The following is a 135010-nucleotide window of genomic DNA, read 5'->3' as shown; positions in this document are numbered from 1 at the left end:
AAGCAAAGCCCTTAATGCAGTCCCAAAACAGAGCTGCAGCCTGGGGAGGAGGAGCTGGGCACGAGGCACGGAGGGCACAGAGGGAGACTGCATCTGCAAGGGGAGCAGAGCAGCCCTCTTGGGTGCTTTGAGACACTGAGCACCCCTGCGTGTCACCGGGCCAGCAGGTCCACAGTCAGTCTCCTCTGACGAGATCTGTCCTTCTCAATTGCAGGGAAATTTCCTGAACTGCATCCCCTCCCCAGCTGGATCCACATCACCTCTGTAGTGGAGTCTGAGGAGGGAACAAGCGAGGACAAGAGGAAGGCAAGGTGAGACTGCAGGCTCAGGCTACAGATCTGCACGCTGTGTTTCCCCACCCCGACAAGAGCCCATTCCCCAACGCCAGGCAGGCACTGTTCAGGGCACGTGAATGCAGCAGTGGAGGGGTGGGATGGGGCTGCTGGGAGCCCCCAGCTCACAGGGCTGGCCCCTCTCCAGCCCTCAGGAAAGCACCAGCGCAACCCGAGAGCTATGTGTAGGGAAGGCTGCGTTGCAGCCAGGGGTCCTGGCTCGGGGTTGCAGGATACGGCCCCAAAGCCATCCCCCACTCAGGCAGACCTCTCCCACTCTGTCCTTTCAGTCAGCTGCCAGCGATCCCGGGGGCATCTTCTGCCCAAGAGGAGCCCCAGGAAGAGAAGGGAACGTGCTCCACCGTAAGAAAAGGATCAAAGATGCACAAGAGGACTGGATCTCTGCAGACTCTGCCACCAATCAAAGTGGAGCTCCCCAGGCGGGGGATGTCCTGTCCAGTCCTGCCCACGCTGAGCAGGGCGTGGGGTGCCCAGGAGGAGCAGAGCCCCACCTGAGGCTGACAGACAGGTTTGCAATTCCTGTCTGTGCCATTCCTGGGTGCCTGCCTGAACCCTTCTTTGTTGGTGGCTGAAAGTTTGCTTTCTCAGGCACTTCTTGCAGTAAGACGCTGACTTCTGCAGGAGATGAGAAGTGTCCGTGTGGCAGCAACCAACATCCATTTGTGGACAATTTTACCTTTCAAAGCATTTCTTGGGAGCTGTTTGCCTTCAGAAGAGGGCTCAGGAGTGTTTACTGGCAGAATATCTGGCCTGTGACCAGAAACTCCAGCTTGGTATGGGAGAAGTGGGGAAGGACACCATCGTATCTCATGAAGACCGGGATGCAGGTGGGCACCTCCCTGCTCCATCTGATCTGCTGGCAAGGCCCGGGAGGTGGGAACAAAGGAGTTTCTGCTGAGATCCTAAGGCCAGAAGCTGCCACTCCAAGGAAGGCTGACTCAACCACTTTTGGACTTAGAAATAAGTTTGTGCAGTCGTCAACCAAACAGCAACCCTTCAAGACCCACCACTGAAGATCAACATCTGGAGATCAACATCTGAACCATCTTTTCTATCGCCCGTCTTCCCTTCCCCATCTCCCCAGATGACCAGCGTTTGCAATAAACTGGACGGGCTAACATCTACCCTTTGTGTATTAATCTCACCGTCAGGTATACATAGATTAGCAGCTCCTCTCGCTCTGATAATAGCAGCGAGACAGTGCCATCTCCTTGAAGAGAAGCAGAGGGACGATGGGGACTCTTCCAAGACCCCTTGGCTCTGACAGATGGGGTGGCTACGTTCCTTGGAGCCCTGGGACCCCGAGTTCCTCATTTTCCAATGCGGTGCTCTCTTCCGGTGACACGCAGAGCATAGCAAAGCCCACGGTTTTGCAGCAGCTGAAAGGTGTAGCTAAGTGTGAGGCCAGAGAGGACTTTTTCCTTCCAGCTCGCTGCTCCTTTAGATCCCTGGTGGGAAGACAAGGGCTTTTGGGGAGGTGCTGGCATAGCTTAGGAGCAAAACACTGCAGCTGGGCGACTTGTAGGGAAGGGATAAAGAGAGGCAGAGAAATGGCTGCCTCCCCTCAGCGTTCTGACCTCAAACCATCCCCAGGGTCTGCATCCGGGAGAAGAACCGCCCTATTTTTTGAGAAGAGTTTCTCTTCTTGTACGGAAACCCATTGGCTGTTGGACCACACGGAAAGAGATGGAAGAAAATGCAAGAAAGGTCTTGCAGAAAGCGGTCCTTTGCTCCGTTCCCATCATCGGTGCACTGAACAAGATCCATCAGCCTTACAGGGATGCTCTTCTCCCTGAAACGCAGGCTCCAAGTGAAACAATTGCAATTTCTCATTTACGAAGCAAAAGAGAAGCCAAAAACCCGCAAAGTAGTTCCAAAGCAGGTGAGTGCTGCGCACACACACGCTGGGTGCAGAGGGGGTAGCCCCTCCTAGCTTGCACACCACAAAGTGGCAGCTTAAGGATATTTTTGGAGACAAGTTATACATACGCAAGAAGAGGAGGGGATAATTACATTGGTTCCAACAACTAGGCGTAGAGTATTCTGATATTACAATTAGAATGGGAGGGGACATCACAACTGTTTCCAAGAAGTTATTATCATATCATCCGCCCCAATTGCTGAGTTACTGTGACTTGCAGTGGAATTCCGAAGTCGCAGTCTGAACCAATACATGAGCATGAGTGCCTGGTGCCAGAGAGAGACAAGGCTGCATTCCTCAGCTCACCCCCCCTCGACATCCCTCCCTGTTTTCCTCTGTTTTCCTCTGTTCATTCTACACCCTCGTGCCTTGTTCATAATTAAGTGAAATGCCGTTCTGAAACAATTCCATAGAAACCTGTTCCACATCACTCGTCATCCTCAGTCCCACACCTAAACGTTTCCTGAACACCTCCAGGGAACCTGACTCCAGTCTCTCCCTGGGCACTCTGTCAGTCTGTCCCACTGCCCAACCACTCTTTTGGAGGAGTTTTTCCTAACGTCCAGCCTGCAAGAACTCTCGCTGCTTTCTTGCATTTCTTCACAAAGCTGTTTCAAAATCTTCATCTGGGAGGGAGCACGTGAACCTAAGGAGATTCCATAAGGTCAAGTGTAGGGTGTTGCACCTGGGTCGGGGCAATCCCAGGTATATGTCCAGAATGGGAGAAGAACTCATTGAGGGCAGCCCTGCTGAGAAGAACTTAGGCGTGCTGGCGGACAAAAAACCTCACCTGAGCCAGCAGTGAGAGCTGGGCTTGTTCAGTCTGGAGAAGAGAATAGTCTGGGGACACCTGATGTGACCTTCCAGTAATTAAATGGGAACTTATGAGCAGGAGGGAAGTCAGCTCTTAACACGGGGAGAGAGCAACAGAGCGAAGGGGAAGAGTTTTAAGCAAAAAGAGCAGAGATTTAAGTTAGGTATCAGAGAGAAATTTATCAGTGAGAGGGTGATGAGGTGCTGGAACAGCTGCCCAGAGAGGCTGTGGATCCCCATCCATCCCTGGAGGTGTTCAAGGCCAGGCTGGATGGGGCCCTGGGCAGCCTGGTCTGGTATGAAATGGGGAGGTTGGTGGCCCTGCGTGTGGCAGGGGGGGTGGAGATTCGTGATCCTCGAGGTCCCTTCCAACCCTGGCCATTCTGTGATCCCATGATTCTGATTGTAAGGTTCTCCTGGAGTTGGGATGCTAACAAACAGAATTGATGGGACCAGTGTACAAACTGCATGCAGAGCACGCAACACAGCAGGCGCCGAGTGAGGTGCATGACCCTATCCTGTCTTTCCTGCTGGTACAGGTCATGCCTTCAGGATGTCAACTGGCAGGAAGCTTTTCTAGAAGAACAATCATAGGAAAACAGGTTGGAAAAGGAAGTGACGAAGAGACTCACAGATGTCCAGAGGACTTTTTCTGTATAGGAAGCTTCCCCGTTGGAGGAAGTAAGGCCTCCTACTTATTCCCGTGGAAACTACAACAGATACAAAGAGCCCAGTAACAGTGTTTGATAGAGCCCTTGCTTCAGGACCAGCATGGCAACATTGGTCAGAGTGTGAGCCAGCGTGGGGCTCTTCGCCTTGGAAGAGTGGGAAGGACCTGGGGCAGATCCAACAGAGGTTTGCAACAGGATTGTTTGGGGCTAGGGGTAAGCAAGCAGAGAGGCCTGGGCTTAGGCCTGGTGAAGCAGAAGCTCACATGAGTGCAATTGTAGCCCACGACACTGCGGTGGGAAGCAGGCTTGGTGCCTACATCCTGCAGGGAAACAGGTGCAGACTGCATGGGGCAGTGTAGGACAGCACGTGGTGGAGATGGCTGAGGGGCTGGCAACGCTGAAGGCCCTGACAGAGCCAAGGTCTTTGTCCAGCAGGCTGTGGGTGGTGTCTGTGCTACAGAGAACTGTGAGGGGACACGCTGTCCTCGTGGCACTGGGCTCTCGTGGCCTCCTTGTGCCCCGTGCAAAGGCTCCCACCGCCCCAGGAATAGTCTCGATCCTGCATAGGGGACAGGATCTCCCTTCCAACGGCCCAGGTATCAGGGCTTGGCCTTTCTGCCTCATAAGACAAAGGATGCTGTTCTCAGCATCACAGCCACCAGCACAGTGCCTTTGTCTCCCTGTAATCATGTCCCCAGTGCCTCAGCCGTGAGAGGATGTCCCACATCCTCCCCGTTTCAGAAGGATAAGGAGCTTGCTGGTGAAGGAGAGATCCAAGGCCAGGTGAGGCTGGAGGCTCTGGGCTGGGATGTGCATGGGGGTGACCCAACGAGAGCCCGTTCCCTAGCCCCAAAGGGTCACTGTTGGTGGCCGCCCAACAGTGCTGAACGCAGCACCCACCGTGCTGGGATGGGGATGCCAGGAGCCCCCCGTCTCACAGGGCTGGCCCCTCTCCGCATCTCAGGAGAGCCACGGGGCAGCCGCTGAGCTGTCTGTGGGCAGGGCTGCGTTGCAGCCAAGGCTCCTGGCTCAGGCTTGCAGCATGTGGCCCCAAAGCCATCAGCCACTCACGCGGACCACTCCCGCTCTGTCCTTTCAGTCCGCTGCCACCCATCCGGAGGGCGTCTGAAGCCCAAGAGCAGCCGGTGACCTGCGAGCTGCAGGGGGAAGCAGGCACATCAAGCCAACAAGACCTGCACCGAGCACCGGGAACCAAACACGTGCGCTTCCTTGATGAAGTGCAGGAAGCAGGAAAAGCCCATCGTGAGCGTGCGGTGCGAAAACTGCAGACAGCCAAGGCCTCACCCCATCACATCACCTTCAGGCCAACCACGCCTTTCAGAAGCGAGTCGAGAAGATCTTCCTCGAGGGCTGAGTCTACGGAGCCTCAAGGCCGACCATCCAGGCTCCCACTGGCTTGCGACTCAGTGAAACTTCTCAGGCAGAGGGCAAGGAAGATCAGACCGGTGCTGGACGCACTGAAGCAGATGGCAGCATCACCACTTTGTGGTGGGTCCAGCCTGCCTGAGGAGTCTTCCCTTAACCGCTCTGGATTGCTGCCACCCATAAGAGAAGAAACGGGGTCTCCCACGTGTCAGCCTCCAAAGACCAAAGCCCCACTCCGCAGGAAGGGCACACCCTACCCACACTGATGCGGGCACGGGGTGCCCAGGACAGACAGAGCAACAATGGAGGCTGCAACACAGATGTGTCAATCCCATCTGCATCATATCTACTCCTAAACCAGGCTGCCCAGGGCCCCGTCCAACCTGGCCTTGAACACCTCCAGGGACGGGGCATCCACAACTGACATCTCTGGGCATCCGCTTCCAGCATCTCTCCACTCTCTCTGGAAAGAACAAGCCAATCTGACATCCTCAACTCAAAACCGCTTCCCCTTGGCCTGACAGTAGCTACACTATCACAGAGTTGACTCCCCTCCTGTTTGTAGGCTCCCTTTACGTAACGGAAGGCTGCAATGAGGTCACCCCGCTGCCTTCCCTTCCCCAGGCCAAACAAGGAGATCTAGGGTGAAATGTAGAGGGGCAAAACTGTCAATAAAGCCTTACCATGGCCTATCCCTTAAAAATCTCCAGAACGCCTGTGACAGTGTCATTGCGTCTTTTGACGCCAGCTCTTGTGCTGGTGGAGGGAGAAGGAATTGTGAGAGGGCATCAGAGCGTCTCACGGTGCTTTACTTGATGCCAAAGGAAATCCAGCGTCTCTTTTGTCTTATCTGGGCCACAAGCTTATCGGCTTTTGACCCGGCAGGGCCCCCCAGGCCGGCTGGGAGTCTTCTGGCCCCCCGACTGGCCTGCCAGCTTTTAACCTGGCAGGGCCATCTGGGCCAGCCAGCTGGCCTTTGGTCTGGTCGGGCCCTTCCGACCACCTAGCCAGTTTATAACAAGGATTCCGGATCTTCCCCAGGGCCGAGTCCACCCTGTACACGGAATCCCAGGGCAGACCATGCAGGCTGAATCTTCCGGCTTCCGAATCACTGAAGCTTTTCAGGCAGAGGGCTAAGGGGATTCGGCCTGGCAGGGCCCACCCAGCCAGCTGGCTTTAGGCCTGGCAGGGCCCCACAGGCCAGCCTGGTGGGTTCTGGCCTGGCAGGGCATCCTGGTCAGCTGGAAGTCTTCTGGCCTGGCAATGCTACCTGGGTCAGTTGGCAGGACGGCTTTTGGCCAGGCGGGGCTTACCCCATTTTGGCTGGCCAACCGCATTGACCCGGTCTGCCAGGATGCTTCTGGCCAGGCAGGATTACCCAGGCCAGCCGATCAACTGTCTTTTAACCCTGCTGGCCCCCCCCGCCCGGCCAGCAGGCGTTTAACCTGGCAGGTACCCCCAGGTTGGCTGGCATGCTCAGGGCCTAGCAGGGCTATCTGGGTCAGTTGGCTTGCCAGCTTTTGGCCTGGCACGGCTTCCTCGGCCGGCTGGCCAGCCAGCTATTGGCCTGGCAGGGTGTCTGGCTGGCCAGCCGTCTTTTTTCCTGGTTGTGTCCCCACGGTTGGCCACCTATTGGCCTGGCCGGGGCTCCCAGGGCTGCAAAACGTGTGAGCTTCCCTGGTGAAGACCAGGGAGCAGAAAAATCCCACTGTGAGGGTGCTGCACCCAAATTGCAGAAAGCCAAGGCCTCACACCCTCGGGTCACCTTGAGGCAGACAACAGCTTTCATAAATGAGTCAAGAAGATCTTCCTCAAGGGCTGAGTCCTGCCTGTCTACGGAGCCTCAAGGCCGACCATCCCGGCTCCCACTTCTGGCATGCCACTCAGCGAAACTTCTCAGGCAAAGGGTAAGGAAGATCAGGCCAGTGCTGGATGCACTGAAGCAGATGGCAGCATCACCACTTTGTGGGGAAACCAGCCTGCCTGAGGAGACTTGCATCACCCGCTCTGGATTGCTGCCACCGATAAGAGAAGAAACGGGGTCTGCCAAGTGTCAGCCTCTGAAGACCAAAGCCCCTGACCACAGGGAGGACACATCCTACCCACGCCTTGGTCCAGCTTTTGACCTGGCCGGCCAGCTTTTGGCCTGGCAGGGTCTCAAGGGCCAGCCCGTTTTAAACCTCACAGGGCCCCCCCGGCCAGCCGGTTGGCCGGCTTTGGGCCTGGCAGCATCTGCTGGGCTGGCTGGCCAGCCTTTGGCCCGGCACGGCCCTCTCAAGCCGCTGGCCTGCTTTTGGCCTGGCTGGGACCCTGGCTGGCCAGCTTTTGGCCTGGTACGTTCCCCCAGCCGGCCGGGATACCACGGCCAACCTGCCAGCTTTCTGCAAGCAGGGCCTGACAGGCCAGCTGGCTTTTGGCTTGGCAGGGCCCCCTGGCCGGCCAGGAGTCTTATGGCCTGGCAGGGCAACCCGAGTCAGTCAGCTTGCCAGCTTTTGGCCTGGCAGGGTTCCCCATTTTGGCTGGCCAGCCAGCTTTTGGCCTGGCAGGGCCCCTTTGGCTGGCTTGGAGAGGTCTGGAAGTGCAGAGCTCCATGGGCCAGCCGGCCGGCCACCTTTCGCCTGGCAGTGCTCCCCTGAACGGCCAGCCGGCTTTCGGCCTGGCCCAACTGGCCGGCCAGGAGGCTTCAGGCCTCGGAAGGCTTCCCCAGCCAGTCAGCCAGCTTTACCAAAGATTCCGGATCTCCCTCAAGGGCTGAGTGCAGCCGCTCCACGCAGCCCCAAGGCAGACCAGCCAGGGCTGCCACATCTGCCTTGTGGATCACTCAAACTCCTCAGGCAGAGGACTAAGAAGAAAAGATCACATCAGCCCAGCCCAAGCTGCCAATGTAGGTCCCCCTCCCCAGCCAACTGCTCTTTCATCTTCATGAGCCCTTGTTCTGCTGGGGAGGACAGGTGGAAGCAATTCACCTGTCTGGCAAAGGGGTGGAGCCTGGTGCCACCCCTCCCTAACCTCATTTCAGGGCTGGCTGCCCCCTGTAAGGGCTCTCTGCATGGAGGTGTGTTCTTTGTTGTGTTGTGTGTGCCTGGTCTTCAGAATGGGTTCAGCAGTGTTGTCTTTGTGTTCTGGATTGAGTTCTTTTCCTTTTGGGGGTAATACCTTCTGAAAGGGCACTGCAGTTGAGAAATCAGTTAGGTTTGGCAGTGGAAATGCTGTGTTGGAGGGACTGTTGGTGCCATGAGCTGACAGCACAAGCCTTGTATTGGCAACTGTTTTCTGTGACATGGATTAATTGTAGCTCATTTTAGGGGAGAAGCCTGGGATTTGATTGAATCGTATTGAGGAAGGGGGGGAGGGGAGAGCCTCTGTGGGTAAGGAGGTGTTGTGAGCTGCAGTGCTGTAGCACTGTCTGTCTGCCTAGGCTTTCTGTTTGTTCTTTCGTGGGACTTTTGTCTCTTTCCCTCTTCTACTCTTACCTGAAGATCGCTGTGCTGATGACTGCCGGTGTTGTTGTGTAGGCTAAAATAGTTAAAGCAAACTGGGGCTGGAAGTGCAGCAGGCAGCTCCGTGCTGTTTAATGACTATGTGAGTAAATAAATGCATTGCTGATTCTTCCTAAAGATGCCATAAATGAAGAGGGTATGTTTTATTATTGTTCTTAATTTTATGCTGCTGGAGTTGGTAATAACCTGAAGAGTCTGGGAACCTCTGGGTGGAATAGTTTGTTGTTGTGTTTAGCTTGCTGGCTGTTGTTGGAGAGCGAATTCACACAAGGAGCCAAGTAGAAAGGACTGTGTACTGCTGGTCCCTGCACTGTCATGATCCCTCTTGCTTGGAGCTGCTGTGAACCAATGAGGGAGTCTGACTTTGAAGTAAACGAAGTCATATACCTCTAAGAAAGTATAAGCGGGGAATGTTTAAAAAGAAAAGGTTATTTAAGAGGATTTCAGTGATGTAAGTCTTGCTGGAGGCCATGAATGACAGGAGTTCCTGAGAGGTCAGTAGTGGGTCCTGTTCTAATATCTTCCCTCAGGATCTGGATAGCGGGGCAGAGTGAACCCTCAGGAGGTGCCAGCTGTCCCAAAAGTGGGGGCAGTGACTGACTGAGCAGAGGGCCATGCAGCCATCCAGAGTGCACTCAGCAGGCTGTGAGGTGGCTGACACAGGATCACGGAATCGTAGAACTGTAGGGGCTGGAAAGAACCTCTGGAGATCGCCTAGTCCAACCCCCCTGCTAAAACAGGATCCCTCCAGGGGTAACTTCATTATAGAGAGTCTCATGGAGTTCCTTGAGAAGTGCAGAGTCCTGCATCTGGGGCGAAACCAGCCCAGGCACCAGTGTATGCTGGTGGCACTCGGCTGGAGAGCAGCTCTGCAGGAAAGAGCCTGGGGCTCCTGGTGGACACCAAGTGGAACGTGAGCTAGCACTGTGTCCTTGCCGCTAAGAAGGCTGATGGCTTCCTGGCTGCATTAGGCAGAATATTGCCTGTGAGTGCTGGGAAGTGATTCTTCCCCTATGCTCAGTGTTGGTGAGTCTGCACCTGAAGCACTGGGTCCAATTCTGACTCCCCCATATAACCGACAAGTGAACGAAGAAGAAAGACTCCAAAACAGGGCTACCAAGGTGATGAAAGCCCTGGAGCACCCCTTGTAGGAGGCAAGGCTGAGAGAGCTGGGATGTCTCCGTGTGGAATGTCTATAGAGGCCTGAAGAGAGCGTGCAGAGAGGTCAGAGACAGGCTCATTTGGGTGTGCCCAGTTCCAGGACAAGAGGCAGTAGGCACAACCTGGAACACAGGTTCTGTCTGACCAGCAGGAAGCACTTCTGTGCTGTGCAGATGTCAGAGCAGTGGCAAAGGCTGCCTGGAGAGGTTGTGGGGTGGATCCGTGGGGATCTCCAAAAGCAGTCTGGACGTGGTCCCAGGAACCCTGCCCTGAGTCTGCTGAGCACAAGGATCCAGAGGTGTCTCCAACCTCAACCATTCTGTGATTTAGTTATTTTTATTGAGTACTCCAAAACCCATATGTTTGTTGGCAGTGTTGGTTTTCACAGCCGTGTTTAAAGCTTTGTGTCTCTATGTGGTCAGCTCTTTAGAAACCAGTTGTACAATTTCAAATTCACTCATCCTCGAGCTTTCAAAGATAAGCACCTGGAGCCCTTTTCTTTCCGGACTGCTGAAATATCCTGGGGAGTCTGCAGGGAGAGGAAGGGAAGGAAGAAAAATGCCACAAGTAACAAAAAAAGAAAGAAGAAAGAAAAGAAAAACACCTGTGGAAGACACAGGTAAAGGAATCTGTCAAGTTACCTAGCTCAAATTTTCATTGAGAAGGAAATAAATACTGGGAATAATTTCAGTTTATTTTCTTAGCTTCTATTTGTGCAAAAAGGGAATCCAAGCGTGCATTTGGTTTGCCTGTGCGCTGGAAGCTCTGTTGCTGCTTTTTTGCTTCCAACATAACCTCTGTTCATGTTTCTGGTTGCCCTTCAGAACCTGCTGTGCATAAGTAAAACAGAGCCAGCACGTTGGATTCAGTCTCTAACCAAAGAGGCCTTAAGCTGACCAGAAGCAGCAGTGGAGGCATTTCATGGTGAGTAGGCACAGAAGTACAATTCTGTGCCCAGGTGTTAAGGGCACGTAACAACTTTTCAGAAGTTACATACCTTGAGTGTGAATGAAGAGCTTTTCCCTGCTTCTGGATTTTGCTGCGTGATTCAGGAACTTGTGTCTGATGGCAAACTCCTGCATGTTAGATTCCATGGTCGTTAGGTACCGTGTCTGTTTGCCAGGTACTGTACTCTCCTTCAAATCCCTCTCTAAAACCCACGTCTGTCAGAAAGCTCTAGAAGTAAACTAATTGAAATGCTACTGTGAAATAATCCTGCTCCTGATTAAACAGAGGCAGGAAATTCTTGTATCAGTACGATACTGCAGCATTTTAAGCCCGGCTGTCCATCATCTCAGCTTCGCTGGGCTCTTGAGTGGAATTCAGAACTACAGTGCACAAATCTTAGGTGCCTTTCAGATCCCTAGGGCAGCTGTGGTCCAGACGTGATCTCTAGTACCAACTAATGGAAATGTAGTTGAGTATTTCAGAAGTGAATGTCCCTTTATTAATATCAGTCAATTAATATAATGTGTGTTACATTTAGCTTCATCACTTTTGTACTTATTTGACGTATAGAAGATGAATGCTTCTATTTATTTTCTCACAGTCTCTCAGCTCTCAAACTGCTATTGTAAACTTTAATCCATTTGGCAGAGCAGCGAGCAGAGCAGGCAAGTGTTGAGATTGGGCATCAAGGTAGCAACAAAAGCCAAGAGCATCAAGGAGAAGGAAGTGAGGAGAAGGTAAGTGAAAGGCAGAGAAGGTGATGGTAGGCTAAGGCAGGGTAGGAGCAAGGGAGGTGAGGGTAAGGGAGAAAAGAGGGGAGGGGATGGGAGAAGAGGAAAAGGTCGGAGACGGGAATAAAGGAAAACCTATGATTTTAAAAAAAAAAAAAAAGAAAGGAAAAAAATGAGAAAAAAAATTAAAACAGAAAAGAAAAAAGGAAAAAGAGAAAAGAGAAAAGGGAAAAAAAAAAGAAGAATATATGAAAAAAGGCAAAAAGGAAAACCGAATAAAGGAAAGAGACAAAAGGTAAAGAGAAAAGAAGAAAAAAGTCAAGTAAAAAGTAAAGAATACCACCTAAGAAAAGAATGGGTGGCAACAAGTAGAGAGCAATGCATGGCACTGCAAAGGAAAGCAAGGTGAGAGTAGCAGCAAAAGCCAAGAGAGTCAAGAAGTCAGTGAAGAGCAGGAAAGGTAAGCTGGGGCTTGGAAGGGTATTGGGTGGGAAGGGTTGTTAAAAAAAAAAAAAATAAATAATAATGAAAAAAGCGTTAAGTGAAGAAAGAAATGAGCTCAATAATAACAATTAAAAACAGTGGATTGCAACAAATACAGGGCAGGCAAATATGGAAGCTTACTGTGTAGCAGTTACCTGAGGCCCCTGACTGATGAGTGATCCTGGGATGGAAGAAGGAGTTTTGCCAGTTTGATGGGGGCTGATAGTTGTAGCTGTAGTCACAAATAACTGGTTCTGTAGTGAGAGCTGAGCCTGGCAGTTCATCTTGTTGGTGCCAAGACTTGTTTTGCAAGCAGGTTTTCCACGTTGGCTCTGCATGACGCTTTGGATGAGCGGGTATGGAGTGGAAGAAACCCTGCAGAGCCAGGTGAGAACCAAAGCAGGAGAGAGGAAAAGTGCCCTTTGCAGCAGGGACGCCGTGCTGGCTCTGCCCATCGCTTCCAGTGCCACCGTGGTCCTTCTCTGTCCAAGCACGTGAGCCAAGCACGTGGCCTGGTGCGTGTCCCTCCCTTCTTCCTTGCTCTCCATCCCTCCCCTTATCCATCCCTTCACTTCTGTCCACCTCTCCTTCCACGTTCTCCATCCATCCTCTTCTCCATCCATCCTCTTCTCCATCCATCCTCTTCTCCATCCATCCTCTTCTCCATCCATCCTCTTCTCCATCCATCCTCTTCTCCATCCATCCTCTTCTCCATCCATCCTCTTCTCCATCCATCCTCTTCTCCATCCATCCTCTTCTCCATCCATCCTCTTCTCCATCCATCCTCTTCTCCATCCATCCTCTTCTCCATCCATCCTCTTCTCCATCCATCCTCTTCTCCATCCATCCTCTTCTCCATCCATCCTCTTCTCCATCCATCCTCTTCTCCATCCATCCTCTTCTCCATCCATCCTCTTCTCCATCCATCCTCTTCTCCATCCATCCTCTTCTCCATCCATCCTCTTCTCCATCCATCCTCTTCTCCATCCATCCTCTTCTCCATCCATCCTCTTCTCCATCCATCCTCTTCTCCATCCATCCTCTTCTCCATCCATCCTCTTCTCCATCCATCCTCTTCTCCATCCATCCTCTTCTCCATCCATCCTCTTCTCCATCCATCCTCTTCTCCATCCATCCTCTTCTCCATCCATCCTCTTCTCCATCCATCCTCTTCTCCATCCATCCTCTTCTCCATCCATCCTCTTCTCCATCCATCCTCTTCTCCATCCATCCTCTTCTCCATCCATCCTCTTCTCCATCCATCCTCTTCTCCATCCATCCTCTTCTCCATCCATCCTCTTCTCCATCCATCCTCTTCTCCATCCATCCTCTTCTCCATCCATCCTCTTCTCCATCCATCCTCTTCTCCATCCATCCTCTTCTCCATCCATCCTCTTCTCCATCCATCCTCTTCTCCATCCATCCTCTTCTCCATCCATCCTCTTCTCCATCCATCCTCTTCTCCATCCATCCTCTTCTCCATCCATCCTCTTCTCCATCCATCCTCTTCTCCATCCATCCTCTTCTCCATCCATCCTCTTCTCCATCCATCCTCTTCTCCATCCATCCTCTTCTCCATCCATCCTCTTCTCCATCCATCCTCTTCTCCATCCATCCTCTCTTCTCCATCCCACTCTCCTCTCCCCCATCCTAGGTGGGCCTCCAACCCCTACATGCCCCACTCCAACCCTTCCATCTCCCCATCGCCCATTCCCCCCCATTCCCTCCCCGCCATCTCCTCCTCCTCTGGCTTTAACACAAACTGGGAAAAACAAGGTTGTACCCCCAGAAGTTACCGAGATCTTAAATCCTAAATTACTTAGGAGTGTGGCTATCAGGGATGCCTGGCAGAGCCAAAATGCAGCCCCAAAGGAAGTGAAGTTAAAAGCAGGAGCCAGCCCAGTCAGCGTAAAGCAGTGCCCTCTGAGGATACGAGACTGTAGAAGGATAGAAATCATAAATAACTTTTGGAGTTTGGATTGCTAATTGAATGTGAGTCCAAACACAGCACCCCAATCTTCCGATGAAAAACTGGACGGCAAGAGCTGTAGTTTGGTACAAGACTTGAGGGCAAGTGATAGGACTGCTGAATGTATGCACCCAGCGGTAGCAAATCCATACACTTCATTAACCAACTTATGAATGAGGAGGTGGAGTTTCCCTTCTGGATTTGAAGGATGCCTTTTTATTATTTTATTTTTGCCTGCTTTGACCAAATGCAACCTAAAACCATTTGCCTTGGAAGAGGAGAACCCCAATACGGGGAGAAAAGAGCCAGTTAACCTGGACAGTGTTAGCCAGGGCTGTGAGAACAGCCCAGTGATCTGTGAGAACTGGTCAACTCGTGAGCCTGAGACTTGGGTGCCTCCATCCCAGGGTGGAACCTTACTGCATTTTGTGGATGCCACAGCAACAGAAGAGGACTGTGTGCATGGACTGTGAATTTGCTCCATTTCTTGGTGTAAACGATTATCAGGCTTCTCACCAGACAGCCCGAGTGATCAAAAGGAAGGAAGCAATCTGCTGAATGCCCAGAGTGCTTTTCTCCCACACACATGTGGAGGTGCATGAAAAAGGTAGCTTTTAGTTCAGGGCTGACTGACTTGAGTGTGTGTGGTGAGTGAGGCCTTGGTTCTTCTTTTTCTTTGCTTGGGGGTTGGGTAACTGGGTGGGCCTTCCAAAGACAAGGGTTTGCACTCTTGTTTTTCAGGCTGTTTGAGCTCCTGTGGTTCTGAAATGGTAGAAAGTACAACGAACATGCCAGCAGGACAGACATGCAAGAAAATGAACGCAGAATCTGTTTCCTGTGCTTGTGATTCAGTTCTGCTGTCTCATTTAGCTTTTTCAACTGCATATCTAGAGTTCATGATAATCCTATGAAAGTGACAATAAGATGCATTAAGTATTAAACTGGAAAGCATTCTAAGCAGAAATCTGTTCTCACCATTCCTCCCTGTTCCACTGCTGTTACTAGCAACGTTCTGCAGATTCTGAGATGTTTTGCTGGAGAACAAATGCCTATTCAGCAGTGTTGAAACCAGGCTGTAAATTGGCTGACAAAATCCATGAGCATTCCGTGGTTTCCAGGATTACAGCAGCACTTTGGCAGTGTACTGCTATTCCAGTGAACCGATGGGCTGATCCCTAGAGGTGCTGACGTGGTGATCAATGAAATGCAGAAAGAGCATTTTCCAGCTGTGTGCAAAGATGGATTCTATTTAAGGGCGATATATTCTTAGTCTGTGTCCTTCTGCAGTGTTTAGGCTTATAATGTGTTTTCCAAATGCATTTTTGTTGAAGATCTCTAATGTACTGGGAAGTACCTCACCTTCATTGTAACTCGTATTTCTGAGTCAGAAGAAATGCACCCCCAGAAAAGTGCAATACAAAACTCAGTAAGAAGCAGAGGCACAAAACTCAGTAAGAAGCACATCTACTCTCACAGGTCACATTCTGGGCTCTCCTGTTGCCTTCAATGCACTCAACAACAGGCAGTTTAGAAACTCCCTTTATACTCTGTTTTGTGACTTCCACTCACCGTGGATCAAAGCGGCTAGATATAAGCAAAAATGCAACTCTCCTTACAGACTTTGCAAAAAATGGTTTAAATTAGGTTCAGATGTTGATCTCCAGATGTTGATCTTCAGTGGTGGGTCTTGAAGGGTTGCTGTTTGGTTGACGACTGCACAAACTTATTTCTAAGTCCAAAAGTGGTTGAGTCAGCCTTCCTTGGAGTGGCAGCTTCTGGCCTTAGGATCTCAGCAGAAACTCCTTTGTTCCCACCTCCCGGGCCTTGCCAGCAGATCAGATGGAGCAGGGAGGTGCCCACCTGCATCCTGGTTTTCATGAGATACGATGGTGTCCTTCCCCACTTCTCCCATACCAAGCTGGAGTTTCTGGTCACAGGCCAGATATTCTGCCAGTAAACACTCCTGAGCCCTCTTCTGAAGGCAAACAGCTCCCAAGAAATGCTTTGAAAGGTAAAATTGTCCACAAATGGATGTTGGTTGCTGCCACACAGACACTTCTCATCTGCTGCAGAAGTCAGCGTCTTACTGCAAGAAGTGCCTGAGAAAGCAAACTTTCAGCCACCAACAAAGAAGGGTTCAGGCAGGCACCCAGGAATGGCACAGACAGGAATTGCAAACCTGTCTGTCAGCCTCAGGTGGGGCTCTGCTCCTCCTGGGCACCCCACGCCCTGCTCAGCGTGGGCAGGACTGGACAGGACATCCCCCGCCTGGGGAGCTCCACTTTGATTGGTGGCAGAGTCTGCAGAGATCCAGTCCTCTTGTGCATCTTTGCTCCTTTTCTTACGGTGGAGCACGTTCCCTTCTCTTCCTGGGGCTCCTCTTGGGCAGAAGATGCCCCCGGGATCGCTGGCAGCTGACTGAAAGGACAGAGTGGGAGAGGTCTGCCTGAGTGGGGGATGGCTTTGGGGCCGTATCCTGCAACCCCGAGCCAGGACCCCTGGCTGCAACGCAGCCTTCCCTACACATAGCTCTCGGGTTGCGCTGGTGCTTTCCTGAGGGCTGGAGAGGGGCCAGCCCTGTGAGCTGGGGGCTCCCAGCAGCCCCATCCCACCCCTCCACTGCTGCATTCACGTGCCCTGAACAGTGCCTGCCTGGCGTTGGGGAATGGGCTCTTGTCGGGGTGGGGAAACACAGCGTGCAGATCTGTACCCTGAGCCTGCAGTCTCACCTTGCCTTCCTCTTGTCCTCGCTTGTTCCCTCCTCAGACTCCACTACAGAGGTGACGTGGATCCAGCTGGGGAGGGGATGCAGTTCAGGAAATTTCCCTGCAATTGAGAAGGACAGATCTCGTCAGAGGAGACTGACTGTGGACCTGCTGGCCCGGTGACACGCAGGGTGCTCAGTGTCCCAAAGCACCCAAGAGGGCTGCTCTGCCCCCCTTGCAGATGCAGTCTCCCTCTGTGCCCTCCGTGCCTCGTGCCCAGCTCCTCCTCCCCAGGCTGCAGCTCTGTTTTGGGACTGCATTAAGGGCTTTGCTTTGGGAAAGAGGAGCTGGGTGGCGCCTGTGCGGTGACAGTGTCTTTTGGGGGCTCATTTCCTGGGGGAAAGGACAGGGCCGAGGACCCCCCGTGCTCTTGCCATCCCCTGGGATGGGAGCACTTGTGGGAACGTGGCAGCCAGCATCTCAGATTTGATGAGGACGACGTGTGGTCGGGAGGAGAGGCAGTGCTGAGCTGGTGTGAATGGTTTCACAAGTCAGATCCTGTGGGTGATGGTGGGATGGGGATTTTGCCATCACGTGTTGGTTGCGTGTGGTATGGAGAGGGACTGGCAGCTGCTTTACCTTCCTTCCCCCGGCCAAGACGTAGCAAAGGGACTTTTGAGGCCTTGCAGGGTTTCCCAGGCGGTGGTTTGGGCGCAAACTCCCGTTTAAACCTGTACAAAAGGAGAAGACGCGGTGTGAGCCAGGGCTCCGGCGGCCCTTTCTGCTGGTTGGGATCACCCTGCTCACAGGCAGATTCTCACATCGCCTGAAGGCCATCCTTCCCCAGGATCGACTGAGCCCCAGAACCAAGGACTGTCCTGGGAAACGGAGTCACCCGGCCACGATGGGGTGAAAATGTCACCTACATCCCTTCATCTCTTCCACCAGATGTACCTCTCGAGAGAAGGTCAGCCTTCCCTGAGTTCCCTAAGCACCGTGACCTGTGACCTGAGGTGTTAGCGAGCACCAGGGGAGCCTGGCACGCTGCCTCTAAGAAAGCATGGAGTGTGGAGCAGGGTGGATTCGCGTGGCCACATTCCATGACCGCCCTGCAAGGATGGGGACTTGATGACGCTATTGGAGCAGATAAGCTACCCTGTTTTCCTGGCCCACCCTGAGCCAAGGCTTTCCACCTTACATGTTTTCAAGTACACTCTGCAGGACAAAGGTATATTTGACTTGGGAGACTCAAGCTCTACCCGAAAGTAAGAAGTGGTATAAAACGGCATGAGAGAGAAGGAATACGGGGGGGTGGAAGGATGCCGTAGGCAAGTGGGGAAGCAGGGGCTGCAGCCACAAACATCCTCACCTGGGAAAGACGATGACTCGGCCTGAGGAGGTCAGCGAGGCTACAGCTGCCATCCGGGACACCAGCATGTTCAGCAGCCAGGGGACCTGCAGGGGAGGACCAGGGAGGATGCGGGACGTCCTCATCAGGGCTGAGGCACTGGGGACACGAGGAGCTGACGGCAGCACAGCTCTCGCACGGCCCAAGCAGCCGGCCAGCGCCTGGTGAGCCATGTGCAGGCAGCTCTGGGCTCGTGGGACTGCCCAGGCCACGGAGAAACCTACAGCTCACCTTGAAAACAACTTTCTCTAGGTTCTCCTTCCCGCTGATCCTCTCCAGGAAGTCGTAGTAGAACTTGACGTGGACTCTCGTTCCCTCGATGAGGAGCACTCCGATGTCCTTCAGGACAAAGGCGATGTTCTCCCCCTTCTTCAGGCAGTGGGAGACGAGGGACGTGGTGCCGAATATGCAGGCCTTCGCAGTCTGCCGGCTCACAGATGCGGCCGCGGCCACCTGAGAGTATTTGAGGGCCTCCACCTCCTTATGGCCTGGAAAATCACACGGCAGAGTTTGTCATGCGGCGGCTCTTCCACGGCTGCTTCCCAAGTGCTGCTTCTTGCAGTCACCACCCAGGACAGCCCCATATTTGCACGGACTCCATGCAGGGAGGGTGAGGTTTGCTTTTGCAATGGATGGCTCCATTCGTCCTGTCTGTGCAGCAAGAAGGGGTTTAAGCCTCCTCGTACCTGGCAGGTAATCCTTGTTATCCGCGAGGTTACGGATGCCCGCAAGGTTCCTGGCCAGGTGAAACGCAGGCCACTGAAGAGTCATGGTTCCATCCTCAGCCTCGATCCGCTCGGAGGCAATGCTGAAGGAACCGAGGGTGGGAATTCGGACTCCCTGCACGTGGAAGAGAAGGGAAGGGCTGAAGTGTGAAGGCTGGAGGAAGAGCTGAAGGTTGCCCCGTCCACGGACGGTGCTTTGGGTCCTGCTGTGCCCTCTCCCACTGTTCGGAAGCTCAGGCAGGGCGGTGGGAGAGCTTTGGGAAGGAGCTGCCCGCTCCTCCCCCTCCCTTCGCCCTCCAAAAACGCGGCACAGCAGTCAGGGCAGAAGCAGCCTCGTGGAATCCAGAAGCTTGCAGAGCTTGTGATCAGCCCCAGCACACTTGGTGCAGTCATACCACGCATGCGGGAGGCCCACTGGTACCCGAGAGGCATTTTGGGGGTGAATAGCCTGCTTTCTGTGGAGGGGAAGAGTCATTGCGTTCTGTGGCCCAAGGCGAGGGGACTCCCCACCCCTGCAAGCAGACAAGTGGGAAGAAGGCGCCGACCCACCTTGCGCAGCAGGAGCTGCTCTTGGACATAGACGGCCACCGCATCCCAGACAGCAACTTGCTCTGCAGGGCAAAGGAAAAGCAGGTCACGCTCTGCTTCTGCCGCTTCTCCTGCTGGCTCAGGGCAGGAGGGAGGTGGCAGATGGAAAATGTCGTCCCTGTCCCCAGCCCCACACGGAGGCAGCCCTGAGACGGTCCCCGTGCCGGCTGTGGGCCCGCGTACCTTTGGCGGTGACCTCTGGCATTCTGTAGCCCCGCTGTGTGGCGGGGCCATCCTCCCAGAATTTCATCTCGGTCTGCTTCACACCAGCGCGATGGTCCCTGTTGGCAACAGCCATGCCGGAGCCCAGCCAGTTCATGAGCCCCATTCTACTGTTCAGCCTGGTGCCATGTGGTGTGGAATATTGCTTTGGCCCTTCTGGGTCGGCAGTCCTGGTTCTGTCCCCTCCCAGCTCCTCGTGCCTCCCCAGCTCCTCACTGGCAAGGCAGTCTGAAGAGCTGAAGACGCCTTGGCTGAGTGGAAGAACTGCCCAGCAACAGCCAAAGCATCGACATTATTCTCATACAGAATCCAAAGGACAGGAAGCACACACAAAGAAACAGGGTTGGTTGGGTTTATGCCAAGGTTTTGGTAGCAGGAGGCTGAAGGTATGGCTTCTGGGAGAAGAGACCAGGACCAACCGTTCCTGCAGACTCCTCCAAAACCCCTTGGCCATTGGCACGTGTGATGGATGTATTTCACAGAATCATCACAGAACCATAGAATGGCTGGCCTGGGTTGAAAAGGACCTCAAAGATCATCTCGTTTCCACCCTTGCAGGGTCGCCAACCACCAGACCAGGCTGCCCAGAGCCACATCCACAATTTGCTGGCAGTTCTTTGTGTGCACAATGGCCACAAATCCAATCAGGTCCCTTTAGTGCTACTGATCAAAGGGTCCATCCCATTCATCAGCCAGTTTATGAGCTTGAAAGTATGTGGTGGTGAGAGGTCCAAAAGGACACCCTGCCACATTGCAGTTCCAGCCATGACCAGTATCACTCTCATTCCTGCTCCACTTTCACCTCCAAGCTCCCTGGAGGCGTCAGGCCTCCAGGAGCATCTCATACCTCCAGCTTCAGTCAACAGGGTGTTGTTGGCGGAGGACTAGAAGTGAGAGAACCCTTGTCCCAGTCCCAACTGATTGTATGTACCACCCCCATTGATGCACAGTGGGGCTTCCTGCTCGAGGTCCCTTTTCAACACCCATTTTACGATAAACCCAAGTGCAATTGCTTGTCCCAACGTAGATACCACCTGGCTGAGTACGATTCAGACAAAAAAACCCCACAGTGGGATTTTGCATTGGCCATGGAGATGGATTCTTCCCAGCGGGTAGCGCGGTTGATTCTGCTGTAGCTGCTTGCCAGCCATTTAGGGGCGATAGGAGTTGAAACCCAGGGTCAGGTTTCAAGTCCCATGGGTCCTCCGCAGACCCAACAGTTACTCAGCCTATAGACATTTGCTATTTGCTCAGCCAGTTGCAAGAAAAAGGGTTTTTTATATCCCACCCCTTCCCATCCCTGAAGTTTTGGGGAAGATGACCAACTGTGACAGGAGTTGCAACACATACTATCCAGCAAAATAACAAAAATGACATTTTGGTCAAACGTTGCAAGACTAATCACCAAAGCACCAATGATTAAAGTCAGCTGTCGGCCTCCCTGTGTTCAGTCACGGTCCCTCAGGAGTCTTCTGTAAAATAAAACAGACATCGGCTTGCCCTTTTGAGCTTTGTTAATACGGTTAAAATGAGGGAATAATCCAGCGAGTGTTAATTTTATATTCCTGTTCCTGGACATCGTTAGCCTTGCAAGCATATTTATTATTCCGTTAGGGTCAGGGGGACTGGCCCCACACTAGGCAAGTCAACCAACACAGGCTGGCCAGGGAGATAAGAGGGCTTCCCTGGCTTATCTGCATCTGGATCGAGAGTGACGGGCAAGAGTGGTGGGGCCTTGGGACAGAAGGCATTAAATCGAGGACAGCCATTAATTCCCCAGCAATCGTTAATTCTTCTGACTGCCTCAGAGGTGCTGGTGGTCCAATGGGGTTCTTCCAGTCTCAGGAATTTCTGAAGGAGGACGTTGGATCATTCCACAATGCCACTAGCTTGGCTGTAGCAGGGGATGTGAAAGATCCAACGAATGCCTTCCTCTCTGGCCCATTCTCCTACACCTCTGCGGTGAAATGGGAGCCATTGTCTGATTGGAAGGCAGCCGCTGCCTTCTGACGCTCCTCCTCTCGGTCCTTCAGCTGCAGCTTCTGCATCATCTCCACAAGGCTTTTCGTTGCACAGGACTGGAAAGAAACAAGGCGAGTGTAGGAAGAGGACACCACTTCCCTCGGGAAATCTCTTCCGTGTCCGACAGACGGAGGCCCTGGGAACAACAGGAGCCGTGTCTGTGCTCACCAAGGACTCACCTCTGCTCGTGCAGCAGCAGCTCTCTGAGAAGCCTTCTTCAGTTCCACGCTCCTCTCTTTTCGTCGCTGTCTTCTTGCTGTAAGGCAAGAGAAAAGATGAATTTGTTTTGTCGACAGCAAAACTGCAGAAACATGGGTACCGTAAAAGCAGATGGCAGAAAAAAGACAAAGGGAGTTGGACTAGGAAGCCTCTCAGTGAATGACATTTCCATGGGACGTGCAGACCACCACCATGGAGCTAACGGAAAGAGGCGGGCTTGCGCATTCTGGCACCTCACTGCCCTTGGACTTTGTAGCCTTCAACCCATTGCCCCTGTACAGAGAAGGAAAAAGCAAAGCAAACCCTAAGCAAACTCGGGGTGCTTGAAAAGGGAAGCAGCTCAGCACGGCGGTACCACAGCACCTGCTCACCTCTTCGCCTGGAGCTCCGCGCTGCGGCAGGCCCAGGCTGTGCTGCTGGAGCCGGCACGCTGTCTCCGCTCTGACCCCTCGCTCTCTTTTTGGCTGGCAGTTGCGCTGCTGTTGGTCTCCCTTCTTCCAAGCCCTTGCGTTTACATCCAGCCTGGGCCTTGGAGACGGAGCGGGGGCACACGGCAGGGGAAGGTCTTCCCCCTGTGCTGGACCTGCTCTTCTAGGAAGCCCTCCAGCCTGGAGAGGAGCTTCAGCTGCTGTTTGGTGACAAGCTCTCTCAGAACGCACCTGCTGCACCACTTTCACAGAGATATTGCCATTTGGCTGAGCACCAATCTCTGTTAAGAAAGGAGAAGCAACAAGATTTAGCAAGAGCCCAACGCTACTTTCAGTCTGCAAAATGGGCCACAATGCTAGGACATCTCATCTGGAGTGTTCACGGTCATGGATCTTAGGATCTCGGGTGAACCGTGGTTCACATTTCTAATCAGTACAGGAATGCTAATGTGATTATGACCACAGCCAACACACGACAAAAACAGTCCCAGCAAGGGACAGACAGAAAGCCTAACTAGAAAGACGGTGCACCAAACCCCGATGCCTGTTGTGTGCCTGGACCTCTCTTGGGTGCCATGTCACACTCGGTGCTCCCCCTCTGCCTTTCCGCATGGCTGCGCTTCAGAGGAAGGCCACTGGCATCAGCTTCTGACAGAAAGAAAACAAGGAAGACATGAAGAGCATCTCCTTGGAGGAAGAGTTCAGCACAGTCAGCCACAAACTTCTGGTCCTCAAGCGTAGTTTCTTCAATTGGCCTTTCCGCTGCTATATATTCCCTCCATGGGAAATGCCCCTGCCGGAGTCTCTTCTGGCACAGTGAGCCAGGGCAATTCCCCTCCATCCGCCCGTGCCTGCTGCCCATCCCCACAGCAATGCATGGTACTGGGCAGCACAGGCGAGCTGTGTGAAACACCCTCTGCATCCTGCTGCACAAAGGAGTGCAGGGAGAGAGGAACGCTGGGGCTGGTGGTGGCAGCTGAGGGACACGGCCATCTGTGGTGCCCCATCCTGCCCCAGAGGCGGGTATGGGGAGCAGGGGGGCTGTGACACAGCACAAATGACTGCAGGCAGAGGGACACAGCAAAGGGAGCACAAAGCTTTTAATAACGTAACATAGAAAACAAGGAGTAACAGTAAGGACGATAACCCTAAAATTCCCATCCCACAAGAGTTCATTGCCAGATGACGTCCCATCCCACTGCCACGATGACTCCGGAGGACAGCTTGGTTCTGGAAAGGAGGGATGGGGCCGCTGGCGGTGCCTCTGGAACGCTGCCACTGCTGCCTGGTGCTGTGGGGCCAGCGAGGAGCGCAGGGTTACGGGTAGCCATACTGGTCGGCTATGGCCATGTCTATCTCCCGCTGCACCAGGAACTGCACGGGGCCGATCTTCATCTGCTGGGCCGCCCGCTGCCGCTCCTCCTGGGCCAGCTTCTTCATGCGCTCCCGCTCGGGCCGCTGCTCGGCTGTGATGGGCAGCGACTCCTCCATCACTATGGGTACCGCACTGCCGCCCGCCCGTGGCCCCACGCAGGGCACAAAGTCCCCGGGGCGCTGCAGCCGAGGCTGCTGCTGGTGCAGCACTGCTGGTGGTGGTGGTGGTGGTGGTGGTGGTGGTGATGGTGGGTCCCTCCGCAGCGGTGAGCTCCTCTGCGGGGACGGGCGCAGGCAGCTCGGCGCCGTCTTCTCGGCAGTGCCCCCCTCTTGCCCCGTGCTGCCTGGAGATGCCGGCGCTGCCTGGTCTGTGCCGCTGTGCTGGGGCCGGAGGGCAGCAGGGCCGGTGCTGGCTGAGGGTTGGGGCTGCACGGAGGGTGGCTGGCGCGCCGGGCCCACCACAGTCACCCTCTGCCCCAGCGGGTGCACGACCTGGATGGATTTACACAAGTGCACGCGCAGCTCGCTGGCAGTGCCCGCTTGCCCGCTGCTGCTGGCTCCTGCGCTGGCTCCAGACAGCTCCGCTTGGCACGGGCCTTTGCGGCCTTTTCTCTCTGTTCTTTCCCTGCGCGGCGGCAGCTTCCTTTTCTTGGCTGGAGCGCTGGTGGTGGGCTGCTCCTGCTGGGAGCTCTCCCGTTTCTGGGGGGTGCCGGCAGGCGCAGGGCGCTTGGCCCGCTTGGTGCTGCCCCTCTTCTTCTTTTCTGCCACCCGGCTGGGGACAGAGCCCGGTGACGGGGGCGAGTGAGCCTCACCCACCTGCGGCTCCCTTTGCTGCACCTCCTCGGTGGGCTGTGCGCTTTGGGCTGAGGGAGGCGTGGTGACAGCCAAGGCGGTCGGCTGTGGACTGAGCCGGGCACTCGCAGGTGCCGTGATGGGGCGCAGCTGCGACAACCCACAGTGCAGCTCAGGCAGGAACCCGGGGGATGGTGGGAGCCCCCAGAAGGGGTCGGCGGGCGTCCCGGAGGCAGCCTGTGTGCTGAGCTCTCTGCTGTCCCTGGGGTTGTCAGGGAGCTCAGCCATGAAGCATCCTGGGGCAGGGCTGCTGGGGTTCTCATGGGGGACCTCAACAGCTCTTGCCACGTCTGAAAATGCAAGAACATCCCCAACAATGGCGATGATAGCCTTCCCACACCCGCTCTGCGCAAACACGCACCTGCAGCTCTGCAGCCCCCAAACTCACCATCGATCCAAGACAGCAAACCCTGGATGTCCGTGATGTCCTCCGGCACATCTGAGCTGGTCGCCACTGCAGGGAAAAGCAAAAAAATCCCAAAGAGTGAATGCCAGCTCTCCCGGACCATGTTCACAGAACGGGATCTAGGACGAACATCGGCTTCCCATTATAAATCAGGACAGGAAAGGTAACTGTAAATCCCAGGGATTAAGACCCCAAGCAACACGCAATGAGAACAGTCCCAGGAAAGAACAGGCAGAAAGCCTAACGAGAAAGACAGTGCACCAAACCCCGATGCCTGTTGTGTGTCCACACCTCTCTTGGGTGCTGTGCCACACTCCGTGCTCCTGCCCTGGCTTTCCACCTGGCTGCGCTTCAGAGGAAGGCCACTTGCATCAGCTTCTGACAGCAAAGAGACAAGACAGACATGAAGAGCATCTCTTTGGAGGAAGATTGGAGCACTGCCAACCACAAACTTCTGGTCTTCAAGAGCAGTTTTGTCAGTTGGCCATTCTGCTGCTGCAGCCTTGTGCCACTTCTGCAGTCAGCACAGAACTGCAGTGTCCTTTCCTCTCTCCTCCATCACACACAGCCCTGCACGCAGCCCTGTTTAGAGGCAGGTACCCACACCGCAGCTCACAAGAGCTTCTTCCCTGCGGAGGCTTTCCGTTTCCCCCCTTGCCCCGCACCATTCCACAGATGCACTGGTTTTGTCCCTACAACAACAGACCGTATGTTGATTTCACAGACACCAGCAGGCAGAGAAGTATTGTCCAGTAAGACCACGTCTCCCCCAAAAACAGAAAGATGCTACTTTGATAGCCCAAACACAAACTGACACAAACTCTTCTCACTGCCCCTTCCTGCACTCCAAACGGATGCTTACTTGACATCGCCTACAGCACTGCAACTGCAGTCTTCAGCTGCCTTGATTCCTGAGTTCTCCTTTTGGACAGGAACCCTACACAAAGTATGAACAAGTGAAAAATCATGAGGAAGAAGCGTTTTCCCAGCTTTCTTCTGCCATGCAATGTAGCCTCTGGAGGAGGGCAATGCTTGGACATCAGCTGGCTGCAACAGCTGCCCATCACTAGCTCCAGCTTGTGTCTGACTGCCATGGCTTCTGTCAGCAAGTGCCCCCAGGTCCCCTTTTCCCCCACAGCTGTGCTGATCGTCCACGGCCACAGCTGAGCAGCTGGCTCTCTGCCGTGACTGCAGCGTGGTTTGGGGAAACACCTGCTGGGTATGGCACACCAAGCAATCCATGGAGCAGTGAGCCACAAGTTGCACTCTATGGAGCCTGCGCTCTGCTTCCTTGGAAAGGTCTGACACGAAGGTGGGGGCTCGGCAGCAGTTTTCCAGGGGAGGAATGACGTTTCATCATCCTCACCGAATCGTGGGATGGAATCTCAACAAGAGCCCATTTCCTGTGGGTACAGCCAGAAGGGCACTGTGTGAGCTGGGAAATCCTCCCCAGCCCAGCTTTTCTGCTGAGACACCTCCCGGCAACCAGCCAGCACCCAACCCAGCTCACCTGGTCAGCCTGCTCAGCCTGAGCTGTGCCCAGCTCACACACACGCCGCAGCGGTGCTTCCAGTGGGCTCTCACAGGGTGATCTCTCTCAAGAAAAGCACAGAGCTCAGTCTCCGCGTGCAGCACGCTCACGAGTGCACCAGCTCTGCTCACCAGCTGTGGCACAAACGCTCCCAGCCTGGCAACGACTGTGACCTCAGCGAGTGCCCGCATCACTTCTGTGCTTTCATCACAGGCAAAGGGAGTGGTCACCTCCTAGACCCACATTTTAGGAAACCAACACCAGGGCCGCCCAGTGGGCTGAATGGGGGTAATTGAAGGGGGGTTAATTGAAGTAAAGCAACAGAGAAGTGAAGATGACTCTTGTGCCGCCCAGTAAAAACTCAGTATGGCCTCGTAGTGGTCAGTGGAGTCCCAGAGGAACTAGTGGGAACTGGGAGGAGTGCACAGCAGTATGGACCAGAAAAGTCCAGTATGGCTAAGTAAAAACCAGCGAGGACCAGTATGGCCTCAGAGTGGTCAGTGGAGTCCTATAGCAATCAGTAGAAACCAACAGGAAGGCACATCTGTGTGCCCCAGGGCCGGTGCCGGCCTCTGCCTCTGGCTTTGGGCCCCAGGGCTGGTGCTGGGCTCTCTGGCTGGAGCTTCAGACTTCAGGGCCGGCACCAGCCTCTCAGGCTGTGGCTTCAGGCCCGAAGCTGGTGCTGGCTTCTTGTGTTGTGGCTTCAGGTTTAGGCCCAGGACTCGTGCCAGCCTCTCTGGCTGGGGCTGGGCTTTAAGGGAGGGAATGGCCTCAAGTTGCACCAGGGCAGATTCAGGCTGGACGTTAGGAAATATTACTGCTGCAACAGAGTGGTCGGGTGCTGGAATGGGCTGCACTGGGAGTGGTGGAGTCACCAACCCTGGAGGTGTTCAAGGAACATTGAGACGTTGTGTTGAGGGACGCGGATTAGTGAGAGCTATTGGTGATTTCAACCTGGTGATTGTGTGATTGTGTGATTCTGGATGGGGGATTCAGGGAGTACGCTGGGGGGGAGAGGGAGGAAGGAGGGGAGGAGGAGCATCAGAATGGGGGACTAGGAGGGGTGGGTCGGGGGAAGGGGAGGAGGAAAGGCACCCTGGGGGTCAGAATGGGGAATGGGGAGGGAACTGAGAAGGGGGCAGTGAGGTGGGGGGTGGAGGAGGACTGCAGGGATGAGAATGGGGGAACTGGAGTTGGGAGGGTGTTCCAGTAGTCAGATGGGAAGGGGACCACAGAGGAGGGTGTGACCCTGGAGGTCAGAAAGAGGGACTGCGGGGGTTGCGGGCGAACCACTGGGGGGGACACAGAGCACCTCCTGCCACCGAGCTGAGGCCCTGAGGGACACAGAAGCCCCACGGGGCCAAAGCAGAGCAGCACGTGGCCCCTGGCTCCCTTAGCCCCGGTCCCCATCTCGGTGCATCCTCCCCCAGACACCCACATGTAGAAGCTGAGGCAGCATGTACTCCCCCTCTGAAGTACTGTGTCCAGGTCTAGGGCCCTCAATACAAGGAAGGCAGAGAGATGTTGAGAAGGTGCAGAGGAGTGCCACAAAGATGATCAGAATGCTGCAGCACCTCCCCTACAAAGACAGGCTAAGGGAGCTGGGCTTGTTCCACTTGGAGAAAAGAAGGCTGTGGGGTGAGCGAATGGCAGCCTTTCGGGACCTAAAGGGAGCCTACAAACAGGAGGGAAGTCAACTCTTTGAAAGGGTAAAGAACAGCAGGACAAGGGGAAATGGTTTGAAGCTGAGGCAGGGAAGATTTAGCTTGGATGTCAGGGAGAAATTCTTTACTATGAGAGTGGTGAGGTGCTGGAACAGCTGCCCAGAGAGGCTGTGGATGCCCCATCCATCCCTGGAGGTGTTCAAGGCCAGGTTGGATGGGGCCCTGGGCAGCCTGGTCTGGTATGAAATGGGGAGGTTGGTGGCCCTGCCTGTGGTGGGAAGGTGTTAAAGATGATGCTTAGAGTCCATTCCAACCTGGGCCATTCTGTGTGATTCTGTGATTCTATCCTGCTCCTATCAGCGCTCCAGGCCATCCTGCAGGCTGTTGTGCAGAGCGCAGAGCTGCAGAACTCTGCTTCCCGGCCCTGTGCTCTCCAGCACTCTCCTGTGAGTTCCGCCTCTTCCAGGAACCTCCGCTGCTCCCCTGCACACACATCTGTGTGCACATTCGTGTGCAGAACCACACACCCACGTGCAAGGACTTCCCCGCACACATACCTGTGCATTCACACGCACGTGTAAGCACATCCTTGCACAGCCCTGTGTGCACACTCCATCCACGTGCATGCAAATGTGTGCAAAACCACACGGCCTTGTGCAAAGACCTGGATGCACACAACTGTGTTCATGCACACGTGTGCAAATTCACCCCTTTGCACATCAACATGCATGAAGACACGAGCGCAGCGGCAGCCTTGCACACAGCCATGCACGCACACACACATGGAAAAGTAAAAACCCTGGCCATTCTAGGATTCTACAATCTCTGCACACCCTGTATGCACACATACCTGCACTCACTGCTCTGTAACCAAACGCCACTCACATGGCACAGCCAACGTGCAGAGGATGGGAAATGTCAGGAGGAAAGATGCCCCGTTACGCTCCTTCATTCTCCTCTCTTTAATGAAGGCACTGGGGCACAGCTGCAGCCCATCCTGAGATGCGGGTTGCTGCGGGATTCCTCGTTTGGACGCTGCAGGGTTAACCCGGAGACGCAGCCTGAGGGACGCTCCTCATGTGCTCTGCAGATGGAAGTTGTGCCAGAAGCCAAGACAAGACTTTCACAGACAGCGCAGGGATGGCGCTCCTGGGCCGGGCGGTGACTGCAGAGCAGTGCCCACTGCCCTGGGATCTGCAGCACTGCACAAGGGCTCAGGGTGCAGCACTGCAGCACCGCTCACTGAGGACGCTGGGCTCAGCACCAGAGCCCTGGGTGAGCTATGGGGGTCCTGGGACGGTGATGGGGGTCCTGTCAGGGACTGTGGGAGTCTGTGAGATCCCAAGCGTGAGCCGAGGGGGTAAGGGAGGACAGCAGGAAAAAATAGCTGGGTTCTGGGGGAGCCCAGAGCAGGGACAGGGGGTGTTGATGGAGACTGTGGGTCTCTGTGAGGTCCTCGGCTGGCTGTGGGGGAGGTGCACCAGGTCTGAGGAGGTCCTTGAGGAGCTATGGGGCTCTGTGGTGGGGGGGGGGGGGGATACAGGCACCTGGGATGGATATGGCAACACAACCTGCAGGAGCAGAATGCTGCTCTGGTGAAAACAAGATGACGGCTGCAGGTGGGACACTGGGATATGGGAAGGTCTGGGGACAGTGGGGGTGCAGGAGAATGCGGGGAGTGGTTGGAGTTAGAAGGGGGTTGGGGGGGGGTGTGGGGTGCTGTTGGAGTGGTTTTATTTCTTCCTGAGAGGGAACCGGGGGTCCCTGTGGCCCAAAGGTGAGGCCCTGAGCCACGACCCCACCGGAGCCATAACCCAAGATGACCACATAACCCTGTATGTGCGTGATCCCATGGCTGCACGTGAGCCACAGCCCTGTGTGAACCATACCCCCACACGACCCTGGGACTCCCTGACCCTGCCTGCCCCCATCATGCTGTGACCTGACACCGTGTGACCTCATCTGGAGAAACAGCAAAGCGGATGCGTGGCATAGACTGTGAGCCTGCAGTCCCCAGCCAAGAGGGAACAGGAGAGCAGGGACTGCCACGGGAGGAGAGCAACAGGAGCAGAAGGAGCTCAGTGAGCAGCTGCACCTTTTGTCCCTCACCACGAGGAGGGAGAGTGCAGTCATGCCATAGCAACAACAGATGAGCTTTGCTGCTGCACCGAGCTGTGCCAGGTGGAACAGCAGTGATGAGAGCGTTCCTCGCACTCCCCATGGGCACTGGAGGGATCTGCTGGGATGGGGAGAAGCCCTACAAACTTGTGGGACGGCTAAAGGACACCTATGGGAGGACCCCAAAGGAGCACTTTGGAGCAGCTATGGAGCAGAGCCACACCTGGGAGCTGCCTTTAGCCAACACACCGCTGGGGGTGGAACTGCTGCTGGCCACAGGCCGTGGGCAGTGATGGGGCTGTTCTGGGATGCTCTAGGATGGCTCTGGGGCTGCTATGGGGCAGCTATGGGACACAGCCACAGCTCAGTGGGGTTGATGTTCCCCCACACGGAGCTGGCGGTGAATCTGCTCTGATCATGGAACCTCTTCCCATAGCCCCCCACCGCCCCCTGGACGCCCATCTTGCCCAGCAAGATGGGGGAGAGCTGGGGGTCAGCAGATGTTATAGGCAGCTGATCTACAGCGACCCCAGAGCCACCCTAGAGTGTCCCCTGAACGACACAAGAACAGACCCATCACTGTCCACAGCCCCATCTGGGATTATGATGCCCATAGGGTTATGGGTCATGTGGAGCCTTGGGGTCACGCCAAGTTATGTGGGGTTATGGGGTCATATGGGGTTTTGGATCAGGACCCCACCTTTGGGCCACAGGGAACCCCAATCCCCTCTCAGGAAGGAATCAATAAATACATTCCAACACCTCCCCACATCCCCCATTCTCACCCAAACCCCTCCCCACGTGCCCCCAGACCCCCTACATCCCCATGCCAACCCACGTCCCCACAGCCACAAGTCCCACCTTTACCTCACACGTTGCCTTCTCCTGCACAGCACTCTGCTCCCGCTGCCTGTGGCCCACATCCCCAGTGCCCCCACATCACTTTCACCCACATCTGTGTTGTGTAGGTGCTGCTCCAGCTCCACATTCCTCTCCTGCTGCAGCCACCCCTGCCCCAGTACTATTTGGTTGTTTGGGTGCTGGAGGGAGAAGGGGGTGAGGAGGGGCCCCAGGTGGGCTACTGGGGTCCTGGAATAGTGACGGGGCTCCTGTCAGGGACCTGTGGGTTCTCTGAGGTTGCTAAGGAGCCCTAGAGGTGGTAAGGGAGATCTGAGGGAGGAAATAGTGGTGTTCAGTTGGGGTCTAGTGGGGGATATGGGGTGCTGCTGGGGACTATGGAGGTCTGTGAGGTTTTGGGCCAGCTATGGTAGAGAAGTACCAGGTCTGAGGAGGTCATTAAGGGGCAATGGGGTTCTGTGGTGGGCTGTAGGGTGGCTACTGGGGTCTTGCAGGGAAGGTATTGAGGGAGGTATCGGTGCTCTGAGGGAATTATGGGTGGGCTGTAATGGAAAGGTAATGGGTTACCTTGGGGAAAGCAAGGGGCAGCCAGGGGGATGGAAGGGACACGCACTGGATTGCAAGGGAATCCAGCTGAGGCAAGGGGACAGCTAGGGGAAGAACTGGGGAACGTCCCAGGAACTGAGTTCTTTCCAATCCACATCTTCTGCTTCCTGACGTAGCTGCAAAACTGCCAGAGGAGCTGCAGTACCGCTGCCCGTCTCCTGCCTGTGTCAGAAAGAGCTGCACGTTAGCGGGCTGCAATTGCCATTAAAAAGCCAACTCCATAATATATATATATATAAATATATATATATACATATTAAGCGTGATGCAGTGATGTGGAATATTGAAAATCAAATAAGCAAAAACCAAAACCATGACATTCCACCCCTTATTCTACATCACTACATCACGCTTTATATATATATATATATATATATATATATATATATATATACACACATATACAAACAAACAAAATGATTACAAATGCATCACACGCACACGTCTATATACATATACATGGAATTACTGTCTGCACTCCCCCAGCATCAAATTTCCTTGTGGTACACATTGAACATCCCCATTTTCCTGCATTACCCACCAAGTGGATCCAGGTCCCTGGGCAAAAACAGTACCGCGGAGGTTTGCCCTTTCCAGAAGCTGGAAGAACCCAAACTGCTTTTCCCAACATGCTCTTTACATGTACAACAGGGACCTTATCTCCCTCTACGGTATGTAGAGAGCTGGATTGGGTAGGACCATCACGATTGATAGATCCTCTGGTATTGACTAACCAGGTGGCTTCTGCCAAATGCTTCTCCCAGTGCTTAAATGTTCCGCCACCCATTGCTTTCAGCATTGTTTTTAACAACCCATTGTATCGTTCGATTTTACCAGAGGCTGGTGCATGGTAGGGAATATGGTAAATCCACTCAATGCCATGATCTTTGGCCCAAGTATTTACAAGAGAATTTTTGAAATGAGTCCCATTATCTGACTCAATTCTTTCTGGGGTGCCATGTCGCCACAGGACTTGTTTCTCAAGACCTAATATGGTATTTCGGGCGGTAGCATGGGGTACCTATAGGTATATATACCTATAGGTATGAAACCTATGTTTCAAGCCACCCAGTGGTCGCCTCTACCATGGTAAGCACATAACACTTACCACTGCGGGATCGTGGCAAGGTGATAGAATCAACCTGCCGTGCCTCCCCATAGTTATTCATTTGCCATCGCCCTTCCTCCCAGAGTGGTTTCATCTTCTTGGCTTGTTTGATTATAGCACATGTTTCACAGTCATGAATAACCTGTGCAATAGCATCCACAGTTAAGTCCACCCCTCGGTCTCTAGCCCACTTATATGTTGCATCTCTCCCCTGATGGCCCGAGGTCTCATGAGCCCACTGAGCTAGAAAAAATTCACCCTTGTTCTGCCAGTCCAGGTCTATCTGAGCCACCTCAATTTTGGCAGCTCGGTCCACCTGGTGGTTATTTTGCTGTTCTTCAGTAGCCCGTCTCTTGGGCACATGAGCATCTACATGGCGCACCTTCACGGCCATATTCTTTATTTGGGCAGCAATATCTTTCCACAGTTCAGCAGCCCAAATAGGTTTACCCCTTCTTTGCCAGTTATTTTGCTCCCACTGCTGTAACCACCCCCACAAAGCATTTGCCACCAGTTTTGAGCTCTTCTCCTGCCCTGCATACCTCAGCAATTTCTAATTCTGCCTATCTTTCCTCCCCCCATGCTTTCTTAGGGGCCCTTTCCTGCTGAGTGGAGAAGGCTCTTGTTTCACTGGAAACCAGATACTCCATGAGCAGCAATGTGGAGATATGTTCTCCTTGCAGTTGTTCCCCTGTGGCTTCTTTCTGATCTGCGTGGAAACTCCCACTAGAATAGGCTGCTGCATGAGACAGAGGCCTGATACAGCATCACTTGTGTGGGTGGAGTTTTACTATCTCCTTGTTCATCTTTTATGTTTGTTTGTTTTATTTCAACTCTATGTATGTGTGCATTGGTGCAAGTCTGCCTTTGCTAACTCCTTTTCTTGTGGCCTTAGGCAACAATCAAGGGGGTCTCAAGTTTTAGTGCTGAACAAGAAGCGCAGGCACTCAGGAAAGCCATGAAGGGCTTTGCTAAGTTGATCTCCCTCCCTCCACAGGTCAACTTTTATTTTTTCCCCAGCACTGGCAAGGGCTGCTCTGGTGGTTTGTTAGAGGGAAGCGTAGCTGCTTGCATTGCTCTGCTGCACAACTGCCCTAAAAATCGTTGGAGAGTGGAAACAGAACTGCCCTTCATGTCCCGAAATGCAGCTGCTCTGGTGGTGTGGGTCGTGGCACTTTGTGTGCATAGCTGTAGTCCTGGGGCTGTTGAGAGCTGGCTGTGTAGGGGACTGGAGGTGGCCCAAGAGCAGAGGGCACTTGTGATTCTTGTGCAAGCAGCCTGACTAGCTTCCATTTGTTTCTTGCAGGCACGGATGAAGATGCCAGCATTGATGTCTTGACCAAACTAAATGTTTCCCAACATCAGTGAGTTCTGATCACCTATAAGAGCACCAGTGGCAGGGTAGGTGGTCTGCAGAGATGTGTGAACGTGGTTGTGTCACTTGGGTGAAAAGCGAAAAACGACGCCATCTCCATAAGAGAAAGGTCAGCAGAGACTTTGCCTGACCAAGGCTGTTTGGTTCTTGTTCAGTTCAGAGCAGTTGTTGATGCAAGGAGGGTTGGAGCCTGAAGGGAAGTGGTGAACAGCTCAGTTCCTTCTGTCCTCGAAGGCCGTACCTTCTGCCAACTCCTTTCTCCTCTCTTGGCCTTCTAGGATTTGACTGATGACTTGAAGTCGGAGCTGAGTGGGAGTTTTGAGAGGGTGATCATTGGGGTGATGACTCCCACCACCACGTATGATGTGCACGAACTAAGGAGGCCTGTGAAGGTTTGGAAGTCTTCCTTTCGTGTTGCTTAAGTTCTGGCCAAGGACTTACTGCTTTGTTATGTATGTCTTCTTATTTTACATTAACTCTTAAACCTGGTTGCACGTCACGAGCAGTTGTTGGTACCTTAAATCTTGCCTTGGCGATTCCCTTGGGAGCAGGAACAGATGAAGGCTGCCTGATTGAAATTGTGGCTTCTCACACCAATGAAGAGATTTGTCGCATTGATGAGAACTACAAGCTTTGTAAGTAGAGCAAAAGGCCAGGCCTTGTCCTGCTGTCTGACAGTCAGTCTGTGTGTGTGCAGGCAGACGTGAAGAGGAAGGAGTCTGGGGAGCTTTTAGGTGTGATGCACTGGCCAACCTGGGTGTTGCTGTTTGTCCAGAGAGAAGCTAGACTAGAATTTCACCAGCATCTGAGCTGGTGTAAATAAAATGGGGAAGAGCATTCTGTCTGTCAGCAGGACGTGTGGCTCTCTTGCCAGTTTCTTACTGTCTGCGCTTCTTAATTGGAGGCTGTAGCACTACTGATGATGGCTGGAGTGCTGCAGTGATGCTGAGAGCCCTGGGCTCAGTTCTGTACTTAGCAGGTTATGGCTGGCAAATGCTGTGGGCAGCACCCAGGTGGTGGCCCTGCTCCTAGCAGATGCTGTGTGTGTGTTCTTGCTAGAATGTGGCTGCTCCCTTGAGGATAACATTGTATCTGACACATTGTCCATGTTTCAAAGGGTCCTCGTGTCCCTCGCAGCGCTGAGCCACGTTGAGGGGAGAAGGGGGTGAATCTTCAGAGCTGTGGGCACAGCTCTGCACTCAGTGGTGAGGATCTCCAGGCTGGCTTTTTCTCACCCTGTGTGTCCCATGGCCTGCTCCTCTAACCCAGCTTCTGCAGGGAGGAGACTCTGACTCTGGGTGTGCATGAGTGCTGTGGGCCCTTCTTTAAACATCCCAGTAAAGTGGGTTGCTGCTTGTTTCAGAAGGAAGCCCGAAGCACACCTGAGCTGTGTTTCGCTGTGTTTGTAAGCTGGTGTTCCCTTTGACAGACTCCATTATCCATCTCCAGCAGCTGGTCCTGAATGGGGAGTTCTCAGGAGTTGTTTCCAGTAGATGCTCTGGTGAACTGAGTCTTCTATCCTTGTGTCTTTGCAGGGAAGCTGAGTTGAAGGAATGTATGTGGATGATGGCCTTGCTCAGCAGGATGCTCAGGTGTGTAGTAACATGCTTACTTCCAACCTGTTTGTGTCTGCGTGATGCGTGGTGAAGAGAAGACAACGTGTGAAATGGGAATAATGGTTCTAGCCTTGTTTCCAAGTCTCTAATGAGAGGTCTCTAGCCAGGCTGGTTCCTTGGCAGGGGCAATGACTTTTGGTTGTGGGTTGCTGTGCCTGGTTGGTGCTTGTTGGAAAATACCCATGATCTAGACAAGTACGGGCCAGCAGTGCTCTAGCTCCGAGGAATTAAAGATCTCCTGTACACCCAGTCTTCTCCACGAGCCTTACTTTGCCATCCATGATGTCTGTAAGTGCCTGTATGAAGCGGGGGAGAAGAAGTGGGGAACAGATGAGGTGCCGTTAGGTCCATCCTCTGTACACGGAACAGGGATCACCTACTGAGAGGTAGGACCCCTCCGCCGTGTCCTGGGTTTTTCTTTCCTTCCTCGTTTGTGCGTGGTGCTTTTGTAGGAGCTCCGTAGGTGTTCAGTAGATGGGAACTCCTCTGAGGCAGCAGGTGTCCTGGAGAGAGCCCCATTGCACCCATTCCATTCGGGCTGTTTTATTCCCTCCTGAGACTGAAAGGGACTTCAGAAACCTAAGTACACCTGGCTGCAGCTCCAGCATGGAAAGCAGAGATCACCAAGTAATCTCCACGTCCTTGCAAAGCTCCAGCTTGTCATAATTTTCCAGGATGGTATCTCTGATAAAGCAGATTTTCTTTACAATGGCAGTGTTGGGCCTCCTGCAAGCAGGAGCGCGCAGAAAACAGTGTTCCACCTTTTATCCCCTACTGCCCAACGCTGATCTCTTTCTGCCCTGGTTCCTCATTGGCTGAGTACTGCAGGTTCACACTGTTTCGTGATGCTTCACTAATCACACATATGCCAAGTGAACACAAATCTTTGCCATCCAAACACAGATACCTTAATTGGTTAATTGCCTTCTAACCATTGCTTTCCGAACAAACATCTGGTCAGGTCAAGAGGCAGATGTGTCACCTCTCAGAAACGACTTGATTTCAGTGGCCTTAAACGGTCCCTGTGTGATGGTTATCTTCTTACTGACTCGCTGTCAAACACAGCCAGTGGATCTCTGTACGTGCAGTTTGGAGCTCCTAGCTAAAACAGACTGCACAAATGCAGATTACGGATATTCTTATCTCAGCACTCTTCTGAGATGGAGCATTCCAATTACAAGACCTTCAGTCTACTGTTTAATCTGACCAGCAGGAAGACTTCACGACAGTTATTTTCCTTGATTCCTGTGCAATTTTATTTGAGAATTGGAGCTCGACCTAATTTAAACCATTTTTTGCAAAGTCTGTAAGGAGAGTTGCATTTTTGCTTATATCTAGCCGCTTTGATCCACGGTGAGTGGAAGTCACAAAACAGAGTATAAAGGGAGTTTCTAAACTGCCTGTTGTTGAGTGCATTGAAGGCAACAGGAGAGCCCAGAATGTGACCTGTGAGAGTAGATGTGCCTCTGCTTCTTACTGAGTTTTGTATTGCACTTCTCTGGGTGTGCATTTCTTCTGACTCAGAAATACGAGTTACAATGAAGGTGAGGTACTTCCCAGTACATTAGAGATCTTCAACAAAAATGCATTTGGAAAACACATTATAAGCCTAAACACTGCAGAAGGACACTGACTAGGATTCTATTTAAGGGCAATAGATTCTATCTTTGCACACAGCTGGAAAATGCTCTTTCTGCATTTCATTGATCACCATGTCAGCACCTCTAGGGATCAGCCCATCGGTTCACTGGAATAGCAGTACACTGCCAAAGTGCTGCTGTAATCCTGGAAACCACGGAATGCTCATGGATTTTGTCAGCCAATTTACAGCCTGGTTTCAACACTGCTGAATAGGCATTTGTTCTCCAGCAAAACATCTCAGAATCTGCAGAACGTTGCTAGTAACAGCAGTGGAACAGGGAGGAATGGTGAGAACAGATTTCTGCTTAGAATGCTTTCCAATTTAATACTTAATGCATCTTATTGTCACTTTCATAGGATTATCATGAACTCTAGATATGCAGTTGAAAAAGCTAAATGAGACAGCAGAACTGAATCACAAGCACAGGAAACAGATTCTGCGTTCATCTTCTTGCATGTCTGTCCTGCTGGCATGTTCGTTGTACTTTCTACCATTTCAGAACCACAAGAGCTCAAACAGCCTGAAAAACAAGAGTCCAAACCCTTGTCTTTGGAAGGCCCACCCAGTTACCCAACCCCCAAGCAAAGAAAAAGAAGAACCAAGGCCTCGTTCACCACACACACTCAAGTCAGTCAGCCCTGAACTAAAAGCTACCTTTTTCATGCACCTCCACATGTGTGTGGGAGAAAAGCACTCTGGGCATTCAGCAAATTGCTTCCTTCCTTTTGATCACTCGGGCTGTCTGGTGAGAAGCTTGATAATCGTTTACACCAAGAAATGGAGCAAATTCACAGTCCATGCACACAGTCCTCTTCTGTTGCTGTGGCATCCACAAAATGCAGTAAGGTTCCACCCTGGGATGGAGGCACCCAAGTCTCAGGCTCACGAGTTGACCAGTTCTCACAGATCACTGGGCTGTTCTCACAGCCCTGGCTAACACTGTCCAGGTTAACTGGCTCTTTTCTCCCCGTATTGGGGTTCTCCTCTTCCAAGGCAAATGGTTTTAGGTTGCATTTGGTCAAAGCAGGCAAAAATAAAATAATAAAAAGGCATCCTTCAAATCCAGAAGGGAAACTCCACCTCCTCATTCATAAGTTGGTTAATGAAGTGTATGGATTTGCTACCGCTGGGTGCATACATTCAGCAGTCCTATCACTTGCCCTCAAGTCTTGTACCAAACTGCAGCTCTTGCCGTCCAGTTTTTCATCGGAAGATTGGGGTGCTGTGTTTGGACTCACATTCAATTAGCAATCCAAACTCCAAAAGTTATTTATGATTTCTATCCTTCTACAGTCTCGTATCCTCAGAGGGCACTGCTTTACGCTGACTGGGCTGGCTCCTGCTTTTAACTTCACTTCCTTTGGGGCTGCATTTTGGCTCTGCCAGGCATCCCTGATAGCCACACTCCTAAGTAATTTAGCATTTAAGATCTCGGTAACTTCTGGGGGTACAACCTTGTTTTTCCCAGTTTGTGTTAAAGCCAGAGGAGGAGGAGATGGCGGGGAGGGAATGGGGGGGAATGGGCGATGGGGAGATGGAAGGGTTGGAGTGGGGCATGTAGGGGTTGGAGGCCCACCTAGGATGGGGGAGAGGAGAGTGGGATGGAGAAGAGAGGTGAAAGGATGGACGGAGAAGAGGATGGATGGAGAAGAGGATGGATGGAGAAGAGGATGGATGGAGAAGAGGATGGATGGAGAAGAGGATGGAGAGGTGGACAGAAGTGAAGGGATGGATAAGGGGAGGGATGGAGAGCAAGGAAGAAGGGAGGGACACGCACCAGGCCACGTGCTTGGCTCACGTGCTTGGACAGAGAAGGACCACGGTGGCACTGGAAGCGATGGGCAGAGCCAGCACGGCGTCCCTGCTGCAAAGGGCACTTTTCCTCTCTCCTGCTTTGGTTCTCACCTGGCTCTGCAGGGTTTCTTCCACTCCATACCCGCTCATCCAAAGCGTCATGCAGAGCCAACGTGGAAAACCTGCTTGCAAAACAAGTCTTGGCACCAACAAGATGAACTGCCAGGCTCAGCTCTCACTACAGAACCAGTTATTTGTGACTACAGCTACAACTATCAGCCCCCATCAAACTGGCAAAACTCCTTCTTCCATCCCAGGATCACTCATCAGTCAGGGGCCTCAGGTAACTGCTACACAGTAAGCTTCCATATTTGCCTGCCCTGTATTTGTTGCAATCCACTGTTTTTAATTGTTATTATTGAGCTCATTTCTTTCTTCACTTAACGCTTTTTTCATTATTATTTATTTTTTTTTTTTTTAACAACCCTTCCCACCCAATACCCTTCCAAGCCCCAGCTTACCTTTCCTGCTCTTCACTGACTTCTTGACTCTCTTGGCTTTTGCTGCTACTCTCACCTTGCTTTCCTTTGCAGTGCCATGCATTGCTCTCTCTCTACTTGTTGCCACCCATTCTTTTCTTAGGTGGTATTCTTTACTTTTTACTTGACTTTTTTCTTCTTTTCTCTTTACCTTTTGTCTCTTTCCTTTATTCGGTTTTCCTTTTTGCCTTTTTTCATATATTCTTCTTTTTTTTTTCCCTTTTCTCTTTTCTCTTTTTCCTTTTTTCTTTTCTGTTTTAATTTTTTTTCTCATTTTTTTCCTTTCTTTTTTTTTTTTTTTAAAATCATAGGTTTTCCTTTATTCCCGTCTCCGACCTTTTCCTCTTCTCCCATCCCCTCCCCTCTTTTCTCCCTTACCCTCACCTCCCTTGCTCCTACCCTGCCTTAGCCTACCATCACCTTCTCTGCCTTTCACTTACCTTCTCCTCACTTCCTTCTCCTTGATGCTCTTGGCTTTTGTTGCTACCTTGATGCCCAATCTCAACACTTGCCTGCTCTGCTCGCTGCTCTGCCAAATGGATTAAAGTTTACAATAGCAGTTTGAGAGCTGAGAGACTGTGAGAAAATAAATAGAAGCATTCATCTTCTATACGTCAAATAAGTACAAAAGTGATGAAGCTAAATGTAACACACATTATATTAATTGACTGATATTAATAAAGAGACATTCACTTCTGAAATACTCAACTACATTTCCATTAGTTGGTACTAGAGATCACGTCTGGACCACAGCTGCCCTAGGGATCTGAAAGGCACCTAAGATTTGTGCACTGTAGTTCTGAATTCCACTCAAGAGCCCAGCGAAGCTGAGATGATGGACAGCCGGGCTTAAAATGCTGCAGTATCGTACTGATACAAGAATTTCCTGCCTCTGTTTAATCAGGAGCAGGATTATTTCACAGTAGCATTTCAATTAGTTTACTTCTAGAGCTTTCTGACAGACGTGGGTTTTAGAGAGGGATTTGAAGGAGAGTACAGTACCTGGCAAACAGACACGGTACCTAACGACCATGGAATCTAACATGCAGGAGTTTGCCATCAGACACAAGTTCCTGAATCACGCAGCAAAATCCAGAAGCAGGGAAAAGCTCTTCATTCACACTCAAGGTATGTAACTTCTGAAAAGTTGTTACGTGCCCTTAACACCTGGGCACAGAATTGTACTTCTGTGCCTACTCACCATGAAATGCCTCCACTGCTGCTTCTGGTCAGCTTAAGGCCTCTTTGGTTAGAGACTGAATCCAACGTGCTGGCTCTGTTTTACTTATGCACAGCAGGTTCTGAAGGGCAACCAGAAACATGAACAGAGGTTATGTTGGAAGCAAAAAAGCAGCAACAGAGCTTCCAGCGCACAGGCAAACCAAATGCACGCTTGGATTCCCTTTTTGCACAAATAGAAGCTAAGAAAATAAACTGAAATTATTCCCAGTATTTATTTCCTTCTCAATGAAAATTTGAGCTAGGTAACTTGACAGATTCCTTTACCTGTGTCTTCCACAGGTGTTTTTCTTTTCTTTCTTCTTTCTTTTTTTGTTACTTGTGGCATTTTTCTTCCTTCCCTTCCTCTCCCTGCAGACTCCCCAGGATATTTCAGCAGTCCGGAAAGAAAAGGGCTCCAGGTGCTTATCTTTGAAAGCTCGAGGATGAGTGAATTTGAAATAGTACAACTGGTTTCTAAAGAGCTGACCACATAGAGACACAAAGCTTTAAACACGGCTGTGAAAACCAACTCTGCCAACAAACATATGGGTTTTGGAGTACTCAATAAAAATAAGTGAATCACAGAATGGTTGAGGTTGGAGACACCTCTGGATCCTTGTGCTCAGTAGACTCAGGGCAGGGTTCCTGGGACCACGGCCAGACTGCTTTTGGAGATCCCCACAGATCCACCCCACAACCTCTCCAGGCAGCCTTTGCCACTGCTCTGACATCTGCACAGCACAAAAGTGCTTCCTGCTGGTCAGACAGAACCTGTGTTCCAGGTTGTGCCTACTGCCTCTTGTCCTGGCACTGGGCACCACCCAAATGAGCCTGTCTCTGACCTCTCTGCACGCTCTCTTCAGGCCTCTATAGACATTCCACACGGAGACATCCCAGCTCTCTCAGCCTTGCCTCCTACAAGGGGTGCTCCAGGGCTTTCATCACCTTGGTAGCCCTGTTTTGGAGTCTTTCTTCTTCGTTCACTTGTCGGTTATATGGGGGAGTCAGAATTGGACCCAGTGCTTCAGGTGCAGACTCACCAACACTGAGCATAGGGGAAGAATCACTTCCCAGCACTCACAGGCAATATTCTGCCTAATGCAGCCAGGAAGCCATCAGCCTTCTTAGCGGCAAGGACACAGTGCTAGCTCACGTTCCACTTGGTGTCCACCAGGAGCCCCAGGCTCTTTCCTGCAGAGCTGCTCTCCAGCCGAGTGCCACCAGCATACACTGGTGCCTGGGCTGGTTTCGCCCCAGATGCAGGACTCTGCACTTCTCAAGGAACTCCATGAGACTCTCTATAATGAAGTTACCCCTGGAGGGATCCTGTTTTAGCAGGGGGGTTGGACTAGGCGATCTCCAGAGGTTCTTTCCAGCCCCTACAGTTCTACGATTCCGTGATCCTGTGTCAGCCACCTCACAGCCTGCTGAGTGCACTCTGGATGGCTGCATGGCCTCTGCTCAGTCAGTCACTGCCCCCACTTTTGGGACAGCTGGCACCTCCTGAGGGTTCACTCTGCCCCGCTATCCAGATCCTGAGGGAAGATATTAGAACAGGACCCACTACTGACCTCTCAGGAACTCCTGTCATTCATGGCCTCCAGCAAGACTTACATCACTGAAATCCTCTTAAATAACCTTTTCTTTTTAAACATTCCCCGCTTATACTTTCTTAGAGGTATATGACTTCGTTTACTTCAAAGTCAGACTCCCTCATTGGTTCACAGCAGCTCCAAGCAAGAGGGATCATGACAGTGCAGGGACCAGCAGTACACAGTCCTTTCTACTTGGCTCCTTGTGTGAATTCGCTCTCCAACAACAGCCAGCAAGCTAAACACAACAACAAACTATTCCACCCAGAGGTTCCCAGACTCTTCAGGTTATTACCAACTCCAGCAGCATAAAATTAAGAACAATAATAAAACATACCCTCTTCATTTATGGCATCTTTAGGAAGAATCAGCAATGCATTTATTTACTCACATAGTCATTAAACAGCACGGAGCTGCCTGCTGCACTTCCAGCCCCAGTTTGCTTTAACTATTTTAGCCTACACAACAACACCGGCAGTCATCAGCACAGCGATCTTCAGGTAAGAGTAGAAGAGGGAAAGAGACAAAAGTCCCACGAAAGAACAAACAGAAAGCCTAGGCAGACAGACAGTGCTACAGCACTGCAGCTCACAACACCTCCTTACCCACAGAGGCTCTCCCCTCCCCCCTTCCTCAATACGATTCAATCAAATCCCAGGCTTCTCCCCTAAAATGAGCTACAATTAATCCATGTCACAGAAAACAGTTGCCAATACAAGGCTTGTGCTGTCAGCTCACGGCACCAACAGTCCCTCCAACACAGCATTTCCACTGCCAAACCTAACTGATTTCTCAACTGCAGTGCCCTTTCAGAAGGTATTACCCCCAAAAGGAAAAGAACTCAATCCAGAACACAAAGACAACACTGCTGAACCCATTCTGAAGACCAGGCACACACAACACAACAAAGAACACACCTCCATGCAGAGAGCCCTTACAGGGGGCAGCCAGCCCTGAAATGAGGTTAGGGAGGGGTGGCACCAGGCTCCACCCCTTTGCCAGACAGGTGAATTGCTTCCACCTGTCCTCCCCAGCAGAACAAGGGCTCATGAAGATGAAAGAGCAGTTGGCTGGGGAGGGGGACCTACATTGGCAGCTTGGGCTGGGCTGATGTGATCTTTTCTTCTTAGTCCTCTGCCTGAGGAGTTTGAGTGATCCACAAGGCAGATGTGGCAGCCCTGGCTGGTCTGCCTTGGGGCTGCGTGGAGCGGCTGCACTCAGCCCTTGAGGGAGATCCGGAATCATTGGTAAAGCTGGCTGACTGGCTGGGGAAGCCTTCCGAGGCCTGAAGCCTCCTGGCCGGCCAGTTGGGCCAGGCCGAAAGCCGGCTGGCCGTTCAGGGGAGCACTGCCAGGCGAAAGGTGGCCGGCCGGCTGGCCCATGGAGCTCTGCACTTCCAGACCTCTCCAAGCCAGCCAAAGGGGCCCTGCCAGGCCAAAAGCTGGCTGGCCAGCCAAAATGGGGAACCCTGCCAGGCCAAAAGCTGGCAAGCTGACTGACTCGGGTTGCCCTGCCAGGCCATAAGACTCCTGGCCGGCCAGGGGGCCCTGCCAAGCCAAAAGCCAGCTGGCCTGTCAGGCCCTGCTTGCAGAAAGCTGGCAGGTTGGCCGTGGTATCCCGGCCGGCTGGGGGAACGTACCAGGCCAAAAGCTGGCCAGCCAGGGTCCCAGCCAGGCCAAAAGCAGGCCAGCGGCTTGAGAGGGCCGTGCCGGGCCAAAGGCTGGCCAGCCAGCCCAGCAGATGCTGCCAGGCCCAAAGCCGGCCAACCGGCTGGCCGGGGGGGCCCTGTGAGGTTTAAAACGGGCTGGCCCTTGAGACCCTGCCAGGCCAAAAGCTGGCCGGCCAGGTCAAAAGCTGGACCAAGGCGTGGGTAGGATGTGTCCTCCCTGTGGTCAGGGGCTTTGGTCTTCAGAGGCTGACACTTGGCAGACCCCGTTTCTTCTCTTATCGGTGGCAGCAATCCAGAGCGGGTGATGCAAGTCTCCTCAGGCAGGCTGGTTTCCCCACAAAGTGGTGATGCTGCCATCTGCTTCAGTGCATCCAGCACTGGCCTGATCTTCCTTACCCTTTGCCTGAGAAGTTTCGCTGAGTGGCATGCCAGAAGTGGGAGCCGGGATGGTCGGCCTTGAGGCTCCGTAGACAGGCAGGACTCAGCCCTTGAGGAAGATCTTCTTGACTCATTTATGAAAGCTGTTGTCTGCCTCAAGGTGACCCGAGGGTGTGAGGCCTTGGCTTTCTGCAATTTGGGTGCAGCACCCTCACAGTGGGATTTTTCTGCTCCCTGGTCTTCACCAGGGAAGCTCACACGTTTTGCAGCCCTGGGAGCCCCGGCCAGGCCAATAGGTGGCCAACCGTGGGGACACAACCAGGAAAAAAGACGGCTGGCCAGCCAGACACCCTGCCAGGCCAATAGCTGGCTGGCCAGCCGGCCGAGGAAGCCGTGCCAGGCCAAAAGCTGGCAAGCCAACTGACCCAGATAGCCCTGCTAGGCCCTGAGCATGCCAGCCAACCTGGGGGTACCTGCCAGGTTAAACGCCTGCTGGCCGGGCGGGGGGGGCCAGCAGGGTTAAAAGACAGTTGATCGGCTGGCCTGGGTAATCCTGCCTGGCCAGAAGCATCCTGGCAGACCGGGTCAATGCGGTTGGCCAGCCAAAATGGGGTAAGCCCCGCCTGGCCAAAAGCCGTCCTGCCAACTGACCCAGGTAGCATTGCCAGGCCAGAAGACTTCCAGCTGACCAGGATGCCCTGCCAGGCCAGAACCCACCAGGCTGGCCTGTGGGGCCCTGCCAGGCCTAAAGCCAGCTGGCTGGGTGGGCCCTGCCAGGCCGAATCCCCTTAGCCCTCTGCCTGAAAAGCTTCAGTGATTCGGAAGCCGGAAGATTCAGCCTGCATGGTCTGCCCTGGGATTCCGTGTACAGGGTGGACTCGGCCCTGGGGAAGATCCGGAATCCTTGTTATAAACTGGCTAGGTGGTCGGAAGGGCCCGACCAGACCAAAGGCCAGCTGGCTGGCCCAGATGGCCCTGCCAGGTTAAAAGCTGGCAGGCCAGTCGGGGGGCCAGAAGACTCCCAGCCGGCCTGGGGGGCCCTGCCGGGTCAAAAGCCGATAAGCTTGTGGCCCAGATAAGACAAAAGAGACGCTGGATTTCCTTTGGCATCAAGTAAAGCACCGTGAGACGCTCTGATGCCCTCTCACAATTCCTTCTCCCTCCACCAGCACAAGAGCTGGCGTCAAAAGACGCAATGACACTGTCACAGGCGTTCTGGAGATTTTTAAGGGATAGGCCATGGTAAGGCTTTATTGACAGTTTTGCCCCTCTACATTTCACCCTAGATCTCCTTGTTTGGCCTGGGGAAGGGAAGGCAGCGGGGTGACCTCATTGCAGCCTTCCGTTACGTAAAGGGAGCCTACAAACAGGAGGGGAGTCAACTCTGTGATAGTGTAGCTACTGTCAGGCCAAGGGGAAGCGGTTTTGAGTTGAGGATGTCAGATTGGCTTGTTCTTTCCAGAGAGAGTGGAGAGATGCTGGAAGCGGATGCCCAGAGATGTCAGTTGTGGATGCCCCGTCCCTGGAGGTGTTCAAGGCCAGGTTGGACGGGGCCCTGGGCAGCCTGGTTTAGGAGTAGATATGATGCAGATGGGATTGACACATCTGTGTTGCAGCCTCCATTGTTGCTCTGTCTGTCCTGGGCACCCCGTGCCCGCATCAGTGTGGGTAGGGTGTGCCCTTCCTGCGGAGTGGGGCTTTGGTCTTTGGAGGCTGACACGTGGGAGACCCCGTTTCTTCTCTTATGGGTGGCAGCAATCCAGAGCGGTTAAGGGAAGACTCCTCAGGCAGGCTGGACCCACCACAAAGTGGTGATGCTGCCATCTGCTTCAGTGCGTCCAGCACCGGTCTGATCTTCCTTGCCCTCTGCCTGAGAAGTTTCACTGAGTCGCAAGCCAGTGGGAGCCTGGATGGTCGGCCTTGAGGCTCCGTAGACTCAGCCCTCGAGGAAGATCTTCTCGACTCGCTTCTGAAAGGCGTGGTTGGCCTGAAGGTGATGTGATGGGGTGAGGCCTTGGCTGTCTGCAGTTTTCGCACCGCACGCTCACGATGGGCTTTTCCTGCTTCCTGCACTTCATCAAGGAAGCGCACGTGTTTGGTTCCCGGTGCTCGGTGCAGGTCTTGTTGGCTTGATGTGCCTGCTTCCCCCTGCAGCTCGCAGGTCACCGGCTGCTCTTGGGCTTCAGACGCCCTCCGGATGGGTGGCAGCGGACTGAAAGGACAGAGCGGGAGTGGTCCGCGTGAGTGGCTGATGGCTTTGGGGCCACATGCTGCAAGCCTGAGCCAGGAGCCTTGGCTGCAACGCAGCCCTGCCCACAGACAGCTCAGCGGCTGCCCCGTGGCTCTCCTGAGATGCGGAGAGGGGCCAGCCCTGTGAGACGGGGGGCTCCTGGCATCCCCATCCCAGCACGGTGGGTGCTGCGTTCAGCACTGTTGGGCGGCCACCAACAGTGACCCTTTGGGGCTAGGGAACGGGCTCTCGTTGGGTCACCCCCATGCACATCCCAGCCCAGAGCCTCCAGCCTCACCTGGCCTTGGATCTCTCCTTCACCAGCAAGCTCCTTATCCTTCTGAAACGGGGAGGATGTGGGACATCCTCTCACGGCTGAGGCACTGGGGACATGATTACAGGGAGACAAAGGCACTGTGCTGGTGGCTGTGATGCTGAGAACAGCATCCTTTGTCTTATGAGGCAGAAAGGCCAAGCCCTGATACCTGGGCCGTTGGAAGGGAGATCCTGTCCCCTATGCAGGATCGAGACTATTCCTGGGGCGGTGGGAGCCTTTGCACGGGGCACAAGGAGGCCACGAGAGCCCAGTGCCACGAGGACAGCGTGTCCCCTCACAGTTCTCTGTAGCACAGACACCACCCACAGCCTGCTGGACAAAGACCTTGGCTCTGTCAGGGCCTTCAGCGTTGCCAGCCCCTCAGCCATCTCCACCACGTGCTGTCCTACACTGCCCCATGCAGTCTGCACCTGTTTCCCTGCAGGATGTAGGCACCAAGCCTGCTTCCCACCGCAGTGTCGTGGGCTACAATTGCACTCATGTGAGCTTCTGCTTCACCAGGCCTAAGCCCAGGCCTCTCTGCTTGCTTACCCCTAGCCCCAAACAATCCTGTTGCAAACCTCTGTTGGATCTGCCCCAGGTCCTTCCCACTCTTCCAAGGCGAAGAGCCCCACGCTGGCTCACACTCTGACCAATGTTGCCATGCTGGTCCTGAAGCAAGGGCTCTATCAAACACTGTTACTGGGCTCTTTGTATCTGTTGTAGTTTCCACGGGAATAAGTAGGAGGCCTTACTTCCTCCAACGGGGAAGCTTCCTATACAGAAAAAGTCCTCTGGACATCTGTGAGTCTCTTCGTCACTTCCTTTTCCAACCTGTTTTCCTATGATTGTTCTTCTAGAAAAGCTTCCTGCCAGTTGACATCCTGAAGGCATGACCTGTACCAGCAGGAAAGACAGGATAGGGTCATGCACCTCACTCGGCGCCTGCTGTGTTGCGTGCTCTGCATGCAGTTTGTACACTGGTCCCATCAATTCTGTTTGTTAGCATCCCAACTCCAGGAGAACCTTACAATCAGAATCATGGGATCACAGAATGGCCAGGGTTGGAAGGGACCTCGAGGATCACGAATCTCCACCCCCCCTGCCACACGCAGGGCCACCAACCTCCCCATTTCATACCAGACCAGGCTGCCCAGGGCCCCATCCAGCCTGGCCTTGAACACCTCCAGGGATGGATGGGGATCCACAGCCTCTCTGGGCAGCTGTTCCAGCACCTCATCACCCTCTCACTGATAAATTTCTCTCTGATACCTAACTTAAATCTCTGCTCTTTTTGCTTAAAACTCTTCCCCTTCGCTCTGTTGCTCTCTCCCCGTGTTAAGAGCTGACTTCCCTCCTGCTCATAAGTTCCCATTTAATTACTGGAAGGTCACATCAGGTGTCCCCAGACTATTCTCTTCTCCAGACTGAACAAGCCCAGCTCTCACTGCTGGCTCAGGTGAGGTTTTTTGTCCGCCAGCACGCCTAAGTTCTTCTCAGCAGGGCTGCCCTCAATGAGTTCTTCTCCCATTCTGGACATATACCTGGGATTGCCCCGACCCAGGTGCAACACCCTACACTTGACCTTATGGAATCTCCTTAGGTTCACGTGCTCCCTCCCAGATGAAGATTTTGAAACAGCTTTGTGAAGAAATGCAAGAAAGCAGCGAGAGTTCTTGCAGGCTGGACGTTAGGAAAAACTCCTCCAAAAGAGTGGTTGGGCAGTGGGACAGACTGACAGAGTGCCCAGGGAGAGACTGGAGTCAGGTTCCCTGGAGGTGTTCAGGAAACGTTTAGGTGTGGGACTGAGGATGACGAGTGATGTGGAACAGGTTTCTATGGAATTGTTTCAGAACGGCATTTCACTTAATTATGAACAAGGCACGAGGGTGTAGAATGAACAGAGGAAAACAGAGGAAAACAGGGAGGGATGTCGAGGGGGGGTGAGCTGAGGAATGCAGCCTTGTCTCTCTCTGGCACCAGGCACTCATGCTCATGTATTGGTTCAGACTGCGACTTCGGAATTCCACTGCAAGTCACAGTAACTCAGCAATTGGGGCGGATGATATGATAATAACTTCTTGGAAACAGTTGTGATGTCCCCTCCCATTCTAATTGTAATATCAGAATACTCTACGCCTAGTTGTTGGAACCAATGTAATTATCCCCTCCTCTTCTTGCGTATGTATAACTTGTCTCCAAAAATATCCTTAAGCTGCCACTTTGTGGTGTGCAAGCTAGGAGGGGCTACCCCCTCTGCACCCAGCGTGTGTGTGCGCAGCACTCACCTGCTTTGGAACTACTTTGCGGGTTTTTGGCTTCTCTTTTGCTTCGTAAATGAGAAATTGCAATTGTTTCACTTGGAGCCTGCGTTTCAGGGAGAAGAGCATCCCTGTAAGGCTGATGGATCTTGTTCAGTGCACCGATGATGGGAACGGAGCAAAGGACCGCTTTCTGCAAGACCTTTCTTGCATTTTCTTCCATCTCTTTCCGTGTGGTCCAACAGCCAATGGGTTTCCGTACAAGAAGAGAAACTCTTCTCAAAAAATAGGGCGGTTCTTCTCCCGGATGCAGACCCTGGGGATGGTTTGAGGTCAGAACGCTGAGGGGAGGCAGCCATTTCTCTGCCTCTCTTTATCCCTTCCCTACAAGTCGCCCAGCTGCAGTGTTTTGCTCCTAAGCTATGCCAGCACCTCCCCAAAAGCCCTTGTCTTCCCACCAGGGATCTAAAGGAGCAGCGAGCTGGAAGGAAAAAGTCCTCTCTGGCCTCACACTTAGCTACACCTTTCAGCTGCTGCAAAACCGTGGGCTTTGCTATGCTCTGCGTGTCACCGGAAGAGAGCACCGCATTGGAAAATGAGGAACTCGGGGTCCCAGGGCTCCAAGGAACGTAGCCACCCCATCTGTCAGAGCCAAGGGGTCTTGGAAGAGTCCCCATCGTCCCTCTGCTTCTCTTCAAGGAGATGGCACTGTCTCGCTGCTATTATCAGAGCGAGAGGAGCTGCTAATCTATGTATACCTGACGGTGAGATTAATACACAAAGGGTAGATGTTAGCCCGTCCAGTTTATTGCAAACGCTGGTCATCTGGGGAGATGGGGAAGGGAAGACGGGCGATAGAAAAGATGGTTCAGATGTTGATCTCCAGATGTTGATCTTCAGTGGTGGGTCTTGAAGGGTTGCTGTTTGGTTGACGACTGCACAAACTTATTTCTAAGTCCAAAAGTGGTTGAGTCAGCCTTCCTTGGAGTGGCAGCTTCTGGCCTTAGGATCTCAGCAGAAACTCCTTTGTTCCCACCTCCCGGGCCTTGCCAGCAGATCAGATGGAGCAGGGAGGTGCCCACCTGCATCCCGGTCTTCATGAGATACGATGGTGTCCTTCCCCACTTCTCCCATACCAAGCTGGAGTTTCTGGTCACAGGCCAGATATTCTGCCAGTAAACACTCCTGAGCCCTCTTCTGAAGGCAAACAGCTCCCAAGAAATGCTTTGAAAGGTAAAATTGTCCACAAATGGATGTTGGTTGCTGCCACACGGACACTTCTCATCTCCTGCAGAAGTCAGCGTCTTACTGCAAGAAGTGCCTGAGAAAGCAAACTTTCAGCCACCAACAAAGAAGGGTTCAGGCAGGCACCCAGGAATGGCACAGACAGGAATTGCAAACCTGTCTGTCAGCCTCAGGTGGGGCTCTGCTCCTCCTGGGCACCCCACGCCCTGCTCAGCGTGGGCAGGACTGGACAGGACATCCCCCGCCTGGGGAGCTCCACTTTGATTGGTGGCAGAGTCTGCAGAGATCCAGTCCTCTTGTGCATCTTTGCTCCTTTTCTTACGGTGGAGCACGTTCCCTTCTCTTCCTGGGGCTCCTCTTGGGCAGAAGATGCCCCCGGGATCGCTGGCAGCTGACTGAAAGGACAGAGTGGGAGAGGTCTGCCTGAGTGGGGGATGGCTTTGGGGCCGTATCCTGCAACCCCGAGCCAGGACCCCTGGCTGCAACGCAGCCTTCCCTACACATAGCTCTCGGGTTGCGCTGGTGCTTTCCTGAGGGCTGGAGAGGGGCCAGCCCTGTGAGCTGGGGGCTCCCAGCAGCCCCATCCCACCCCTCCACTGCTGCATTCACGTGCCCTGAACAGTGCCTGCCTGGCGTTGGGGAATGGGCTCTTGTCGGGGTGGGGAAACACAGCGTGCAGATCTGTAGCCTGAGCCTGCAGTCTCACCTTGCCTTCCTCTTGTCCTCGCTTGTTCCCTCCTCAGACTCCACTACAGAGGTGATGTGGATCCAGCTGGGGAGGGGATGCAGTTCAGGAAATTTCCCTGCAATTGAGAAGGACAGATCTCGTCAGAGGAGACTGACTGTGGACCTGCTGGCCCGGTGACACGCAGGGGTGCTCAGTGTCTCAAAGCACCCAAGAGGGCTGCTCTGCTCCCCTTGCAGATGCAGTCTCCCTCTGTGCCCTCCGTGCCTCGTGCCCAGCTCCTCCTCCCCAGGCTGCAGCTCTGTTTTGGGACTGCATTAAGGGCTTTGCTTTGGGAAAGAGGAGCTGGGTGGCGCCTGTGCGGTGACAGTGTCTTTTGGGGGCTCATTTCCTGGGGGAAAGGACAGGGCCGAGGACCCCCCGTGCTCTTGCCATCCCCTGGGATGGGAGCACTTGTGGGAACGTGGCAGCCAGCATCTCAGATTTGATGAGGACGACGTGTGGTCGGGAGGAGAGGCAGTGCTGAGCTGGTGCGAATGGTTTCACAAGGTGCAAATGGTTTCACAAGTCAGAGCCTTTGGGTGATGGTGGGATGGGGATTTTGCCATCACGTGTTGGTTGCGTGTGGTATAGAGAGGGACTGGCAGCTGCTTTACCTTCCTTCCCCCGGCCAAGACGTAGCAAAGGGACTTTTGAGGCCTTGCAGGGTTTCCCGGGCGGTGGTTTGGGCGCAAACTCCCGTTTAAACCTGTACAAAAGGAGAAGACGCGGTGTGAGCCAGGGCTCCGGCGGCCCTTTCTGCTGGCTGGGATCACCCTGCTCACAGGCAGATTCTCACATCGCCTGAAGGCCATCCTTCCCCAGGATCGACTGAGCCCCAGAACCAAGGACTGTCCTGGGAAACGGAGTCACCCGGCCACGATGGGGTGAAAATGTCACCTACATCCCTTCATCTCTTCCACCAGATGTACCTCTCGAGAGAAGGTCAGCCTTCCCTGAGTTCCCTAAGCACCGTGACCTGTGACCTGAGGTGTTAGCGAGCACCAGGGGAGCCTGGCACGCTGCCTCTAAGAAAGCATGGAGTGTGGAGCAGGGTGGATTCGCGTGGCCACATTCCATGACCGCCCTGCAAGGATGGGGACTTGATGACGCTATTGGAGCAGATAAGCTACCCTGTTTTCCTGGCCCACCCTGAGCCAAGGCTTTCCACCTTACATGTTTTCAAGTACACTCTGCAGGACAAAGGTATATTTGACTTGGGAGACTCAAGCTCTACCCGAAAGTAAGAAGTGGTATAAAACGGCATGAGAGAGAAGGAATACGGGGGGGTGGAAGGATGCCGTAGGCAAGTGGGGAAGCAGGGGCTGCAGCCACAAACATCCTCACCTGGGAAAGACGATGACTCGGCCTGAGGAGGTCAGCGAGGCTACAGCTGCCATCCGGGACACCAGCATGTTCAGCAGCCAGGGGACCTGCAGGGGAGGAGCAGGGGAGGATGCGGGACGTCCTCGTCACGGCTGAGGCACTGGGGACACGAGGAGCTGACGGCAGCACAGCTCTCGCACGGCCCAAGCAGCCAGCCAGCGCCTGGTGAGCCATGTGCAGGCAGCTCTGGGCTCGTGGGACTGCCCAGGCCACGGAGAAACCTACAGCTCACCTTGAAAACAACTTTCTCTAGGTTCTCCTTCCCGCTGATCCTCTCCAGGAAGTCGTAGTAGAACTTGACGTGGACTCTCGTTCCCTCGATGAGGAGCACTCCGATGTCCTTCAGGACAAAGGCGATGTTCTCCCCCTTCTTCAGGCAGTGGGAGACGAGGGACGTGGTGCCGAATATGCAGGCCTTCGCAGTCTGCCGGCTCACAGATGCGGCCGCGGCCACCTGAGAGTATTTGAGGGCCTCCACCTCCTTATGGCCTGGAAAATCACACGGCAGAGTTTGTCATGCGGCGGCTCTTCCACGGCTGCTTCCCAAGTGCTGCTTCTTGCAGTCACCACCCAGGACAGCCCCATATTTGCACGGACTCCATGCAGGGAGGGTGAGGTTTGCTTTTGCAATGGATGGCTCCATTCGTCCTGTCTGTGCAGCAAGAAGGGGTTTAAGCCTCCTCGTACCTGGCAGGTAATCCTTGTTATCCGCGAGGTTACGGATGCCCGCAAGGTTCCTGGCCAGGTGAAACGCAGGCCACTGAAGAGTCATGGTTCCATCCTCAGCCTCGATCCGCTCGGAGGCAATGCTGAAGGAACCGAGGGTGGGAATTCGGACTCCCTGCACGTGGAAGAGAAGGGAAGGGCTGAAGTGTGAAGGCTGGAGGAAGAGCTGAAGGTTGCCCCGTCCACGGACGGTGCTTTGGGTCCTGCTGTGCCCTCTCCCACTGTTCGGAAGCTCAGGCAGGGCGTTGGGAGAGCTTTGGGAAGGAGCTGCCCGCTCCTCCCCCTCCCTTCGCCCTCCAAAAACGCGGCACAGCAGTCAGGGCAGAAGCAGCCTCGTGGAATCCAGAAGCTTGCAGAGCTTGTGAGCAGCCCCAGCACACTTGGTGCAGCCATACCACGCATGCGGGAGGCCCACTGGTACCCGAGAGGCATTTTGGGGGTGAATAGCCTGCTTTCCGTGGAGGGGAAGAGTCATTGCGTTCTGTGGCCCAAGGCGAGGGGACTCCCCACCCCTGCAAGCAGACAAGTGGGAAGAAGGCGCCGACCCACCTTGCGCAGCAGGAGCTGCTCTTGGACATAGACGGCCACCGCATCCCAGACAGCAACTTGCTCTGCAGGGCAAAGGAAAAGCAGGTCACGCTCTGCTTCTGCTGCTTCTCCTGCTGGCTCAGGGCAGGAGGGAGGTGGCAGATGGAAAATGTCGTCCCTGTCCCCAGCCCCACACGGAGGCAGCCCTGAGACAGTCCCCGTGCCGGCTGTGGGCCCGCGTACCTTTGGCGGTGACCTCTGGCATTCTGTAGCCCCGCTGTGTGGCGGGGCCATCCTCCCAGAATTTCATCTCGGTCTGCTTCACACCAGCACGATGCTCCCTGTTGGCAACAGCCATGCCGGAGCCCAGCCAGTTCATGAGCCCCGTTCTACTGTTCAGCCTGGTGCCATGTGGTGTGGAATATTGCTTTGGCCCTTCTGGGTCGGCAGTCCTGGTTCTGTCCCCTCCCAGCTCCTCGTGCCTCCCCAGCTCCTCACTGGCAAGGCAGTCTGAAGAGCTGACGACGCCTTGGCTGAGTGGAAGAACTGCCCAGCAACAGCCAAAGCATCGACATTATTCTCATACAGAATCCAAAGGACAGGAAGCACACACAAAGAAACAGGGTCGGTTGGGTTTATGCCAAGGTTTTGGTAGCAGGAGGCTGAAGGTATGGCTTCTGGGAGAAGAGACCAGGACCAACCGTTCCTGCAGACTCCTCCAAAACCCCTTGGCCATTGGCACGTGTGATGGATGTATTTCACAGAATCATCACAGAACCATAGAATGGCTGGCCTGGGTTGAAAAGGACCTCAAAGATCATCTCGTTTCCACCCTTGCAGGGTCGCCAACCACCAGACCAGGCTGCCCAGAGCCACATCCACAATTTGCTGGCAGTTCTTTGTGTGCACAATGGCCACAAATCCAATCAGGTCCCTTTAGTGCTACTGATCAAAGGGTCCATCCCATTCATCAGCCAGTTTATGAGCTTGAAAGTATGTGGCGGTGAGAGGTCCAAAAGGACACCCTGCCACATTGCAGTTCCAGCCATGACCAGTATCACTCTCATTCCTGCTCCACTTTCACCTCCAAGCTCCCTGGAGGCGTCAGGCCTCCAGGAGCATCTCATACCTCCAGCTTCAGTCAACAGGGTGTTGTTGGCGGAGGACTAGGAGTGAGAGAACCCTTGTCCCAGTCCCAGCTGATTGTATGTACCACCCCCATTGATGCACAGTGGGGCTTCCTGCTCGAGGTCCCTTTTCAAAACCCATTTTACGATAAACCCAAGTGCAATTGCTTGTCCCAACGTAGATACCACCTGGCTGAGTACGATTCAGACAAAAAATCCCCACAGTGGCATTTTGCATTGGCCATGGAGATGGATTCTTCCCAGCGGGTAGCGCGGTTGATTCTGCTGTAGCTGCTTGCCAGCCATTTAGGGGCGATAGGAGTTGAAACCCAGGGTCAGGTTTCAAGTCCCATGGGTCCTCCGCAGACCCAACAGTTACTCAGCCTATAGACATTTGCTATTTGCTCAGCCAGTTGGAAGAAAAAGGGTTTTTTATATCCCACCCCTTCTCATCCCTGAAGTTTTGGGGAAGATGACCAACTGTGACAGGAGTTGCAACACATACTATCCAGCAAAATAACAAAAATGACATTTTGGTCAAACGTTGCAAGACTAATCACCAAAGCACCAATGATTAAAGTCAGCTGTCGGCCTCCCTGTGTTCAGTCACGGTCCCTCAGGAGTCTTCTGTAAAATAAAACAGACATCGGCTTGCCCTTTTGAGCTTTGTTAATACGGTTAAAATGAGGGAATAATCCAGCGAGTGTTAATTTTATATTCCTGTTCCTGGACATCGTTAGCCTTGCAAGCATATTTATTATTCCGTTAGGGTCAGGGGGACTGGCCCCACACTAGGCAAGTCAACCAACACAGGCTGGCCAGGGAGATAAGAGGGCTTCCCTGGCTTATCTGCATCTGGATCGAGAGTGACGGGCAAGAGTGGTAGGGCCTTGGGACAGAAGGCATTAAATCGAGGACAGCCATTAATTCCCCAGCAATCGTTAATTCTTCTGACTGCCTCAGAGGTGCTGGTGGTCCAATGGGGTTCTTCCAGTCTCAGGAATTTCTGAAGGAGGACGTTGGATCATTCCACAATGCCACTAGCTTGGCTGTAGCAGGGGATGTGAAAGATCCAACGAATGCCTTCCTCTCTGGCCCATTCTCCTACACCTCTGCGGTGAAATGGGAGCCATTGTCTGATTGGAAGGCAGCCGCTGCCTTCTGACGCTCCTCCTCTCGGTCCTTCAGCTGCAGCTTCTGCATCATCTCCACAAGGCTGTTCACTGCGGAGGACTGGAAAGAAACAAGGCGAGTGTAGGAAGAGGACACCACTTCCCTCGGGAAATCTCTTCCGTGTCCGACAGACGGAGGCCCTGGGAACAACAGGAGCCGTGTCTGTGCTCACCAAGGACTCACCTCTGCTCGTGCAGCAGCAGCTCTCTGAGAAGCCTTCTTCAGTTCCACGCTCCTCTCTTTTCGTCGCTGTCTTCTTGCTGTAAGGCAAGAGAAAAGATGAATTTGTTTTGTCGACAGCAAAACTGCAGAAACATGGGTACCGTAAAAGCAGATGGCAGAAAAAAGACAAAGGGAGTTGGACTAGGAAGCCTCTCAGTGAATGACATTTCCATGGGACGTGCAGACCACCACCATGGAGCTAACGGAAAGAGGCGGGGTTGCGCATTCTGGCACCTCACTGCCCTTGGACTTTGTAGCCTTCAACCCATTGCCCCTGTACAGAGAAGGAAAAAGCAAAGCAAACCCTAAGCAAACTCGGGGTGCTTGAAAAGGGAAGCAGCTCAGCACGGCGGTACCACAGCACCTGCTCACCTCTTCGCCTGGAGCTCCGCGCTGCGGCAGGCCCAGGCTGTGCTGCTGGAGCCGGCACGCTGTCTCCGCTCTGACCCCTCGCTCTCTTTTTGGCTGGCAGTTGCGCTGCTGTTGGTCTCCCTTCTTCCAAGCCCTTGCGTTTACATCCAGCCTGGGCCTTGGAGACGGAGCGGGGGCACACGGCAGGGGAAGGTCTTCCCCCTGTGCTGGACCTGCTCTTCTAGGAAGCCCTCCAGCCTGGAGAGGAGCTTCAGCTGCTGTTTGGTGACAAGCTCTCTCAGAACGCACCTGCTGCACCACTTTCACAGAGATATTGCCATTTGGCTGAGCACCAATCTCTGTTAAGAAAGGAGAAGCAACAAGATTTAGCAAGAGCCCAACGCTACTTTCAGTCTGCAAAATGGGCCACAATGCTAGGACATCTCATCTGGAGTGTTCACGGTCATGGATCTTAGGATCTCGGGTGAACCGTGGTTCACATTTCTAATCAGTACAGGAATGCTAATGTGATTATGACCACAGCCAACACACGACAAAAACAGTCCCAGCAAGGGACAGACAGAAAGCCTAACTAGAAAGACGGTGCACCAAACCCCGATGCCTGTTGTGTGCCTGGACCTCTCTTGGGTGCCATGTCACACTCGGTGCTCCCCCTCTGCCTTTCCGCATGGCTGCGCTTCAGAGGAAGGCCACTGGCATCAGCTTCTGACAGAAAGAAAACAAGGAAGACATGAAGAGCATCTCCTTGGAGGAAGAGTTCAGCACAGTCAGCCACAAACTTCTGGTCCTCAAGCGTAGTTTCTTCAATTGGCCTTTCCGCTGCTATATATTCCCTCCATGGGAAATGCCCCTGCCGGAGTCTCTTCTGGCACAGTGAGCCAGGGCAATTCCCCTCCATCCGCCCGTGCCTGCTGCCCATCCCCACAGCAATGCATGGTACTGGGCAGCACAGGCGAGCTGTGTGAAACACCCTCTGCATCCTGCTGCACAAAGGAGTGCAGGGAGAGAGGAACGCTGGGGCTGGTGGTGGCAGCTGAGGGACACGGCCATCTGTGGTGCCCCATCCTGCCCCAGAGGCGGGTATGGGGAGCAGGGGGGCTGTGACACAGCACAAATGACTGCAGGCAGAGGGACACAGCAAAGGGAGCACAAAGCTTTTAATAACGTAACATAGAAAACAAGGAGTAACAGTAAGGACGATAACCCTAAAATTCCCATCCCACAAGAGTTCATTGCCAGATGACGTCCCATCCCACTGCCACGATGACTCCGGAGGACAGCTTGGTTCTGGAAAGGAGGGATGGGGCCGCTGGCGGTGCCTCTGGAACGCTGCCACTGCTGCCTGGTGCTGTGGGGCCAGCGAGGAGCGCAGGGTTACGGGTAGCCATACTGGTCGGCTATGGCCATGTCTATCTCCCGCTGCACCAGGAACTGCACGGGGCCGATCTTCATCTGCTGGGCCGCCCGCTGCCGCTCCTCCTGGGCCAGCTTCTTCATGCGCTCCCGCTCGGGCCGCTGCTCGGCTGTGATGGGCAGCGACTCCTCCATCACTATGGGTACCGCACTGCCGCCCGCCCGTGGCCCCACGCAGGGCACAAAGTCCCCGGGGCGCTGCAGCCGAGGCTGCTGCTGGTGCAGCACTGCTGGTGGTGGTGGTGGTGGTGGTGGTGGTGGTGATGGTGGGTCCCTCCGCAGCGGTGAGCTCCTCTGCGGGGACGGGCGCAGGCAGCTCGGCGCCGTCTTCTCGGCAGTGCCCCCCTCTTGCCCCGTGCTGCCTGGAGATGCCGGCGCTGCCTGGTCTGTGCCGCTGTGCTGGGGCCGGAGGGCAGCAGGGCCGGTGCTGGCTGAGGGTTGGGGCTGCACGGAGGGTGGCTGGCGCGCCGGGCCCACCACAGTCACCCTCTGCCCCAGCGGGTGCACGACCTGGATGGATTTACACAAGTGCACGCGCAGCTCGCTGGCAGTGCCCGCTTGCCCGCTGCTGCTGGCTCCTGCGCTGGCTCCAGACAGCTCCGCTTGGCACGGGCCTTTGCGGCCTTTTCTCTCTGTTCTTTCCCTGCGCGGCGGCAGCTTCCTTTTCTTGGCTGGAGCGCTGGTGGTGGGCTGCTCCTGCTGGGAGCTCTCCCGTTTCTGGGGGGTGCCGGCAGGCGCAGGGCGCTTGGCCCGCTTGGTGCTGCCCCTCTTCTTCTTTTCTGCCACCCGGCTGGGGACAGAGCCCGGTGACGGGGGCGAGTGAGCCTCACCCACCTGCGGCTCCCTTTGCTGCACCTCCTCGGTGGGCTGTGCGCTTTGGGCTGAGGGAGGCGTGGTGACAGCCAAGGCGGTCGGCTGTGGACTGAGCCGGGCACTCGCAGGTGCCGTGATGGGGCGCAGCTGCGACAACCCACAGTGCAGCTCAGGCAGGAACCCGGGGGATGGTGGGAGCCCCCAGAAGGGGTCGGCGGGCGTCCCGGAGGCAGCCTGTGTGCTGAGCTCTCTGCTGTCCCTGGGGTTGTCAGGGAGCTCAGCCATGAAGCATCCTGGGGCAGGGCTGCTGGGGTTCTCATGGGGGACCTCAACAGCTCTTGCCACGTCTGAAAATGCAAGAACATCCCCAACAATGGCGATGATAGCCTTCCCACACCCGCTCTGCGCAAACACGCACCTGCAGCTCTGCAGCCCCCAAACTCACCATCGATCCAAGACAGCAAACCCTGGATGTCCGTGATGTCCTCCGGCACATCTGAGCTGGTCGCCACTGCAGGGAAAAGCAAAAAAATCCCAAAGAGTGAATGCCAGCTCTCCCGGACCATGTTCACAGAACGGGATCTAGGACGAACATCGGCTTCCCATTATAAATCAGGACAGGAAAGGTAACTGTAAATCCCAGGGATTAAGACCCCAAGCAACACGCAATGAGAACAGTCCCAGGAAAGAACAGGCAGAAAGCCTAACGAGAAAGACAGTGCACCAAACCCCGATGCCTGTTGTGTGTCCGCACCTCTCTTGGGTGCTGTGCCACACTCCGTGCTCCTGCCCTGGCTTTCCACCTGGCTGCGCTTCAGAGGAAGGCCACTTGCATCAGCTTCTGACAGCAAAGAGACAAGACAGACATGAAGAGCATCTCTTTGGAGGAAGATTGGAGCACTGCCAACCACAAACTTCTGGTCTTCAAGAGCAGTTTTGTCAGTTGGCCATTCTGCTGCTGCAGCCTTGTGCCACTTCTGCAGTCAGCACAGAACTGCAGTGTCCTTTCCTCTCTCCTCCATCACACACAGCCCTGCACGCAGCCCTGTTTAGAGGCAGGTACCCACACCGCAGCTCACAAGAGCTTCTTCCCTGCGGAGGCTTTCCGTTTCCCCCCTTGCCCCGCACCATTCCACAGATGCACTGGTTTTGTCCCTACAACAACAGACCGTATGTTGATTTCACAGACACCAGCAGGCAGAGAAGTATTGTCCAGTAAGACCACGTCTCCCCCAAAAACAGAAAGATGCTACTTTGATAGCCCAAACACAAACTGACACAAACTCTTCTCACTGCCCCTTCCTGCACTCCAAACGGATGCTTACTTGACATCGCCTACAGCACTGCAACTGCAGTCTTCAGCTGCCTTGATTCCTGAGTTCTCCTTTTGGACAGGAACCCTACACAAAGTATGAACAAGTGAAAAATCATGAGGAAGAAGCGTTTTCCCAGCTTTCTTCTGCCATGCAATGTAGCCTCTGGAGGAGGGCAATGCTTGGACATCAGCTGGCTGCAACAGCTGCCCATCACTAGCTCCAGCTTGTGTCTGACTGCCATGGCTTCTGTCAGCAAGTGCCCCCAGGTCCCCTTTTCCCCCACAGCTGTGCTGATCGTCCACGGCCACAGCTGAGCAGCTGGCTCTCTGCCGTGACTGCAGCGTGGTTTGGGGAAACACCTGCTGGGTATGGCACACCAAGCAATCCATGGAGCAGTGAGCCACAAGTTGCACTCTATGGAGCCTGCGCTCTGCTTCCTTGGAAAGGTCTGACACGAAGGTGGGGGCTCGGCAGCAGTTTTCCAGGGGAGGAATGACGTTTCATCATCCTCACCGAATCGTGGGATGGAATCTCAACAAGAGCCCATTTCCTGTGGGTACAGCCAGAAGGGCACTGTGTGAGCTGGGAAATCCTCCCCAGCCCAGCTTTTCTGCTGAGACACCTCCCGGCAACCAGCCAGCACCCAACCCAGCTCACCTGGTCAGCCTGCTCAGCCTGAGCTGTGCCCAGCTCACACACACGCCGCAGCGGTGCTTCCAGTGGGCTCTCACAGGGTGATCTCTCTCAAGAAAAGCACAGAGCTCAGTCTCCGCGTGCAGCACGCTCACGAGTGCACCAGCTCTGCTCACCAGCTGTGGCACAAACGCTCCCAGCCTGGCAACGACTGTGACCTCAGCGAGTGCCCGCATCACTTCTGTGCTTTCATCACAGGCAAAGGGAGTGGTCACCTCCTAGACCCACATTTTAGGAAACCAACACCAGGGCCGCCCAGTGGGCTGAATGGGGGTAATTGAAGGGGGGTTAATTGAAGTAAAGCAACAGAGAAGTGAAGATGACTCTTGTGCCGCCCAGTAAAAACTCAGTATGGCCTCGTAGTGGTCAGTGGAGTCCCAGAGGAACTAGTGGGAACTGGGAGGAGTGCACAGCAGTATGGACCAGAAAAGTCCAGTATGGCTAAGTAAAAACCAGCGAGGACCAGTATGGCCTCAGAGTGGTCAGTGGAGTCCTATAGCAATCAGTAGAAACCAACAGGAAGGCACATCTGTGTGCCCCAGGGCCGGTGCCGGCCTCTGCCTCTGGCTTTGGGCCCCAGGGCTGGTGCTGGGCTCTCTGGCTGGAGCTTCAGACTTCAGGGCCGGCACCAGCCTCTCAGGCTGTGGCTTCAGGCCCGAAGCTGGTGCTGGCTTCTTGTGTTGTGGCTTCAGGTTTAGGCCCAGGACTCGTGCCAGCCTCTCTGGCTGGGGCTGGGCTTTAAGGGAGGGAATGGCCTCAAGTTGCACCAGGGCAGATTCAGGCTGGACGTTAGGAAATATTACTGCTGCAACAGAGTGGTCGGGTGCTGGAATGGGCTGCACTGGGAGTGGTGGAGTCACCAACCCTGGAGGTGTTCAAGGAACATTGAGACGTTGTGTTGAGGGACGCGGATTAGTGAGAGCTATTGGTGATTTCAACCTGGTGATTGTGTGATTGTGTGATTCTGGATGGGGGATTCAGGGAGTACGCTGGGGGGGAGAGGGAGGAAGGAGGGGAGGAGGAGCATCAGAATGGGGGACTAGGAGGGGTGGGTCGGGGGAAGGGGAGGAGGAAAGGCACCCTGGGGGTCAGAATGGGGAATGGGGAGGGAACTGAGAAGGGGGCAGTGAGGTGGGGGGTGGAGGAGGACTGCAGGGATGAGAATGGGGGAACTGGAGTTGGGAGGGTGTTCCAGTAGTCAGATGGGAAGGGGACCACAGAGGAGGGTGTGACCCTGGAGGTCAGAAAGAGGGACTGCGGGGGTTGCGGGCGAACCACTGGGGGGGACACAGAGCACCTCCTGCCACCGAGCTGAGGCCCTGAGGGACACAGAAGCCCCACGGGGCCAAAGCAGAGCAGCACGTGGCCCCTGGCTCCCTTAGCCCCGGTCCCCATCTCGGTGCATCCTCCCCCAGACACCCACATGTAGAAGCTGAGGCAGCATGTACTCCCCCTCTGAAGTACTGTGTCCAGGTCTAGGGCCCTCAATACAAGGAAGGCAGAGAGATGTTGAGAAGGTGCAGAGGAGTGCCACAAAGATGATCAGAATGCTGCAGCACCTCCCCTACAAAGACAGGCTAAGGGAGCTGGGCTTGTTCCACTTGGAGAAAAGAAGGCTGTGGGGTGAGCGAATGGCAGCCTTTCGGGACCTAAAGGGAGCCTACAAACAGGAGGGAAGTCAACTCTTTGAAAGGGTAAAGAACAGCAGGACAAGGGGAAATGGTTTGAAGCTGAGGCAGGGAAGATTTAGCTTGGATGTCAGGGAGAAATTCTTTACTATGAGAGTGGTGAGGTGCTGGAACAGCTGCCCAGAGAGGCTGTGGATGCCCCATCCATCCCTGGAGGTGTTCAAGGCCAGGTTGGATGGGGCCCTGGGCAGCCTGGTCTGGTATGAAATGGGGAGGTTGGTGGCCCTGCCTGTGGTGGGAAGGTGTTAAAGATGATGCTTAGAGTCCATTCCAACCTGGGCCATTCTGTGTGATTCTGTGATTCTATCCTGCTCCTATCAGCGCTCCAGGCCATCCTGCAGGCTGTTGTGCAGAGCGCAGAGCTGCAGAACTCTGCTTCCCGGCCCTGTGCTCTCCAGCACTCTCCTGTGAGTTCCGCCTCTTCCAGGAACCTCCGCTGCTCCCCTGCACACACATCTGTGTGCACATTCGTGTGCAGAACCACACACCCACGTGCAAGGACTTCCCCGCACACATACCTGTGCATTCACACGCACGTGTAAGCACATCCTTGCACAGCCCTGTGTGCACACTCCATCCACGTGCATGCAAATGTGTGCAAAACCACACGGCCTTGTGCAAAGACCTGGATGCACACAACTGTGTTCATGCACACGTGTGCAAATTCACCCCTTTGCACATCAACATGCATGAAGACACGAGCGCAGCGGCAGCCTTGCACACAGCCATGCACGCACACACACATGGAAAAGTAAAAACCCTGGCCATTCTAGGATTCTACAATCTCTGCACACCCTGTATGCACACATACCTGCACTCACTGCTCTGTAACCAAACGCCACTCACATGGCACAGCCAACGTGCAGAGGATGGGAAATGTCAGGAGGAAAGATGCCCCGTTACGCTCCTTCATTCTCCTCTCTTTAATGAAGGCACTGGGGCACAGCTGCAGCCCATCCTGAGATGCGGGTTGCTGCGGGATTCCTCGTTTGGACGCTGCAGGGTTAACCCGGAGACGCAGCCTGAGGGACGCTCCTCATGTGCTCTGCAGATGGAAGTTGTGCCAGGAGCCAAGACAAGACTTTCACAGACAGCGCAGGGATGGCGCTCCTGGGCCGGGCGGTGACTGCAGAGCAGTGCCCACTGCCCTGGGATCTGCAGCACTGCACAAGGGCTCAGGGTGCAGCACTGCAGCACCGCTCACTGAGGACGCTGGGCTCAGCACCAGAGCCCTGGGTGAGCTATGGGGGTCCTGGGACGGTGATGGGGGTCCTGTCAGGGACTGTGGGAGTCTGTGAGATCCCAAGCGTGAGCCGAGGGGGTAAGGGAGGACAGCAGGAAAAAATAGCTGGGTTCTGGGGGAGCCCAGAGCAGGGACAGGGGGTGTTGATGGAGACTGTGGGTCTCTGTGAGGTCCTCGGCTGGCTGTGGGGGAGGTGCACCAGGTCTGAGGAGGTCCTTGAGGAGCTATGGGGCTCTGTGGTGGGGGGGGGGGGGGGGATACAGGCACCTGGGATGGATATGGCAACACAACCTGCAGGAGCAGAATGCTGCTCTGGTGAAAACAAGATGACGGCTGCAGGTGGGACACTGGGATATGGGAAGGTCTGGGGACAGTGGGGGTGCAGGAGAATGCGGGGAGTGGTTGGAGTTAGAAGGGGGTTGGGGGGGGGTGTGGGGTGCTGTTGGAGTGGTTTTATTTCTTCCTGAGAGGGAACCGGGGGTCCCTGTGGCCCAAAGGTGAGGCCCTGAGCCACGACCCCACCGGAGCCATAACCCAAGATGACCACATAACCCTGTATGTGCGTGATCCCATGGCTGCACGTGAGCCACAGCCCTGTGTGAACCATACCCCCACACGACCCTGGGACTCCCTGACCCTGCCTGCCCCCATCATGCTGTGACCTGACACCGTGTGACCTCATCTGGAGAAACAGCAAAGCGGATGCGTGGCATAGACTGTGAGCCTGCAGTCCCCAGCCAAGAGGGAACAGGAGAGCAGGGACTGCCACGGGAGGAGAGCAACAGGAGCAGAAGGAGCTCAGTGAGCAGCTGCGCCTTTTGTCCCTCACCACGAGGAGGGAGAGTGCAGTCATGCCATAGCAACAACAGATGAGCTTTGCTGCTGCACCGAGCTGTGCCAGGTGGAACAGCAGTGATGAGAGCGTTCCTCGCACTCCCCATGGGCACTGGAGGGATCTGCTGGGATGGGGAGAAGCCCTACAAACTTGTGGGACGGCTAAAGGACACCTATGGGAGGACCCCAAAGGAGCACTTTGGAGCAGCTATGGAGCAGAGCCACACCTGGGAGCTGCCTTTAGCCAACACACCGCTGGGGGTGGAACTGCTGCTGGCCACAGGCCGTGGGCAGTGATGGGGCTGTTCTGGGATGCTCTAGGATGGCTCTGGGGCTGCTATGGGGCAGCTATGGGACACAGCCACAGCTCAGTGGGGTTGATGTTCCCCCACACGGAGCTGGCGGTGAATCTGCTCTGATCATGGAACCTCTTCCCATAGCCCCCCACCGCCCCCTGGACGCCCATCTTGCCCAGCAAGATGGGGGAGAGCTGGGGGTCAGCAGATGTTATAGGCAGCTGATCTACAGCGACCCCAGAGCCACCCTAGAGTGTCCCCTGAACGACACAAGAACAGACCCATCACTGTCCACAGCCCCATCTGGGATTATGATGCCCATAGGGTTATGGGTCATGTGGAGCCTTGGGGTCACGCCAAGTTATGTGGGGTTATGGGGTCATATGGGGTTTTGGATCAGGACCCCACCTTTGGGCCACAGGGAACCCCAATCCCCTCTCAGGAAGGAATCAATAAATACATTCCAACACCTCCCCACATCCCCCATTCTCACCCAAACCCCTCCCCACGTGCCCCCAGACCCCCTACATCCCCATGCCAACCCACGTCCCCACAGCCACAAGTCCCACCTTTACCTCACACGTTGCCTTCTCCTGCACAGCACTCTGCTCCCGCTGCCTGTGGCCCACATCCCCAGTGCCCCCACATCACTTTCACCCACATCTGTGTTGTGTAGGTGCTGCTCCAGCTCCAGATTCCTCTCCTGCTGCAGCCACCCCTGCCCCAGTACTATTTGGTTGTTTGGGTGCTGGAGGGAGAAGGGGGTGAGGAGGGGCCCCAGGTGGGCTACTGGGGTCCTGGAATAGTGACGGGGCTCCTGTCAGGGACCTGTGGGTTCTCTGAGGTTGCTAAGGAGCCCTAGAGGTGGTAAGGGAGATCTGAGGGAGGAAATAGTGGTGTTCAGTTGGGGTCTAGTGGGGGATATGGGGTGCTGCTGGGGACTATGGAGGTCTGTGAGGTTTTGGGCCAGCTATGGTAGAGAAGTACCAGGTCTGAGGAGGTCATTAAGGGGCAATGGGGTTCTGTGGTGGGCTGTAGGGTGGCTACTGGGGTCTTGCAGGGAAGGTATTGAGGGAGGTATCGGTGCTCTGAGGGAATTATGGGTGGGCTGTAATGGAAAGGTAATGGGTTACCTTGGGGAAAGCAAGGGGCAGCCAGGGGGATGGAAGGGACACGCACTGGATTGCAAGGGAATCCAGCTGAGGCAAGGGGACAGCTAGGGGAAGAACTGGGGAACGTCCCAGGAACTGAGTTCTTTCCAATCCACATCTTCTGCTTCCTGACGTAGCTGCAAAACTGCCAGAGGAGCTGCAGTACCGCTGCCCGTCTCCTGCCTGTGTCAGAAAGAGCTGCACGTTAGCGGGCTGCAATTGCCATTAAAAAGCCAACTCCATAATATATATATATATAAATATATATATATACATATTAAGCGTGATGCAGTGATGTGGAATATTGAAAATCAAATAAGCAAAAACCAAAACCATGACATTCCACCCCTTATTCTACATCACTACATCACGCTTTATATATATATATATATATATATATACACACATATACAAACAAACAAAATGATTACAAATGCATCACACGCACACGTCTATATACATATACATGGAATTACTGTCTGCACTCCCCCAGCATCAAATTTCCTTGTGGTACACATTGAACATCCCCATTTTCCTGCATTACCCACCAAGTGGATCCAGGTCCCTGGGCAAAAACAGTACCGCGGAGGTTTGCCCTTTCCAGAAGCTGGAAGAACCCAAACTGCTTTTCCCAACATGCTCTTTACATGTACAACAGGGACCTTATCTCCCTCTACGGTATGTAGAGAGCTGGATTGGGTAGGACCATCACGATTGATAGATCCTCTGGTATTGACTAACCAGGTGGCTTCTGCCAAATGCTTCTCCCAGTGCTTAAATGTTCCGCCACCCATTGCTTTCAGCATTGTTTTTAACAACCCATTGTATCGTTCGATTTTACCAGAGGCTGGTGCATGGTAGGGAATATGGTAAATCCACTCAATGCCATGATCTTTGGCCCAAGTATTTACAAGAGAATTTTTGAAATGAGTCCCATTATCTGACTCAATTCTTTCTGGGGTGCCATGTCGCCACAGGACTTGTTTCTCAAGACCTAATATGGTATTTCGGGCGGTAGCATGGGGTACCTATAGGTATATATACCTATAGGTATGAAACCTATGTTTCAAGCCACCCAGTGGTCGCCTCTACCATGGTAAGCACATAACACTTACCACTGCGGGATCGTGGCAAGGTGATAGAATCAACCTGCCATGCCTCCCCATATTTATTCATTTGCCATCGCCCTTCCTCCCAGAGTGGTTTCATCTTCTTGGCTTGTTTGATTATAGCACATGTTTCACAGTCATGAATAACCTGTGCAATAGCATCCACAGTTAAGTCCACCCCTCGGTCTCTAGCCCACTTATATGTTGCATCTCTCCCCTGATGGCCCGAGGTCTCATGAGCCCACTGAGCTAGAAAAAATTCACCCTTGTTCTGCCAGTCCAGGTCTATCTGAGCCACCTCAATTTTGGCAGCTCGGTCCACCTGGTGGTTATTTTGCTGTTCTTCAGTAGCCCGTCTCTTGGGCACATGAGCATCTACATGGCGCACCTTCACGGCCATATTCTTTATTTGGGCAGCAATATCTTTCCACAGTTCAGCAGCCCAAATAGGTTTACCCCTTCTTTGCCAGTTATTTTGCTCCCACTGCTGTAACCACCCCCACAAAGCATTTGCCACCAGTTTTGAGCTCTTCTCCTGCCCTGCATACCTCAGCAATTTCTAATTCTGCCTATCTTTCCTCCCCCCATGCTTTCTTAGGGGCCCTTTCCTGCTGAGTGGAGAAGGCTCTTGTTTCACTGGAAACCAGATACTCCATGAGCAGCAATGTGGAGATATGTTCTCCTTGCAGTTGTTCCCCTGTGGCTTCTTTCTGATCTGCGTGGAAACTCCCACTAGAATAGGCTGCTGCATGAGACAGAGGCCTGATACAGCATCACTTGTGTGGGTGGAGTTTTACTATCTCCTTGTTCATCTTTTATGTTTGTTTGTTTTATTTCAACTCTATGTATGTGTGCATTGGTGCAAGTCTGCCTTTGCTAACTCCTTTTCTTGTGGCCTTAGGCAACAATCAAGGGGGTCTCAAGTTTTAGTGCTGAACAAGAAGCGCAGGCACTCAGGAAAGCCATGAAGGGCTTTGCTAAGTTGATCTCCCTCCCTCCACAGGTCAACTTTTATTTTTTCCCCAGCACTGGCAAGGGCTGCTCTGGTGGTTTGTTAGAGGGAAGCGTAGCTGCTTGCATTGCTCTGCTGCACAACTGCCCTAAAAATCGTTGGAGAGTGGAAACAGAACTGCCCTTCATGTCCCGAAATGCAGCTGCTCTGGTGGTGTGGGTCGTGGCACTTTGTGTGCATAGCTGTAGTCCTGGGGCTGTTGAGAGCTGGCTGTGTAGGGGACTGGAGGTGGCCCAAGAGCAGAGGGCACTTGTGATTCTTGTGCAAGCAGCCTGACTAGCTTCCATTTGTTTCTTGCAGGCACGGATGAAGATGCCAGCATTGATGTCTTGACCAAACTAAATGTTTCCCAACATCAGTGAGTTCTGATCACCTATAAGAGCACCAGTGGCAGGGTAGGTGGTCTGCAGAGATGTGTGAACGTGGTTGTGTCACTTGGGTGAAAAGCGAAAAACGACGCCATCTCCATAAGAGAAAGGTCAGCAGAGACTTTGCCTGACCAAGGCTGTTTGGTTCTTGTTCAGTTCAGAGCAGTTGTTGATGCAAGGAGGGTTGGAGCCTGAAGGGAAGTGGTGAACAGCTCAGTTCCTTCTGTCCTCGAAGGCCGTACCTTCTGCCAACTCCTTTCTCCTCTCTTGGCCTTCTAGGATTTGACTGATGACTTGAAGTCGGAGCTGAGTGGGAGTTTTGAGAGGGTGATCATTGGGGTGATGACTCCCACCACCACGTATGATGTGCACGAACTAAGGAGGCCTGTGAAGGTTTGGAAGTCTTCCTTTCGTGTTGCTTAAGTTCTGGCCAAGGACTTACTGCTTTGTTATGTATGTCTTCTTATTTTACATTAACTCTTAAACCTGGTTGCACGTCACGAGCAGTTGTTGGTACCTTAAATCTTGCCTTGGCGATTCCCTTGGGAGCAGGAACAGATGAAGGCTGCCTGATTGAAATTGTGGCTTCTCACACCAATGAAGAGATTTGTCGCATTGATGAGAACTACAAGCTTTGTAAGTAGAGCAAAAGGCCAGGCCTTGTCCTGCTGTCTGACAGTCAGTCTGTGTGTGTGCAGGCAGACGTGAAGAGGAAGGAGTCTGGGGAGCTTTTAGGTGTGATGCACTGGCCAACCTGGGTGTTGCTGTTTGTCCAGAGAGAAGCTAGACTAGAATTTCACCAGCATCTGAGCTGGTGTAAATAAAATGGGGAAGAGCATTCTGTCTGTCAGCAGGACGTGTGGCTCTCTTGCCAGTTTCTTACTGTCTGCGCTTCTTAATTGGAGGCTGTAGCACTACTGATGATGGCTGGAGTGCTGCAGTGATGCTGAGAGCCCTGGGCTCAGTTCTGTACTTAGCAGGTTATGGCTGGCAAATGCTGTGGGCAGCACCCAGGTGGTGGCCCTGCTCCTAGCAGATGCTGTGTGTGTGTTCTTGCTAGAATGTGGCTGCTCCCTTGAGGATAACATTGTATCTGACACATCTTCCATGTTTCGAAGGGTCCTCGTGTCCCTCGCAGCGCTGAGCCACGTTGAGGGGAGAAGGGGGTGAATCTTCAGAGCTGTGGGCACAGCTCTGCACTCAGTGGTGAGGATCTCCAGGCTGGCTTTTTCTCACCCTGTGTGTCCCATGGCCTGCTCCTCTAACCCAGCTTCTGCAGGGAGGAGACTCTGACTCTGGGTGTGCATGAGTGCTGTGGGCCCTTCTTTAAACATCCCAGTAAAGTGGGTTGCTGCTTGTTTCAGAAGGAAGCCCGAAGCACACCTGAGCTGTGTTTCGCTGTGTTTGTAAGCTGGTGTTCCCTTTGACAGACTCCATTATCCATCTCCAGCAGCTGGTCCTGAATGGGGAGTTCTCAGGAGTTGTTTCCAGTAGATGCTCTGGTGAACTGAGTCTTCTATCCTTGTGTCTTTGCAGGGAAGCTGAGTTGAAGGAATGTATGTGGATGATGGCCTTGCTCAGCAGGATGCTCAGGTGTGTAGTAACATGCTTACTTCCAACCTGTTTGTGTCTGCGTGATGCGTGGTGAAGAGAAGACAACGTGTGAAATGGGAATAATGGTTCTAGCCTTGTTTCCAAGTCTCTAATGAGAGGTCTCTAGCCAGGCTGGTTCCTTGGCAGGGGCAATGACTTTTGGTTGTGGGTTGCTGTGCCTGGTTGGTGCTTGTTGGAAAATACCCATGATCTAGACAAGTACGGGCCAGCAGTGCTCTAGCTCCGAGGAATTAAAGATCTCCTGTACACCCAGTCTTCTCCACGAGCCTTACTTTGCCATCCATGATGTCTGTAAGTGCCTGTATGAAGCGGGGGAGAAGAAGTGGGGAACAGATGAGGTGCCGTTAGGTCCATCCTCTGTACACGGAACAGGGATCACCTACTGAGAGGTAGGACCCCTCCGCCGTGTCCTGGGTTTTTCTTTCCTTCCTCGTTTGTGCGTGGTGCTTTTGTAGGAGCTCCGTAGGTGTTCAGTAGATGGGAACTCCTCTGAGGCAGCAGGTGTCCTGGAGAGAGCCCCATTGCACCCATTCCATTCGGGCTGTTTTATTCCCTCCTGAGACTGAAAGGGACTTCAGAAACCTAAGTACACCTGGCTGCAGCTCCAGCATGGAAAGCAGAGATCACCAAGTAATCTCCACGTCCTTGCAAAGCTCCAGCTTGTCATAATTTTCCAGGATGGTATCTCTGATAAAGCAGATTTTCTTTACAATGGCAGTGTTGGGCCTCCTGCAAGCAGGAGCGCGCAGAAAACAGTGTTCCACCTTTTATCCCCTACTGCCCAACGCTGATCTCTTTCTGCCCTGGTTCCTCATTGGCTGAGTACTGCAGGTTCACACTGTTTCGTGATGCTTCACTAATCACACATATGCCAAGTGAACACAAATCTTTGCCATCCAAACACAGATACCTTAATTGGTTAATTGCCTTCTAACCATTGCTTTCCGAACAAACATCTGGTCAGGTCAAGAGGCAGATGTGTCACCTCTCAGAAACGACTTGATTTCAGTGGCCTTAAACGGTCCCTGTGTGATGGTTATCTTCTTACTGACTCGCTGTCAAACACAGCCAGTGGATCTCTGTACGTGCAGTTTGGAGCTCCTAGCTAAAACAGACTGCATAAATGCAGATTACGGATATTCTTATCTCAGCACTCTTCTGAGATGGAGCATTCCAATTACAAGACCTTCAGTCTACTGTTTAATCTGACCAGCAGGAAGACTTCACGACAGTTATTTTCCTTGATTCCTGTGCAATTTTATTTGAGAATTGGAGCTCGACCTAATTTAAACCATTTTTTGCAAAGTCTGTAAGGAGAGTTGCATTTTTGCTTATATCTAGCCGCTTTGATCCACGGTGAGTGGAAGTCACAAAACAGAGTATAAAGGGAGTTTCTAAACTGCCTGTTGTTGAGTGCATTGAAGGCAACAGGAGAGCCCAGAATGTGACCTGTGAGAGTAGATGTGCCTCTGCTTCTTACTGAGTTTTGTGCCTCTGCTTCTTACTGAGTTTTGTATTGCACTTTTCTGGGTGTGCATTTCTTCTGACTCAGAAATACGAGTTACAATGAAGGTGAGGTACTTCCCAGTACATTAGAGATCTTCAACAAAAATGCATTTGGAAAACACATTATAAGCCTAAACACTGCAGAAGGACACAGACTAAGAATATATCGCCCTTAAATAGAATCCATCTTTGCACACAGCTGGAAAATGCTCTTTCTGCATTTCATTGATCACCACGTCAGCACCTCTAGGGATCAGCCCATCGGTTCACTGGAATAGCAGTACACTGCCAAAGTGCTGCTGTAATCCTGGAAACCACGGAATGCTCATGGATTTTGTCAGCCAATTTACAGCCTGGTTTCAACACTGCTGAATAGGCATTTGTTCTCCAGCAAAACATCTCAGAATCTGCAGAACGTTGCTAGTAACAGCAGTGGAACAGGGAGGAATGGTGAGAACAGATTTCTGCTTAGAATGCTTTCCAGTTTAATACTTAATGCATCTTATTGTCACTTTCATAGGATTATCATGAACTCTAGATATGCAGTTGAAAAAGCTAAATGAGACAGCAGAACTGAATCACAGGCACAGGAAACAGATTCTGCGTTCATTTTCTTGCATGTCTGTCCTGCTGGCATGTTTGTTGTACTTTCTACCATTTCAGAACCACAGGAGCTCAAACAGCCTGAAAAACAAGAGTGCAAACCCTTGTCTTTGGAAGGCCCACCCAGTTACCCAACCCCCAAGCAAAGAAAAAGAAGAACCAAGGCCTCACTCACCACACACACTCAAGTCAGTCAGCCCTGAACTAAAAGCTACCTTTTTCATGCACCTCCACATGTGTGTGGGAGAAAAGCACTCTGGGCATTCAGCAGATTGCTTCCTTCCTTTTGATCACTCGGGCTGTCTGGTGAGAAGCCTGATAATCGTTTACACCAAGAAATGGTGTTCACAGTCCATGCACACAGTCCTCTTCTGTTGCCGTGGCATCCACAAACTGCAGTAAGGTTCCACCCTGGGATGGAGGCACCCAAGTCTCAGGCTCACGAGTTGACCAGTTCTCACAGATCACTGGGCTGTTCTCACAGCCCTGGCTAACACTGTCCAGGTTAACTGGCTCTTTTCTCCCCGTATTGGGGTTCTCCTCTTCCAAGGCAAATGGTTTTAGGTTGCATTTGGTCAAAGCAGGCAAAAATAAAATAATAAAAAGGCATCCTTCAAATCCAGAAGGGAAACTCCACCTCCTCATTCATAAGTTGGTTAATGAAGTGTATGGATTTGCTACCGCTGGGTGCATACATTCAGCAGTCCTATCACTTGCCCTCAAGTCTTGTACCAAACTGCAGCTCTTGCCGTCCAGTTTTTCATCGGAAGATTGGGGTGCTGTGTTTGGACTCACATTCAATTAGCAATCCAAACTCCAAAAGTTATTTATGATTTCTATCCTTCTACAGTCTCGTATCCTCAGAGGGCACTGCTTTACGCTGACTGGGCTGGCTCCTGCTTTTAACTTCACTTCCTTTGGGGCTGCATTTTGGCTCTGCCAGGCATCCCTGATAGCCACACTCCTAAGTAATTTAGGATTTAAGATCTCGGTAACTTCTGGGGGTACAACCTTGTTTTTCCCAGTTTGTGTTAAAGCCAGAGGAGGAGGAGATGGCGGGGAGGGAATGGGGGGGAATGGGCGATGGGGAGATGGAAGGGTTGGAGTGGGGCATGTAGGGGTTGGAGGCCCACCTAGGATGGGGGAGAGGAGAGTGGGATGGAGAAGAGAGGTGAAAGGATGGACGGAGAAGAGGATGGATGGAGAAGAGGATGGATGGAGAAGAGGATGGATGGAGAAGAGGATGGATGGAGAACGTGGAAGGAGAGGTGGACAGAAGTGAAGGGATGGATAAGGGGAGGGATGGAGAGCAAGGAAGAAGGGAGGGACACGCACCAGGCCACGTGCTTGGCTCACGTGCTTGGACAGAGAAGGACCACGGTGGCACTGGAAGCGATGGGCAGAGCCAGCACGGCGTCCCTGCTGCAAAGGGCACTTTTCCTCTCTCCTGCTTTGGTTCTCACCTGGCTCTGCAGGGTTTCTTCCACTCCATACCCGCTCATCCAAAGCGTCATGCAGAGCCAACGTGGAAAACCTGCTTGCAAAACAAGTCTTGGCACCAACAAGATGAACTGCCAGGCTCAGCTCTCACTACAGAACCAGTTATTTGTGACTACAGCTACAACTATCAGCCCCCATCAAACTGGCAAAACTCCTTCTTCCATCCCAGGATCACTCATCAGTCAGGGGCCTCAGGTAACTGCTACACAGTAAGCTTCCATATTTGCCTGCCCTGTATTTGTTGCAATCCACTGTTTTTAATTGTTATTATTGAGCTCATTTCTTTCTTCACTTAACGCTTTTTTCATTATTATTTATTTTTTTTTTTTTAACAACCCTTCCCACCCAATACCCTTCCAAGCCCCAGCTTACCTTTCCTGCTCTTCACTGACTTCTTGACTCTCTTGGCTTTTGCTGCTACTCTCACCTTGCTTTCCTTTGCAGTGCCATGCATTGCTCTCTACTTGTTGCCACCCATTCTTTTCTTAGGTGGTATTCTTTACTTTTTACTTGACTTTTTTCTTCTTTTCTCTTTACCTTTTGTCTCTTTCCTTTATTCGGTTTTCCTTTTTGCCTTTTTTCATATATTCTTCTTTTTTTTTCCCTTTTCTCTTTTCTCTTTTTCCTTTTTTCTTTTCTGTTTTAATTTTTTTTCTCATTTTTTTCCTTTCTTTTTTTTTTTTTTTAAATCATAGGTTTTCCTTTATTCCCGTCTCCGACCTTTTCCTCTTCTCCCATCCCCTCCCCTCTTTTCTCCCTTACCCTCACCTCCCTTGCTCCTCCCCTTCCCCCTGCCTTAGCCTACCATCACCTTCTCTGCCTTTCACTTACCTTCTCCTCACTTCCTCCTCCTTGATGCTCTTGGCTTTTGTTGCTACCTTGATGCCCAATCTCAACACTTGCCTGCTCTGCTCGCTGCTCTGCCAAATGGATTAAAGTTTACAATAGCAGTTTGAGAGCTGAGAGACTGTGAGAAAATAAATAGAAGCATTCATCTTCTATACGTCAAATAAGTACAAAAGTGATGAAGCTAAATGTAACACACATTATATTAATTGACTGATATTAATAAAGAGACATTCACTTCTGAAATACTCAACTACATTTCCATTAGTTGGTACCAGAGATCACGTCTGGACCACAGCTGCCCTAGGGATCTGAAAGGCACCTAAGATTTGTGCACTGTAGTTCTGAATTCCACTCAAGAGCCCAGCGAAGCTGAGATGATGGACAGCCGGGCTTAAAATGCTGCAGTATCGTACTGATACAAGAATTTCCTGCCTCTGTTTAATCAGGAGCAGGATTATTTCACAGTAGCATTTCAATTAGTTTACTTCTAGAGCTTTCTGACAGACGTGGGTTTTAGAGAGGGATTTGAAGGAGAGTACAGTACCTGGCAAACAGACACGGTACCTAACGACCATGGAATCTAACATGCAGGAGTTTGCCATCAGACACAAGTTCCTGAATCACGCAGCAAAATCCAGAAGCAGGGAAAAGCTCTTCATTCACACTCAAGGTATGTAACTTCTGAAAAGTTGTTACGTGCCCTTAACACCTGGGCACAGAATTGTACTTCTGTGCCTACTCACCATGAAATGCCTCCACTGCTGCTTCTGGTCAGCTTAAGGCCTCTTTGGTTAGAGACTGAATCCAACGTGCTGGCTCTGTTTTACTTATGCACAGCAGGTTCTGAAGGGCAACCAGAAACATGAACAGAGGTTATGTTGGAAGCAAAAAAGCAGCAACAGAGCTTCCAGCGCACAGGCAAACCAAATGCACGCTTGGATTCCCTTTTTGCACAAATAGAAGCTAAGAAAATAAACTGAAATTATTCCCAGTATTTATTTCCTTCTCAATGAAAATTTGAGCTAGGTAACTTGACAGATTCCTTTACCTGTGTCTTCCACAGGTGTTTTTCTTTTCTTTCTTCTTTCTTTTTTTGTTACTTGTGGCATTTTTCTTCCTTCCCTTCCTCTCCCTGCAGACTCCCCAGGATATTTCAGCAGTCCGGAAAGAAAAGGGCTCCAGGTGCTTATCTTTGAAAGCTCGAGGATGAGTGAATTTGAAATAGTACAACTGGTTTCTAAAGAGCTGACCACATAGAGACACAAAGCTTTAAACACGGCTGTGAAAACCAACTCTGCCAACAAACATATGGGTTTTGGAGTACTCAATAAAAATAAGTGAATCACAGAATGGTTGAGGTTGGAGACACCTCTGGATCCTTGTGCTCAGTAGACTCAGGGCAGGGTTCCTGGGACCACGGCCAGACTGCTTTTGGAGATCCCCACAGATCCACCCCACAACCTCTCCAGGCAGCCTTTGCCACTGCTCTGACATCTGCACAGCACAAAAGTGCTTCCTGCTGGTCAGACAGAACCTGTGTTCCAGGTTGTGCCTACTGCCTCTTGTCCTGGCACTGGGCACCACCCAAATGAGCCTGTCTCTGACCTCTCTGCACGCTCTCTTCAGGCCTCTATAGACATTCCACACGGAGACATCCCAGCTCTCTCAGCCTTGCCTCCTACAAGGGGTGCTCCAGGGCTTTCATCACCTTGGTAGCCCTGTTTTGGAGTCTTTCTTCTTCGTTCACTTGTCGGTTATATGGGGGAGTCAGAATTGGACCCAGTGCTTCAGGTGCAGACTCACCAACACTGAGCATAGGGGAAGAATCACTTCCCAGCACTCACAGGCAATATTCTGCCTAATGCAGCCAGGAAGCCATCAGCCTTCTTAGCGGCAAGGACACAGTGCTAGCTCACGTTCCACTTGGTGTCCACCAGGAGCCCCAGGCTCTTTCCTGCAGAGCTGCTCTCCAGCCGAGTGCCACCAGCATACACTGGTGCCTGGGCTCGTTTCGCCCCAGATGCAGGACTCTGCACTTCTCAAGGAACTCCATGAGACTCTCTATAATGAAGTTACCCCTGGAGGGATCCTGTTTTAGCAGGGGGGTTGGACTAGGCGATCTCCAGAGGTTCTTTCCAGCCCCTACAGTTCTACGATTCCGTGATCCTGTGTCAGCCACCTCACAGCCTGCTGAGTGCACTCTGGATGGCTGCATGGCCTCTGCTCAGTCAGTCACTGCCCCCACTTTTGGGACAGCTGGCACCTCCTGAGGGTTCACTCTGCCCCGCTATCCAGATCCTGAGGGAAGATATTAGAACAGGACCCACTACTGACCTCTCAGGAACTCCTGTCATTCATGGCCTCCAGCAAGACTTACATCACTGAAATCCTCTTAAATAACCTTTTCTTTTTAAACATTCCCCGCTTATACTTTCTTAGAGGTATATGACTTCGTTTACTTCAAAGTCAGACTCCCTCATTGGTTCACAGCAGCTCCAAGCAAGAGGGATCATGACAGTGCAGGGACCAGCAGTACACAGTCCTTTCTACTTGGCTCCTTGTGTGAATTCGCTCTCCAACAACAGCCAGCAAGCTAAACACAACAACAAACTATTCCACCCAGAGGTTCCCAGACTCTTCAGGTTATTACCAACTCCAGCAGCATAAAATTAAGAACAATAATAAAACATACCCTCTTCATTTATGGCATCTTTAGGAAGAATCAGCAATGCATTTATTTACTCACATAGTCATTAAACAGCACGGAGCTGCCTGCTGCACTTCCAGCCCCAGTTTGCTTTAACTATTTTAGCCTACACAACAACACCGGCAGTCATCAGCACAGCGATCTTCAGGTAAGAGTAGAAGAGGGAAAGAGACAAAAGTCCCACGAAAGAACAAACAGAAAGCCTAGGCAGACAGACAGTGCTACAGCACTGCAGCTCACAACACCTCCTTACCCACAGAGGCTCTCCCCTCCCCCCCTTCCTCAATACGATTCAATCAAATCCCAGGCTTCTCCCCTAAAATGAGCTACAATTAATCCATGTCACAGAAAACAGTTGCCAATACAAGGCTTGTGCTGTCAGCTCATGGCACCAACAGTCCCTCCAACACAGCATTTCCACTGCCAAACCTAACTGATTTCTCAACTGCAGTGCCCTTTCAGAAGGTATTACCCCCAAAAGGAAAAGAACTCAATCCAGAACACAAAGACAACACTGCTGAACCCATTCTGAAGACCAGGCACACACAACACAACAAAGAACACACCTCCATGCAGAGAGCCCTTACAGGGGGCAGCCAGCCCTGAAATGAGGTTAGGGAGGGGTGGCACCAGGCTCCACCCCTTTGCCAGACAGGTGAATTGCTTCCACCTGTCCTCCCCAGCAGAACAAGGGCTCATGAAGATGAAAGAGCAGTTGGCTGGGGAGGGGGACCTACATTGGCAGCTTGGGCTGGGCTGATGTGATCTTTTCTTCTTAGTCCTCTGCCTGAGGAGTTTGAGTGATCCACAAGGCAGATGTGGCAGCCCTGGCTGGTCTGCCTTGGGGCTGCGTGGAGCGGCTGCACTCAGCCCTTGAGGGAGATCCGGAATCATTGGTAAAGCTGGCTGACTGGCTGGGGAAGCCTTCCGAGGCCTGAAGCCTCCTGGCCGGCCAGTTGGGCCAGGCCGAAAGCCGGCTGGCCGTTCAGGGGAGCACTGCCAGGCGAAAGGTGGCCGGCCGGCTGGCCCATGGAGCTCTGCACTTCCAGACCTCTCCAAGCCAGCCAAAGGGGCCCTGCCAGGCCAAAAGCTGGCTGGCCAGCCAAAATGGGGAACCCTGCCAGGCCAAAAGCTGGCAAGCTGACTGACTCGGGTTGCCCTGCCAGGCCATAAGACTCCTGGCCGGCCAGGGGGCCCTGCCAAGCCAAAAGCCAGCTGGCCTGTCAGGCCCTGCTTGCAGAAAGCTGGCAGGTTGGCCGTGGTATCCCAGCCGGCTGGGGGAACGTACCAGGCCAAAAGCTGGCCAGCCAGGGTCCCAGCCAGGCCAAAAGCAGGCCAGCGGCTTGAGAGGGCCGTGCCGGGCCAAAGGCTGGCCAGCCAGCCCAGCAGATGCTGCCAGGCCCAAAGCCGGCCAACCGGCTGGCCGGGGGGGCCCTGTGAGGTTTAAAACGGGCTGGCCCTTGAGACCCTGCCAGGCCAAAAGCTGGCCGGCCAGGTCAAAAGCTGGACCAAGGCGTGGGTAGGATGTGTCCTCCCTGTGGTCAGGGGCTTTGGTCTTCAGAGGCTGACACTTGGCAGACCCCGTTTCTTCTCTTATCGGTGGCAGCAATCCAGAGCGGGTGATGCAAGTCTCCTCAGGCAGGCTGGTTTCCCCACAAAGTGGTGATGCTGCCATCTGCTTCAGTGCATCCAGCACTGGCCTGATCTTCCTTACCCTTTGCCTGAGAAGTTTCGCTGAGTGGCATGCCAGAAGTGGGAGCCGGGATGGTCGGCCTTGAGGCTCCGTAGACAGGCAGGACTCAGCCCTTGAGGAAGATCTTCTTGACTCATTTATGAAAGCTGTTGTCTGCCTCAAGGTGACCCGAGGGTGTGAGGCCTTGGCTTTCTGCAATTTGGGTGCAGCACCCTCACAGTGGGATTTTTCTGCTCCCTGGTCTTCACCAGGGAAGCTCACACGTTTTGCAGCCCTGGGAGCCCCGGCCAGGCCAATAGGTGGCCAACCGTGGGGACACAACCAGGAAAAAAGACGGCTGGCCAGCCAGACACCCTGCCAGGCCAATAGCTGGCTGGCCAGCCGGCCGAGGAAGCCGTGCCAGGCCAAAAGCTGGCAAGCCAACTGACCCAGATAGCCCTGCTAGGCCCTGAGCATGCCAGCCAACCTGGGGGTACCTGCCAGGTTAAACGCCTGCTGGCCGGGCGGGGGGGGCCAGCAGGGTTAAAAGAGAGTTGATCGGCTGGCCTGGGTAATCCTGCCTGGCCAGAAGCATCCTGGCAGACCGGGTCAATGCGGTTGGCCAGCCAAAATGGGGTAAGCCCCGCCTGGCCAAAAGCCGTCCTGCCAACTGACCCAGGTAGCATTGCCAGGCCAGAAGACTTCCAGCTGACCAGGATGCCCTGCCAGGCCAGAACCCACCAGGCTGGCCTGTGGGGCCCTGCCAGGCCTAAAGCCAGCTGGCTGGGTGGGCCCTGCCAGGCCGAATCCCCTTAGCCCTCTGCCTGAAAAGCTTCAGTGATTCGGAAGCCGGAAGATTCAGCCTGCATGGTCTGCCCTGGGATTCCGTGTACAGGGTGGACTCGGCCCTGGGGAAGATCCGGAATCCTTGTTATAAACTGGCTAGGTGGTCGGAAGGGCCCGACCAGACCAAAGGCCAGCTGGCTGGCCCAGATGGCCCTGCCAGGTTAAAAGCTGGCTGGCCAGTCGGGGGGCCAGAAGACTCCCAGCCGGCCTGGGGGGCCCTGCCGGGTCAAAAGCCGATAAGCTTGTGGCCCAGATAAGACAAAAGAGACGCTGGATTTCCTTTGGCATCAAGTAAAGCACCGTGAGACGCTCTGATGCCCTCTCACAATTCCTTCTCCCTCCACCAGCACAAGAGCTGGCGTCAAAAGACGCAATGACACTGTCACAGGCGTTCTGGAGATTTTTAAGGGATAGGCCATGGTAAGGCTTTATTGACAGTTTTGCCCCTCTACATTTCACCCTAGATCTCCTTGTTTGGCCTGGGGAAGGGAAGGCAGCGGGGTGACCTCATTGCAGCCTTCCGTTACGTAAAGGGAGCCTACAAACAGGAGGGGAGTCAACTCTGTGATAGTGTAGCTACTGTCAGGCCAAGGGGAAGCGGTTTTGAGTTGAGGATGTCAGATTGGCTTGTTCTTTCCAGAGAGAGTGGAGAGATGCTGGAAGCGGATGCCCAGAGATGTCAGTTGTGGATGCCCCGTCCCTGGAGGTGTTCAAGGCCAGGTTGGACGGGGCCCTGGGCAGCCTGGTTTAGGAGTAGATATGATGCAGATGGGATTGACACATCTGTGTTGCAGCCTCCATTGTTGCTCTGTCTGTCCTGGGCACCCCGTGCCCGCATCAGTGTGGGTAGGGTGTGCCCTTCCTGCGGAGTGGGGCTTTGGTCTTTGGAGGCTGACACGTGGGAGACCCCGTTTCTTCTCTTATGGGTGGCAGCAATCCAGAGCGGTTAAGGGAAGACTCCTCAGGCAGGCTGGACCCACCACAAAGTGGTGATGCTGCCATCTGCTTCAGTGCGTCCAGCACCGGTCTGATCTTCCTTGCCCTCTGCCTGAGAAGTTTCACTGAGTCGCAAGCCAGTGGGAGCCTGGATGGTCGGCCTTGAGGCTCCGTAGACTCAGCCCTCGAGGAAGATCTTCTCGACTCGCTTCTGAAAGGCGTGGTTGGCCTGAAGGTGATGTGATGGGGTGAGGCCTTGGCTGTCTGCAGTTTTCGCACCGCACGCTCACGATGGGCTTTTCCTGCTTCCTGCACTTCATCAAGGAAGCGCACGTGTTTGGTTCCCGGTGCTCGGTGCAGGTCTTGTTGGCTTGATGTGCCTGCTTCCCCCTGCAGCTCGCAGGTCACCGGCTGCTCTTGGGCTTCAGACGCCCTCCGGATGGGTGGCAGCGGACTGAAAGGACAGAGCGGGAGTGGTCCGCGTGAGTGGCTGATGGCTTTGGGGCCACATGCTGCAAGCCTGAGCCAGGAGCCTTGGCTGCAACGCAGCCCTGCCCACAGACAGCTCAGCGGCTGCCCCGTGGCTCTCCTGAGATGCGGAGAGGGGCCAGCCCTGTGAGACGGGGGGCTCCTGGCATCCCCATCCCAGCACGGTGGGTGCTGCGTTCAGCACTGTTGGGCGGCCACCAACAGTGACCCTTTGGGGCTAGGGAACGGGCTCTCGTTGGGTCACCCCCATGCACATCCCAGCCCAGAGCCTCCAGCCTCACCTGGCCTTGGATCTCTCCTTCACCAGCAAGCTCCTTATCCTTCTGAAACGGGGAGGATGTGGGACATCCTCTCACGGCTGAGGCACTGGGGACATGATTACAGGGAGACAAAGGCACTGTGCTGGTGGCTGTGATGCTGAGAACAGCATCCTTTGTCTTATGAGGCAGAAAGGCCAAGCCCTGATACCTGGGCCGTTGGAAGGGAGATCCTGTCCCCTATGCAGGATCGAGACTATTCCTGGGGCGGTGGGAGCCTTTGCACGGGGCACAAGGAGGCCACGAGAGCCCAGTGCCACGAGGACAGCGTGTCCCCTCACAGTTCTCTGTAGCACAGACACCACCCACAGCCTGCTGGACAAAGACCTTGGCTCTGTCAGGGCCTTCAGCGTTGCCAGCCCCTCAGCCATCTCCACCACGTGCTGTCCTACACTGCCCCATGCAGTCTGCACCTGTTTCCCTGCAGGATGTAGGCACCAAGCCTGCTTCCCACCGCAGTGTCGTGGGCTACAATTGCACTCATGTGAGCTTCTGCTTCACCAGGCCTAAGCCCAGGCCTCTCTGCTTGCTTACCCCTAGCCCCAAACAATCCTGTTGCAAACCTCTGTTGGATCTGCCCCAGGTCCTTCCCACTCTTCCAAGGCGAAGAGCCCCACGCTGGCTCACACTCTGACCAATGTTGCCATGCTGGTCCTGAAGCAAGGGCTCTATCAAACACTGTTACTGGGCTCTTTGTATCTGTTGTAGTTTCCACGGGAATAAGTAGGAGGCCTTACTTCCTCCAACGGGGAAGCTTCCTATACAGAAAAAGTCCTCTGGACATCTGTGAGTCTCTTCGTCACTTCCTTTTCCAACCTGTTTTCCTATGATTGTTCTTCTAGAAAAGCTTCCTGCCAGTTGACATCCTGAAGGCATGACCTGTACCAGCAGGAAAGACAGGATAGGGTCATGCACCTCACTCGGCGCCTGCTGTGTTGCGTGCTCTGCATGCAGTTTGTACACTGGTCCCATCAATTCTGTTTGTTAGCATCCCAACGCCAGGAGAACCTTACAATCAGAATCATGGGATCACAGAATGGCCAGGGTTGGAAGGGACCTCGAGGATCACGAATCTCCACCCCCCCTGCCACACGCAGGGCCACCAACCTCCCCATTTCATACCAGACCAGGCTGCCCAGGGCCCCATCCAGCCTGGCCTTGAACACCTCCAGGGATGGATGGGGATCCACAGCCTCTCTGGGCAGCTGTTCCAGCACCTCATCACCCTCTCACTGATAAATTTCTCTCTGATACCTAACTTAAATCTCTGCTCTTTTTGCTTAAAACTCTTCCCCTTCGCTCTGTTGCTCTCTCCCCGTGTTAAGAGCTGACTTCCCTCCTGCTCATAAGTTCCCATTTAATTACTGGAAGGTCACATCAGGTGTCCCCAGACTATTCTCTTCTCCAGACTGAACAAGCCCAGCTCTCACTGCTGGCTCAGGTGAGGTTTTTTGTCCGCCAGCACGCCTAAGTTCTTCTCAGCAGGGCTGCCCTCAATGAGTTCTTCTCCCATTCTGGACATATACCTGGGATTGCCCCGACCCAGGTGCAACACCCTACACTTGACCTTATGGAATCTCCTTAGGTTCACGTGCTCCCTCCCAGATGAAGATTTTGAAACAGCTTTGTGAAGAAATGCAAGAAAGCAGCGAGAGTTCTTGCAGGCTGGACGTTAGGAAAAACTCCTCCAAAAGAGTGGTTGGGCAGTGGGACAGACTGACAGAGTGCCCAGGGAGAGACTGGAGTCAGGTTCCCTGGAGGTGTTCAGGAAACGTTTAGGTGTGGGACTGAGGATGACGAGTGATGTGGAACAGGTTTCTATGGAATTGTTTCAGAACGGCATTTCACTTAATTATGAACAAGGCACGAGGGTGTAGAATGAACAGAGGAAAACAGAGGAAAACAGGGAGGGATGTCGAGGGGGGGTGAGCTGAGGAATGCAGCCTTGTCTCTCTCTGGCACCAGGCACTCATGCTCATGTATTGGTTCAGACTGCGACTTCGGAATTCCACTGCAAGTCACAGTAACTCAGCAATTGGGGCGGATGATATGATAATAACTTCTTGGAAACAGTTGTGATATCCCCTCCCATTCTAATTGTAATATCAGAATACTCTACGCCTAGTTGTTGGAACCAATGTAATTATCCCCTCCTCTTCTTGCGTATGTATAACTTGTCTCCAAAAATATCCTTAAGCTGCCACTTTGTGGTGTGCAAGCTAGGAGGGGCTACCCCCTCTGCACCCAGCGTGTGTGTGCGCAGCACTCACCTGCTTTGGAACTACTTTGCGGGTTTTTGGCTTCTCTTTTGCTTCGTAAATGAGAAATTGCAATTGTTTCACTTGGAGCCTGCGTTTCAGGGAGAAGAGCATCCCTGTAAGGCTGATGGATCTTGTTCAGTGCACCGATGATGGGAACGGAGCAAAGGACCGCTTTCTGCAAGACCTTTCTTGCATTTTCTTCCATCTCTTTCCGTGTGGTCCAACAGCCAATGGGTTTCCGTACAAGAAGAGAAACTCTTCTCAAAAAATAGGGCGGTTCTTCTCCCGGATGCATACCCTGGGGATGGTTTGAGGTCAGAACGCTGAGGGGAGGCAGCCATTTCTCTGCCTCTCTTTATCCCTTCCCTACAAGTCGCCCAGCTGCAGTGTTTTGCTCCTAAGCTATGCCAGCACCTCCCCAAAAGCCCTTGTCTTCCCACCAGGGATCTAAAGGAGCAGCGAGCTGGAAGGAAAAAGTCCTCTCTGGCCTCACACTTAGCTACACCTTTGAGCTGCTGCAAAACCGTGGGCTTTGCTATGCTCTGCGTGTCACCGGAAGAGAGCACCGCATTGGAAAATGAGGAACTCGGGGTCCCAGGGCTCCAAGGAACGTAGCCACCCCATCTGTCAGAGCCAAGGGGTCTTGGAAGAGTCCCCATCGTCCCTCTGCTTCTCTTCAAGGAGATGGCACTGTCTCGCTGCTATTATCAGAGCGAGAGGAGCTGCTAATCTATGTATACCTGACGGTGAGATTAATACACAAAGGGTAGATGTTAGCCCGTCCAGTTTATTGCAAACGCTGGTCATCTGGGGAGATGGGGAAGGGAAGACGGGCGATAGAAAAGATGGTTCAGATGTTGATCTCCAGATGTTGATCTTCAGTGGTGGGTCTTGAAGGGTTGCTGTTTGGTTGACGACTGCACAAACTTATTTCTAAGTCCAAAAGTGGTTGAGTCAGCCTTCCTTGGAGTGGCAGCTTCTGGCCTTAGGATCTCAGCAGAAACTCCTTTGTTCCCACCTCCCGGGCCTTGCCAGCAGATCAGATGGAGCAGGGAGGTGCCCACCTGCATCCCGGTCTTCATGAGATACGATGGTGTCCTTCCCCACTTCTCCCATACCAAGCTGGAGTTTCTGGTCACAGGCCAGATATTCTGCCAGTAAACACTCCTGAGCCCTCTTCTGAAGGCAAACAGCTCCCAAGAAATGCTTTGAAAGGTAAAATTGTCCACAAATGGATGTTGGTTGCTGCCACACGGACACTTCTCATCTCCTGCAGAAGTCAGCGTCTTACTGCAAGAAGTGCCTGAGAAAGCAAACTTTCAGCCACCAACAAAGAAGGGTTCAGGCAGGCACCCAGGAATGGCACAGACAGGAATTGCAAACCTGTCTGTCAGCCTCAGGTGGGGCTCTGCTCCTCCTGGGCACCCCACGCCCTGCTCAGCGTGGGCAGGACTGGACAGGACATCCCCCGCCTGGGGAGCTCCACTTTGATTGGTGGCAGAGTCTGCAGAGATCCAGTCCTCTTGTGCATCTTTGCTCCTTTTCTTACGGTGGAGCACGTTCCCTTCTCTTCCTGGGGCTCCTCTTGGGCAGAAGATGCCCCCGGGATCGCTGGCAGCTGACTGAAAGGACAGAGTGGGAGAGGTCTGCCTGAGTGGGGGATGGCTTTGGGGCCGTATCCTGCAACCCCGAGCCAGGACCCCTGGCTGCAACGCAGCCTTCCCTACACATAGCTCTCGGGTTGCGCTGGTGCTTTCCTGAGGGCTGGAGAGGGGCCAGCCCTGTGAGCTGGGGGCTCCCAGCAGCCCCATCCCACCCCTCCACTGCTGCATTCACGTGCCCTGAACAGTGCCTGCCTGGCGTTGGGGAATGGGCTCTTGTCGGGGTGGGGAAACACAGCGTGCAGATCTGTAGCCTGAGCCTGCAGTCTCACCTTGCCTTCCTCTTGTCCTCGCTTGTTCCCTCCTCAGACTCCACTACAGAGGTGATGTGGATCCAGCTGGGGAGGGGATGCAGTTCAGGAAATTTCCCTGCAATTGAGAAGGACAGATCTCGTCAGAGGAGACTGACTGTGGACCTGCTGGCCCGGTGACACGCAGGGGTGCTCAGTGTCTCAAAGCACCCAAGAGGGCTGCTCTGCTCCCCTTGCAGATGCAGTCTCCCTCTGTGCCCTCCGTGCCTCGTGCCCAGCTCCTCCTCCCCAGGCTGCAGCTCTGTTTTGGGACTGCATTAAGGGCTTTGCTTTGGGAAAGAGGAGCTGGGTGGCGCCTGTGCGGTGACAGTGTCTTTTGGGGGCTCATTTCCTGGGGGAAAGGACAGGGCCGAGGACCCCCCGTGCTCTTGCCATCCCCTGGGATGGGAGCACTTGTGGGAACGTGGCAGCCAGCATCTCAGATTTGATGAGGACGACGTGTGGTCGGGAGGAGAGGCAGTGCTGAGCTGGTGCGAATGGTTTCACAAGGTGCAAATGGTTTCACAAGTCAGAGCCTTTGGGTGATGGTGGGATGGGGATTTTGCCATCACGTGTTGGTTGCGTGTGGTATAGAGAGGGACTGGCAGCTGCTTTACCTTCCTTCCCCCGGCCAAGACGTAGCAAAGGGACTTTTGAGGCCTTGCAGGGTTTCCCGGGCGGTGGTTTGGGCGCAAACTCCCGTTTAAACCTGTACAAAAGGAGAAGACGCGGTGTGAGCCAGGGCTCCGGCGGCCCTTTCTGCTGGCTGGGATCACCCTGCTCACAGGCAGATTCTCACATCGCCTGAAGGCCATCCTTCCCCAGGATCGACTGAGCCCCAGAACCAAGGACTGTCCTGGGAAACGGAGTCACCCGGCCACGATGGGGTGAAAATGTCACCTACATCCCTTCATCTCTTCCACCAGATGTACCTCTCGAGAGAAGGTCAGCCTTCCCTGAGTTCCCTAAGCACCGTGACCTGTGACCTGAGGTGTTAGCGAGCACCAGGGGAGCCTGGCACGCTGCCTCTAAGAAAGCATGGAGTGTGGAGCAGGGTGGATTCGCGTGGCCACATTCCATGACCGCCCTGCAAGGATGGGGACTTGATGACGCTATTGGAGCAGATAAGCTACCCTGTTTTCCTGGCCCACCCTGAGCCAAGGCTTTCCACCTTACATGTTTTCAAGTACACTCTGCAGGACAAAGGTATATTTGACTTGGGAGACTCAAGCTCTACCCGAAAGTAAGAAGTGGTATAAAACGGCATGAGAGAGAAGGAATACGGGGGGGTGGAAGGATGCCGTAGGCAAGTGGGGAAGCAGGGGCTGCAGCCACAAACATCCTCACCTGGGAAAGACGATGACTCGGCCTGAGGAGGTCAGCGAGGCTACAGCTGCCATCCGGGACACCAGCATGTTCAGCAGCCAGGGGACCTGCAGGGGAGGAGCAGGGGAGGATGCGGGACGTCCTCGTCACGGCTGAGGCACTGGGGACACGAGGAGCTGACGGCAGCACAGCTCTCGCACGGCCCAAGCAGCCAGCCAGCGCCTGGTGAGCCATGTGCAGGCAGCTCTGGGCTCGTGGGACTGCCCAGGCCACGGAGAAACCTACAGCTCACCTTGAAAACAACTTTCTCTAGGTTCTCCTTCCCGCTGATCCTCTCCAGGAAGTCGTAGTAGAACTTGACGTGGACTCTCGTTCCCTCGATGAGGAGCACTCCGATGTCCTTCAGGACAAAGGCGATGTTCTCCCCCTTCTTCAGGCAGTGGGAGACGAGGGACGTGGTGCCGAATATGCAGGCCTTCGCAGTCTGCCGGCTCACAGATGCGGCCGCGGCCACCTGAGAGTATTTGAGGGCCTCCACCTCCTTATGGCCTGGAAAATCACACGGCAGAGTTTGTCATGCGGCGGCTCTTCCACGGCTGCTTCCCAAGTGCTGCTTCTTGCAGTCACCACCCAGGACAGCCCCATATTTGCACGGACTCCATGCAGGGAGGGTGAGGTTTGCTTTTGCAATGGATGGCTCCATTCGTCCTGTCTGTGCAGCAAGAAGGGGTTTAAGCCTCCTCGTACCTGGCAGGTAATCCTTGTTATCCGCGAGGTTACGGATGCCCGCAAGGTTCCTGGCCAGGTGAAACGCAGGCCACTGAAGAGTCATGGTTCCATCCTCAGCCTCGATCCGCTCGGAGGCAATGCTGAAGGAACCGAGGGTGGGAATTCGGACTCCCTGCACGTGGAAGAGAAGGGAAGGGCTGAAGTGTGAAGGCTGGAGGAAGAGCTGAAGGTTGCCCCGTCCACGGACGGTGCTTTGGGTCCTGCTGTGCCCTCTCCCACTGTTCGGAAGCTCAGGCAGGGCGTTGGGAGAGCTTTGGGAAGGAGCTGCCCGCTCCTCCCCCTCCCTTCGCCCTCCAAAAACGCGGCACAGCAGTCAGGGCAGAAGCAGCCTCGTGGAATCCAGAAGCTTGCAGAGCTTGTGAGCAGCCCCAGCACACTTGGTGCAGCCATACCACGCATGCGGGAGGCCCACTGGTACCCGAGAGGCATTTTGGGGGTGAATAGCCTGCTTTCCGTGGAGGGGAAGAGTCATTGCGTTCTGTGGCCCAAGGCGAGGGGACTCCCCACCCCTGCAAGCAGACAAGTGGGAAGAAGGCGCCGACCCACCTTGCGCAGCAGGAGCTGCTCTTGGACATAGACGGCCACCGCATCCCAGACAGCAACTTGCTCTGCAGGGCAAAGGAAAAGCAGGTCACGCTCTGCTTCTGCTGCTTCTCCTGCTGGCTCAGGGCAGGAGGGAGGTGGCAGATGGAAAATGTCGTCCCTGTCCCCAGCCCCACACGGAGGCAGCCCTGAGACAGTCCCCGTGCCGGCTGTGGGCCCGCGTACCTTTGGCGGTGACCTCTGGCATTCTGTAGCCCCGCTGTGTGGCGGGGCCATCCTCCCAGAATTTCATCTCGGTCTGCTTCACACCAGCACGATGCTCCCTGTTGGCAACAGCCATGCCGGAGCCCAGCCAGTTCATGAGCCCCGTTCTACTGTTCAGCCTGGTGCCATGTGGTGTGGAATATTGCTTTGGCCCTTCTGGGTCGGCAGTCCTGGTTCTGTCCCCTCCCAGCTCCTCGTGCCTCCCCAGCTCCTCACTGGCAAGGCAGTCTGAAGAGCTGACGACGCCTTGGCTGAGTGGAAGAACTGCCCAGCAACAGCCAAAGCATCGACATTATTCTCATACAGAATCCAAAGGACAGGAAGCACACACAAAGAAACAGGGTCGGTTGGGTTTATGCCAAGGTTTTGGTAGCAGGAGGCTGAAGGTATGGCTTCTGGGAGAAGAGACCAGGACCAACCGTTCCTGCAGACTCCTCCAAAACCCCTTGGCCATTGGCACGTGTGATGGATGTATTTCACAGAATCATCACAGAACCATAGAATGGCTGGCCTGGGTTGAAAAGGACCTCAAAGATCATCTCGTTTCCACCCTTGCAGGGTCGCCAACCACCAGACCAGGCTGCCCAGAGCCACATCCACAATTTGCTGGCAGTTCTTTGTGTGCACAATGGCCACAAATCCAATCAGGTCCCTTTAGTGCTACTGATCAAAGGGTCCATCCCATTCATCAGCCAGTTTATGAGCTTGAAAGTATGTGGCGGTGAGAGGTCCAAAAGGACACCCTGCCACATTGCAGTTCCAGCCATGACCAGTATCACTCTCATTCCTGCTCCACTTTCACCTCCAAGCTCCCTGGAGGCGTCAGGCCTCCAGGAGCATCTCATACCTCCAGCTTCAGTCAACAGGGTGTTGTTGGCGGAGGACTAGGAGTGAGAGAACCCTTGTCCCAGTCCCAGCTGATTGTATGTACCACCCCCATTGATGCACAGTGGGGCTTCCTGCTCGAGGTCCCTTTTCAAAACCCATTTTACGATAAACCCAAGTGCAATTGCTTGTCCCAACGTAGATACCACCTGGCTGAGTACGATTCAGACAAAAAATCCCCACAGTGGCATTTTGCATTGGCCATGGAGATGGATTCTTCCCAGCGGGTAGCGCGGTTGATTCTGCTGTAGCTGCTTGCCAGCCATTTAGGGGCGATAGGAGTTGAAACCCAGGGTCAGGTTTCAAGTCCCATGGGTCCTCCGCAGACCTAACAGTTACTCAGCCTATAGACATTTGCTATTTGCTCAGCCAGTTGGAAGAAAAAGGGTTTTTTATATCCCACCCCTTCCCATCCCTGAAGTTTTGGGGAAGATGACCAACTGTGACAGGAGTTGCAACACATACTATCCAGCAAAATAACAAAAATGACATTTTGGTCAAACGTTGCAAGACTAATCACCAAAGCACCAATGATTAAAGTCAGCTGTCGGCCTCCCTGTGTTCAGTCACGGTCCCTCAGGAGTCTTCTGTAAAATAAAACAGACATCGGCTTGCCCTTTTGAGCTTTGTTAATACGGTTAAAATGAGGGAATAATCCAGCGAGTGTTAATTTTATATTCCTGTTCCTGGACATCGTTAGCCTTGCAAGCATATTTATTATTCCGTTAGGGTCAGGGGGACTGGCCCCACACTAGGCAAGTCAACCAACACAGGCTGGCCAGGGAGATAAGAGGGCTTCCCTGGCTTATCTGCATCTGGATCGAGAGTGACGGGCAAGAGTGGTAGGGCCTTGGGACAGAAGGCATTAAATCGAGGACAGCCATTAATTCCCCAGCAATCGTTAATTCTTCTGACTGCCTCAGAGGTGCTGGTGGTCCAATGGGGTTCTTCCAGTCTCAGGAATTTCTGAAGGAGGACGTTGGATCATTCCACAATGCCACTAGCTTGGCTGTAGCAGGGGATGTGAAAGATCCAACGAATGCCTTCCTCTCTGGCCCATTCTCCTACACCTCTGCGGTGAAATGGGAGCCATTGTCTGATTGGAAGGCAGCCGCTGCCTTCTGACGCTCCTCCTCTCGGTCCTTCAGCTGCAGCTTCTGCATCATCTCCACAAGGCTGTTCACTGCGGAGGACTGGAAAGAAACAAGGCGAGTGTAGGAAGAGGACACCACTTCCCTCGGGAAATCTCTTCCGTGTCCGACAGACGGAGGCCCTGGGAACAACAGGAGCCGTGTCTGTGCTCACCAAGGACTCACCTCTGCTCGTGCAGCAGCAGCTCTCTGAGAAGCCTTCTTCAGTTCCACGCTCCTCTCTTTTCGTCGCTGTCTTCTTGCTGTAAGGCAAGAGAAAAGATGAATTTGTTTTGTCGACAGCAAAACTGCAGAAACATGGGTACCGTAAAAGCAGATGGCAGAAAAAAGACAAAGGAAGTTGGACTAGGAAGCCTCTCAGTGAATGACATTTCCATGGGACGTGCAGACCACCACCATGGAGCTAACGGAAAGAGGCGGGGTTGCGCATTCTGGCACCTCACTGCCCTTGGACTTTGTAGCCTTCAACCCATTGCCCCTGTACAGAGAAGGAAAAAGCAAAGCAAACCCTAAGCAAACTCGGGGTGCTTGAAAAGGGAAGCAGCTCAGCACGGCGGTACCACAGCACCTGCTCACCTCTTCGCCTGGAACTCCGCGCTGCGGCAGGCCCAGGCTGTGCTGCTGGAGCCGGCACGCTGTCTCCGCTCTGACCCCTCGCTCTCTTTTTGGCTGGCAGTTGCGCTGCTGTTGGTCTCCCTTCTTCCAAGCCCTTGCGTTTACATCCAGCCTGGGCCTTGGAGACGGAGCGGGGGCACACGGCAGGGGAAGGTCTTCCCCCTGTGCTGGACCTGCTCTTCTAGGAAGCCCTCCAGCCTGGAGAGGAGCTTCAGCTGCTGTTTGGTGACAAGCTCTCTCAGAACGCACCTGCTGCACCACTTTCACAGAGATATTGCCATTTGGCTGAGCACCAATCTCTGTTAAGAAAGGAGAAGCAACAAGATTTAGCAAGAGCCCAACGCTACTTTCAGTCTGCAAAATGGGCCACAATGCTAGGACATCTCATCTGGAGTGTTCACGGTCATGGATCTTAGGATCTCGGGTGAACCGTGGTTCACATTTCTAATCAGTACAGGAATGCTAATGTGATTATGACCACAGCCAACACACGACAAAAACAGTCCCAGCAAGGGACAGACAGAAAGCCTAACTAGAAAGACGGTGCACCAAACCCCGATGCCTGTTGTGTGCCTGGACCTCTCTTGGGTGCCATGTCACACTCGGTGCTCCCCCTCTGCCTTTCCGCATGGCTGCGCTTCAGAGGAAGGCCACTGGCATCAGCTTCTGACAGAAAGAAAACAAGGAAGACATGAAGAGCATCTCCTTGGAGGAAGAGTTCAGCACAGTCAGCCACAAACTTCTGGTCCTCAAGCGTAGTTTCTTCAATTGGCCTTTCCGCTGCTATATATTCCCTCCATGGGAAATGCCCCTGCCGGAGTCTCTTCTGGCACAGTGAGCCAGGGCAATTCCCCTCCATCCGCCCGTGCCTGCTGCCCATCCCCACAGCAATGCATGGTACTGGGCAGCACAGGCGAGCTGTGTGAAACACCCTCTGCATCCTGCTGCACAAAGGAGTGCAGGGAGAGAGGAACGCTGGGGCTGGTGGTGGCAGCTGAGGGACACGGCCATCTGTGGTGCCCCATCCTGCCCCAGAGGCGGGTATGGGGAGCAGGGGGGCTGTGACACAGCACAAATGACTGCAGGCAGAGGGACACAGCAAAGGGAGCACAAAGCTTTTAATAACGTAACATAGAAAACAAGGAGTAACAGTAAGGACGATAACCCTAAAATTCCCATCCCACAAGAGTTCATTGCCAGATGACGTCCCATCCCACTGCCACGATGACTCCGGAGGACAGCTTGGTTCTGGAAAGGAGGGATGGGGCCGCTGGCGGTGCCTCTGGAACGCTGCCACTGCTGCCTGGTGCTGTGGGGCCAGCGAGGAGCGCAGGGTTACGGGTAGCCATACTGGTCGGCTATGGCCATGTCTATCTCCCGCTGCACCAGGAACTGCACGGGGCCGATCTTCATCTGCTGGGCCGCCCGCTGCCGCTCCTCCTGGGCCAGCTTCTTCATGCGCTCCCGCTCGGGCCGCTGCTCGGCTGTGATGGGCAGCGACTCCTCCATCACTATGGGTACCGCACTGCCGCCCGCCCGTGGCCCCACGCAGGGCACAAAGTCCCCGGGGCGCTGCAGCCGAGGCTGCTGCTGGTGCAGCACTGCTGGTGGTGGTGGTGGTGGTGGTGGTGGTGGTGATGGTGGGTCCCTCCGCAGCGGTGAGCTCCTCTGCGGGGACGGGCGCAGGCAGCTCGGCGCCGTCTTCTCGGCAGTGCCCCCCTCTTGCCCCGTGCTGCCTGGAGATGCCGGCGCTGCCTGGTCTGTGCCGCTGTGCTGGGGCCGGAGGGCAGCAGGGCCGGTGCTGGCTGAGGGTTGGGGCTGCACGGAGGGTGGCTGGCGCGCCGGGCCCACCACAGTCACCCTCTGCCCCAGCGGGTGCACGACCTGGATGGATTTACACAAGTGCACGCGCAGCTCGCTGGCAGTGCCCGCTTGCCCGCTGCTGCTGGCTCCTGCGCTGGCTCCAGACAGCTCCGCTTGGCACGGGCCTTTGCGGCCTTTTCTCTCTGTTCTTTCCCTGCGCGGCGGCAGCTTCCTTTTCTTGGCTGGAGCGCTGGTGGTGGGCTGCTCCTGCTGGGAGCTCTCCCGTTTCTGGGGGGTGCCGGCAGGCGCAGGGCGCTTGGCCCGCTTGGTGCTGCCCCTCTTCTTCTTTTCTGCCACCCGGCTGGGGACAGAGCCCGGTGACGGGGGCGAGTGAGCCTCACCCACCTGCGGCTCCCTTTGCTGCACCTCCTCGGTGGGCTGTGCGCTTTGGGCTGAGGGAGGCGTGGTGACAGCCAAGGCGGTCGGCTGTGGACTGAGCCGGGCACTCGCAGGTGCCGTGATGGGGCGCAGCTGCGACAACCCACAGTGCAGCTCAGGCAGGAACCCGGGGGATGGTGGGAGCCCCCAGAAGGGGTCGGCGGGCGTCCCGGAGGCAGCCTGTGTGCTGAGCTCTCTGCTGTCCCTGGGGTTGTCAGGGAGCTCAGCCATGAAGCATCCTGGGGCAGGGCTGCTGGGGTTCTCATGGGGGACCTCAACAGCTCTTGCCACGTCTGAAAATGCAAGAACATCCCCAACAATGGCGATGATAGCCTTCCCACACCCGCTCTGCGCAAACACGCACCTGCAGCTCTGCAGCCCCCAAACTCACCATCGATCCAAGACAGCAAACCCTGGATGTCCGTGATGTCCTCCGGCACATCTGAGCTGGTCGCCACTGCAGGGAAAAGCAAAAAAATCCCAAAGAGTGAATGCCAGCTCTCCCGGACCATGTTCACAGAACGGGATCTAGGACGAACATCGGCTTCCCATTATAAATCAGGACAGGAAAGGTAACTGTAAATCCCAGGGATTAAGACCCCAAGCAACACGCAATGAGAACAGTCCCAGGAAAGAACAGGCAGAAAGCCTAACGAGAAAGACAGTGCACCAAACCCCGATGCCTGTTGTGTGTCCACACCTCTCTTGGGTGCTGTGCCACACTCCGTGCTCCTGCCCTGGCTTTCCACCTGGCTGCGCTTCAGAGGAAGGCCACTTGCATCAGCTTCTGACAGCAAAGAGACAAGACAGACATGAAGAGCATCTCTTTGGAGGAAGATTGGAGCACTGCCAACCACAAACTTCTGGTCTTCAAGAGCAGTTTTGTCAGTTGGCCATTCTGCTGCTGCAGCCTTGTGCCACTTCTGCAGTCAGCACAGAACTGCAGTGTCCTTTCCTCTCTCCTCCATCACACACAGCCCTGCACGCAGCCCTGTTTAGAGGCAGGTACCCACACCGCAGCTCACAAGAGCTTCTTCCCTGCGGAGGCTTTCCGTTTCCCCCCTTGCCCCGCACCATTCCACAGATGCACTGGTTTTGTCCCTACAACAACAGACCGTATGTTGATTTCACAGACACCAGCAGGCAGAGAAGTATTGTCCAGTAAGACCACGTCTCCCCCAAAAACAGAAAGATGCTACTTTGATAGCCCAAACACAAACTGACACAAACTCTTCTCACTGCCCCTTCCTGCACTCCAAACGGATGCTTACTTGACATCGCCTACAGCACTGCAACTGCAGTCTTCAGCTGCCTTGATTCCTGAGTTCTCCTTTTGGACAGGAACCCTACACAAAGTATGAACAAGTGAAAAATCATGAGGAAGAAGCGTTTTCCCAGCTTTCTTCTGCCATGCAATGTAGCCTCTGGAGGAGGGCAATGCTTGGACATCAGCTGGCTGCAACAGCTGCCCATCACTAGCTCCAGCTTGTGTCTGACTGCCATGGCTTCTGTCAGCAAGTGCCCCCAGGTCCCCTTTTCCCCCACAGCTGTGCTGATCGTCCACGGCCACAGCTGAGCAGCTGGCTCTCTGCCGTGACTGCAGCGCGGTTTGGGGAAACACCTGCTGGGTATGGCACACCAAGCAATCCATGGAGCAGTGAGCCACAAGTTGCACTCTATGGAGCCTGCGCTCTGCTTCCTTGGAAAGGTCTGACACGAAGGTGGGGGCTCGGCAGCAGTTTTCCAGGGGAGGAATGACGTTTCATCATCCTCACCGAATCGTGGGATGGAATCTCAACAAGAGCCCATTTCCTGTGGGTACAGCCAGAAGGGCACTGTGTGAGCTGGGAAATCCTCCCCAGCCCAGCTTTTCTGCTGAGACACCTCCCGGCAACCAGCCAGCACCCAACCCAGCTCACCTGGTCAGCCTGCTCAGCCTGAGCTGTGCCCAGCTCACACACACGCCGCAGCGGTGCTTCCAGTGGGCTCTCACAGGGTGATCTCTCTCAAGAAAAGCACAGAGCTCAGTCTCCGCGTGCAGCACGCTCACGAGTGCACCAGCTCTGCTCACCAGCTGTGGCACAAACGCTCCCAGCCTGGCAACGACTGTGACCTCAGCGAGTGCCCGCATCACTTCTGTGCTTTCATCACAGGCAAAGGGAGTGGTCACCTCCTAGACCCACATTTTAGGAAACCAACACCAGGGCCGCCCAGTGGGCTGAATGGGGGTAATTGAAGGGGGGTTAATTGAAGTAAAGCAACAGAGAAGTGAAGATGACTCTTGTGCCGCCCAGTAAAAACTCAGTATGGCCTCGTAGTGGTCAGTGGAGTCCCAGAGGAACTAGTGGGAACTGGGAGGAGTGCACAGCAGTATGGACCAGAAAAGTCCAGTATGGCTAAGTAAAAACCAGCGAGGACCAGTATGGCCTCAGAGTGGTCAGTGGAGTCCTATAGCAATCAGTAGAAACCAACAGGAAGGCACATCTGTGTGCCCCAGGGCCGGTGCCGGCCTCTGCCTCTGGCTTTGGGCCCCAGGGCTGGTGCTGGGCTCTCTGGCTGGAGCTTCAGACTTCAGGGCCGGCACCAGCCTCTCAGGCTGTGGCTTCAGGCCCGAAGCTGGTGCTGGCTTCTTGTGTTGTGGCTTCAGGTTTAGGCCCAGGACTCGTGCCAGCCTCTCTGGCTGGGGCTGGGCTTTAAGGGAGGGAATGGCCTCAAGTTGCACCAGGGCAGATTCAGGCTGGACGTTAGGAAATATTACTGCTGCAACAGAGTGGTCGGGTGCTGGAATGGGCTGCACTGGGAGTGGTGGAGTCACCAACCCTGGAGGTGTTCAAGGAACATTGAGACGTTGTGTTGAGGGACGCGGATTAGTGAGAGCTATTGGTGATTTCAACCTGGTGATTGTGTGATTGTGTGATTCTGGATGGGGGATTCAGGGAGTACGCTGGGGGGGAGAGGGAGGAAGGAGGGGAGGAGGAGCATCAGAATGGGGGACTAGGAGGGGTGGGTCGGGGGAAGGGGAGGAGGAAAGGCACCCTGGGGGTCAGAATGGGGAATGGGGAGGGAACTGAGAAGGGGGCAGTGAGGTGGGGGGTGGAGGAGGACTGCAGGGATGAGAATGGGGGAACTGGAGTTGGGAGGGTGTTCCAGTAGTCAGATGGGAAGGGGACCACAGAGGAGGGTGTGACCCTGGAGGTCAGAAAGAGGGACTGCGGGGGTTGCGGGCGAACCACTGGGGGGGACACAGAGCACCTCCTGCCACCGAGCTGAGGCCCTGAGGGACACAGAAGCCCCACGGGGCCAAAGCAGAGCAGCACGTGGCCCCTGGCTCCCTTAGCCCCGGTCCCCATCTCGGTGCATCCTCCCCCAGACACCCACATGTAGAAGCTGAGGCAGCATGTACTCCCCCTCTGAAGTACTGTGTCCAGGTCTAGGGCCCTCAATACAAGGAAGGCAGAGAGATGTTGAGAAGGTGCAGAGGAGTGCCACAAAGATGATCAGAATGCTGCAGCACCTCCCCTACAAAGACAGGCTAAGGGAGCTGGGCTTGTTCCACTTGGAGAAAAGAAGGCTGTGGGGTGAGCGAATGGCAGCCTTTCGGGACCTAAAGGGAGCCTACAAACAGGAGGGAAGTCAACTCTTTGAAAGGGTAAAGAACAGCAGGACAAGGGGAAATGGTTTGAAGCTGAGGCAGGGAAGATTTAGCTTGGATGTCAGGGAGAAATTCTTTACTATGAGAGTGGTGAGGTGCTGGAACAGCTGCCCAGAGAGGCTGTGGATGCCCCATCCATCCCTGGAGGTGTTCAAGGCCAGGTTGGATGGGGCCCTGGGCAGCCTGGTCTGGTATGAAATGGGGAGGTTGGTGGCCCTGCCTGTGGTGGGAAGGTGTTAAAGATGATGCTTAGAGTCCATTCCAACCTGGGCCATTCTGTGTGATTCTGTGATTCTATCCTGCTCCTATCAGCGCTCCAGGCCATCCTGCAGGCTGTTGTGCAGAGCGCAGAGCTGCAGAACTCTGCTTCCCGGCCCTGTGCTCTCCAGCACTCTCCTGTGAGTTCCGCCTCTTCCAGGAACCTCCGCTGCTCCCCTGCACACACATCTGTGTGCACATTCGTGTGCAGAACCACACACCCACGTGCAAGGACTTCCCCGCACACATACCTGTGCATTCACACGCACGTGTAAGCACATCCTTGCACAGCCCTGTGTGCACACTCCATCCACGTGCATGCAAATGTGTGCAAAACCACACGGCCTTGTGCAAAGACCTGGATGCACACAACTGTGTTCATGCACACGTGTGCAAATTCACCCCTTTGCACATCAACATGCATGAAGACACGAGCGCAGCGGCAGCCTTGCACACAGCCATGCACGCACACACACATGGAAAAGTAAAAACCCTGGCCATTCTAGGATTCTACAATCTCTGCACACCCTGTATGCACACATACCTGCACTCACTGCTCTGTAACCAAACGCCACTCACATGGCACAGCCAACGTGCAGAGGATGGGAAATGTCAGGAGGAAAGATGCCCCGTTACGCTCCTTCATTCTCCTCTCTTTAATGAAGGCACTGGGGCACAGCTGCAGCCCATCCTGAGATGCGGGTTGCTGCGGGATTCCTCGTTTGGACGCTGCAGGGTTAACCCGGAGACGCAGCCTGAGGGACGCTCCTCATGTGCTCTGCAGATGGAAGTTGTGCCAGGAGCCAAGACAAGACTTTCACAGACAGCGCAGGGATGGCGCTCCTGGGCCGGGCGGTGACTGCAGAGCAGTGCCCACTGCCCTGGGATCTGCAGCACTGCACAAGGGCTCAGGGTGCAGCACTGCAGCACCGCTCACTGAGGACGCTGGGCTCAGCACCAGAGCCCTGGGTGAGCTATGGGGGTCCTGGGACGGTGATGGGGGTCCTGTCAGGGACTGTGGGAGTCTGTGAGATCCCAAGGGTGAGCCGAGGGGGTAAGGGAGGACAGCAGGAAAAAATAGCTGGGTTCTGGGGGAGCCCAGAGCAGGGACAGGGGGTGTTGATGGAGACTGTGGGTCTCTGTGAGGTCCTCGGCTGGCTGTGGGGGAGGTGCACCAGGTCTGAGGAGGTCCTTGAGGAGCTATGGGGCTCTGTGGTGGGGGGGGGGGGGGGGATACAGGCACCTGGGATGGATATGGCAACACAACCTGCAGGAGCAGAATGCTGCTCTGGTGAAAACAAGATGACGGCTGCAGGTGGGACACTGGGATATGGGAAGGTCTGGGGACAGTGGGGGTGCAGGAGAATGCGGGGAGTGGTTGGAGTTAGAAGGGGGTTGGGGGGGGGTGTGGGGTGCTGTTGGAGTGGTTTTATTTCTTCCTGAGAGGGAACCGGGGGTCCCTGTGGCCCAAAGGTGAGGCCCTGAGCCACGACCCCACCGGAGCCATAACCCAAGATGACCACATAACCCTGTATGTGCGTGATCCCATGGCTGCACGTGAGCCACAGCCCTGTGTGAACCATACCCCCACACGACCCTGGGACTCCCTGACCCTGCCTGCCCCCATCATGCTGTGACCTGACACCGTGTGACCTCATCTGGAGAAACAGCAAAGCGGATGCGTGGCATAGACTGTGAGCCTGCAGTCCCCAGCCAAGAGGGAACAGGAGAGCAGGGACTGCCACGGGAGGAGAGCAACAGGAGCAGAAGGAGCTCAGTGAGCAGCTGCGCCTTTTGTCCCTCACCACGAGGAGGGAGAGTGCAGTCATGCCATAGCAACAACAGATGAGCTTTGCTGCTGCACCGAGCTGTGCCAGGTGGAACAGCAGTGATGAGAGCGTTCCTCGCACTCCCCATGGGCACTGGAGGGATCTGCTGGGATGGGGAGAAGCCCTACAAACTTGTGGGACGGCTAAAGGACACCTATGGGAGGACCCCAAAGGAGCACTTTGGAGCAGCTATGGAGCAGAGCCACACCTGGGAGCTGCCTTTAGCCAACACACCGCTGGGGGTGGAACTGCTGCTGGCCACAGGCCGTGGGCAGTGATGGGGCTGTTCTGGGATGCTCTAGGATGGCTCTGGGGCTGCTATGGGGCAGCTATGGGACACAGCCACAGCTCAGTGGGGTTGATGTTCCCCCACACGGAGCTGGCGGTGAATCTGCTCTGATCATGGAACCTCTTCCCATAGCCCCCCACCGCCCCCTGGACGCCCATCTTGCCCAGCAAGATGGGGGAGAGCTGGGGGTCAGCAGATGTTATAGGCAGCTGATCTACAGCGACCCCAGAGCCACCCTAGAGTGTCCCCTGAACGACACAAGAACAGACCCATCACTGTCCACAGCCCCATCTGGGATTATGATGCCCATAGGGTTATGGGTCATGTGGAGCCTTGGGGTCACGCCAAGTTATGTGGGGTTATGGGGTCATATGGGGTTTTGGATCAGGACCCCACCTTTGGGCCACAGGGAACCCCAATCCCCTCTCAGGAAGGAATCAATAAATACATTCCAACACCTCCCCACATCCCCCATTCTCACCCAAACCCCTCCCCACGTGCCCCCAGACCCCCTACATCCCCATGCCAACCCACGTCCCCACAGCCACAAGTCCCACCTTTACCTCACACGTTGCCTTCTCCTGCACAGCACTCTGCTCCCGCTGCCTGTGGCCCACATCCCCAGTGCCCCCACATCACTTTCACCCACATCTGTGTTGTGTAGGTGCTGCTCCAGCTCCAGATTCCTCTCCTGCTGCAGCCACCCCTGCCCCAGTACTATTTGGTTGTTTGGGTGCTGGAGGGAGAAGGGGGTGAGGAGGGGCCCCAGGTGGGCTACTGGGGTCCTGGAATAGTGACGGGGCTCCTGTCAGGGACCTGTGGGTTCTCTGAGGTTGCTAAGGAGCCCTAGAGGTGGTAAGGGAGATCTGAGGGAGGAAATAGTGGTGTTCAGTTGGGGTCTAGTGGGGGATATGGGGTGCTGCTGGGGACTATGGAGGTCTGTGAGGTTTTGGGCCAGCTATGGTAGAGAAGTACCAGGTCTGAGGAGGTCATTAAGGGGCAATGGGGTTCTGTGGTGGGCTGTAGGGTGGCTACTGGGGTCTTGCAGGGAAGGTATTGAGGGAGGTATCGGTGCTCTGAGGGAATTATGGGTGGGCTGTAATGGAAAGGTAATGGGTTACCTTGGGGAAAGCAAGGGGCAGCCAGGGGGATGGAAGGGACACGCACTGGATTGCAAGGGAATCCAGCTGAGGCAAGGGGACAGCTAGGGGAAGAACTGGGGAACGTCCCAGGAACTGAGTTCTTTCCAATCCACATCTTCTGCTTCCTGACGTAGCTGCAAAACTGCCAGAGGAGCTGCAGTACCGCTGCCCGTCTCCTGCCTGTGTCAGAAAGAGCTGCACGTTAGCGGGCTGCAATTGCCATTAAAAAGCCAACTCCATAATATATATATATATAAATATATATATATACATATTAAGCGTGATGCAGTGATGTGGAATATTGAAAATCAAATAAGCAAAAACCAAAACCATGACATTCCACCCCTTATTCTACATCACTACATCACGCTTTATATATATATATATATATATATATACACACATATACAAACAAACAAAATGATTACAAATGCATCACACGCACACGTCTATATACATATACATGGAATTACTGTCTGCACTCCCCCAGCATCAAATTTCCTTGTGGTACACATTGAACATCCCCATTTTCCTGCATTACCCACCAAGTGGATCCAGGTCCCTGGGCAAAAACAGTACCGCGGAGGTTTGCCCTTTCCAGAAGCTGGAAGAACCCAAACTGCTTTTCCCAACATGCTCTTTACATGTACAACAGGGACCTTATCTCCCTCTACGGTATGTAGAGAGCTGGATTGGGTAGGACCATCACGATTGATAGATCCTCTGGTATTGACTAACCAGGTGGCTTCTGCCAAATGCTTCTCCCAGTGCTTAAATGTTCCGCCACCCATTGCTTTCAGCATTGTTTTTAACAACCCATTGTATCGTTCGATTTTACCAGAGGCTGGTGCATGGTAGGGAATATGGTAAATCCACTCAATGCCATGATCTTTGGCCCAAGTATTTACAAGAGAATTTTTGAAATGAGTCCCATTATCTGACTCAATTCTTTCTGGGGTGCCATGTCGCCACAGGACTTGTTTCTCAAGACCTAATATGGTATTTCGGGCGGTAGCATGGGGTACCTATAGGTATATATACCTATAGGTATGAAACCTATGTTTCAAGCCACCCAGTGGTCGCCTCTACCATGGTAAGCACATAACACTTACCACTGCGGGATCGTGGCAAGGTGATAGAATCAACCTGCCATGCCTCCCCATATTTATTCATTTGCCATCGCCCTTCCTCCCAGAGTGGTTTCATCTTCTTGGCTTGTTTGATTATAGCACATGTTTCACAGTCATGAATAACCTGTGCAATAGCATCCACAGTTAAGTCCACCCCTCGGTCTCTAGCCCACTTATATGTTGCATCTCTCCCCTGATGGCCCGAGGTCTCATGAGCCCACTGAGCTAGAAAAAATTCACCCTTGTTCTGCCAGTCCAGGTCTATCTGAGCCACCTCAATTTTGGCAGCTCGGTCCACCTGGTGGTTATTTTGCTGTTCTTCAGTAGCCCGTCTCTTGGGCACATGAGCATCTACATGGCGCACCTTCACGGCCATATTCTTTATTTGGGCAGCAATATCTTTCCACAGTTCAGCAGCCCAAATAGGTTTACCCCTTCTTTGCCAGTTATTTTGCTCCCACTGCTGTAACCACCCCCACAAAGCATTTGCCACCAGTTTTGAGCTCTTCTCCTGCCCTGCATACCTCAGCAATTTCTAATTCTGCCTATCTTTCCTCCCCCCATGCTTTCTTAGGGGCCCTTTCCTGCTGAGTGGAGAAGGCTCTTGTTTCACTGGAAACCAGATACTCCATGAGCAGCAATGTGGAGATATGTTCTCCTTGCAGTTGTTCCCCTGTGGCTTCTTTCTGATCTGCGTGGAAACTCCCACTAGAATAGGCTGCTGCATGAGACAGAGGCCTGATACAGCATCACTTGTGTGGGTGGAGTTTTACTATCTCCTTGTTCATCTTTTATGTTTGTTTGTTTTATTTCAACTCTATGTATGTGTGCATTGGTGCAAGTCTGCCTTTGCTAACTCCTTTTCTTGTGGCCTTAGGCAACAATCAAGGGGGTCTCAAGTTTTAGTGCTGAACAAGAAGCGCAGGCACTCAGGAAAGCCATGAAGGGCTTTGCTAAGTTGATCTCCCTCCCTCCACAGGTCAACTTTTATTTTTTCCCCAGCACTGGCAAGGGCTGCTCTGGTGGTTTGTTAGAGGGAAGCGTAGCTGCTTGCATTGCTCTGCTGCACAACTGCCCTAAAAATCGTTGGAGAGTGGAAACAGAACTGCCCTTCATGTCCCGAAATGCAGCTGCTCTGGTGGTGTGGGTCGTGGCACTTTGTGTGCATAGCTGTAGTCCTGGGGCTGTTGAGAGCTGGCTGTGTAGGGGACTGGAGGTGGCCCAAGAGCAGAGGGCACTTGTGATTCTTGTGCAAGCAGCCTGACTAGCTTCCATTTGTTTCTTGCAGGCACGGATGAAGATGCCAGCATTGATGTCTTGACCAAACTAAATGTTTCCCAACATCAGTGAGTTCTGATCACCTATAAGAGCACCAGTGGCAGGGTAGGTGGTCTGCAGAGATGTGTGAACGTGGTTGTGTCACTTGGGTGAAAAGCGAAAAACGACGCCATCTCCATAAGAGAAAGGTCAGCAGAGACTTTGCCTGACCAAGGCTGTTTGGTTCTTGTTCAGTTCAGAGCAGTTGTTGATGCAAGGAGGGTTGGAGCCTGAAGGGAAGTGGTGAACAGCTCAGTTCCTTCTGTCCTCGAAGGCCGTACCTTCTGCCAACTCCTTTCTCCTCTCTTGGCCTTCTAGGATTTGACTGATGACTTGAAGTCGGAGCTGAGTGGGAGTTTTGAGAGGGTGATCATTGGGGTGATGACTCCCACCACCACGTATGATGTGCACGAACTAAGGAGGCCTGTGAAGGTTTGGAAGTCTTCCTTTCGTGTTGCTTAAGTTCTGGCCAAGGACTTACTGCTTTGTTATGTATGTCTTCTTATTTTACATTAACTCTTAAACCTGGTTGCACGTCACGAGCAGTTGTTGGTACCTTAAATCTTGCCTTGGCGATTCCCTTGGGAGCAGGAACAGATGAAGGCTGCCTGATTGAAATTGTGGCTTCTCACACCAATGAAGAGATTTGTCGCATTGATGAGAACTACAAGCTTTGTAAGTAGAGCAAAAGGCCAGGCCTTGTCCTGCTGTCTGACAGTCAGTCTGTGTGTGTGCAGGCAGACGTGAAGAGGAAGGAGTCTGGGGAGCTTTTAGGTGTGATGCACTGGCCAACCTGGGTGTTGCTGTTTGTCCAGAGAGAAGCTAGACTAGAATTTCACCAGCATCTGAGCTGGTGTAAATAAAATGGGGAAGAGCATTCTGTCTGTCAGCAGGACGTGTGGCTCTCTTGCCAGTTTCTTACTGTCTGCGCTTCTTAATTGGAGGCTGTAGCACTACTGATGATGGCTGGAGTGCTGCAGTGATGCTGAGAGCCCTGGGCTCAGTTCTGTACTTAGCAGGTTATGGCTGGCAAATGCTGTGGGCAGCACCCAGGTGGTGGCCCTGCTCCTAGCAGATGCTGTGTGTGTGTTCTTGCTAGAATGTGGCTGCTCCCTTGAGGATAACATTGTATCTGACACATCTTCCATGTTTCGAAGGGTCCTCGTGTCCCTCGCAGCGCTGAGCCACGTTGAGGGGAGAAGGGGGTGAATCTTCAGAGCTGTGGGCACAGCTCTGCACTCAGTGGTGAGGATCTCCAGGCTGGCTTTTTCTCACCCTGTGTGTCCCATGGCCTGCTCCTCTAACCCAGCTTCTGCAGGGAGGAGACTCTGACTCTGGGTGTGCATGAGTGCTGTGGGCCCTTCTTTAAACATCCCAGTAAAGTGGGTTGCTGCTTGTTTCAGAAGGAAGCCCGAAGCACACCTGAGCTGTGTTTCGCTGTGTTTGTAAGCTGGTGTTCCCTTTGACAGACTCCATTATCCATCTCCAGCAGCTGGTCCTGAATGGGGAGTTCTCAGGAGTTGTTTCCAGTAGATGCTCTGGTGAACTGAGTCTTCTATCCTTGTGTCTTTGCAGGGAAGCTGAGTTGAAGGAATGTATGTGGATGATGGCCTTGCTCAGCAGGATGCTCAGGTGTGTAGTAACATGCTTACTTCCAACCTGTTTGTGTCTGCGTGATGCGTGGTGAAGAGAAGACAACGTGTGAAATGGGAATAATGGTTCTAGCCTTGTTTCCAAGTCTCTAATGAGAGGTCTCTAGCCAGGCTGGTTCCTTGGCAGGGGCAATGACTTTTGGTTGTGGGTTGCTGTGCCTGGTTGGTGCTTGTTGGAAAATACCCATGATCTAGACAAGTACGGGCCAGCAGTGCTCTAGCTCCGAGGAATTAAAGATCTCCTGTACACCCAGTCTTCTCCACGAGCCTTACTTTGCCATCCATGATGTCTGTAAGTGCCTGTATGAAGCGGGGGAGAAGAAGTGGGGAACAGATGAGGTGCCGTTAGGTCCATCCTCTGTACACGGAACAGGGATCACCTACTGAGAGGTAGGACCCCTCCGCCGTGTCCTGGGTTTTTCTTTCCTTCCTCGTTTGTGCGTGGTGCTTTTGTAGGAGCTCCGTAGGTGTTCAGTAGATGGGAACTCCTCTGAGGCAGCAGGTGTCCTGGAGAGAGCCCCATTGCACCCATTCCATTCGGGCTGTTTTATTCCCTCCTGAGACTGAAAGGGACTTCAGAAACCTAAGTACACCTGGCTGCAGCTCCAGCATGGAAAGCAGAGATCACCAAGTAATCTCCACGTCCTTGCAAAGCTCCAGCTTGTCATAATTTTCCAGGATGGTATCTCTGATAAAGCAGATTTTCTTTACAATGGCAGTGTTGGGCCTCCTGCAAGCAGGAGCGCGCAGAAAACAGTGTTCCACCTTTTATCCCCTACTGCCCAACGCTGATCTCTTTCTGCCCTGGTTCCTCATTGGCTGAGTACTGCAGGTTCACACTGTTTCGTGATGCTTCACTAATCACACATATGCCAAGTGAACACAAATCTTTGCCATCCAAACACAGATACCTTAATTGGTTAATTGCCTTCTAACCATTGCTTTCCGAACAAACATCTGGTCAGGTCAAGAGGCAGATGTGTCACCTCTCAGAAACGACTTGATTTCAGTGGCCTTAAACGGTCCCTGTGTGATGGTTATCTTCTTACTGACTCGCTGTCAAACACAGCCAGTGGATCTCTGTACGTGCAGTTTGGAGCTCCTAGCTAAAACAGACTGCATAAATGCAGATTACGGATATTCTTATCTCAGCACTCTTCTGAGATGGAGCATTCCAATTACAAGACCTTCAGTCTACTGTTTAATCTGACCAGCAGGAAGACTTCACGACAGTTATTTTCCTTGATTCCTGTGCAATTTTATTTGAGAATTGGAGCTCGACCTAATTTAAACCATTTTTTGCAAAGTCTGTAAGGAGAGTTGCATTTTTGCTTATATCTAGCCGCTTTGATCCACGGTGAGTGGAAGTCACAAAACAGAGTATAAAGGGAGTTTCTAAACTGCCTGTTGTTGAGTGCATTGAAGGCAACAGGAGAGCCCAGAATGTGACCTGTGAGAGTAGATGTGCCTCTGCTTCTTACTGAGTTTTGTGCCTCTGCTTCTTACTGAGTTTTGTATTGCACTTTTCTGGGTGTGCATTTCTTCTGACTCAGAAATACGAGTTACAATGAAGGTGAGGTACTTCCCAGTACATTAGAGATCTTCAACAAAAATGCATTTGGAAAACACATTATAAGCCTAAACACTGCAGAAGGACACAGACTAAGAATATATCGCCCTTAAATAGAATCCATCTTTGCACACAGCTGGAAAATGCTCTTTCTGCATTTCATTGATCACCACGTCAGCACCTCTAGGGATCAGCCCATCGGTTCACTGGAATAGCAGTACACTGCCAAAGTGCTGCTGTAATCCTGGAAACCACGGAATGCTCATGGATTTTGTCAGCCAATTTACAGCCTGGTTTCAACACTGCTGAATAGGCATTTGTTCTCCAGCAAAACATCTCAGAATCTGCAGAACGTTGCTAGTAACAGCAGTGGAACAGGGAGGAATGGTGAGAACAGATTTCTGCTTAGAATGCTTTCCAGTTTAATACTTAATGCATCTTATTGTCACTTTCATAGGATTATCATGAACTCTAGATATGCAGTTGAAAAAGCTAAATGAGACAGCAGAACTGAATCACAGGCACAGGAAACAGATTCTGCGTTCATTTTCTTGCATGTCTGTCCTGCTGGCATGTTTGTTGTACTTTCTACCATTTCAGAACCACAGGAGCTCAAACAGCCTGAAAAACAAGAGTGCAAACCCTTGTCTTTGGAAGGCCCACCCAGTTACCCAACCCCCAAGCAAAGAAAAAGAAGAACCAAGGCCTCACTCACCACACACACTCAAGTCAGTCAGCCCTGAACTAAAAGCTACCTTTTTCATGCACCTCCACAGATGTGTGGGAGAAAAGCACTCTGGGCATTCAGCAGATTGCTTCCTTCCTTTTGATCACTCGGGCTGTCTGGTGAGAAGCCTGATAATCGTTTACACCAAGAATTGTAGGAAATTCACAGTCCATGCACACAGTCCTCTTCTGTTGCTGTGGCATCCACAAAATGCAGTAAGGTTCCACCCTGGGATGGAGGCACCCAAGTCTCAGGCTCACGAGTTGACCAGTTCTCACAGATCACTGGGCTGTTCTCACAGCCCTGGCTAACACTGTCCAGGTTAACTGGCTCTTTTCTCCCCGTATTGGGGTTCTCCTCTTCCAAGGCAAATGGTTTTAGGTTGCATTTGGTCAAAGCAGGCAAAAATAAAATAATAAAAAGGCATCCTTCAAATCCAGAAGGGAAACTCCACCTCCTCATTCATAAGTTGGTTAATGAAGTGTATGGATTTGCTACCGCTGGGTGCATACATTCAGCAGTCCTATCACTTGCCCTCAAGTCTTGTACCAAACTACAGCTCTTGCCGTCCAGTTTTTCATCGGAAGATTGGGGTGCTGTGTTTGGACTCACATTCAATTAGCAATCCAAACTCCAAAAGTTATTTATGATTTCTATCCTTCTACAGTCTCGTATCCTCAGAGGGCACTGCTTTACGCTGACTGGGCTGGCTCCTGCTTTTAACTTCACTTCCTTTGGGGCTGCATTTTGGCTCTGCCAGGCATCCCTGATAGCCACACTCCTAAGTAATTTAGCATTTAAGATCTCGGTAACTTCTGGGGGTACAACCTTGTTTTTCCCAGTTTGTGTTAAAGCCAGAGGAGGAGGAGATGGCGGGGAGGGAATGGGGGGGAATGGGCGATGGGGAGATGGAAGGGTTGGAGTGGGGCATGTAGGGGTTGGAGGCCCACCTAGGATGGGGGAGAGGAGAGTGGGATGGAGAAGAGAGGTGAAAGGATGGACGGAGAAGAGGATGGATGGAGAAGAGGATGGATGGAGAAGAGGATGGATGGAGAACGTGGAAGGAGAGGTGGACAGAAGTGAAGGGATGGATAAGGGGAGGGATGGAGAGCAAGGAAGAAGGGAGGGACACGCACCAGGCCACGTGCTTGGCTCACGTGCTTGGACAGAGAAGGACCACGGTGGCACTGGAAGCGATGGGCAGAGCCAGCACGGCGTCCCTGCTGCAAAGGGCACTTTTCCTCTCTCCTGCTTTGGTTCTCACCTGGCTCTGCAGGGTTTCTTCCACTCCATACCCGCTCATCCAAAGCGTCATGCAGAGCCAACGTGGAAAACCTGCTTGCAAAACAAGTCTTGGCACCAACAAGATGAACTGCCAGGCTCAGCTCTCACTACAGAACCAGTTATTTGTGACTACAGCTACAACTATCAGCCCCCATCAAACTGGCAAAACTCCTTCTTCCATCCCAGGATCACTCATCAGTCAGGGGCCTCAGGTAACTGCTACACAGTAAGCTTTCATATTTGCCTGCCCTGTATTTGTTGCAATCCACTGTTTTTAATTGTTATTATTGAGCTCATTTCTTTCTTCACTTAACGCTTTTTTCATTATTATTTATTTTTTTTTTTTTAACAACCCTTCCCACCCAATACCCTTCCAAGCCCCAGCTTACCTTTCCTGCTCTTCACTGACTTCTTGACTCTCTTGGCTTTTGCTGCTACTCTCACCTTGCTTTCCTTTGCAGTGCCATGCATTGCTCTCTACTTGTTGCCACCCATTCTTTTCTTAGGTGGTATTCTTTACTTTTTACTTGACTTTTTTCTTCTTTTCTCTTTACCTTTTGTCTCTTTCCTTTATTCGGTTTTCCTTTTTGCCTTTTTTCATATATTCTTCTTTTTTTTTCCCTTTTCTCTTTTCTCTTTTTCCTTTTTTCTTTTCTGTTTTAATTTTTTTTCTCATTTTTTTCCTTTCTTTTTTTTTTTTTAAATCATAGGTTTTCCTTTATTCCCGTCTCCGACCTTTTCCTCTTCTCCCATCCCCTCCCCTCTTTTCTCCCTTACCCTCACCTCCCTTGCTCCTCCCCTTCCCCCTGCCTTAGCCTACCATCACCTTCTCTGCCTTTCACTTACCTTCTCCTCACTTCCTCCTCCTTGATGCTCTTGGCTTTTGTTGCTACCTTGATGCCCAATCTCAACACTTGCCTGCTCTGCTCGCTGCTCTGCCAAATGGATTAAAGTTTACAATAGCAGTTTGAGAGCTGAGAGACTGTGAGAAAATAAATAGAAGCATTCATCTTCTATACGTCAAATAAGTACAAAAGTGATGAAGCTAAATGTAACACACATTATATTAATTGACTGATATTAATAAAGAGACATTCACTTCTGAAATACTCAACTACATTTCCATTAGTTGGTACCAGAGATCACGTCTGGACCACAGCTGCCCTAGGGATCTGAAAGGCACCTAAGATTTGTGCACTGTAGTTCTGAATTCCACTCAAGAGCCCAGCGAAGCTGAGATGATGGACAGCCGGGCTTAAAATGCTGCAGTATCGTACTGATACAAGAATTTCCTGCCTCTGTTTAATCAGGAGCAGGATTATTTCACAGTAGCATTTCAATTAGTTTACTTCTAGAGCTTTCTGACAGACGTGGGTTTTAGAGAGGGATTTGAAGGAGAGTACAGTACCTGGCAAACAGACACGGTACCTAACGACCATGGAATCTAACATGCAGGAGTTTGCCATCAGACACAAGTTCCTGAATCACGCAGCAAAATCCAGAAGCAGGGAAAAGCTCTTCATTCACACTCAAGGTATGTAACTTCTGAAAAGTTGTTACGTGCCCTTAACACCTGGGCACAGAATTGTACTTCTGTGCCTACTCACCATGAAATGCCTCCACTGCTGCTTCTGGTCAGCTTAAGGCCTCTTTGGTTAGAGACTGAATCCAACGTGCTGGCTCTGTTTTACTTATGCACAGCAGGTTCTGAAGGGCAACCAGAAACATGAACAGAGGTTATGTTGGAAGCAAAAAAGCAGCAACAGAGCTTCCAGCGCACAGGCAAACCAAATGCACGCTTGGATTCCCTTTTTGCACAAATAGAAGCTAAGAAAATAAACTGAAATTATTCCCAGTATTTATTTCCTTCTCAATGAAAATTTGAGCTAGGTAACTTGACAGATTCCTTTACCTGTGTCTTCCACAGGTGTTTTTCTTTTCTTTCTTCTTTCTTTTTTTGTTACTTGTGGCATTTTTCTTCCTTCCCTTCCTCTCCCTGCAGACTCTCCAGGATATTTCAGCAGTCCGGAAAGAAAAGGGCTTCAGGTGCTTATCTTTGAAAGCTCGAGGATGAGTGAATTTGAAATTGTACAACTGGTTTCTAAAGAGCTGACCACATAGAGACACAAAGCTTTAAACACGGCTGTGAAAACCAACTCTGCCAACAAACATATGGGTTTTGGAGTACTCAATAAAAATAAGTGAATCACAGAATGGTTGAGGTTGGAGACACCTCTGGATCCTTGTGCTCAGCAGACTCAGGGCAGGGTTCCTGGGACCACGGCCAGACTGCTTTTGGAGATCCCCACAGATCCACCCCACAACCTCTCCAGGCAGCCTTTGCCACTGCTCTGACATCTGCACAGCACAAAAGTGCTTCCTGCTGGTCAGACAGAACCTGTGTTCCAGGTTGTGCCTACTGCCTCTTGTCCTGGAACTGGGCACACCCAAATGAGCCTGTCTCTGACCTCTCTGCACGCTCTCTTCAGGCCTCTATAGACATTCCACACGGAGACATCCCAGCTCTCTCAGCCTTGCCTCCTACAAGGGGTGCTCCAGGGCTTTCATCACCTTGGTAGCCCTGTTTTGGAGTCTTTCTTCTTCGTTCACTTGTCGGTTATATGGGGGAGTCAGAATTGGACCCAGTGCTTCAGGTGCAGACTCACCAACACTGAGCATAGGGGAAGAATCACTTCCCAGCACTCACAGGCAATATTCTGCCTAATGCAGCCAGGAAGCCATCAGCCTTCTTAGCGGCAAGGACACAGTGCTAGCTCACGTTCCACTTGGTGTCCACCAGGAGCCCCAGGCTCTTTCCTGCAGAGCTGCTCTCCAGCCGAGTGCCACCAGCATACACTGGTGCCTGGGCTCGTTTCGCCCCAGATGCAGGACTCTGCACTTCTCAAGGAACTCCATGAGACTCTCTATAATGAAGTTACCCCTGGAGGGATCCTGTTTTAGCAGGGGGGTTGGACTAGGCGATCTCCAGAGGTTCTTTCCAGCCCCTACAGTTCTACGATTCCGTGATCCTGTGTCAGCCACCTCACAGCCTGCTGAGTGCACTCTGGATGGCTGCATGGCCCTCTGCTCAGTCAGTCACTGCCCCCACTTTTGGGACAGCTGGCACCTCCTGAGGGTTCACTCTGCCCCGCTATCCAGATCCTGAGGGAAGATATTAGAACAGGACCCACTACTGACCTCTCAGGAACTCCTGTCATTCATGGCCTCCAGCAAGACTTACATCACTGAAATCCTCTTAAATAACCTTTTCTTTTTAAACATTCCCCGCTTATACTTTCTTAGAGGTATATGACTTCGTTTACTTCAAAGTCAGACTCCCTCATTGGTTCACAGCAGCTCCAAGCAAGAGGGATCATGACAGTGCAGGGACCAGCAGTACACAGTCCTTTCTACTTGGCTCCTTGTGTGAATTCGCTCTCCAACAACAGCCAGCAAGCTAAACACAACAACAAACTATTCCACCCAGAGGTTCCCAGACTCTTCAGGTTATTACCAACTCCAGCAGCATAAAATTAAGAACAATAATAAAACATACCCTCTTCATTTATGGCATCTTTAGGAAGAATCAGCAATGCATTTATTTACTCACATAGTCATTAAACAGCACGGAGCTGCCTGCTGCACTTCCAGCCCCAGTTTGCTTTAACTATTTTAGCCTACACAACAACACCGGCAGTCATCAGCACAGCGATCTTCAGGTAAGAGTAGAAGAGGGAAAGAGACAAAAGTCCCACGAAAGAACAAACAGAAAGCCTAGGCAGACAGACAGTGCTACAGCACTGCAGCTCACAACACCTCCTTACCCACAGAGGCTCTCCCCTCCCCCCCTTCCTCAATACGATTCAATCAAATCCCAGGCTTCTCCCCTAAAATGAGCTACAATTAATCCATGTCACAGAAAACAGTTGCCAATACAAGGCTTGTGCTGTCAGCTCATGGCACCAACAGTCCCTCCAACACAGCATTTCCACTGCCAAACCTAACTGATTTCTCAACTGCAGTGCCCTTTCAGAAGGTATTACCCCCAAAAGGAAAAGAACTCAATCCAGAACACAAAGACAACACTGCTGAACCCATTCTGAAGACCAGGCACACACAACACAACAAAGAACACACCTCCATGCAGAGAGCCCTTACAGGGGGCAGCCAGCCCTGAAATGAGGTTAGGGAGGGGTGGCACCAGGCTCCACCCCTTTGCCAGACAGGTGAATTGCTTCCACCTGTCCTCCCCAGCAGAACAAGGGCTCATGAAGATGAAAGAGCAGTTGGCTGGGGAGGGGGACCTACATTGGCAGCTTGGGCTGGGCTGATGTGATCTTTTCTTCTTAGTCCTCTGCCTGAGGAGTTTGAGTGATCCACAAGGCAGATGTGGCAGCCCTGGCTGGTCTGCCTTGGGGCTGCGTGGAGCGGCTGCACTCAGCCCTTGAGGGAGATCCGGAATCATTGGTAAAGCTGGCTGACTGGCTGGGGAAGCCTTCCGAGGCCTGAAGCCTCCTGGCCGGCCAGTTGGGCCAGGCCGAAAGCCGGCTGGCCGTTCAGGGGAGCACTGCCAGGCGAAAGGTGGCCGGCCGGCTGGCCCATGGAGCTCTGCACTTCCAGACCTCTCCAAGCCAGCCAAAGGGGCCCTGCCAGGCCAAAAGCTGGCTGGCCAGCCAAAATGGGGAACCCTGCCAGGCCAAAAGCTGGCAAGCTGACTGACTCGGGTTGCCCTGCCAGGCCATAAGACTCCTGGCCGGCCAGGGGGCCCTGCCAAGCCAAAAGCCAGCTGGCCTGTCAGGCCCTGCTTGCAGAAAGCTGGCAGGTTGGCCGTGGTATCCCAGCCGGCTGGGGGAACGTACCAGGCCAAAAGCTGGCCAGCCAGGGTCCCAGCCAGGCCAAAAGCAGGCCAGCGGCTTGAGAGGGCCGTGCCGGGCCAAAGGCTGGCCAGCCAGCCCAGCAGATGCTGCCAGGCCCAAAGCCGGCCAACCGGCTGGCCGGGGGGGCCCTGTGAGGTTTAAAACGGGCTGGCCCTTGAGACCCTGCCAGGCCAAAAGCTGGCCGGCCAGGTCAAAAGCTGGACCAAGGCGTGGGTAGGATGTGTCCTCCCTGTGGTCAGGGGCTTTGGTCTTCAGAGGCTGACACTTGGCAGACCCCGTTTCTTCTCTTATCGGTGGCAGCAATCCAGAGCGGGTGATGCAAGTCTCCTCAGGCAGGCTGGTTTCCCCACAAAGTGGTGATGCTGCCATCTGCTTCAGTGCATCCAGCACTGGCCTGATCTTCCTTACCCTTTGCCTGAGAAGTTTCGCTGAGTGGCATGCCAGAAGTGGGAGCCGGGATGGTCGGCCTTGAGGCTCCGTAGACAGGCAGGACTCAGCCCTTGAGGAAGATCTTCTTGACTCATTTATGAAAGCTGTTGTCTGCCTCAAGGTGACCCGAGGGTGTGAGGCCTTGGCTTTCTGCAATTTGGGTGCAGCACCCTCACAGTGGGATTTTTCTGCTCCCTGGTCTTCACCAGGGAAGCTCACACGTTTTGCAGCCCTGGGAGCCCCGGCCAGGCCAATAGGTGGCCAACCGTGGGGACACAACCAGGAAAAAAGACGGCTGGCCAGCCAGACACCCTGCCAGGCCAATAGCTGGCTGGCCAGCCGGCCGAGGAAGCCGTGCCAGGCCAAAAGCTGGCAAGCCAACTGACCCAGGTAGCCCTGCTAGGCCCTGAGCATGCCAGCCAACCTGGGGGTACCTGCCAGGTTAAACGCCTGCTGGCCGGGCGGGGGGGGCCAGCAGGGTTAAAAGAGAGTTGATCGGCTGGCCTGGGTAATCCTGCCTGGCCAGAAGCATCCTGGCAGACCGGGTCAATGCGGTTGGCCAGCCAAAATGGGGTAAGCCCCGCCTGGCCAAAAGCCGTCCTGCCAACTGACCCAGGTAGCATTGCCAGGCCAGAAGACTTCCAGCTGACCAGGATGCCCTGCCAGGCCAGAACCCACCAGGCTGGCCTGTGGGGCCCTGCCAGGCCTAAAGCCAGCTGGCTGGGTGGGCCCTGCCAGGCCGAATCCCCTTAGCCCTCTGCCTGAAAAGCTTCAGTGATTCGGAAGCCGGAAGATTCAGCCTGCATGGTCTGCCCTGGGATTCCGTGTACAGGGTGGACTCGGCCCTGGGGAAGATCCGGAATCCTTGTTATAAACTGGCTAGGTGGTCGGAAGGGCCCGACCAGACCAAAGGCCAGCTGGCTGGCCCAGATGGCCCTGCCAGGTTAAAAGCTGGCTGGCCAGTCGGGGGGCCAGAAGACTCCCAGCCGGCCTGGGGGGCCCTGCCGGGTCAAAAGCCGATAAGCTTGTGGCCCAGATAAGACAAAAGAGACGCTGGATTTCCTTTGGCATCAAGTAAAGCACCGTGAGACGCTCTGATGCCCTCTCACAATTCCTTCTCCCTCCACCAGCACAAGAGCTGGCGTCAAAAGACGCAATGACACTGTCACAGGCGTTCTGGAGATTTTTAAGGGATAGGCCATGGTAAGGCTTTATTGACAGTTTTGCCCCTCTACATTTCACCCTAGATCTCCTTGTTTGGCCTGGGGAAGGGAAGGCAGCGGGGTGACCTCATTGCAGCCTTCCGTTACGTAAAGGGAGCCTACAAACAGGAGGGGAGTCAACTCTGTGATAGTGTAGCTACTGTCAGGCCAAGGGGAAGCGGTTTTGAGTTGAGGATGTCAGATTGGCTTGTTCTTTCCAGAGAGAGTGGAGAGATGCTGGAAGCGGATGCCCAGAGATGTCAGTTGTGGATGCCCCGTCCCTGGAGGTGTTCAAGGCCAGGTTGGACGGGGCCCTGGGCAGCCTGGTTTAGGAGTAGATATGATGCAGATGGGATTGACACATCTGTGTTGCAGCCTCCATTGTTGCTCTGTCTGTCCTGGGCACCCCGTGCCCGCATCAGTGTGGGTAGGGTGTGCCCTTCCTGCGGAGTGGGGCTTTGGTCTTTGGAGGCTGACACGTGGGAGACCCCGTTTCTTCTCTTATGGGTGGCAGCAATCCAGAGCGGTTAAGGGAAGACTCCTCAGGCAGGCTGGACCCACCACAAAGTGGTGATGCTGCCATCTGCTTCAGTGCGTCCAGCACCGGTCTGATCTTCCTTGCCCTCTGCCTGAGAAGTTTCACTGAGTCGCAAGCCAGTGGGAGCCTGGATGGTCGGCCTTGAGGCTCCGTAGACTCAGCCCTCGAGGAAGATCTTCTCGACTCGCTTCTGAAAGGCGTGGTTGGCCTGAAGGTGATGTGATGGGGTGAGGCCTTGGCTGTCTGCAGTTTTCGCACCGCACGCTCACGATGGGCTTTTCCTGCTTCCTGCACTTCATCAAGGAAGCGCACGTGTTTGGTTCCCGGTGCTCGGTGCAGGTCTTGTTGGCTTGATGTGCCTGCTTCCCCCTGCAGCTCGCAGGTCACCGGCTGCTCTTGGGCTTCAGACGCCCTCCGGATGGGTGGCAGCGGACTGAAAGGACAGAGCGGGAGTGGTCCGCGTGAGTGGCTGATGGCTTTGGGGCCACATGCTGCAAGCCTGAGCCAGGAGCCTTGGCTGCAACGCAGCCCTGCCCACAGACAGCTCAGCGGCTGCCCCGTGGCTCTCCTGAGATGCGGAGAGGGGCCAGCCCTGTGAGACGGGGGGCTCCTGGCATCCCCATCCCAGCACGGTGGGTGCTGCGTTCAGCACTGTTGGGCGGCCACCAACAGTGACCCTTTGGGGCTAGGGAACGGGCTCTCGTTGGGTCACCCCCATGCACATCCCAGCCCAGAGCCTCCAGCCTCACCTGGCCTTGGATCTCTCCTTCACCAGCAAGCTCCTTATCCTTCTGAAACGGGGAGGATGTGGGACATCCTCTCACGGCTGAGGCACTGGGGACATGATTACAGGGAGACAAAGGCACTGTGCTGGTGGCTGTGATGCTGAGAACAGCATCCTTTGTCTTATGAGGCAGAAAGGCCAAGCCCTGATACCTGGGCCGTTGGAAGGGAGATCCTGTCCCCTATGCAGGATCGAGACTATTCCTGGGGCGGTGGGAGCCTTTGCACGGGGCACAAGGAGGCCACGAGAGCCCAGTGCCACGAGGACAGCGTGTCCCCTCACAGTTCTCTGTAGCACAGACACCACCCACAGCCTGCTGGACAAAGACCTTGGCTCTGTCAGGGCCTTCAGCGTTGCCAGCCCCTCAGCCATCTCCACCACGTGCTGTCCTACACTGCCCCATGCAGTCTGCACCTGTTTCCCTGCAGGATGTAGGCACCAAGCCTGCTTCCCACCGCAGTGTCGTGGGCTACAATTGCACTCATGTGAGCTTCTGCTTCACCAGGCCTAAGCCCAGGCCTCTCTGCTTGCTTACCCCTAGCCCCAAACAATCCTGTTGCAAACCTCTGTTGGATCTGCCCCAGGTCCTTCCCACTCTTCCAAAGCGAAGAGCCCCACGCTGGCTCACACTCTGACCAATGTTGCCATGCTGGTCCTGAAGCAAGGGCTCTATCAAACACTGTTACTGGGCTCTTTGTATCTGTTGTAGTTTCCACGGGAATAAGTAGGAGGCCTTACTTCCTCCAACGGGGAAGCTTCCTATACAGAAAAAGTCCTCTGGACATCTGTGAGTCTCTTCGTCACTTCCTTTTCCAACCTGTTTTCCTATGATTGTTCTTCTAGAAAAGCTTCCTGCCAGTTGACATCCTGAAGGCATGACCTGTACCAGCAGGAAAGACAGGATAGGGTCATGCACCTCACTCGGCGCCTGCTGTGTTGCGTGCTCTGCATGCAGTTTGTACACTGGTCCCATCAATTCTGTTTGTTAGCATCCCAACGCCAGGAGAACCTTACAATCAGAATCATGGGATCACAGAATGGCCAGGGTTGGAAGGGACCTCGAGGATCACGAATCTCCACCCCCCCTGCCACACGCAGGGCCACCAACCTCCCCATTTCATACCAGACCAGGCTGCCCAGGGCCCCATCCAGCCTGGCCTTGAACACCTCCAGGGATGGATGGGGATCCACAGCCTCTCTGGGCAGCTGTTCCAGCACCTCATCACCCTCTCACTGATAAATTTCTCTCTGATACCTAACTTAAATCTCTGCTCTTTTTGCTTAAAACTCTTCCCCTTCGCTCTGTTGCTCTCTCCCCGTGTTAAGAGCTGACTTCCCTCCTGCTCATAAGTTCCCATTTAATTACTGGAAGGTCACATCAGGTGTCCCCAGACTATTCTCTTCTCCAGACTGAACAAGCCCAGCTCTCACTGCTGGCTCAGGTGAGGTTTTTTGTCCGCCAGCACGCCTAAGTTCTTCTCAGCAGGGCTGCCCTCAGTCAATTCTTCTTCCATTCTGGACATATACCTGGGATTGCCCCGACCCAGGTGCAACACCCTACACTTGACCTTATGGAATCTCCTTAGGTTCACGTGCTCCCTCCCAGATGAAGATTTTGAAACAGCTTTGTGAAGAAATGCAAGAAAGCAGCGAGAGTTCTTGCAGGCTGGACGTTAGGAAAAACTCCTCCAAAAGAGTGGTTGGGCAGTGGGACAGACTGACAGAGTGCCCAGGGAGAGACTGGAGTCAGGTTCCCTGGAGGTGTTCAGGAAACGTTTAGGTGTGGGACTGAGGATGACGAGTGATGTGGAACAGGTTTCTATGGAATTGTTTCAGAACGGCATTTCACTTAATTATGAACAAGGCACGAGGGTGTAGAATGAACAGAGGAAAACAGAGGAAAACAGGGAGGGATGTCGAGGGGGGGTGAGCTGAGGAATGCAGCCTTGTCTCTCTCTGGCACCAGGCACTCATGCTCATGTATTGGTTCAGACTGCGACTTCGGAATTCCACTGCAAGTCACAGTAACTCAGCAATTGGGGCGGATGATATGATAATAACTTCTTGGAAACAGTTGTGATATCCCCTCCCATTCTAATTGTAATATCAGAATACTCTACGCCTAGTTGTTGGAACCAATGTAATTATCCCCTCCTCTTCTTGCGTATGTATAACTTGTCTCCAAAAATATCCTTAAGCTGCCACTTTGTGGTGTGCAAGCTAGGAGGGGCTACCCCCTCTGCACCCAGCGTGTGTGTGCGCAGCACTCACCTGCTTTGGAACTACTTTGCGGGTTTTTGGCTTCTCTTTTGCTTCGTAAATGAGAAATTGCAATTGTTTCACTTGGAGCCTGCGTTTCAGGGAGAAGAGCATCCCTGTAAGGCTGATGGATCTTGTTCAGTGCACCGATGATGGGAACGGAGCAAAGGACCGCTTTCTGCAAGACCTTTCTTGCATTTTCTTCCATCTCTTTCCGTGTGGTCCAACAGCCAATGGGTTTCCGTACAAGAAGAGAAACTCTTCTCAAAAAATAGGGCGGTTCTTCTCCCGGATGCATACCCTGGGGATGGTTTGAGGTCAGAACGCTGAGGGGAGGCAGCCATTTCTCTGCCTCTCTTTATCCCTTCCCTACAAGTCGCCCAGCTGCAGTGTTTTGCTCCTAAGCTATGCCAGCACCTCCCCAAAAGCCCTTGTCTTCCCACCAGGGATCTAAAGGAGCAGCGAGCTGGAAGGAAAGACTCTCCTCTCTGGCCTCACACTTAGCTACACCTTTGAGCTGCTGCAAAACCGTGGGCTTTGCTATGCTCTGCGTGTCACCGGAAGAGAGCACCGCATTGGAAAATGAGGAACTCGGGGTCCCAGGGCTCCAAGGAACGTAGCCACCCCATCTGTCAGAGCCAAGGGGTCTTGGAAGAGTCCCCATCGTCCCTCTGCTTCTCTTCAAGGAGATGGCACTGTCTCACTGCTATTATCAGAGCGAGAGGAGCTGCTAATCTATGTATACCTGACGGTGAGATTAATACACAAAGGGTAGATGTTAGCCCATCCAGTTTATTGCAAATGCTGGTCATCTGGGGAGATGGGGAAGGGAAGACGGGCGATAGAAAAGATGGTTCAGATGTTGATCTCCAGATGTTGATCTTCAGTGGTGGGTCTTGAAGGGTTGCTGTTTGGTTGACGACTGCACAAACTTATTTCTAAGTCCAAAAGTGGTTGAGTCAGCCTTCCTTGGAGTGGCAGCTTCTGGCCTTAGGATCTCAGCAGAAACTCCTTTGTTCCCACCTCCCGGGCCTTGCCAGCAGATCAGATGGAGCAGGGAGGTGCCCACCTGCATCCTGGTTTTCATGAGATACGATGGTGTCCTTCCCCACTTCTCCCATACCAAGCTGGAGTTTCTGGTCACAGGCCAGATATTCTGCCAGTAAACACTCCTGAGCCCTCTTCTGAAGGCAAACAGCTCCCAAGAAATGCTTTGAAAGGTAAAATTGTCCACAGATTGATGTTGGTTGCTGCCACACGGACACTTCTCATCTGCTGCAGAAGTCAGCGTCTTACTGCAAGAAGTGCCTGAGAAAGCAAACTTTCAGCCACCAGCAAAGAAGGGTTCAGGCAGGCACCCAGGAATGGCACAGACAGGAATTGCAAACCTGTCTGTCAGCCTCAGGTGGGGCTCTGCTCCTCCTGGGCACCCCACGCCCTGCTCAGCGTGGGCAGGACTGGACAGGACATCCCCCGCCTGGGGAGCTCCACTTTGATTGGTGGCAGAGTCTGCAGAGATCCAGTCCTCTTGTGCATCTTTGCTCCTTTTCTTACGGTGGAGTACGTTCCCTTCTCTTCCTGGGGCTCCTCTTGGGCAGAAGATGCCCCCGGGATCGCTGGCAGCTGACTGAAAGGACAGAGTGGGAGAGGTCTGCCTGAGTGGGGGACGGCTTTGGGGCCATATCCTGCAACCCCGAGCCAGGACTCCTGGCTGCAACGCAGCCTTCCCTACACATAGCTCTCGGGTTGCGCTGGTGCTTTCCTGAGGGCTGGAGAGGGGCCAGCCCTGTGAGCTGGGGGCTCCCAGCAGCCCCATCCCACCCCTCCACTGCTGCATTCACGTGCCCTGAACAGTGCCTGCCTGGCGTTGGGGAATGGGCTCTTGTCGGGGTGGGGAAACACAGCGTGCAGATCTGTACCCTGAGCCTGCAGTCTCACCTTGCCTTCCTCTTGTCCTCGCTTGTTCCCTCCTCAGACTCCACTATAGAGGTGACGTGGATCCAGCTGGGGAGGGGATGCAGTTCAGGAAATTTCCCTGCAATTGAGAAGGACAGATCTCGTCAGAGGAGACTGACTGTGGACCTGCTGGCCCGGTGACACACAGGGGTGCTCAGGTCTCTCCCAAAGCACCCGAGAGGGCTGCTCTGCTCCCCTTGCAGATGCAGTCTCCCTCTGTGCCCTCCGTGCCTCGTGCCCAGCTCCTCCTCCCCAGGCTGCAGCTCTGTTTTGGGACTGCATTAAGGGCTTTGCTTTGGGAAAGAGGAGCTGGGTGGCGCCTGTGCGGTGACAGTGTCTTTTGGGGGCTCATTTCCTGGGGGAAAGGACAGGGCCGAGGACCCCCCGTGCTCTTGCCATCCCCTGGGATGGGAGCACTTGTGGGAACGTGGCAGCCAGCATCTCAGATTTGATGAGGACGACGTGTGGTCGGGAGGAGAGGCAGTGCTGAGCTGGTGCGAATGGTTTCACAAGGTGCAAATGGTTTCACAAGTCAGAGCCTTTGGGTGATGGTGGGATGGGGATTTTGCCATCACGTGTTGGTTGCGTGTGGTATAGAGAGGGACTGGCAGCTGCTTTACCTTCCTTCCCCCGGCCAAGACGTAGCAAAGGGACTTTTGAGGCCTTGCAGGGTTTCCCGGGCGGTGGTTTGGGCGCAAACTCCCGTTTAAACCTGTACAAAAGGAGAAGACGCGGTGTGAGCCAGGGCTCCGGCGGCCCTTTCTGCTGGCTGGGATCACCCTGCTCACAGGCAGATTCTCACATCGCCTGAAGGCCATCCTTCCCCAGGATCGACTGAGCCCCAGAACCAAGGACTGTCCTGGGAAACGGAGTCACCCGGCCACGATGGGATGAAAATGTCACCTACATCCCTTCATCTCTTCCCCCAGATCTACCTCTCGAGAGAAGGTCAGCCTTCCCTGAGTTCCCTAAGCACCGTGACCTGTGACCTGAGGTGTTAGCGAGCACCAGGGGAGCCTGGCACGCTGCCTCTAAGAAAGCATGGAGTGTGGAGCAGGGTGGATTCGCGTGGCCACATTCCATGACCGCCCTGCAAGGATGGGGACTTGATGACGCTATTGGAGCAGATAAGCTACCCTGTTTTCCTGGCCCACCCTGAGCCAAGGCTTTCCACCTTACATGTTTTCAAGTACACTCTGCAGGACAAAGGTATATTTGACTTGGGAGACTCAAGCTCTACCCGAAAGTAAGAAGTGGTATAAAACGGCATGAGAGAGAAGGAATACGGGGGGGTGGAAGGATGCCGTAGGCAAGTGGGGAAGCAGGGGCTGCAGCCACAAACATCCTCACCTGGGAAAGACGATGACTTGGCCTGAGGAGGTCAGCGAGGCTACAGCTGCCATCCGGGACACCAGCATGTTCAGCAGCCAGGGGACCTGCAGGGGAGGAGCAGGGGAGGATGCGGGACGTCCTCGTCACGGCTGAGGCACTGGGGACACGAGGAGCTGACGGCAGCACAGCTCTCGCACGGCCCAAGCAGCCAGCCAGCGCCTGGTGAGCCATGTGCAGGCAGCTCTGGGCTCGTGGGACTGCCCAGGCCACGGAGAAACCTACAGCTCACCTTGAAAACAACTTTCTCTAGGTTCTCCTTCCCGCTGATCCTCTCCAGGAAGTCGTAGTAGAACTTGACATGGACTCTCGTTCCCTCGATGAGGAGCACTCCGATGTCCTTCAGGACAAAGGCGATGTTCTCCCCCTTCTTCAGGCAGTGGGAGACGAGGGACGTGGTGCCGAATATGCAGGCCTTCGCAGTCTGCCGGCTCACAGATGCGGCCGCGGCCACCTGAGAGTATTTGAGGGCCTCCACCTCCTTATGGCCTGGAAAATCACACGGCAGAGTTTGTCATGCGGCGGCTCTTCCACGGCTGCTTCCCAAGTGCTGCTTCTTGCAGTCACCACCCAGGACAGCCCCATATTTGCACGGACTCCATGCAGGGAGGGTGAGGTTTGCTTTTGCAATGGATGGCTCCATTCGTCCTGTCTGTGCAGCAAGAAGGGGTTTAAGCCTCCTCGTACCTGGCAGGTAATCCTTGTTATCCGCGAGGTTACGGATGCCCGCAAGGTTCCTGGCCAGGTGAAACGCAGGCCACTGAAGAGTCATGGTTCCATCCTCAGCCTCGATCCGCTCGGAGGCAATGCTGAAGGAACCGAGGGTGGGAATTCGGACTCCCTGCACGTGGAAGAGAAGGGAAGGGCTGAAGTGTGAAGGCTGGAGGAAGAGCTGAAGGTTGCCCCGTCCACGGACGGTGCTTTGGGTCCTGCTGTGCCCTCTCCCACTGTTCGGAAGCTCAGGCAGGGCGGTGGGAGAGCTTTGGGAAGGAGCTGCCCGCTCCTCCCCCTCCCTTCGCCCTCCAAAAACGCGGCACAGCAGTCAGGGCAGAAGCAGCCTCGTGGAATCCAGAAGCTTGCAGAGCTTGTGAGCAGCCCCAGCACACTTGGTGCAGCCATACCACGCATGCGGGAGGCCCACTGGTACCCGAGAGGCATTTTGGGGGTGAATAGCCTGCTTTCCGTGGAGGGGAAGAGTCATTGCGTTCTGTGGCCCAAGGCGAGGGGACTCCCCACCCCTGCAAGCAGACAAGTGGGAAGAAGGCGCCGACCCACCTTGCGCAGCAGGAGCTGCTCTTGGACATAGACGGCCACCGCATCCCAGACAGCAACTTGCTCTGCAGGGCAAAGGAAAAGCAGGTCACGCTCTGCTTCTGCCGCTTCTCCTGCTGGCTCAGGGCAGGAGGGAGGTGGCAGATGGAAAATGTCGTCCCTGTCCCCAGCCCCACACGGAGGCAGCCCTGAGACAGTCCCCGTGCCGGCTATGGGCCCGCGTACCTTTGGCGGTGACCTCTGGCATTCTGTAGCCCCGCTGTGTGGCGGGGCCATCCTCCCAGAATTTCATCTCGGTCTGCTTCACACCAGCGCGATGCTCCCTGTTGGCAACAGCCATGCCGGAGCCCAGCCAGTTCATGAGCCCCGTTCTACTGTTCAGCCTGGTGCCATGTGGTGTGGAATATTGCTTTGGCCCTTCTGGGTCGGCAGTCCTGGTTCTGTCCCCTCCCAGCTCCTCGTGCCTCCCCAGCTCCTCACTGGCAAGGCAGTCTGAAGAGCTGACGACGCCTTGGCTGAGTGGAAGAACTGCCCAGCAACAGCCAAAGCATCGACATTATTCTCATACAGAATCCAAAGGACAGGAAGCACACACAAAGAAACAGTCGGTTGGGTTTATGCCAAGGTTTTGGTAGCAGGAGGCTGAAGGTATGGCTTCTGGGAGAAGAGACCAGGACCAACCGTTCCTGCAGACTCCTCCAAAACCCCTTGGCCATTGGCACGTGTGATGGATGTATTTCACAGAATCATCACAGAACCATAGAATGGCTGGCCTGGGTTGAAAAGGACCTCAAAGATCATCTCGTTTCCACCCTTGCAGGGTCGCCAACCACCAGACCAGGCTGCCCAGAGCCACATCCACAATTTGCTGGCAGTTCTTTGTGTGCACAATGGCCACAAATCCAATCAGGTCCCTTTAGTGCTACTGATCAAAGGGTCCATCCCATTCATCAGCCAGTTTATGAGCTTGAAAGTATGTGGTGGTGAGAGGTCCAAAAGGACACCCTGCCACATTGCAGTTCCAGCCATGACCAGTATCACTCTCATTCCTGCTCCACTTTCACCTCCAAGCTCCCTGGAGGCGTCAGGCCTCCAGGAGCATCTCATACCTCCAGCTTCAGTCAACAGGGTGTTGTTGGCGGAGGACTAGGAGTGAGAGAACCCTTGTCCCAGTCCCAGCTGATTGTATGTACCACCCCCATTGATGCACAGTGGGGCTTCCTGCTCGAGGTCCCTTTTCAAAACCCATTTTACGATAAACCCAAGTGCAATTGCTTGTCCCAACGTAGATACCACCTGGCTGAGTACGATTCAGACAAAAAATCCCCACAGTGGCATTTTGCATTGGCCATGGAGATGGATTCTTCCCAGCGGGTAGCGCGGTTGATTCTGCTGTAGCTGCTTGCCAGCCATTTAGGGGCGATAGGAGTTGAAACCCAGGGTCAGGTTTCAAGTCCCATGGGTCCTCCGCAGACCTAACAGTTACTCAGCCTATAGACATTTGCTATTTGCTCAGCCAGTTGGAAGAAAAAGGGTTTTTTATATCCCACCCCTTCCCATCCCTGAAGTTTTGGGGAAGATGACCAACTGTGACAGGAGTTGCAACACATACTATCCAGCAAAATAACAAAAATGACATTTTGGTCAAACGTTGCAAGACTAATCACCAAAGCACCAATGATTAAAGTCAGCTGTCGGCCTCCCTGTGTTCAGTCACGGTCCCTCAGGAGTCTTCTGTAAAATAAAACAGACATCGGCTTGCCCTTTTGAGCTTTGTTAATACGGTTAAAATGAGGGAATAATCCAGCGAGTGTTAATTTTATATTCCTGTTCCTGGACATCGTTAGCCTTGCAAGCATATTTATTATTCCGTTAGGGTCAGGGGGACTGGCCCCACACTAGGCAAGTCAACCAACACAGGCTGGCCAGGGAGATAAGAGGGCTTCCCTGGCTTATCTGCATCTGGATCGAGAGTGACGGGCAAGAGTGGTGGGGCCTTGGGACAGAAGGCATTAAATCGAGGACAGCCATTAATTCCCCAGCAATCGTTAATTCTTCTGACTGCCTCAGAGGTGCTGGTGGTCCAATGGGGTTCTTCCAGTCTCAGGAATTTCTGAAGGAGGACGTTGGATCATTCCACAATGCCACTAGCTTGGCTGTAGCAGGGGATGTGAAAGATCCAACGAATGCCTTCCTCTCTGGCCCATTCTCCTACACCTCTGCGGTGAAATGGGAGCCATTGTCTGATTGGAAGGCAGCCGCTGCCTTCTGACGCTCCTCCTCTCGGTCCTTCAGCTGCAGCTTCTGCATCATCTCCACAAGGCTTTTCGTTGCACAGGACTGGAAAGAAACAAGGCGAGTGTAGGAAGAGGACACCACTTCCCTCGGGAAATCTCTTCCGTGTCCGACAGACGGAGGCCCTGGGAACAACAGGAGCCGTGTCTGTGCTCACCAAGGACTCACCTCTGCTCGTGCAGCAGCAGCTCTCTGAGAAGCCTTCTTCAGTTCCACGCTCCTCTCTTTTCGTCGCTGTCTTCTTGCTGTAAGGCAAGAGAAAAGATGAATTTGTTTTGTCGACAGCAAAACTGCAGAAACATGGGTACCGTAAAAGCAGATGGCAGAAAAAAGACAAAGGGAGTTGGACTAGGAAGCCTCTCAGTGAATGACATTTCCATGGGACGTGCAGACCACCACCATGGAGCTAACGGAAAGAGGCGGGCTTGCGCATTCTGGCACCTCACTGCCCTTGGACTTTGTAGCCTTCAACCCATTGCCCCTGTACAGAGAAGGAAAAAGCAAAGCAAACCCTAAGCAAACTCGGGGTGCTTGAAAAGGGAAGCAGCTCAGCACGGCGGTACCACAGCACCTGCTCACCTCTTCGCCTGGAGCTCCGCGCTGCGGCAGGCCCAGGCTGTGCTGCTGGAGCCGGCACGCTGTCTCCGCTCTGACCCCTCGCTCTCTTTTTGGCAGGCAGTTGCGCTGCTGTTGGTCTCCCTTCTTCCAAGCCCTTGCGTTTACATCCAGCCTGGGCCTTGGAGACGGAGCGGGGGCACACGGCAGGGGAAGGTCTTCCCCCTGTGCTGGACCTGCTCTTCTAGGAAGCCCTCCAGCCTGGAGAGGAGCTTCAGCTGCTGTTTGGTGACAAGCTCTCTCAGAACGCACCTGCTGCACCACTTTCACAGAGATATTGCCATTTGGCTGAGCACCAATCTCTGTTAAGAAAGGAGAAGCAACAAGATTTAGCAAGAGCCCAACGCTACTTTCAGTCTGCAAAATGGGCCACAATGCTAGGACATCTCATCTGGAGTGTTCACGGTCATGGATCTTAGGATCTCGGGTGAACCGTGGTTCACATTTCTAATCAGTACAGGAATGCTAATGTGATTATGACCACAGCCAACACACGACAAAAACAGTCCCAGCAAGGGACAGACAGAAAGCCTAACTAGAAAGACGGTGCACCAAACCCCGATGCCTGTTGTGTGCCTGGACCTCTCTTGGGTGCCATGTCACACTTGGTGCTCCCCCTCTGCCTTTCCGCATGGCTGCGCTTCAGAGGAAGGCCACTGGCATCAGCTTCTGACAGAAAGAAAACAAGGAAGACATGAAGAGCATCTCCTTGGAGGAAGAGTTCAGCACAGTCAGCCACAAACTTCTGGTCCTCAAGCGTAGTTTCTTCAATTGGCCTTTCCGCTGCTATATATTCCCTCCATGGGAAATGCCCCTGCCGGAGTCTCTTCTGGCACAGTGAGCCAGGGCAATTCCCCTCCATCCGCCCGTGCCTGCTGCCCATCCCCACAGCAATGCATGGTACTGGGCAGCACAGGCGAGCTGTGTGAAACACCCTCTGCATCCTGCTGCACAAAGGAGTGCAGGGAGAGAGGAACGCTGGGGCTGGTGGTGGCAGCTGAGGGACACGGCCATCTGTGGTGCCCCATCCTGCCCCAGAGGCGGGTATGGGGAGCAGGGGGGCTGTGACACAGCACAAATGACTGCAGGCAGAGGGACACAGCAAAGGGAGCACAAAGCTTTTAATAACGTAACATAGAAAACAAGGAGTAACAGTAAGGACGATAACCCTAAAATTCCCATCCCACAAGAGTTCATTGCCAGATGACGTCCCATCCCACTGCCACGATGACTCCGGAGGACAGCTTGGTTCTGGAAAGGAGGGATGGGGCCGCTGGCGGTGCCTCTGGAACGCTGCCACTGCTGCCTGGTGCTGTGGGGCCGGCGAGGAGCGCAGGGTTACGGGTAGCCATACTGGTCGGCTATGGCCATGTCTATCTCCCGCTGCACCAGGAACTGCACGGGGCCGATCTTCATCTGCTGGGCCGCCCGCTGCCGCTCCTCCTGGGCCAGCTTCTTCATGCGCTCCCGCTCGGGCCGCTGCTCGGCTGTGATGGGCAGCGACTCCTCCATCACTATGGGTACCGCACTGCCGCCCGCCCGTGGCCCCACGCAGGGCACAAAGTCCCCGGGGCGCTGCAGCCGAGGCTGCTGCTGGTGCAGCACTGCTGGTGGTGGTGGTGGTGGTGGTGGTGGTGGTGATGGTGGGTCCCTCCGCAGCGGTGAGCTCCTCTGCGGGGACGGGCGCAGGCAGCTCGGCGCCGTCTTCTCGGCAGTGCCCCCCTCTTGCCCCGTGCTGCCTGGAGATGCCGGCGCTGCCTGGTCTGTGCCGCTGTGCTGGGGCCGGAGGGCAGCAGGGCCGGTGCTGGCTGAGGGTTGGGGCTGCACGGAGGGTGGCTGGCGCGCCGGGCCCACCACAGTCACCCTCTGCCCCAGCGGGTGCACGACCTGGATGGATTTACACAAGTGCACGCGCAGCTCGCTGGCAGTGCCCGCTTGCCCGCTGCTGCTGGCTCCTGCGCTGGCTCCAGACAGCTCCGCTTGGCACGGGCCTTTGCGGCCTTTTCTCTCTGTTCTTTCCCTGCGCGGCGGCAGCTTCCTTTTCTTGGCTGGAGCGCTGGTGGTGGGCTGCTCCTGCTGGGAGCTCTCCCGTTTCTGGGGGGTGCCGGCAGGCGCAGGGCGCTTGGCCCGCTTGGTGCTGCCCCTCTTCTTCTTTTCTGCCACCCGGCTGGGGACAGAGCCCGGTGACGGGGGCGAGTGAGCCTCACCCACCTGCGGCTCCCTTTGCTGCACCTCCTCGGTGGGCTGTGCGCTTTGGGCTGAGGGAGGCGTGGTGACAGCCAAGGCGGTCGGCTGTGGACTGAGCCGGGCACTCGCAGGTGCCGTGATGGGGCGCAGCTGCGACAACCCACAGTGCAGCTCAGGCAGGAACCCGGGGGATGGTGGGAGCCCCCAGAAGGGGTCGGCGGGCGTCCCGGAGGCAGCCTGTGTGCTGAGCTCTCTGCTGTCCCTGGGGTTGTCAGGGAGCTCAGCCATGAAGCATCCTGGGGCAGGGCTGCTGGGGTTCTCATGGGGGACCTCAACAGCTCTTGCCACGTCTGAAAATGCAAGAACATCCCCAACAATGGCGATGATAGCCTTCCCACACCTGCTCTGCGCAAACACGCACCTGCAGCTCTGCAGCCCCCAAACTCACCATCGATCCAAGACAGCAAACCCTGGATGTCCGTGATGTCCTCCGGCACATCTGAGCTGGTCGCCACTGCAGGGAAAAGCAAAAAAATCCCAAAGAGTGAATGCCAGCTCTCCCGGACCATGTTCACAGAACGGGATCTAGGACGAACATCGGCTTCCCATTATAAATCAGGACAGGAAAGGTAACTGTAAATCCCAGGGATTAAGACCCCAAGCAACACGCAATGAGAACAGTCCCAGGAAAGAACAGGCAGAAAGCCTAACGAGAAAGACAGTGCACCAAACCCCGATGCCTGTTGTGTGTCCGCACCTCTCTTGGGTGCTGTGCCACACTCCGTGCTCCTGCCCTGGCTTTCCACCTGGCTGCGCTTCAGAGGAAGGCCACTTGCATCAGCTTCTGACAGCAAAGAGACAAGACAGACATGAAGAGCATCTCTTTGGAGGAAGATTGGAGCACTGCCAACCACAAACTTCTGGTCTTCAAGAGCAGTTTTGTCAGTTGGCCATTCTGCTGCTGCAGCCTTGTGCCACTTCTGCAGTCAGCACAGAACTGCAGTGTCCTTTCCTCTCTCCTCCATCACACACAGCCCTGCACGCAGCCCTGTTTAGAGGCAGGTACCCACACCGCAGCTCACAAGAGCTTCTTCCCTGCGGAGGCTTTCCGTTTCCCCCCTTGCCCCGCACCATTCCACAGATGCACTGGTTTTGTCCCTACAACAACAGACCGTATGTTGATTTCACAGACACCAGCAGGCAGAGAAGTATTGTCCAGTAAGACCACGTCTCCCCCAAAAACAGAAAGATGCTACTTTGATAGCCCAAACACAAACTGACACAAACTCTTCTCACTGCCCCTTCCTGCACTCCAAACGGATGCTTACTTGACATCGCCTACAGCACTGCAACTGCAGTCTTCAGCTGCCTTGATTCCTGAGTTCTCCTTTTGGACAGGAACCCTACACAAAGTATGAACAAGTGAAAAATCATGAGGAAGAAGCGTTTTCCCAGCTTTCTTCTGCCATGCAATGTAGCCTCTGGAGGAGGGCAATGCTTGGACATCAGCTGGCTGCAACAGCTGCCCATCACTAGCTCCAGCTTGTGTCTGACTGCCATGGCTTCTGTCAGCAAGTGCCCCCAGGTCCCCTTTTCCCCCACAGCTGTGCTGATCGTCCACGGCCACAGCTGAGCAGCTGGCTCTCTGCCGTGACTGCAGCGTGGTTTGGGGAAACACCTGCTGGGTATGGCACACCAAGCAATCCATGGAGCAGTGAGCCACAAGTTGCACTCTATGGAGCCTGCGCTCTGCTTCCTTGGAAAGGTCTGACACGAAGGTGGGGGCTCGGCAGCAGTTTTCCAGGGGAGGAATGACGTTTCATCATCCTCACCGAATCGTGGGATGGAATCTCAACAAGAGCCCATTTCCTGTGGGTACAGCCAGAAGGGCACTGTGTGAGCTGGGAAATCCTCCCCAGCCCAGCTTTTCTGCTGAGACACCTCCCGGCAACCAGCCAGCACCCAACCCAGCTCACCTGGTCAGCCTGCTCAGCCTGAGCTGTGCCCAGCTCACACACACGCCGCAGCGGTGCTTCCAGTGGGCTCTCACAGGGTGATCTCTCTCAAGAAAAGCACAGAGCTCAGTCTCCGCGTGCAGCACGCTCACGAGTGCACCAGCTCTGCTCACCAGCTGTGGCACAAACGCTCCCAGCCTGGCAACGACTGTGACCTCAGCGAGTGCCCGCATCACTTCTGTGCTTTCATCACAGGCAAAGGGAGTGGTCACCTCCTAGACCCACATTTTAGGAAACCAACACCAGGGCCGCCCAGTGGGCTGAATGGGGGTAATTGAAGGGGGGTTAATTGAAGTAAAGCAACAGAGAAGTGAAGATGACTCTTGTGCCGCCCAGTAAAAACTCAGTATGGCCTCGTAGTGGTCAGTGGAGTCCCAGAGGAACTAGTGGGAACTGGGAGGAGTGCACAGCAGTATGGACCAGAAAAGTCCAGTATGGCTAAGTAAAAACCAGCGAGGACCAGTATGGCCTCAGAGTGGTCAGTGGAGTCCTATAGCAATCAGTAGAAACCAACAGGAAGGCACATCTGTGTGCCCCAGGGCCGGTGCCGGCCTCTGCCTCTGGCTTTGGGCCCCAGGGCTGGTGCTGGGCTCTCTGGCTGGAGCTTCAGACTTCAGGGCCGGCACCAGCCTCTCAGGCTGTGGCTTCAGGCCCGAAGCTGGTGCTGGCTTCTTGTGTTGTGGCTTCAGGTTTAGGCCCAGGACTCGTGCCAGCCTCTCTGGCTGGGGCTGGGCTTTAAGGGAGGGAATGGCCTCAAGTTGCACCAGGGCAGATTCAGGCTGGACGTTAGGAAATATTACTGCTGCAACAGAGTGGTCGGGTGCTGGAATGGGCTGCACTGGGAGTGGTGGAGTCACCAACCCTGGAGGTGTTCAAGGAACATTGAGACGTTGTGTTGAGGGACGCGGATTAGTGAGAGCTATTAGTGATTTCAACCTGGTGATTGTGTGATTGTGTGATTCTGGATGGGGGATTCAGGGAGTACGCTGGGGGGGAGAGGGAGGAAGGAGGGGAGGAGGAGCATCAGAATGGGGGACTAGGAGGGGTGGGTCGGGGGAAGGGGAGGAGGAAAGGCACCCTGGGGGTCAGAATGGGGAATGGGGAGGGAACTGAGAAGGGGGCAGTGAGGTGGGGGGTGGAGGAGGACTGCAGGGATGAGAATGGGGGAACTGGAGTTGGGAGGGTGTTCCAGTAGTCAGATGGGAAGGGGACCACAGAGGAGGGTGTGACCCTGGAGGTCAGAAAGAGGGACTGCGGGGGTTGCGGGCGAACCACTGGGGGGGACACAGAGCACCTCCTGCCACCGAGCTGAGGCCCTGAGGGACACAGAAGCCCCACGGGGCCAAAGCAGAGCAGCACGTGGCCCCTGGCTCCCTTAGCCCCGGTCCCCATCTCGGTGCATCCTCCCCCAGACACCCACATGTAGAAGCTGAGGCAGCATGTACTCCCCCTCTGAAGTACTGTGTCCAGGTCTAGGGCCCTCAATACAAGGAAGGCAGAGAGATGTTGAGAAGGTGCAGAGGAGTGCCACAAAGATGATCAGAATGCTGCAGCACCTCCCCTACAAAGACAGGCTAAGGGAGCTGGGCTTGTTCCACTTGGAGAAAAGAAGGCTGTGGGGTGAGCGAATGGCAGCCTTTCGGGACCTAAAGGGAGCCTACAAACAGGAGGGAAGTCAACTCTTTGAAAGGGTAAAGAACAGCAGGACAAGGGGAAATGGTTTGAAGCTGAGGCAGGGAAGATTTAGCTTGGATGTCAGGGAGAAATTCTTTACTATGAGAGTGGTGAGGTGCTGGAACAGCTGCCCAGAGAGGCTGTGGATGCCCCATCCATCCCTGGAGGTGTTCAAGGCCAGGTTGGATGGGGCCCTGGGCAGCCTGGTCTGGTATGAAATGGGGAGGTTGGTGGCCCTGCCTGTGGTGGGAAGGTGTTAAAGATGATGCTTAGAGTCCATTCCAACCTGGGCCATTCTGTGTGATTCTGTGATTCTATCCTGCTCCTATCAGCGCTCCAGGCCATCCTGCAGGCTGTTGTGCAGAGCGCAGAGCTGCAGAACTCTGCTTCCCGGCCCTGTGCTCTCCAGCACTCTCCTGTGAGTTCCGCCTCTTCCAGGAACCTCCGCTGCTCCCCTGCACACACATCTGTGTGCACATTCGTGTGCAGAACCACACACCCACGTGCAAGGACTTCCCCGCACACATACCTGTGCATTCACACGCACGTGTAAGCACATCCTTGCACAGCCCTGTGTGCACACTCCATCCACGTGCATGCAAATGTGTGCAAAACCACACGGCCTTGTGCAAAGACCTGGATGCACACAACTGTGTTCATGCACACGTGTGCAAATTCACCCCTTTGCACATCAACATGCATGAAGACACGAGCGCAGCGGCAGCCTTGCACACAGCCATGCACGCACACACACATGGAAAAGTAAAAACCCTGGCCATTCTAGGATTCTACAATCTCTGCACACCCTGTATGCACACATACCTGCACTCACTGCTCTGTAACCAAACGCCACTCACATGGCACAGCCAACGTGCAGAGGATGGGAAATGTCAGGAGGAAAGATGCCCCGTTACGCTCCTTCATTCTCCTCTCTTTAATGAAGGCACTGGGGCACAGCTGCAGCCCATCCTGAGATGCGGGTTGCTGCGGGATTCCTCGTTTGGACGCTGCAGGGTTAACCCGGAGACGCAGCCTGAGGGACGCTCCTCATGTGCTCTGCAGATGGAAGTTGTGCCAGGAGCCAAGACAAGACTTTCACAGACAGCGCAGGGATGGCGCTCCTGGGCCGGGCGGTGACTGCAGAGCAGTGCCCACTGCCCTGGGATCTGCAGCACTGCACAAGGGCTCAGGGTGCAGCACTGCAGCACCGCTCACTGAGGACGCTGGGCTCAGCACCAGAGCCCTGGGTGAGCTATGGGGGTCCTGGGACGGTGATGGGGGTCCTGTCAGGGACTGTGGGAGTCTGTGAGATCCCAAGGGTGAGCCGAGGGGGTAAGGGAGGACAGCAGGAAAAAATAGCTGGGTTCTGGGGGAGCCCAGAGCAGGGACAGGGGGTGTTGATGGAGACTGTGGGTCTCTGTGAGGTCCTCGGCTGGCTGTGGGGGAGGTGCACCAGGTCTGAGGAGGTCCTTGAGGAGCTATGGGGCTCTGTGGTGGGGGGGGGGGGGGGGATACAGGCACCTGGGATGGATATGGCAACACAACCTGCAGGAGCAGAATGCTGCTCTGGTGAAAACAAGATGACGGCTGCAGGTGGGACACTGGGATATGGGAAGGTCTAGGGACAGTGGGGGTGCAGGAGAATGCGGGGAGTGGTTGGAGTTAGAAGGGGGTTGGGGGGGGGTGTGGGGTGCTGTTGGAGTGGTTTTATTTCTTCCTGAGAGGGAACCGGGGGTCCCTGTGGCCCAAAGGTGAGGCCCTGAGCCACGACCCCACCGGAGCCATAACCCAAGATGACCACATAACCCTGTATGTGCGTGATCCCATGGCTGCACGTGAGCCACAGCCCTGTGTGAACCATACCCCCACACGACCCTGGGACTCCCTGACCCTGCCTGCCCCCATCATGCTGTGACCTGACACCGTGTGACCTCATCTGGAGAAACAGCAAAGCGGATGCGTGGCATAGACTGTGAGCCTGCAGTCCCCAGCCAAGAGGGAACAGGAGAGCAGGGACTGCCACGGGAGGAGAGCAACAGGAGCAGAAGGAGCTCAGTGAGCAGCTGCGCCTTTTGTCCCTCACCACGAGGAGGGAGAGTGCAGTCATGCCATAGCAACAACAGATGAGCTTTGCTGCTGCACCGAGCTGTGCCAGGTGGAACAGCAGTGATGAGAGCGTTCCTCGCACTCCCCATGGGCACTGGAGGGATCTGCTGGGATGGGGAGAAGCCCTACAAACTTGTGGGACGGCTAAAGGACACCTATGGGAGGACCCCAAAGGAGCACTTTGGAGCAGCTATGGAGCAGAGCCACACCTGGGAGCTGCCTTTAGCCAACACACCGCTGGGGGTGGAACTGCTGCTGGCCACAGGCCGTGGGCAGTGATGGGGCTGTTCTGGGATGCTCTAGGATGGCTCTGGGGCTGCTATGGGGCAGCTATGGGACACAGCCACAGCTCAGTGGGGTTGATGTTCCCCCACACGGAGCTGGCGGTGAATCTGCTCTGATCATGGAACCTCTTCCCATAGCCCCCCACCGCCCCCTGGACGCCCATCTTGCCCAGCAAGATGGGGGAGAGCTGGGGGTCAGCAGATGTTATAGGCAGCTGATCTACAGCGACCCCAGAGCCACCCTAGAGTGTCCCCTGAACGACACAAGAACAGACCCATCACTGTCCACAGCCCCATCTGGGATTATGATGCCCATAGGGTTATGGGTCATGTGGAGCCTTGGGGTCACGCCAAGTTATGTGGGGTTATGG

The 135010-nt window shown here is 53.9% G+C and overlaps 12 protein-coding genes and 2 long non-coding RNA genes across 26 annotated transcripts; 1 reads left to right on the top strand and 13 right to left on the bottom strand.

Annotated features, from left to right (window-relative positions):
* Positions 1-2992: 2992 nt before the first annotated feature.
* LOC149914026 (uncharacterized) lies at positions 2993-5410 on the top strand. The gene is made up of 2 exons (XM_090128051.1): positions 2993-3075; positions 4858-5410. Exons 1-2 carry the CDS (start codon positions 2993-2995, stop codon positions 5408-5410), a joined length of 636 nt encoding a protein of 211 aa, XP_089984177.1.
* A 10600-nt stretch (positions 5411-16010) lies between these two features.
* Positions 16011-19517, bottom strand: LOC149914025 (coiled-coil domain-containing protein 81-like). Its single transcript, XM_090128100.1, has 6 exons — positions 18736-19517; positions 18281-18537; positions 18011-18096; positions 17281-17372; positions 16666-16762; positions 16011-16354 (listed from the first exon to the last, which is right to left on the bottom strand). The coding sequence occupies exons 1-6, from the start codon at positions 18818-18820 to the stop codon at positions 16129-16131; spliced, it is 843 nt and encodes a 280-aa protein (XP_089984226.1). The 5' UTR covers positions 18821-19517; the 3' UTR covers positions 16011-16128.
* A 4045-nt stretch (positions 19518-23562) lies between these two features.
* Positions 23563-29178, bottom strand: LOC149914024 (uncharacterized). Of its 4 annotated transcripts, none has more exons than XM_090128148.1 (5): positions 28931-29178; positions 25748-25822; positions 25177-25263; positions 24868-24933; positions 23563-24769 (listed from the first exon to the last, which is right to left on the bottom strand). In XM_090128148.1, exons 2-5 carry the CDS (start codon positions 25752-25754, stop codon positions 23571-23573), a joined length of 1359 nt encoding a protein of 452 aa, XP_089984274.1. In that variant the 5' UTR covers positions 25755-25822; positions 28931-29178; the 3' UTR covers positions 23563-23570. The 4 variants fall into 4 exon arrangements, with proteins under 4 accessions (XP_089984274.1, XP_089984273.1, XP_089984275.1 ...); XM_090128147.1 differs by lacking the exon at positions 28931-29178 and adding an exon at positions 26396-26482; XM_090128149.1 differs by lacking the exon at positions 28931-29178 and adding an exon at positions 26098-26212.
* A 17077-nt stretch (positions 29179-46255) lies between these two features.
* LOC149914023 (uncharacterized) lies at positions 46256-48673 on the bottom strand. Its single transcript, XM_090128050.1, has 2 exons — positions 48591-48673; positions 46256-46808 (listed from the first exon to the last, which is right to left on the bottom strand). Exons 1-2 carry the CDS (start codon positions 48671-48673, stop codon positions 46256-46258), a joined length of 636 nt encoding a protein of 211 aa, XP_089984176.1.
* A 1553-nt stretch (positions 48674-50226) lies between these two features.
* Positions 50227-54370, bottom strand: LOC149914022 (coiled-coil domain-containing protein 81-like). The gene is made up of 8 exons (XM_090128049.1): positions 54256-54370; positions 54034-54095; positions 53446-53599; positions 52991-53268; positions 52720-52805; positions 51990-52081; positions 51355-51451; positions 50227-51043 (listed from the first exon to the last, which is right to left on the bottom strand). The coding sequence occupies exons 1-8, from the start codon at positions 54368-54370 to the stop codon at positions 50818-50820; spliced, it is 1110 nt and encodes a 369-aa protein (XP_089984175.1). The 3' UTR covers positions 50227-50817.
* Positions 54371-54576: 206 nt separating this feature from the next.
* Positions 54577-57718, bottom strand: LOC149914021 (uncharacterized). Its single transcript, XR_016460770.1, has 3 exons — positions 56907-57718; positions 56496-56572; positions 54577-56372 (listed from the first exon to the last, which is right to left on the bottom strand). It is a non-coding gene; the product is annotated as an uncharacterized LOC149914021 (long non-coding RNA).
* A 554-nt stretch (positions 57719-58272) lies between these two features.
* On the bottom strand, positions 58273-64127 carry LOC149914020 (uncharacterized). Of its 4 annotated transcripts, none has more exons than XM_090128144.1 (5): positions 63641-64127; positions 60458-60532; positions 59887-59973; positions 59578-59643; positions 58273-59479 (listed from the first exon to the last, which is right to left on the bottom strand). In XM_090128144.1, exons 2-5 carry the CDS (start codon positions 60462-60464, stop codon positions 58281-58283), a joined length of 1359 nt encoding a protein of 452 aa, XP_089984270.1. In that variant the 5' UTR covers positions 60465-60532; positions 63641-64127; the 3' UTR covers positions 58273-58280. The 4 variants fall into 4 exon arrangements, with proteins under 4 accessions (XP_089984270.1, XP_089984269.1, XP_089984271.1 ...); XM_090128143.1 differs by lacking the exon at positions 63641-64127 and adding an exon at positions 61106-61192; XM_090128145.1 differs by lacking the exon at positions 63641-64127 and adding an exon at positions 60808-60922.
* A 16849-nt stretch (positions 64128-80976) lies between these two features.
* Positions 80977-83394, bottom strand: LOC149914019 (uncharacterized). Its single transcript, XM_090128048.1, has 2 exons — positions 83312-83394; positions 80977-81529 (listed from the first exon to the last, which is right to left on the bottom strand). Exons 1-2 carry the CDS (start codon positions 83392-83394, stop codon positions 80977-80979), a joined length of 636 nt encoding a protein of 211 aa, XP_089984174.1.
* A 1553-nt stretch (positions 83395-84947) lies between these two features.
* On the bottom strand, positions 84948-89091 carry LOC149914018 (uncharacterized). Its single transcript, XM_090128047.1, has 8 exons — positions 88977-89091; positions 88755-88816; positions 88167-88437; positions 87712-87968; positions 87441-87526; positions 86711-86802; positions 86076-86172; positions 84948-85764 (listed from the first exon to the last, which is right to left on the bottom strand). Exons 1-8 carry the CDS (start codon positions 89089-89091, stop codon positions 85539-85541), a joined length of 1206 nt encoding a protein of 401 aa, XP_089984173.1. The 3' UTR covers positions 84948-85538.
* A 3902-nt stretch (positions 89092-92993) lies between these two features.
* On the bottom strand, positions 92994-100616 carry LOC149914017 (uncharacterized). 3 transcript variants are annotated; one of them, XM_090128141.1, is made up of 5 exons: positions 98362-100616; positions 95179-95253; positions 94608-94694; positions 94299-94364; positions 92994-94200 (listed from the first exon to the last, which is right to left on the bottom strand). In XM_090128141.1, exons 2-5 carry the CDS (start codon positions 95183-95185, stop codon positions 93002-93004), a joined length of 1359 nt encoding a protein of 452 aa, XP_089984267.1. In that variant the 5' UTR covers positions 95186-95253; positions 98362-100616; the 3' UTR covers positions 92994-93001. The 3 variants fall into 3 exon arrangements, with proteins under 3 accessions (XP_089984267.1, XP_089984266.1, XP_089984268.1); XM_090128140.1 differs by lacking the exon at positions 98362-100616 and adding an exon at positions 95827-95913; XM_090128142.1 differs by lacking the exons at positions 94608-94694; positions 98362-100616 and adding an exon at positions 95827-95913.
* Positions 100617-115683: 15067 nt separating this feature from the next.
* LOC149914016 (uncharacterized) lies at positions 115684-118101 on the bottom strand. The gene is made up of 2 exons (XM_090128046.1): positions 118019-118101; positions 115684-116236 (listed from the first exon to the last, which is right to left on the bottom strand). Exons 1-2 carry the CDS (start codon positions 118099-118101, stop codon positions 115684-115686), a joined length of 636 nt encoding a protein of 211 aa, XP_089984172.1.
* A 2146-nt stretch (positions 118102-120247) lies between these two features.
* On the bottom strand, positions 120248-123809 carry LOC149914015 (coiled-coil domain-containing protein 81-like). Its single transcript, XM_090128045.1, has 8 exons — positions 123689-123809; positions 123467-123528; positions 122879-123032; positions 122424-122680; positions 122153-122238; positions 121423-121514; positions 120785-120881; positions 120248-120473 (listed from the first exon to the last, which is right to left on the bottom strand). Exons 1-8 carry the CDS (start codon positions 123801-123803, stop codon positions 120248-120250), a joined length of 1089 nt encoding a protein of 362 aa, XP_089984171.1. The 5' UTR covers positions 123804-123809.
* A 268-nt stretch (positions 123810-124077) lies between these two features.
* On the bottom strand, positions 124078-126672 carry LOC149914014 (uncharacterized). The gene is made up of 3 exons (XR_016460749.1): positions 126338-126672; positions 125927-126003; positions 124078-125803 (listed from the first exon to the last, which is right to left on the bottom strand). It is a non-coding gene; the product is annotated as an uncharacterized LOC149914014 (long non-coding RNA).
* An 805-nt stretch (positions 126673-127477) lies between these two features.
* LOC149914013 (uncharacterized) lies at positions 127478-133862 on the bottom strand. Of its 5 annotated transcripts, none has more exons than XM_090128136.1 (5): positions 133072-133862; positions 129889-129963; positions 129318-129404; positions 129009-129074; positions 127478-128910 (listed from the first exon to the last, which is right to left on the bottom strand). In XM_090128136.1, exons 2-5 carry the CDS (start codon positions 129893-129895, stop codon positions 127712-127714), a joined length of 1359 nt encoding a protein of 452 aa, XP_089984262.1. In that variant the 5' UTR covers positions 129896-129963; positions 133072-133862; the 3' UTR covers positions 127478-127711. The 5 variants fall into 5 exon arrangements, with proteins under 5 accessions (XP_089984262.1, XP_089984261.1, XP_089984263.1 ...); XM_090128135.1 differs by lacking the exon at positions 133072-133862 and adding an exon at positions 130537-131492; XM_090128137.1 differs by lacking the exon at positions 133072-133862 and adding an exon at positions 130239-130353.
* Between the last annotated feature and the right edge of the window lie 1148 nt (positions 133863-135010).

This window comes from Phasianus colchicus, chromosome 32 (genome assembly GCF_987193195.1).
Source record: "Phasianus colchicus chromosome 32, bPhaCol1.hap1.1, whole genome shotgun sequence".
In the NCBI taxonomy this organism is placed as follows: domain Eukaryota; kingdom Metazoa; phylum Chordata; class Aves; order Galliformes; family Phasianidae; genus Phasianus; species Phasianus colchicus.
Note: the sequence above shows the minus strand (reverse complement) of the source record. Positions and strands in the feature narration are given on the sequence as shown.

Coding starts and splice junctions, on each gene's coding strand:
- LOC149914025 (XM_090128100.1), bottom strand. CDS start 18,820: ATGACTCTTCAGTGGCCTGCGTTTCACCTGGCCAGGAACCTTGCGGGC. Junction 16,763..17,280: donor TCTTGGCCGGGGGAAGGAAG/GTAAAGCAGCTG, acceptor TCTCAATTGCAG/GGAAATTTCCTGAACTGCAT. Junction 16,355..16,665: donor GAGGACAAGAGGAAGGCAAG/GTGAGACTGCAG, acceptor CTGTCCTTTCAG/TCAGCTGCCAGCGATCCCGG.
- LOC149914022 (XM_090128049.1), bottom strand. CDS start 54,370: ATGGCTGTTGCCAACAGGGAGCATCGTGCTGGTGTGAAGCAGACCGAG. Junction 53,600..54,033: donor AGCAGCTCCTGCTGCGCAAG/GTGGGTCGGCGC, acceptor TTCCACGTGCAG/GGAGTCCGAATTCCCACCCT. Junction 51,044..51,354: donor GAGGACAAGAGGAAGGCAAG/GTGAGACTGCAG, acceptor CTGTCCTTTCAG/TCAGCTGCCAGCGATCCCGG.
- LOC149914019 (XM_090128048.1), bottom strand. CDS start 83,394: ATGGGAGAAGAACTCATTGAGGGCAGCCCTGCTGAGAAGAACTTAGGC. Junction 81,530..83,311: donor AAACCTCACCTGAGCCAGCA/GTGAGAGCTGGG, acceptor CTGTCCTTTCAG/TCCGCTGCCACCCATCCGGA.
- LOC149914023 (XM_090128050.1), bottom strand. CDS start 48,673: ATGGGAGAAGAACTCATTGAGGGCAGCCCTGCTGAGAAGAACTTAGGC. Junction 46,809..48,590: donor AAACCTCACCTGAGCCAGCA/GTGAGAGCTGGG, acceptor CTGTCCTTTCAG/TCCGCTGCCACCCATCCGGA.
- LOC149914020 (XM_090128144.1), bottom strand. Junction 59,644..59,886: donor TGGCACAGCACCCAAGAGAG/GTGCGGACACAC, acceptor TTTTCCCTGCAG/TGGCGACCAGCTCAGATGTG. Junction 59,480..59,577: donor TTTGCTGTCTTGGATCGATG/GTGAGTTTGGGG, acceptor TTGCATTTTCAG/ACGTGGCAAGAGCTGTTGAG.
- LOC149914015 (XM_090128045.1), bottom strand. CDS start 123,803: ATGGCTGTTGCCAACAGGGAGCATCGCGCTGGTGTGAAGCAGACCGAG. Junction 123,033..123,466: donor AGCAGCTCCTGCTGCGCAAG/GTGGGTCGGCGC, acceptor TTCCACGTGCAG/GGAGTCCGAATTCCCACCCT. Junction 122,239..122,423: donor TAGAGAAAGTTGTTTTCAAG/GTGAGCTGTAGG, acceptor CCTCCCCTGCAG/GTCCCCTGGCTGCTGAACAT.
- LOC149914018 (XM_090128047.1), bottom strand. CDS start 89,091: ATGGCTGTTGCCAACAGGGAGCATCGTGCTGGTGTGAAGCAGACCGAG. Junction 88,817..88,976: donor GCCAGAGGTCACCGCCAAAG/GTACGCGGGCCC, acceptor TTTGCCCTGCAG/AGCAAGTTGCTGTCTGGGAT. Junction 86,803..87,440: donor CGAGTCATCGTCTTTCCCAG/GTGAGGATGTTT, acceptor CCTTTTGTACAG/GTTTAAACGGGAGTTTGCGC.
- LOC149914017 (XM_090128141.1), bottom strand. Junction 94,365..94,607: donor TGGCACAGCACCCAAGAGAG/GTGTGGACACAC, acceptor TTTTCCCTGCAG/TGGCGACCAGCTCAGATGTG. Junction 94,201..94,298: donor TTTGCTGTCTTGGATCGATG/GTGAGTTTGGGG, acceptor TTGCATTTTCAG/ACGTGGCAAGAGCTGTTGAG.
- LOC149914013 (XM_090128136.1), bottom strand. Junction 129,075..129,317: donor TGGCACAGCACCCAAGAGAG/GTGCGGACACAC, acceptor TTTTCCCTGCAG/TGGCGACCAGCTCAGATGTG. Junction 128,911..129,008: donor TTTGCTGTCTTGGATCGATG/GTGAGTTTGGGG, acceptor TTGCATTTTCAG/ACGTGGCAAGAGCTGTTGAG.
- LOC149914026 (XM_090128051.1), top strand. CDS start 2,993: ATGGGAGAAGAACTCATTGAGGGCAGCCCTGCTGAGAAGAACTTAGGC. Junction 3,076..4,857: donor AAACCTCACCTGAGCCAGCA/GTGAGAGCTGGG, acceptor CTGTCCTTTCAG/TCCGCTGCCACCCATCCGGA.
- LOC149914016 (XM_090128046.1), bottom strand. CDS start 118,101: ATGGAAGAAGAATTGACTGAGGGCAGCCCTGCTGAGAAGAACTTAGGC. Junction 116,237..118,018: donor AAACCTCACCTGAGCCAGCA/GTGAGAGCTGGG, acceptor CTGTCCTTTCAG/TCCGCTGCCACCCATCCGGA.
- LOC149914024 (XM_090128148.1), bottom strand. Junction 24,934..25,176: donor TGGCACAGCACCCAAGAGAG/GTGTGGACACAC, acceptor TTTTCCCTGCAG/TGGCGACCAGCTCAGATGTG. Junction 24,770..24,867: donor TTTGCTGTCTTGGATCGATG/GTGAGTTTGGGG, acceptor TTGCATTTTCAG/ACGTGGCAAGAGCTGTTGAG.